Consider the following 144,179-nt stretch of genomic DNA (forward strand, 5'->3'; position numbering starts at 1 on the left):
TCTTCAGTTCTCTATGTAAATCTGAGGTTTCACACATTGTGATGTCTTTCAGCCTGAATAATTTCCTGTAGCATTTAATTTAGTATAACCTGCTGTCAATGAGTTCTTCTGCTCTTGTTGTCTTTATTTTTCCTTCATTTTAAAATAGTATTTTCTCTGTCTATAGACTTCTGTGCTTGACAAGATTTTTTTCTTTCTATTGTCTTTTGGCTTCCATTACTTCCATTATTTATAGGATATAAGCCATCATTCATATTTTTCTTCTATGTGCTATATTCTCTAGCTTTTTAAAGATTTCCTCTTTGTCTTTGGTTTTCACCAGTTTGACCTTGTGGTGCTCTTTAATTTGTTTCTATCTTGGTCCATTGAACTTCAGGTATCTAAAAGTTTATATTTTCATCAAATTTAGGAAATTCTTGGCCATTAGTTTTCCAAAATTTTTTTTGTCTCTAATTTACTGTTAAGTTCATCAAGTGACCTTCTTTACTTTAGATGCTATACTTTTAGTTCTCGAATTTTGATTTAGTTATTTGTTTTCATTTTTCTGTTTATTTTCTATATACTTTCACTTCTTATGACTAATTTCTTTTAAATTATTGAATATATTAATAATAGGCATTTTAAAGTCCTTGTCTGCTAACTCTAACATCTGAGTTAGAGTTAGCAGGGTTGGTTTCTCTTAACTGATTTTTTTTTCTCTTGACTACTGGTCAAACTTTTTTGTTTGTTCACATGTCTAATAATCTTAGATTATTTCACTGACAATGTCTGTTACACAGAGACTCTGAATTTTGTTATTGTCCTCTGAAGAGTGTTGATATTAGTTCTCTTATGATGTTAACTTGGTTAGACTGCATCTCCAAACTGCATATCTTTTGTGGTGGTTAGCATCTGAAATCTGCCTAGTTCTTTCAGCCTTCCAGTTGTTGCTTTCTACCAGGCTCGTTGGGATCTCCCACACAGGTGCTGTTCAGTGGCCAGTCAGGAACTCTGGTGTTGTGTATTTATGCATGTATGTATTTATCTATATTTATTTTGGAATTCCTGATTTGGCATCCTCCCTTATGAACTCATCCCTTAGATTTCAGGGACTTTTGCAACCTTGAAATTTATCCGCTAACTCTTAAGCCAGCAAGACTAAGTTTCTGCTTGAGTACTAGATAATCTACTATTTTGGGAGCATCCATAGGCAAAAAGTCACATAAACACAAGTCTTACCCACTGTAGTTTCCTTACTTTGAATGTTGACTTCTATTTTTTTTTGACTGAATTTGACCACTGTCTTGTTTTTTTAAATACTTGCATTTTATTTAAAAAAAATTTTTTGTCTTGAGTTTATAATTATAATCTATGGTAAAGTTAATCCAATACAAGCTACTCCACCATTACTGAGCAGAACTCTCCATGTCTTTTTGATATTAAAACAGTAAACTTTTTGAGCACAGCACTGAAGCATTTTTTCAAAGTCCTAAAAGAATCCACTAATATGCTATATATACATTGAGATATCTGCTGAAGTAAATGTTTCTGGCTTAACTGAATTATTTGGCAAATTTACATAATAATTCAATTAAATTGTTATTAAAATACCCCATGATGGTGTGAGCTAGGGGACTGTAACAATGCAAGAAATTTAGTACAAGCCACTTTTTAAATATAATAGCTTAAGTTATGTTTGCCACTATTTATGAATATGAATTATGAATTAGATTTAAGATGCTGGTTTCCTTCTCCTGAGGTTATGGCTACAATTCAAGGTGTTGTCACCAGGTAAAAGCTTATTTTCTTGTTGTTATATAAGTTATATAAGTCAACAACCTAAGTCTAGGATATTAGGCCAACACTAAATTTATGTAATATTGGTAAAAATTCCAAATTAGTGCTAGTTGACCCTCTGGAGCTCAGTATAAAGAAAGAGTCTAAAGTTAAATCTGGGTAAAGCAAGAAAGAATGACATGAGCAAGTAGTCCTGTCTTCATAGGCTCTGGAATGGGAAGTGATGTCATATATGCCATAGGTTTTTTTACTTTGAACTAGATTTTCTACTGCATTAATTACTGAGAGACCTAGCCTACTTTACACAGTCTAGTTGTTTTATTCTCTCTTGGTTCCAGAAGAGAGCCCCAGTCAATATTCTGCCTAACCCGTATAAAAATGTTACTTGCTTAAATGAATAAGTAACTGCAGTTTTAAACTTAACAAAAACTGTATGAAATCCAAAAATCTATTTTAATCTTTTTGCTTCAAAACATGGTTTCTAGGAACACTTTATTGTGAAAAATAGAAATTTACTGTTTGTGTTATTGAGTTTACTTCTCTGATGATGTCCTAATTTTACCCAAGAAAGGAATTACTGAAAATTCTTCACCACAGGCAAAGTAAATTCTCAGAAATATCTAATAGCATACACAGTCAACTGTGGGGCATTGCCAACATTTTTGTTGAATAATGTTGCATTTAAGTATGCTTTTTATTTTTCCACTTATGCATACTCACAGGGAATGCTCATAACACACATTGCCTTTAGAGGGAAGGTAATAAGGTCTTATTCTAAGGTAAATCAAGGTATCTTGACAAACTTGTAATAATTGGCTTGGTTTTAGGAATTTTAGTCTGCATGTTCACTTCCCTATGTCCGGGCTATCCAGTGTGGGTATCCATTGTGGAAATCTCTCTAAAAAGTTTATATCCTGCATGTAATTTCCTTGTAAAACCCTCAGTAAAATAAAAGGAAAAAGTGTATTACCTTTTAAAATATAATTATGAGATGAAAAAATAGAACATAAATATTTAAATTTTCAGAAATAAATAAAAACATTTGGAAATATGGTAGAACTCTATTGATACTTTTATTCATTCATTCATTTGTTAATTCTACAAAGATTTCTGGAGCACTAAATATGTGCCAGGCACCATCCTATATGAAGAAACATGGTTTATGCCCAGAGGGATCACAGTAGAGAAGAATGCACATAAAAACAAATTATTTCAATGGAGCATGTTGCCTGCTATAATAGAGGTTTGGGCACAGCGTCATGTGATTAGATAACACTTACCATGTATCAGAAGGTCTTAAAAAGGATGCAGGGGCAGAATCTAGCTTCTGTGAATATCCAAGATTAAAACAGTATCAAAACAATCAAGAATAGACAGACATTAGTTAGATGAACAGGTGGGAGAACATAATCCTTGTCAAAAGGAATTGTGGATCCTTCCTATGGTAAGCCTTATGCTTCTCTGTCTAAATATCTCATGGCAGATATTACTGAGTAAACATTCAGTATCCATTCTCTTCTCCCGAATTTTATCTAGACTGAAATATGCCCACTGTTAAATTAATTAAACAAGGAGGCCATTATACAGAGATGGCTCTAATGCTGTGGCAACCTAGTTAAGGAAACAAAATCTAATCCTATAAATGCCTCAAGGTTATGAAATTGAAACCTAAGGACAACCAATCACAAAGAACCAACTAGGCGTTAAGCTATAACCAGTCAGTAATTTGCTTCCCCTTTTTCTCTATAAAAGTCTCTTCCCGAGTTCCTTTTGGTGGAGTGCTCCTAACCCCTTCCGGTTTGTTACTGCCCAATTTAAACTGATTTTTGCTCAAACTCTTAAAATTTTTAATATGCCTCAGTTTATCTTTTAACACCACTGAAAGACACTTACCTTCCAAGACTCCCTTCTAGTCTCTTAGACAAAGAAAAACCAAGCCAAATAAATCCCAAAAAGCAGTGTTTCCAAAGGCAGTGAAACAGTTTTAGGAAATAATTTCCCTGGGTGAAGAGATTTGCAGAGTTAGTTTTAAAGCCAAATAAACAGATTTCTTGTTTGTTTGTTTTTGGTGGGATGCGGGCCTCTCACTGTGTGGCCTCTCCCGTTGCGGAGCACAGGCTCCGGACGCGCAGGCTCAGTGGCCATGGCTCACGGGCCCAGCCGCTCCGCGGCATGTGGGATCTTCCCGGACCGGGGCACGAACCCGTGTCCCCTGCATCGGCAGGCAGACTCTCAACCACTGCGCCACCAAGGAAGCCCCAAATAAACAGATTTTTAAAATTGTATTATAAAACTAACTGTGCTAACTAAAATTCATGTCACCAAAATACTTTTTCTCTATTTAATTTCTTTGACTTTAATATTTGTTAAAATTCAGATTCTCCTGGAGAACTTTATTTTATTCTGACAATTGAAAGCCATTAAAAATGCTCAATTAATGCTCTTAAACATTCAAATAAAACGAATTTGCATTTCAATCATAGATGGTGAACAATCTCTAAAATCCATTAGAGACTTACCATTATGCCTAGTAAGCAGGTCTCCTTTTTACTAATGAGTTTTCAACAAAGGTATAAAAGGTTAGGTGATTAGTGACTGAGAGGTTGGGATAATGAAGGTAGGGACAGTTAATGTTCTTTTTATCCTAAGCTGGTATTTGCCTTAACTCAGTGTTTCTTTGCATGACAAACAGCACTTCTCAGACTTCATGAAAGATTTCAGTGAGGTTCATTCAGTCAGAGGTCTTTGCTTCCCATAATTATTGTAACAGAAACCAGTCCCCAGTCATTTAATTATTCTTAAAATCATGTGTATAATTATGATGCTACCTTAGAAGAGAAAATGCCACTTATGGCCCTGATTGTATTAAAAAGAATATGACTTCCAGTGTAAGGAAGGTACTTTATCGTTTTGGACACCATTATTCATTTGGGTATAAAGTTTAGAAATTACACTGCATAATGGTGGGGAGAAGAATTTGAAACACTATCAGCAATCTTCAATGAGAGAGGAGAGGAGGAAAGAAGTCATGAGTAGGTGACAGATAACATATTCTGCAATATCACTCTAAAGACAATCCACTAAGATCATAGATACTTGTATAATCAATATTTTGAGGAAATCAATATTTCCAGTTTCTTCATGAGCAGGAGCTGTCTCCTGCCTTTTTCTATTCTTGAGAGACTAACCCAGGAGTTCATTAAATACTGAAAATGATGACATTTAAGAACCAGAAGAAGCCTTATTTGCCATCTTGTTCACCCTCACTCTATCTTCATCTTCCTTTAATTGGTTGTTCATGGAAAACTAGGTTGTGGAGAAATGACGTTTTTCTGCAACATTCTCCAGGGACCATTATCTAGGCTCCTGAGTGTCTAGAGGCAATTGTGGTGACAGTAGTGGCAGTTGTGGTGGTGACAGTAGTGGCAATTGTGATAGCATCCTAATTCCACTGGGTATCAGATATGGATGTTAGATATGTTGGTTCCTTCATTCAAAACACTAAGTGGTGGCCTTGACAGTAGTGGCTTTCCTGGTGGGTCAGTTCTGTATTCTAGGACTCATTCCTGAAGGTCCTGCCTAGATCTTGCTGAAGAGTCTGGTTCTTCACCAAAAATTGCCTTTGTATGATTTTTCAGGCCTGACCATAGGCTTTACCTGGCAGACCTCACAGGGAAAACTGCCAGTCACTATACACAAGACTTGGTGCACATTATAAGGGATTTAGAATCAAACACTCAGACCCTCTGGCCCACCATGCTCTTAAACATATTTGTGTTTCTAGACTAAGCATCTGCATTCAGAAGTTTTTTTTATCTGGGGTCTTGTTGCCAAGGTCCTCTTCAGGTGCTTCTGCTGAGGTCTCCTTATGGGGAAGAGGATGAGGGGATCCTTCAGGATGCTTTCCTCCACTCTGGCTCAGTGCTTTTCTAATCCTAGCCCTCCCCCTCCCATTCTATTCCCCTGATCCAGAGTCTATAAAATTGCAGGAGACTTTTGTTTGGAGAGCCCTCAACAGTGAGAGCACCCCCCACATCTGTACTGGGGCTATCCCATGTACTGTATTGGTCTACTGGTCGACCCTCCACCTGTGTACCTTTCCATGGGAGAAGATGGAATATCGTGGGAGAGTCAGCATTTTCTGAGGTTTTACCCTCCTGCTTATATTACCACTGTAAGTGATCAAAGACTTGATTGTAACTTCCATTTTGGCTTGTTGCTTTAACCAGTATTTCTGACACTTGGCAGCTCAGTTTTCTTTCAAGCTCTGAGATCCTGACACTGCTACTCTAGTGATCTAATAGTTTTGTTTAATTTCTTATATAAAACTCCTTCCAGTTTAAAATCCCTAGAATGATTTCTTTTTCCTATGCTGAACCACCACCATTACAGTATTTGTTGCTTAAAAGTGGAGCTGCTTTGGCTTAGTGGTCAAGCACATATTGTAGGCTGGAAAGTTGATTATCCTTGTCGTGCTGTAACAAATACTTGGTAAAACAAATACTGTGATCCCTTGAAGACAGGTGTGGGATTGCTGAATCTGAAGCTCTATGGGAATAGGTTAGTAGAATTAAGAATGCTGGTAGGTGACAAATGCTACTTGCTTCCTTTAACCAAGTTTTAGAGAGAGAAACCAAAGTAAGAATTAGCTCACTTGCAAGCAGGGATGAAAATAACACAGCTCTGCTAAGGGTAGCTTTTGCCAGCTGTGACCTGTAATTAATACTGACTGATAGTCCAGTATTTGGGGGCTTCACAGGTTGGAAAGATCAATTGAATCTGTATCTTAGACTGTAAGAGATAAAATTGTGATCTCATCCTTCTTAAAGGTCCCAATAAGTATTTTTTTGGCCAGAAAATGGGAACCAACGCAGTGGCTGATTTTGGAAGAAAGCTTGTTGTTTCAGATGGCCTCACCAATAGCCAAGCATAGAGACCAGTGTCTGACACATAGGAAAGGTCAATACTAGTTGTTACTGTTTTTTTTTGAACTAGAAAGAGAGGGCTATGATTTTTATCCTGAGAATCATAGGGCCTTTTGTTAAAAGAAACTGTTTCAACCAATAGTCATTTCTAATAGACTAGGATTTAGGATTTGTGGGTGATAGACAAGATCTGTGATGCTGTTTTCTAGTTAATAATTCAATAGAGAAAATCAAATGATCACCATGCACATTTAATCTATGAAGTCTTTTTCTTCAAGCAGCTCATCAGCCTATCTAGGTAGACCAACATTTTATCCTTATGGTATATTCTAGGACGATGTATGCTATTACAGAACTTCAAAAACTTTAAGGAGCGTGCATTAGTCTGCTAGGGCTACCATAACAAAATGCCACAGACTGGATACTTAAACAATAGAAATTTATTCCTCATAGTTCTGGAATCTGGAAAGTCCATGATCAAGGTGTTGGTGGGTTTGGTTTCTCTTGAGACCTCAGGATAATGTCTTCCATTGATAGCCAACCCACTTCTGATAGGAAAGTGGTGGGTCAAATATCAGAGTATGGTTGCCAGCAAATTACTAGCAAAGTTAAGAAACTATTTAAAAATAGACACTTATTTTTATTAAATGCAAACAAAAGCTAGAGAGAAAAGGGAATTTTCAAAGTAACAGGATAAAATTTTAAAAAGTAGATATAAGAAAAGAGGAGAGAGAAACTCTTGGATGTAGTTTGATTTAGTGGTTAATGGTCATCTTTAAATTTAGATTTTATTTGAAAAATAACTGTCAAAAGGTAAATATATTCCATTGAATATATAGAAATCAAAGGGTTTTCTTGAGCATTTGGACTAAAGTTGTGGTTGACAACATTTGACAATGCCTGGAGACATTTTTGGCTCTCACAGCTGGGGAAGGAGAGTGCTATTAGCATCTGGTGAGGAGAGGCCAAGGATGCTGCTACACCTTCTACAATGCACATTCCAGCCCTCACAATAAAGTCTCATCCAGCCCAAATTATTAATAGTACAGAGACTGATAGAACTCTGCACAAGAGCCAAGGACATTTTCAATATATTCCTGGCTTTCAGTATTGCTTCTGCCTCTTAAAAAGTCTTTGATATGTATATATGGGTTGCTGCATAGAGTATATTGCTTTTGCTCTGTCTCAGAGCCTGAAAGCAACAATACCCCGGTAACAATGAGCACTCCTAGTGCCCAGATACTGGTTTCTAATTCCATGCGCCAATAAAAGGAATCAGAAATTCTTGGAGAAATCACTGATTCTAAGACTGCAAAGGCTTCCCTGCTCTACTCAAAAAACCTCACTATATAACAGTAATAGATTTTTCATAACTTCTTGGTGTGTGTGTGACATCGTTGATCTTGATATCCAGACCAGATTTTTGGTGGGGGTCTATCTAGTTTCTTCAGATATACAGATTACAATACTATACTAATGTAAGATGTTAATACTAGGGGAAATGGGGGGTGGTGGGCATGGGGTATATAGGAACTCTATCCTTGCAGTGTTTCTGTAAATATAAAACTTAAAAAAATTTATATTTCAAAAACTCTTAGCACCATAGTTCAAGAAGATGGAGCTGTAGAGGAGATCAAGAAAGAGTTAGGAGGACACTGAGCTCACCTCCCTGCATTAACACATCAAAATAATCTACATGTGGAGCAGTTCTCACTGAAAACACACTGGACACTAGTAGAAAGACTTAGACAACCAAGCCTGTAAAGAAAGATCCACACAGAGTTGGGTAGTAAAGGAAGAGAAGTGATCAGGTCATTACATGCACCCCAAGGAGTGACATCAAAATTTGCCAAAATTTGCATTTATAGGGGTCTCAGAAGGAGAAGAGAGAGAAAGGTGCTGAAAATGTATTTGATGGAATTATGACTGAAAACTTAACAGATATACAGGTACAAGAAGTGCAGAAGATCCCAAACAAGATGAACCCAAAGATACCCACACCATGACATATCATAATTAAAATGACAAAAGTTAAAGTTCAAGAGAGAATTCTAAAGGCTGCAAGAGAAAAATAGTCACATGCAAGGGAACCCCTGTAAGGTTATCATGCGATTTTTTTCTGCAGAATCTTTGCAGGCTAGCAGGGAGTAGCATATATTTAAAGTGCTGAAAAGGAAACCCCTACAATTTAGGATGCTCTACCCAGCAAGATTATCATTCAGAACTGAAGGACAGATAAACAACTTCTCAGACAAACAAAAAAGTAAGAGTTCATCAATACTAAACAGACACTACAAGAAGTGTAAAGGATATTCTCTAAGTGGAAAAGAAAAAGCTGCAATAAGAAGAATGGCTAGGAGAGGAAAAATCCCACTGGTAAAGGCAAACATATACTAAAGGCTGTAGATCAACCACTTAAATAAGCAAAGGGAAGATTATAAGATAAAAATTATAAAATAAAATATAACTACAATAAATAGCTAAGGGATAGACATGAATATGTAAAATATGGCACCAAAAAACACAAAATGTAAGAGAGGGGAGTAGAAAAATGTAGATCTTTTAGAATGTGTTTGAACTTAAAGGACTATCTGTTTAAAACAAGTAGATATAGGTCAATGTATATGAACCCCATTGTAATTACAAATCAAAAACCAGCAATGAATACATGAAAACTAGAGAGAAAGCAACACAAGAATACCACTAAAGAAAATTATCAAACCATAAGGGAAGTAACTAAAAGAAGAAAAGAACAGAGAATAACTGCAAAACAAACAGAAAACAAGTAACAAAATTACAATAAATACATACCTATCAATAATCATTTTAAATATCAACTGATTAAATGCTCCAATCAAAATACATAGAGTGGCTGATAGGATAAAAAGCAAAACCCATCTATATGCTGCTTATAAGAGACTCATTTCAGAGCTAAAAATATGCACAGATAAAAGTGAGGGAATGGAAAAATATTTCATGCAAATAGAAACAACAGAGCTGAGATAGGAGTCCTCATCTCAGAGCAAATTTTAAAACAAAGTCTGTAACAAAAGACAAGGGCATTATATAATTATAAAGGGATCAATACTAAAAGAGGATATAATATTTGTTAATATATATGCATCTAATACAGGAGCAACTAAATATTAATATATAAAGCAAATATTAAGGGACACAAAGGGAGAAATTAACAAAAATACAATAATAGTATGGGACTTGTCCACTTATGTCAATGGAGAGAGCGTCCAGATAGAAAATCTATAAAGAAATAGTGGACTTAAATGACCCATTAGTCCTGTTGGGTTTAATATATATCTGCAGGATGTTCCTTCCCCCAACAGCAGAATATACATTCATTTCAAGTGCACATGGAAGGTTTGCCAGGATAGATCACATGCTTGGCCACCAAACAAGCCTCAACAAATTTGAGGATGGAAATTTTATCAAGCTTTTTTTTCCAACCACAAAAATATGAAGCTAGCAATCAATTATAGGAAGAAAAGGGGAAAAACACCACCACGTGGAGACTAAATAACATGCTACTAAAATACAGTGGGTCAATGAAGAAATCAAAGAGGAAATCAGAAAATACCCTAAGACAAAAAAAAAAAAAAAAAATTTCCCAAATCTATGGGATGTAGCAAAAGCAGTTCTACAAGGGAAGCTTATAGCAGTACAGGGCTACCTCAAGAATCAAGAAAAATATTAAACAACCTAACCTACCATCTAAAGCAATGAGAAAAAGAAGAACAAACAAATCTGAAGTCAGTAGAAGGAAGGAAATAATGAAGATCAGAGAGGAAATAGAGACAAAAAAGCAATAGAAAAGATTATTGAAACCATTAGCTGTTTTTTTTTTAAAGATAAACAAAATTGAGCCTGGCTAAAGACTTATCAAGAAACAAAGAGGATCTAAATAAACAAAATAAGAAATGAAAAATGGAGATAAAAACAATCATGAGGATACTATGAACAGTTATATGCCAACAAAATAGACAATCTGAACAGGTCAGTCACTATTAGTGACATTGAATTAGTAATCAAACCTCCCAGCAAATAAAATTGAGGACCCCCTGGCTTCACAGGGAAATTCTACTAAACACATAAAGAAGAATTAATACCTGTCCTTTTCAAACTATTCTAAGAAATCAAAGAGGACAGAACACTCCCAAATTCATTCTACAAGGCCTCCATTTCCTGATAGCAAAACCAGACAAAAATATCACCAAAAAAATTACAGGCCAATATCTCTAATGAATATAGATACAAAACTCCTCAACAAAATATTAGCAAACTGAATTCAACAATATGTAGAAAGGATCATAAACTATGATCAAGTAGGACTTATTCCAAGGATAGTTCAATATCTGCAAATCAATCAATGTGATACACCACATTAAAAAAACAAAGGGTAAAAATCACATGATCTCAATAGATCCAAAAAATGCATTTGACAAAATTCAACATCAATTTATGGTAAAAATGCTCACTGAAGTCGAGGGGAACATATCTCAACATAATGTAGGCCATATATGGAAAAGATCCTGGCTAACATCATACTCAGGGGTGAGAAGCTGAAAGCTTTTCCTCTAAAATCAAGAAGACAAGGATGCTCATTCTTGCCAATTTTATTCAACATTGTATTTGAAGTTCTAGCCACAGCAATCAGGCAAGACAAGGAAATAAAAGGCATCCAAATTGGAAAGGAAGAAGTAAAACTGTCACTATTTGTAATTGACATGGTACTATATATAGAAAACCCTAAAGTCTCCACCAAACAACTATTAGAACTATTAAAAGAATTAAAGTTTCAGGATATAAGATTAATATACAGAAATCTATTGCTTTTCTATATACTAATGCACTATCAGAGATAGCAAAACAATCCTGTTTAAAACTGCATCAGGGCTTCCCTGGTGGCGCAGTGGTTGAGAGTCCGCCTGCTGATGCAGGGGACACGACGTGCCCCGGTCCGGGAAGATCCCACATGCCGCGGAGTGGCTGGGCCCATGAGCCCTGGCCTCTGGGCCTGCGCGTCTGGAGCCTGTGCTCTGCAATGGGAGAGGCCACAGCAGTGAGAGGGCTGCATACCGTACAAAAAAAAAAAAAACCCAAAAAACAAAACAGAAAACAAAAAAAAAACTGCATCAAAAAGAATAAAATACCTAGGAGTAAACTTAAAGATGTGAAAGTCATATACTTTGAAAATTATAAGACATTGATGAAGGAAATTGAAGATGATACAAAGAAATGGGAAGATATCCTGTGCTCGTGGATTGAAAGAGTTAATATTCAGATGTTCATCCTACCCAAAGCAATCTACAGATTTAATGCTATCCCCATCAAAATACTCATGTCATCTTTCATAGAACTAGCACAAATAATACTAAAATCTATATGGAATCACAAAAGACCCCAAATTGTCAAAGCAATCTTCAGAACAAAGAACAAAGCTAGAGATATCACACTCCCAGAATTCAGACTATACTACGAAGCTACAGTTTCGTACTGGCACAAAACAGACTCAAAAGTCTTTGGAACAGATTAGAGAGCCCAAATATAAACCCACACACTTATGGTCAATTAATCTGATAAAGGAGGCAAAGATACACAATGGGGAAAGACAGTCTCTTCAATAAGTGGTACGGGGGGCTTCCCTGGTGGCGCAGTGGTTGAGAGTCCGCCTGCCGATGCAGGGGACACGGGTTTGTGCCGTGTACGGGAGGATCCTACATGCCGCAGAGTGACTGGGCCCGTGAGCCATGGCCGCTGAGCCTGCGTGTCTGGAGCCTGTGCTCCACAATGGGAGAGGCCACAACAGTGAGAGGCCCGCGTACTGGAAAAAACAAAAAACAAAAACAAAAAAAGTGGTACAGGGAAAACCAGACAGCTACATGTAAAAATGAAATTAGAACATTTTCTCATACCATATACAAAAATAAACTCAAAGTGGATTAAAGACCTAAATGTAAGTCATGAAACCATAAAACCCCTATAAGAGAGCATAGGGAAAACACTCTGATATAAATTGCAGCAATATTTTTTTGGATCTGTCTTCTAACGCAAAAGAAATTAAAGCAAAATAAATAAATGGGACCTAATTAAACTTAAAAGCTTTTGCACAGCAAAGGAAACCATCAACAAAACAAAAAACAACTTAATGAGTGAAAATATTTGCAAATGATATGACCAAAAAAAAAGAATGAACTTATGCCATTTGTAGCAACATGGATGGACTTGAGGGCATTATGCTAAGTGAAGTAAGTCACACAGAGACAAATACTGTATGATATCACTTATATGTAGAATCCAAAAAAATACAACGAAGTAGTAAATATAAGAAAAATGAAGCAGACGCACAGATATAGAGAACAAATTAGTGGTTACCAGTGGGGAGACGGAATGGGGCAGAGACAGGAGTAGGGGAGTAAAAGATACAAACTACTAGGTATAAAATATATAAGCTGCAAGGATGTATTGTGCAGGACAGGGAATATAGCCAGTATTTTATATATATTTAAATGGACTATAATCTTTTAAAATATTGAGTCATTGGGTTGTACACCTGAAACTAATGTAATGTAAGTCAACTATACTTTAATAAAAACATGATGGAGCAGTATGTAACTATGTGGTCTGTTATGAGTTGAATTTGTGTCCCTCTTAAAGTTCATATGCTGAAGCTCTAACCCCCAATATGATACTATTACAGGGTGGGGTTTTGGGGAGGTAATTAGGTGTAGATGAAGTCATGAGAGTAGAGCACCCATTCTAAGAAGAGGAGGAGATACAAATCTTCCTCTCTCTACCATGTGAGGATACAGTGAGAATGTGGCTGTCTGCAGTCCAGGAAGTGTGCCCTCTCCACGAACTGAATCTGTCAGCACTTTGATCTTGGGCTTGTCAGACTCCAAAACCATGAGAAATAAATGTATGTTGTTTAAACATCCCAGTCTATGGTATTTTGCAGCCCAATCAGACTAAAACAGTGTCCACAGAAACTTCTAGGTGAAGCCTCTTTTTCAAGAGACCATTTAAAACAGAGAGAACAGATGTGTGGTTGCCAAGGGGGAGAGTTGGTGGGGAAGGGATGGAGTGAGAGTTTGGGGTTAGCAGATGCAAACTATTATCTACAGAATGGATAAATAACAAGGTCCTACTGTAGAGCACAGGGAACTATATTCAATATCCTGTGATAAACCATAATGGAAAAGAATATAAAAAAGAACATATCTAGGTATAACTGAATCACTTTTCTGTATAGCAGAAATTAACACAACATTATACAATTTTTTTAAAAAAGACCATTTGGTGTTGCCAGAAGATTCTTGTCCTAGGTTTAAGTCAGATTCAGATTAAGCCAAATTTCACTATGAGGTAAATTGGGTTTCCTTGTGATTTCCTTTTCTTAGGCAATTTTTTTTTTTTTTAACAATGCAGATAATAGTTTTGTCTTCTCTTTAGTCAGTCATAGAGCAGTTTCAGACACAAGGCTACTCCTTACCCTTTGATCCGGAATAGTAATAACCTCATGATTGTTGCTCTGAAAATATTCTAAACATATCTTAGGAAACATGTTCTGTTTGTGCTGCTTTTGTAAAGGGCATGTGTAGCTCAGAGCAGAGGTCTCATCACCAGGCAAAATAAGTTGCTTTCGTGGAACATTGCTTGTATTTCTATTAGCATTTGTTTATTTGTACCTTATGTAATAATAATGATGGTAATTTTGCATACTACTACCTGGAGATGTGCTAAACCCTTTCCATGTGTTATCTGCTTTAATCCTCACAGTACCTCAGAAGGAAGGCATTCTAGTTTATAAGTGAGAAAATGAAAGCCTGGGAGAGGTTAAGAAACTTGCTTAAAGTTTCTCAGCTAATCGGCAAAGCTGAATTCATGACCGTAGACTCTAAGTTTTCCCCACTTGTTATTTATATACCAGTGTCCCTCAAATAGATTTGAATTCCTTGTGAGCAAGAACTATGTTTTATCCTTTTTTGGATACCCAAACATAACTTAAAACCATACCTGGAAGAGATGTTTGTTACATTCATTCTTGATTTTCCCTTAATATATAAACTTGGTTATCTTTCTTAACCACATGTAAAAATAATCCTTCCAATTATTCTCAACTTCTTAAGTTATAATTTTTATGGTTAACTAATACTGCCAGAAGTCTGAGCTTATAGAATTACACAGAAGAAAAAATTCATTCTCACTTGAAACTGGATAGTGATTATATATGCTGCTGAAACTCATTTGTGTTGTGGTTCTGAATTACTACTTGGCATTCACTTTTCCCTAGGCTACGAAAGCCATTCTTGTCCTGCTTCTTAAAACTCAAGTAGAGGAGAGACCATCTTTAAGAGCTCTTGTGGGAGAGCATGTGAAATTATTATTGCTTGTATATAGATTCTGGATGATGACCCTGCTGTTGAAAATCTCAAGGTCCATTCAAATTACTATTAGCTACCATGCAGCTCTCTATCATGAAGGAGCAGTGTAGTATGTAACAACAATTTTATAACTTAAAATATTTCTGTATCAAGAACCAGCAGACTGATGTAGTAAGAACTATATGTCATGTTCTATGGATTTATTTGTACTCTACCCTGATAAAATGAATCTGGTACAAAGTACCATTCTCCATTTATCTGAAGAGGTATTTTATCATCACAGATGGGAAGTGGATTAGGTCCTGCTCTCCTGCATAATTAAAAGAGGACAGTTCCTTTGCTACAGCTAGTAATATTCTAAGTGATATTGTAGATCTTCAGATTTCTGAAGAACTTTCAGCTAAATCCAAAACGTGCTGTCATCCGTGGTTCTCTCTCTCTGATCTTGTGTAGAGTGGAAATTCATCACAGGTTTTTGAATAAGTTGAATTAAGTTGCTTAGATCATTGTAACCTATATTAACTTAGACATCCTAGTGCAATTAAAGTACTCAATATTCAGGATTCACAATGTGGCCAGTACCTGAGACTTGAGTGGGTGGTGAGTAAACATTGCAGACATGAAACTGAAGCCCCAATTTCTAGCCTCCACTTTGCTGCTAGCTAGCTCTGTGACATTGGCACAGTCTTGGCTCCCTCTCTCCTAAACTCTAAAGTTTAAGTGGATTATTTCTGAATCTAACATTTTATATTTCTGGAATTGTATTATCGGAATAAGGGCGTGCAAGGAACACCATGGCCTATGAGGTTGCTACACTCTGATTTCATTAATAAGTTTGAATATCCATAGCTCTGAGTTCTGGAGGGAACACAAGTGCCTGAAAATAATTTATGTACTTAGATTTTTATTTAGGAAGACAGGTATTCAGGAATATGTATAAGTTCGATCTTATTTACAATTTTCATGGAAGTACCTTATAAAGGGAAATAGATACTAGAAAGCTATGTGAATATATTGGGTTAAAAACACTGGCTCAATTAAGAACTACCTGCTTACTCAGTTAATTTTCTGCTACTAAAAGGCTTTTTAAAGCTCTTGTTCAACTACTGCTTCAGAAGGTGCCTATTTTGGAGGTATATCCTGGGTTCTCTATGGTCCCACTTAGAGAAACAGATTTACCTGACAAAAGTAACTGATAGAAAGCACCAGATTGTAACAGGGGTGTGGGAGGGTCATAGAGCTAAGGGGAGTTGGAGAAATGAGTCGTCAGAAAGGATTTTGGAGGTGTTGATTGGATTTGAACATGGTTTTTTCCCCAAGGTAGGAAGAATAATAGAAGTATATAATATTTCTTATTTCCAGATGTGTCCTTGGTTGGGCAGTAGTCTAGGCAGGTACAACTCATTTGTAGCCTGTGGAATTGCAGAGCTTTACGGCATGTCTGCCCAACTTAACCCAAGCAGTGCTGTCAGTGATAGAGAGAAAACAATTTTCCTGCTTCTTCCAAGAGTTAGAACATATTTTGATGCCCTTGGAAAGCTGGGAGGCTGAACAAAAATGTAAATGTTAAAATTATAAAAATTAATATTTATTGAGAATTTTCTGAGTGTAAGAGCTGTGTGTTATAAATATCTTTATAATGTGTTATTTAATTAAGTCTATAAACATTTACTGAAGATCTAAATGCTGGGTACAGTTTGGGCACTTGGAACAGAGGAATGGACAAAATATAAAAATCTCTTTTCTTTATGGACTTTATATTCTGATGGGTAATGGTGACGAGACATAAAAAATATGTTTGTAAATTACATAGTACATTAAATGATGATGAATGCTTGAAGAAAGCTAAAGCAGGAAGTTTAGGAAATGTTGCAGTGTCAATACACACACATTTTAAAAATAAGGTGGCCATAGAAGGCCTGATTGAGAAGTTGACTTTGGAATCAAGACCTGAAGGAGGTAAGGGAGCAAGCCATTCAAATATCTGGGGGAAGAGAATTCTAGGTGAAGGGAAAAACACCTGCAAAGACCCTAAGATGGACCTATGCCTGGTGTGATTAACAAAGATTGGGAGGTCAATGTGGCTGAAGCAGCAAGAGTGCTAGGGGAGTATAGTAGGAAACAAGGTCATAGAGAGAATAGGGGGCCAGATAATGGGCTTGGAAGTTCATGAATGGACTTCGAAGATGATAGAGGGTTTTGAGCAAAGGAGTGTCATGATTTGACTGAAATGCTTGCAGGAATATAATGGATGCTGTGCTGAGAACAGGCTTTTGGGTTGCAGAGGTGGAAGCCCTGAGATCAGTCAGGATATTATCAGAATGATCCAAGTTAGAGTGTCAGTGTAGTAGCAGTGAGGTGGTCAGAAGTGGTCAGATTCTGGATATCTTTGAAGGTAGAAACTACAGGATTTGGTGACATTTTGTATGTTTGATATGAGAAAGAACAAGGAGTTGAGGATGATTGCAAGAGGTTCAGCATGAGAAACTACAAGGTTTTGCCCTGAGGACAGTAGATTGGAGTTGTCATTTCATGAGATGAGGAAGTCAGTGAATGGAGCAAGTTTTGGAGTAGTAGAAAATCAGTTTGGTTTTGGATATTTCAAATCTGACATGGTTCTAACACATCCAGTTAGAGATTTCCAGTAGTCAGTTGTAAACACAAGTCATTTAATCCTTCCAACAAATTTATGAGGTAGGCTTTATTATTATCCTGGCAAGACATGTAATTATTATCCTGATTACATGTGTCCAAGAGCATGTAGATAGTAGTACAGTTGCCATTTGAATCCTGGCAGCTCGAGACCAGAGCCATATTCCTTACTGTGTTCCCAAGACCAATGTCACATGAATAATGATGTAAAAGTCCTCAGAAAAATATAATCCAACAATAGATAAAAACATCATGATTATTTGGGGTTTATCCCAGGAACATACAGTTCATTCAACATTCAAAAATCCATCAATGGAATTCATCACCTGAACAGAGTCAAAGAGAAAAAGTATATTCTCATGTTAATAGATGTAGAGAAGTTATTTGACAAAACCAACATACACTCATGCCAACATTCTCGATAAAATATAAACAGAAAAAATATCTTCAATATGAAAAAATACACAGATGAAAAACCTTGTATTTAATGGAAAAACATTTGATGCTCTATTCCAAAGATGAGTAAAAAACAAGGAGGTCCATTTTCACCCATTTAATTTCACTTTGGTCTGGAGTTCTTATCTGGCACAACTAAGTAAAAGAAATTAAAAACACAAAAGTTGAAAAGAAAAAAAGCTTTTTATTTGTAGCTGATGTGATTGCTTATGGAGAAAATCCTAAGGAATCTATAAAATAATAGTAGAATTAGTAAATGACTTGTGTAAAGTTACTGGACACAAGGTCAGTATTCAAAAGTTAATATATTTCTTTATACTTACAGAAAAAGTAGACTATTGCTTTTTATTTTCTACTATTTACAGTAACATCATTAAATAATTAGGATTTATGTAAAAGATGTGGAAGACTTCTACATTGAAAACTATAAAGTTTTCCTGAGAAAAAGACCTAGACAAATGTTGATGGTTTGGAAGACTCAATATTGTTAAGACTCCCATTTCTTCCCAACTTGTTCTATACATTCAAGGCCATCTTAATCAAAATCTTAACATGTTTTTTTCCAGAAATTGACAAGATCATGCTTAAATGCTTATATATATGTAGAAATGTATCAGTCCTAGAAGAGCTAAAACAGTTTTGAAACGGAAAACCAAAGTTAGATGAATTATACCACCTGATGTCAAGGTGATGTAAAGCCACAATAAACAAGGTATTTATGTGAGGAGAAACATAGAGCGACATAACAGAATAAAGAGTCCAGAAGTGGAGCTATACATATGTAAGCTATTGATTTTTAACAAACTTTAAGGTAATTCAATGGCAAAAAGCTTTATATTTTTAATAAGTGCTTCTGGAACAAGCAGACATCCTATACCAAAAATAAACAAATATCTGCCTCCCCCATGCCAGACAAAATTTAATTGAAATATACTGTAGACCTAAATATAAGAGCAAAACCATAAAATTCTAGAAGGAAACAAAAGAACTTCCTTGTGAACTTTGGGTAGGCACACTTTTTGACAGAATACCAAAAACAGTAAATATTAAAAATATAAATTAGGCTTATCAGGATTAAAATCACCCATTCTTCAAAAAGGTGTTAAGAGAATGAAAAGATAAGCTATGAACTGAGAGAAAATATTTGCAATATATTTATCTCACAAAAGAATTGTATCCAAAAATAACCTATATAATGCCTTAACTATAAGGAGAAATAATTTAAAATAAATAATTAATTAAAAATAACGTGTTACAATGCATAAGTGAAGCAGTCAGATGCTTACTTAGAGATATCTCTTAATTAGAGATAGAATTATTCTGAATGTGACAGCTTGTAATTTAGAATGATACCAGGGAGAGGGTTGCTATCTGTGACGTGGAGAATTGTTGTAAGTCTCTGAACAAAACTATTCTGTTTTCATGGTTTTTGAATTCTTGGAAACTTGAAAATGTACTTTGTGTTTATGTGTAAAATACAGTTAGGTTCTCAGCTTGGATTATTATTAACAAATTTCCTCCCACAAGAGAAAGTCCTATGGTACATTCAAAAGTTACTCAGGCTACAATTCTTCAATGTGTGAGACTGTCCAACTCTTTGCAGGCCCCAGCTGATAAACACAGTTAGGGGTCCTCAAACATTGTGACAATCAAACCTCCCCCACAAATTCCTAAAATGTCCCCTAGCAGCTGGTACCAGCTCTAAAGGAAACTACTGTTACATTAATGCAACCAAGAAAAAAATTAAGATTTCCTGCGTGGGTAATATCTGAATGGGGACTTCTCTGTTCCCATTGGCTTAGTTTCTTCCCACAGATGAAGGCATAAATAAAGTCCTACCACATTCTATGTTTGAAAAATACTTATTTATTTATTTTAGAAATAAGAATATTCTTCTAGCAAAATGATGGAGGTCATCTCTGCTGAATTGTTGCCTGGCACATATACAGAAGCTAGCAATTGCCTCCTTGGTTGGTTGCCCATAAAAGCTGACAAACTGCATACTTACAATCCTGACAGTGAATGAAATACATTTAGACAGGTGCCAGATTAAAAGCTGGTCCCTGAAAATGGCTTGGCGTAGATGGGAAGGCCGTGTAGGCTAGACCCACGAGTCCCAATGGGCTTTGAGTTAACAGTGTCTGGGCCCTGCTCTCCCTCTTGGTTTGAAAAATGTCCCCAGAGCATCTGTCTTTGATAATGGCTGTGCATAGAAGCTTTGCTTTCCAGAGTGACCTCTTCTTGACAGAGATCTTAAAAACTGCTTCTCTTGACTCTCTGTGGTTTTGTCACTATCATAAATCTCAGTTTTCCATCTTGATGGTGCTACTGAATAAACTAGCCAAAAAACAGCATAGCTTTTCCATCAGGCTTACAGGTACCTTCATGTTTTTGATACAAATGCCCTTAAGCTCCAGAGTCAATGTACTGTAGACAGTCCCTCAGATGCCTTTGAAAAAACGGGAAAGTAGACAGATTCAAAAATTCACTTGTATTGTTTCAACTATAGTTTCTGCTTTGAAAGTCCCACTTCTGATTGGAACCTTGTTGGCAGCCTCTGTCATAGAAAATGGTGACTCATTCCAAGATTATGTTCTTGGGTTTTTGCAGATATTATAGTGTCAGTCATATGTGTCCAACAGTCAGTCATATGTGTCCAACAGAGTAAAGGTAGCTATAAAGTGATCTAGAATGATGTGGAAACATTTATTTCATTCTATTCTGGAGTCAAGAAATAGTGGTGATTTGAAAGTCAAGTGTATGTGCCATTTAGGAAGAGAGCATCTTCATTTCCTTTAACATATTAAAAACATTTTCACAGATGTATTGAAAATAAGGGCTGGAGGTGTCCATAGTTGTCATTTAGTGAAACATCGGATACTTATATCTTCTTGCAGTCTATCATAAACACAGAAACAAATCCCTTGCCATTTGAGAACTTGTGAGATTTATAAACATGGCAGAACTTTGGAGAACCTGATGGGATAGAACACAAACACTTGCATTTTAAAAGTGCTCTCCTTCAAATATTAAAATTTTTCTTCTCTGGTACCAGCACCCTTAGCTCCTGATTTGATGTGGCTTCCAGACTTAATATGATCATGTTCATTTTTCTTTGTACAGGAATCAGTTTGCATAATTCCTTCTTAAAAACTGACTTCTAGAGCTGAACAAAGTTCTTCCAGGTGTCTTCTGACTGGTGAATAATAGAATAGGACTTTCATGATTCTTTCTCTTGATGGACGCATATTTTTTCCTTTTAGTTTGAGTAGTGATTTTTTATTGAAAGAACCCTCTTAATTCAAAACAAAAGCATTAAAGTCAATCCAACTTTCTAAGACTAGCTTAGAACCAATTTCTGCCATTTTCCTGTGATTTCCCTGTCCGAAGTGAGGAAGAGGGACTATTAGGGAGAAGTTAGTAATTAAGATGACACCATTGACTAATTGCAGCATTCAGGTCTTTGGCAATCAGTCATTGTGTCAGATAATGGGTACAATAGCTGGAAACTTAAAATATTACCAGGATGTGACCAAACATGTGAATGAAAAAAGGCACCTATCAGTTGCATCTTGTTAGATAACTTCATCCACATGGGGAGGCATAAGTGTTGTATACCTCAGAGGGGACAATCTTCCCTGAACTCTGCTAAGCACTACTGTTCAATGAGGTTGGATTAGCAAATCCATCTTTGTCTGTACCCTGTTACAAAGTACTGTGACTGGATTAAAACAGCCTAAAATCTTAAATATGGTGGGAACTAATTCTCTAAAATCTTGATCTGTTGTAAATAAATCAGCAAAATCCAGAACGTTTATTAGTATAGATTCAGCCTCTTCCATTCCGGTCTCTAACCTTGCACCAGAAGATTTTTGTCATTGTGTGGTATATTATAGAGAGCCCTCAGGATCAAGGAATAAGTGGGTACTTTTATTTTTCTCTTTTTCTTTTAGCTATTGCAACTCAGGCAACTCATCATACTCCTGCATATATATCACATGATGATAATTGATTCACACAGGATTTACTCCTACGTATTTAATTTTTCCCTTCTAATAGATCTGCTTTACATTCTTAACTATATTATATATGTTTAAGTATATATATTTCTATATATTTTAATACATGTCCTTGTAAAACATCTGGTTTTGATTTGTGTGTGTTTATTTTTAATTTACACAAGTGATATTGCACTTTAAATCCCATTCTAATAGTTTGCTCACTTCTTACAATGTGTAAAATGTTGGTCAGCATTATTTTATGTGTGTCTAGTTTGTTGAGCTTAGAGCTTCATAGAGCTTCATAGAATTCCATGATATACAACTATTTCATTTTACAAACGTCATACTAGAAATATACATTGAACATACTTCCTATTCCTGTCATTATAAACAATGTCATGCTGAACATGCTTGAACATGTACCCTTAAGAGATTCTCTGAGAGAGCTCCCCTGAGATATAAACCTCCAGGAGTGCATCACTGAGTCATAAAGCATACACATACTTTATTTTCCTGGACACTACCATACTGCTTTCTGGCATGGTTGGATCAGTTAATTATTGTTCTTACATGCAGTGCATGAGTGTTCAGGTCCACAACTTACCAACATTAGATGTTACCCATTTTCCTAATTCTTGCACTCTGATGGGTGTACATTAATTTTTCACTGTTGCTTTTCTAGAAAAATTAGTATTTTTCCTATTAGTTTTGACTTTGAACATGTTCTTGTACTTGTTGGTCTTTCTCTAGTTTCCTATTATACTTCTTATCTTTTTCTTTATTGTCACGATCATTTTTAGAATCTAAGCATTTCCTTATCAGTTTTTTGTTTGTTTGTTTGTTTGTTTTTTGGTACGCGGGCCTCTCACTGCTGTGGCCTCTCCCTTTGCAGAGCACAGGCTCTGGACACGCAGGCTCAGTGACCATGGCTCATGGGCCCAGCTGCTCTGTGGCATGTGGGATCTTCCCAGACCGGGGCACGAACCCATGTCCCCTGAATCAGCAGGCAGACTCTCAACCACTGTGCCACCAGGGAAGCCCTCCTTATCAGTTTTAAAGGTTGTAAATATCTTCCTCCAGTCTTCTATCTGCCCAATTTTTTATAATATCTTTTAGGAAATCCTTCTTATTTCTCCAACTCCCTTTAGCTCTATGACCTTCCCACACCCATGTTACGGTCTGGTGCTTTCTATGAGTTACTTTTTCAGATAAATCTGTTTCTCCAAGTGGGGACATCAGGAACCCAGCATGCATCTCCAAAACAGGCACTTTCTGATGATAGTAGTTGAGCAAGAATTTTAAAAAGGCCTTTTAGTGGCAGAAAATCAACTAAATAAGTAGGTATGTTCTTAATTGAGCCAAAAATTAATTTTTGCATTTAAAAAAAAAAAATAGATTCACATAGCTTTCTACTATCTCTTCCTTATTGTTTTGTGGTAGCATCTTTATTATATATCAAGTTTTCATATGTGCAGGGATCTATTTGTTTCTTTTATTGTGTTCCATTAGTCTGCTGATCTAATTACTATGAATTAAAAATATGTTAATATCTTGTAGGGTTGATCTTCCTTCTTACTATTCTTTTTCAAAGTTGATTTTGATTTTTCTTCCATATAAACTTTAGAATGAGTTTAATGCCTCCAGCTATACTTTCTATTGCTATTGTGTTGAATTTGTAGACTGCTTTGTGAGATAATTGACCTCAATGCCATACTAATTAGTCCATGCATAAACATGTTGTGTCACTCAATTTACTCAAACTTTCTTTCATGTCCTTTAATAGAATTAAACCATTTTCTCTGAAAGATTTTCTGCATTCATTATTAGGTTCATTTCTATACACTTTATATTCTTTGTTTCTATGATTAATGTATCTTATTTTCAGACTGAGCCCATTTTGTGAAATGAATCAGGTAAATCGAAAGGTCTTAAATGTGGGAAATGTCCTGGCAGGAAAAGTTGTCCCTTAGCAACAGAGATATTTGTCCCAATTCCTGTGTTAAGCCCCTTATTTAGGCAACAAGAGACCCTATTTTCCTGACTGAACTTAGACTGATTTAGACTTACATTACCCATTGTGACACTTTTTATTTGAATGTATGACGAAATTCTTGAGAGTTTTCAACCTAAATTGGCTCCTGAAGCATAGAAAAAAATTTTCAAAAATATAGGCATTAGGAGAATTAGGAAAGAAGTAAAGTAAGTTTCCCAGCCTTGGGAAATCTCTGGGGTAATTCATGTCCTAGATATATAGATATATTGACACTAGTCAATTTGTTCATATTTTATATAAGAGAAAAAGGAGAATGATAATGTTATTTGAACTTTATTCCATAAAAAGTGCACTAAAGCACAATTCTAAGATCATGTACTTAATAATATTTTGGGATTTTGCAAAGCTAAGCAATGTATTAGAAGAAAATAAATAATATTTGGGGATTTTGCAAAGCTAAGCAGTGTATTAGAAGAACAATATACATTGTGGCAGAGTGCGTTATTGGCCCAAATTCTTCACTCTTACTGATATCAACACCCTTTGCCATGTAATTGTGCAATTCCTCTCACAAGAGATGGAGCGTACTTTCCAACCATTTGACTTGGGATTTTTTTAACGTGCTATTTTTTGGTCAATGGGAATTTGGTAGAAATGGTATAAGAGCTTGGAATGAGCTTGTACAATAAAGATGTTTCTTGTTCCTCTGCCATCTTCATGGGAAGAACACACAAGGGCTAAACCTGCTCTAACCTGCTGGTCTAAGGGGCATGAGTTGTGTGGAGCAGAGATAGTTGGCTAACATACAGACTGGCAACTTGGTAGAGCTGCCCAGCTCAGCCCTGCTTAGATCAGCTGACCAGCAGACATGAGCACAAACTCACAAACTTAGGTTAGCATGTGTTCCAGATGCCACTGGTGAATCAGCTTCCTTTGCCATTGCATTCACCTCAGCTGACCAATGATCCATGAGCGTAAATGATTACTGCTCCAAGTCACTGTGTTTTAGGGTGGTTTTTTAATGTAGTATTACTGTGCAATAATATTAATTGATAATACACTATGGAAAACTAGGCTTTTAACAAGATTGCCAGTTTGGTTTAGCTTTAGAAAATGTATTGAGATAATTTACCTCATCCAGATAAATGTAGACAGATATTTAATAAAATTCAACACCCTCTCATTAATTGAAGAAAAAACTTAAAACTTTGCAAACTAGAAAGAAAAAGACTTTGCTTAACCTGGCCAAAGGAAGATACCAAAAACTTACAGGAAATCCAAAATTTAATGGCAAAAATTTAGAAATATTTTCTTTAAAATCTAGTGGAAATGAAATTTCTCATTAAGCAACTTGTATTCAATGTTATAATGGGGGGGTTACCAGTATAGTAAGAAAAAGGAAACAAAATAATAAGAAGAAAGATAGAAAGGAAGAAAATAGACTGTTGGATATGGATATCCATATTGGACATGATTATCTCCATAGAAAATCCAAGAGAATATACAAGTTTTAGAATTGAGAAGAGAGCTCAACAAGGTTATTGAACATAGATCAATAAACAAAGATAATTTGGTTTCCTATATACCAACAGCAAAAATTTAAATACTATATATATAATATATAGCCACAAATATACCTATGAATGAATCTTCAAAATGAAGTGTGAGAACAAGATAACGTAATATGATTTAATATCATTAACATTCTGGTTCTTCCAAGATTAATCTACAAGATCTGCATAATTCCCATATAAGAAAATTTTTAAAACATACAAGTCTTTGAAAACCTGATTAAAAAAAAATATTCAGAAGAAAAGGGCCAAGAGTTGCTAAGACAATTTGTGGAAAAGGAAATTGGTGGAGCAATTTCTCTTCCCAGAGAGCAAGACTTTAGTAAATAAAATAGCATGATTTAGGGCAGCATTGTTAAAAGAAGAGAAATTGGTCCAATGAACATAAAAAGAGCTCCGAAATAAACATATATGGAAAACTGATATATGACATAGCTCTTTTGGCAAATCAGTTGGGACAGGATTGGCATCTTAACCCTAAGAAAATAAAGAAATGTGATTATATCTCAACATAAGCCCTACAAAAAAAAAATCAATTCTAGGTGAAATAAAATCTAATGGTGAAAGTAACATTAAACAGCTTTAAATTAAAATATAGGATTATATCTTTGACCTAAGTTCAGGAAAGCATTTCTTAAACGACAAAGAGCAAACAAAGGAAAATGAAATCTGTACATCTGATTACATAAAATTAAAAGCTTATATGTATCATGACATGCAAACTATCAGAGCAAAAGAAGTGCCAACTGGGAAAAATCATTGGAGCCTATTTATCAAAGGATTAGATATTATCTAGAATATTTGGATAAATAACATCTGAAGAGAAATTGGTGAAGATTATGAACTGGAAGTTCACAGAAGAAAACTACATAGCTTACACACTCAACTTCTCTAATAATTAGGAACACAACAGCTATCACTTCATACCTTATGGACTGGCCAATAATAAGGGTGGCAAAACACAAAGAAATGGGAATTCATTTAGTATGGATAGTAATGAAAAATGAAATGAAAAATCACTCTGGAGAGCAATTTAACACAAACTAGTAAAGATGAATTTGCATGTCCCCTTCCAGGCAGCAGTTCTGATTCTAGGCATTTACCTGAATGTAACTGGAACATAAGCCCAGGACACATGGGTTATAATGTTCATGGTAGTATTTTTTGAAATATCAAAGACTTGGAATCAACTTAAATGTCATCAAGGATAGAATAGATACATTTATTGTGCTGTATTAATACAATGTAACATTATTCACCAGTGAAAATGAATTAGAGCTGTTAATATGGATATGGCTCACAAATATACAGTGAAGGAAGCAAGTTGCAGAAGGCTCTACCCATTATGACATCATACGTATAAAATCTAAAGGTATGCCAAAAGAGTATATATTGTTTAGGAATACAAAGTCACCTAACACAGTAGAAAGACATTCACAGAAAAGAAAAATACCCAGTTCAAAATAATAGTTACCTGTAGTGAGGGAGAGGAATTTGAATAAAATTGTAGGATTGTGCACATGGGCTTCAAGAGTATTGGTCACATTTTATTTCTTAAGTAGGTGGTAAATAATAGGAGCTTTATTTTAAAAATAAATTTGTATGACAAAAATTTCATAATCAAAACCCTGATAAAAGTTGTTTGTAGTTAGGCTCATAAACTTATCCTGAAGAGTCTTCCTTGAGGGGAAATTTTGGGGTGCTTTCTTTTCCATATAAGTGAGTGGGTGGTTGGGAATTCATTTGTATAATATTTTTCCACTAGACTGCATTCCTCCAATGCAAGAGTTATGCCTTATTCATCTTTGTACTCTTGTAATCCCCACTAATCCGAGAACACAAGACAAATATTTTATGAAGGAATAAATGAATGACTCAGGTGAACATAAAGTTTAGAAACCATGAGTATAAAACCGCAGATTTCCATGTACCAGCTCAAATTGTTTTAGCAACCAGGTAGAGGAACCATTCTAAAGTTTTCTCTTATCTCTCCCTAGAATTGATCTTATTTGCTCCTGAGGGCAAATTTGATCTGTTACTCCTGAATAATTATTACCATGATAAGTTTTTCCTGTGTTCCATGGAACACTACTGTTCAGTGAAATATTAATAAGTGTACTTCAATCGAAGGGCCTCTTGGTCAAATAAATTTGGAAAACATGGAATTTAAAAAGTGAAAATAATCTACAAAAAAACCTACAGCTGACATAATACTTGATGGTGAGAAATTGAAAACAAGGAATTATGTCTTTTATCAGTCTTATTTCATATCATGTTGCAAATGCTAGCTAGCACAAAAAGACAACAGAAGGAAATAAGACACACCTATCAGGAAGGGAGAAATAAAACTGATTGCAAATGACATGATTGGCTATGTAAAAACCCCAAAGAATCAACAAACATCTCTTGGAAATAATAAGTGAGAATTCAAGGTCACAGTTTACAAGGTTAATATGCAGAAGTCAATTGCTTCCCTGTATACCAGTGATGAACAATTAGATTTGAAATTTAAACATACCATTTGCAATAGCAAAAATTTTAAAATACTTAACGATAAATATAACAAAATATGTACAAGGGCCATATGCAGAAAATTAAGACTCTGAAAGAAAACAAAGAATATCTAAATAAATGAGTTATTCTGTGTTCATAGATTGGAAGACTTAATATTGTTAAGATGTCTATTCTTCCCAACTAGATCTATAGATTCAATGCAATCCCAGTCAAAACCCTAGCAAGCTATTTTGTAGATATTGTAAAGCTAATTCAAAAGTTTATATGGAAAGGTAAAAGATCTAGAATAGTCAAGACAATACTATAAAGAAAAATAAAGTTGGAGGACTCACACTAACCAATTTCAAGACTTACAATAAGTTACAGTAATTAAGATAGTGTGGTATTGGTGGAAGAATAGACAAAGATCAATGGACCGAATAGAAAGCTCAGAAGTAGACTCACAAAATATAGTGAACTGATCTCTGACAAAAGAACAAATGCAATTCAATACAGAAAGGATAGTCTTTTTAACAAATGGTACTTGAACAATTGGATATCTACCTGTAAAAAAAAAAAAAAAAAAAAGGAATCTAGACTCAGGCTTTACATCTCGCACAAATATTAACTCAAAATGATCATAGACCTAAATATAAAATGTGAAACTATGAAACTCCTAGAAAATAACATAGAAGATCCAGGTGACCTTGGGTTTGGTGATGACTCTTTAGATACAACAGTAAAAGCATGATCCATTAAAGAAAAAAATGGATAAGTTGGACTTCCTTAAAATTAAACTTTTGCTCTCTTAAAGACACTGTTATGAGAATGAAATACAAGCCCAGATTAGAAGAAAATATTTGCAAATGCATATCTGATAAAGGCCTTGTATCCAAAATATACAAATAATTCTTAAAACTAAACAAGAAAAGAAAACAATTTAAAAATTGGCAAAAGATCTCACACACACTAAACCAAAGAGGATATAAAGATGGCATATGAACTACATCTTCTTTATCCATTCTTCTGTTGATGGACATTTAGGTTGCTTCCATGTCTTGGCTATTGTAAACAGTGCTGCAGTGAGCAGTGGGGTGCATGTATCTTTTTGGACCATGTTTTTCTCTGGATATATGCCCAGGAGTGGAATTGAAGGATTATATGGTAGCTCTATTTTTAGTTTTTTAAGGAACCTCCATACTGTTCTCCCCAGTAGCTGTACCAATTTATATTCCCATCAAGAGTGTAGGAGGGTTCCCTTCTCTCCACGCTCTCTCCAGCATTTCCTTTTTGTGGATTTTTTGATGATAGCCATTCTAACTGGTGTGAGGTGGTTCTCATTATAGTTTTGATTTGCATTTCTTGAACAATTAGTGATATTGAACATCTTTTCATGTGCCTCTTGGCCATCTATATGTCTTCTTTGGAGAAATGTCTATTTAGGTCTTCTGCCCATTTTTCGATCGGGTTTTTTGTTTTGATGATAGTAAGCTACGTGAGTTCTTTATAGATTTTGGAGACTAATCCCTTGTTGGTCACATCATTTACAAATATTTTCTCCCATTCTGTGGGTTGTCTTTTTGTTTATGGTTTCCTTTGCTGTGTAAAAACTTTTGAGTTTAATTAGGTCCCATTTGTTTATTTTTGTTTTTATTTCCATTACTCTGGGAGACGGATCAGAAAAGATGCTTCTGAGATTTATGTTAGAGAGGGTTCTGCTTATGTTTTCCTCTAAGTGTTTTATAGTGTCCAGTTGCTCATTTATGTCTTTAATCCATTCTGAGTTTATTTTTTGTGTATGGTGTTAAAGAATATTCTAATTTCATTTTTTTTTTTTTACATGTAGCTGTCCAGTTTTCCCAACACCATTTATTGAAGAGAGTATCTTTCCTCCATTGTATAGTCTTTCCTCCTTTGTCGTACATTAATTGACCATAGAGGCATGGGTTTATCTCTGTGCTTTCTATCCTGTTCTATTGATCTGTGTTTCTATTTCTGTGCCAGTACCATACTTTTTTGTTGACAATAGCTTTGTCTGAAGTTAGGGAGTCTGATTTCTCCAGCTCCATTTTTCTTCCTCAGTATTGCTTTGGCTGTTCAGGGTCTTTTGTGTCTCCATACAAATTTTAAGATTATTTGTTCTAGTTCTGTGAAAAATACCATTGATAATTTGATAGGGATTACATTGGTGTAGATTGCCTTGGGTAGTATAGTCATTTTGACAATATTTATTCTAGATGTGGTACATATATACAATGGAATATTACTCAGCCATTAAAAAGAATGAAATAACGCCATTTGCAGCAACATGGATGGACCTAGAGATTGTCATACTGAGTGCAGTAAGTCAGAGAAATATTGTATGATATCTCTTATATGCGAATCTTACAAAAATACAAATGTATTTACAAAACAGAAACAGACTCACAGAATTAGAGAACAAACTTATGGTTACCAGGGGGGAAGGGTGTGGGAGAGGGATAGTTAGGGAGTTCGGGATTGACGTGTACACACTGCTATATTTAAAATGGATAACCAACAAGGACCTACTGTATAGCAAAAAACAAAAAAACAAACAAAAAACAAACAATGGCATATGAAAAGATGCTTCATCCACAACATTTATTATTGAGAATTTCAAATTAGGACAATAATGAGATACCAATGCACACTTATTAGAAGGGCTAAAATACAAAACAAAACAAAACAAAACAAAAAACCCTGATGGTACCAATTGCAAATGGGGATACAGAGGAATAGGAACTCTCATTAATTGCTGGTGACAATGCAAAATGGCACACATACGTTTTGGCAATTTCTTACAAAGTTAAACAGCACCTTACCAAACAGTCCAATAATCATGCTCCTGGTTTGAAAAATTATGTCCACACAAAAACCTACACATGAATGTTTATAGCAGCTTTATTCTGTTATCAGAATCGAAGCAACCAAGATGTCCTTTAACAGATGAATGTATAAACAAACTGGAAATGTTAACCTGTACATCCACACAATGGAATATTATTCAGTGATAAAAACATGAGCTCTCAAGTTTCAAAAAGACATGGATGGACTTTAAATCCATATTTCTAAGTGAAGAAACCAGTCTGAAAAGGTTACATTCTGTATGGTTCCAATTATATGACATTCTGGAAAAGCCAAAGTAGAGATAGTAAAAAGATCAGTGGTTATCAGAGTGTTAGCAGGAGGAAGAGAGTGAAATAGGTGAATCACAGGGCATTTTTTACTGTGGTGTATCATTTGTCAAGTGTATAACGGTAGACAAGTGTCAAAACCCATACAACTTTATAGCGCAAAGAACGGACCTTAATATATTCAAATAAACAAAAATCATTTAGGAGGTAGAGAATCCCAGAGAGGAATGCAGATGGAGACAAGAGAAATTAACTGTAGTAAATATATGAAACAACCACACTAAAGGTGGTGAGAGGGAAAGGGCTGACCTAAGTAACTTTGGAAATGATAGCCTGTAAGACTAAAGGCAAATAAACTGTATGTAAGCACTGTACTCTAGTTGGTAGAGTTGTCTTCCATGGTTGTACAGGTTAACATTTCCAATGCTATTATGTATGTGACAAAGACTGTCTCCTTGATATAACTTTAGTCTGGCTCCTCTGAGTCCTCTTCTTGGCTGGGTCTCAGCCTTGGGCTAATAAAAACTGCCGACATAAAGCACAAATGCTTCTTCTGGCACACACTAAGGGACTTGAACAAATGCTAGCATAGTTTCTAACAGCTCCAGGCTACATCCCTAGGTGAAGACTCCAGCCCCCCTTATATTCCTATCTGCTTTGGAAAGGTCAAGCCTGCTGAAAGAACTTACTGTTTGTTCTATTAAACACCTGAAGATAGGGCCCCGTCTCCCAGTCTCTGTGGGAGGGTAGGAGCCTAACTTCAGTAAATGTGAGTTAGCAAACCCAGATGGCTTAATTGCATTGACCAGTATGTCTTTCTGCATTCTGTATATTTCCAATTTCCTGCTCTGCTGGAGCCCCACTTGTTCCCCCCTCCATATTCCCTCATTCTCCCTTTAACATGCCCAGTAACCTCTGTGCAAATTGTACCTGAGTTCAGTTCATGCTGGAGTCTCTTCCCTATTGCAGTGGTTAATGCTACATAAATCTGTCCTTTCCACTTTAGTGTCTAGCTTTATTTTTGACATGTGTACACTAGAATGGAACAGGTAAAAGAATGGTATAGTAGGCTGAACAATAGCTGCCAAAGATATCAGCTCTTAGTCCTTGGAACCTGTAAATGTTACTTTATTTGGAAAAACTCTCTTTTCTGATGTGATTAAGGATCTTAAAATAGATTATCGATTATCCTGAATTATCCAGGTAGACCCTAAATGCCATCTCAAAAACATCCTTGTGAGAGAGAGGTAGAAAGAGATTACACAGAAGAGGAGCAGATGATGTGCCAATGGAGACAGGGATTGGAGTGATGTGAAGGAGCGCTGGCAGGCACCAAATCTGAAAAAGACGAGGAGATTCTCCCCTAGAGCCTCCGAAGGGAATGGAGCCAAGCCAATACCTTGACTTTGGCTTAGTGAAACTGATTTTGGACTTTGGGCCTCCAGAATTTAAAAAAAAAAAAAAAAAAAAAAAAAATTTAAAATTTCTTCTATGAGAAAATAAATTTGTTTTAAACGACCAAGTTTATGGTAATTTGTTACAGTAGCCACAGGAAACTAATACAGGTGGTGAATAGTGAGAACCAGGTTTCTCACTATTGGAATAGAAGTTTACAGATGAGCAAGGGGGAGGAGACTAGAATGACCCATATGGTAATTGATGAGGGTTGGAGACATCAGCACAGCCACAAAGTAAGGAAGTACCCACAAAACAAAACCTCTTATTGATGAAGGTATGTCAAAGGGATATAGGTGACAACTGAAAGTGCTCCCAATGGCCAAAACTGGAAAAATTTTGAGCAAGAAAATAAATATTACACTACAATCTGAAGTATAAAATAAATTTCCACGAATCCATATTGAAATAAATAAATACAAATTTCCCATATAGAGGAATTCCAACTGATTTATGTAGATACTCTGCCCTCAAGGAGAGGGAACATAAGTTCACATGCCTTAAGTGTGAGCTGCACATAGTGACTTCTAAAGAGGATAGTATGGAAAAGGGCAACAAAGAATAATGTTACAATGGAGAAAACCACTGGTGAACACTACCTCAGACAAGCAATCAGAATTAACATCAATAGTGATAAATCATTTTGTTAGTTTGTACCATTGATAGGATGTGATAAAAATGGCACTTACCTCTGCGATCTTCCTCCAAACTCATAATCCCAATCATAAGACAAATCCAATAAGGGGCATTCTACCAAATACCTGACCAGTATTCCCTAAAACTGTCAAGGCAGGGAGAAACTGTCACATCCAAGAAGAGCCTAAGGAGACGTGACAACTAAATGTAATGTGGTATCCAGATGACATTCCTGGAACATGAAAAGGACATTAGGTAAAAACTCAGGAAATATGAAAAAAGTATGGACTTTTGTTAATAATCGGTATCAACATTGGCTCACTAATCATTATAAATATAATCATACTAATGTAAGATGGTCACTGACAAGGGAAACTGGGTATGTGATGTATAGGAAATCTCTGCATTATCTTCTCAAATTTTCTGTAAATCTAAAACTGTTCTAAAAATTTTAAGTCTATTACATGTGGGGAAAAGAGTCAAAATAGCTTTTATACTGTAGGGTTCCTCAGTGGTGTCTCTGTACTAGGGCAGCATTCCACCATTTTCAAGGAAAAACATTTTGGGAATATGGCTCTCTGCTTTTTCCTGCTCAGGGTAGGATTCATCAAAGTCAAGTCTGGAACATCTGTGTTCCCAAATAGGAATTACCCTGCAGTGATAACTGGAGAATAAAAGGCCTTTTGTCTTCTGTATTTATGTCAAGAACTCACCTGTAAACCATTTCCCTTGTTCTGGTTCTTCTTCCTTTCCATATAAAAAGTGGGAGAGGAATTAGCTAAAAATAAATAAAACTAGGCTAAAGCAAAAATTTACAGTAGAGTCTTGCAAGTCTGGTTGGCATACCACCCCAAAGGATGTACTTTGTGTGAATTAAAAATAGTTAAGGACAGTACAGAGCTCTGCAAAAGCAAGCCTGAGGATCTCTGCAGGGAAGAATTCCCAAAGGAAGGTTTGCTTGCAAAGTGGTCAGAGGGTGAGGCTAATGGCCCCCTTAGGAAAGTTATATGAGTCTTTTAGCTCTCACCCTTCACCCTGCCCTTCACTTTGTCTCACTGCTGATGTGTTCACAACGTCTCCTATACCCAGGAGGAACACTGCAATCAGCGGCGACAGGCTCAGCCCCTTCCTTCCCAGCAGCTGTGCTCCTTGTCAGAGACACCCAACTCATTGGGACATCTGCCTTGTGGAGGTCCGACCAGGGCTGCTAGAGGAGAGAATGACCTGGGGTGAAAGGAGCGTTCCTCTGGTTGAAATGAAATCATCGCAGGCTCGAACACAGACTGCCCCACATTCTCATTTCCATTTTCACCCTCTGACATGATACGGCTGGTATGGCACAAATTCTGTTGATGTGTTAAGTTTAAAAGATACCCTGGCCCAGAAGAAGGAGCAGCAATGGAAGAGTTTGGTGAACAGATTCTGCTCTTAGGTAGGCTACTTAAGAATAGATGACATTTATTGAGTACTTACTATGTTTTAATCCCCAAATGAAGATCTTTGCATTTAGCAGTTCATTTATTTTCACAACAACTATGTGAGCTAAGTTCTCTGTACCCATTTAATGGATGAGAAGTAAATTAATCCAAGTCACACAGTTAGAAATTGTGGAGTCAGTGTTCTAACTTGGACAGTTGGCCTCCAGAGCTACATTTTTACCTATCATTGTCAACTCTCTCTACACAATTTGAGCCTCAGTTTTCTCTTTTACAAAACAAAGTCAGTGTTTAATAATTGAGATGTAGTCTTAGTTATTAATTCTCTGCTATTCCCGAGAGGCATGAAATTTTGAGGGAGGTGAAAGATAAAACTATTTTAAAAAAGAATCAGTGTATTCCACTTGACATTATGGAAGGATTTCACTGCTAGTAAAAGAATTAACTGTCTAACAGACCAAAATGCTATTAGGCGTTCAGTTAGGCTTTCGGATTTTGCCTTGCCAGCAATACGTTCATCAAGAATTGTAACTTGCCATGAAAATCTGGAAAGAAATATGCCCTCGTTTTCAACAAATGAATGTGATTTGGTTGATATAACTGTGTCTAACCTGACAAGACTGAGCGGTTCAGTGGGTAGCATTGTAATCTAGACCGTCTCAGAATGAAGCAGTTTCTTACTGTTAGAGTAAAATTAATTGCCATATACAAAAGGGCCAACTCCTGTAAGATAAATGACTTAGAGGGATTTGATTACTGCTAGGGAGTAATTGGGTGCAAGTAATTAATGGCCGAAGAATAAGAGGAAAGCAGGACATTATTTAAAGTTGAGGCTTGTGCTCTGGGTGGAGGGGGTGCAGATTAAGTCAGAAATCAGAGACGTGTAGACATTTTTCAGTGGAACTATATCCAGGGATGGGTTCAAGTGAGGAGAGTGGGGAGGTATACATCAGAAGAGATGGGCGTAGTGATGAATATCTTAATGCAATTTTAGGACTCATTTCTCAGATCTGTTTTCTTAACCTATACTCACTGTCATATGTGATCTCATCCTGCTACGTGACCTTATACAATATCTTTACTCAGGTGATCCCCAAATGTATTATCTCCAATCCATACATTTACCTAAATTCCAAAATCCTATATTAATTTGCCAAATTGAATTTTCTCCACTTAGAGAGGTTCATGTCCAAAATCAAACTTCTATTTCCAATTCTCCCACAAGCTTCCCCATGCCAGGAAATGGAAATTTCGCCTTCCCAGTGGTTCGGTCAAACATCTTAGGCAGCTTTGCCACCTGTGTCTCATCCCACTTGACAACCATTTAATCTTTTCACCTCTGACTTCATAATATATCCAGAATGCGATGAACTGCCACCAATTCTGCTGCAACCACCTTAATCTGTGACACCATCATTTCATAGACAATTGCCTCCTAACCACTGTGTTTTTTCACTGAAATTTACCCCTAACATAACAACAAAAGCCAGATTATATTATAGTATTTCTTTGCTCAGAGACCTCCAATGGCTTCCTTAGTTATTCAGAGTAGAATATAAATTGGTTTTTGTGATTTCCAAGGTCCTGCATTATCTGGGCCCTGTTTCAGCTCTAAGCTCCCCTCCCTAGCCTCTTTCTTACTGACTCTGCTCTCGCTGCATTGGCTTCTTTGCTCTATCTCAACACATCAGTCATTTCCCCCTCTCAGTCGTTGCATTTGTGTTTCCTTTTCCCTACGGTAACATTTCTCTAGATATCTACAAGGCTTATCCCTTTACTTACTCATGTTTTAGTAGTGACAGGCCTATAAAAACTAGAAATGCCTCTGTCCCCATCCCTCGTTTTAGCTCCTTAGCATCTGTTGCTATCTCACGTATTTCACATTGACTTGTATAATAGCTGTCTGTCTTCCCCTATTAGAATGTAAGTTCCATGTAAGCTCCGGCTTAGTATCTGTGGGATATCACAGGTTCTTGACCTAAGTTTCAGTTTTCTCACCTACAGAATATAATCAAGACCTCATAAAGGGCTTCCCTGGTGGCACAGTGGTTGAGAATCCGCCTGCCGATGCAGGTGACACGGGTTCGTGCCCCAGTCTGGGAAGATCCCACATGCCGCGGAGCGGCTGGGCCCGTGAGCCATGGCCGCTGAGCCTGCGCGTCCGGAGCCTGTGCTCCGCAACGGGAGAGGCCACAGTGGTGAGAGGCCCGCATACCGCAAAAAAAAAAAAAAAAAAAAAATGACCTCATAAAGGTGTTGGAAGGATCTAATGATATGATGCATGTAAAGTACTTAGCACAGTGCCTGGAATGTTGTATGTGCTCAGTGATTAATCTTGGTTGCAGGTCACTCACTGCATAGACAGCTATGTCCCAATAGCCTGGTGAAATCTACAGTAGGGTCCTAGTGATATAGGTGACTTCCTCTATACAATAAATACAATTCTGTGGGAAAATCATCGTGAATTCCATGATCTCATGGTGCTGGAATAGTAGCTTTGTCTCCTTAAATGATCTGAGACACTGTATTTGAAGACTCTACTAGGAAATGAATTATAACCGCATCCGTATTAGCCTTTGGGTTAGAACTAAGGTAGCTGTAAAAAGTCATACCTCTAAACCATCTCCAATAGGCAGCGGTCTTGGGAGCTCAATGAGTTTGAAGGAATAAAACATTTCAGTTTGAGATCTGGCCTTGCAGGCCAGAGACTTGTCATAGCCAACTCCTTTGATTGATTGCTAAGGCTTCACATATCCTGTTTGATTAAATGAGTGCATTCAGGTGCAGTTGGCTGTAGCTTGAGAAGTTTGGATGGAAGTATGCAGATGAAATATTTGTCTCTTTTATTCATTGTTTCAGTGAAGCTCTTTATTCTGCCACTTTGAATTCTCCCACTTAGAATCATTTTGGCTTATTTATTTGCTCATGCTGCATCTCCAGCAGGGTTGTGGCCTTTCTTCTGTGCCTTGATCCCTAAGACACATATAAATAGCATCTGTGGCAACTCAGGTCTTAGTATCCTTTTACTTTCCCATGACCTTAAACATTCAGTGAAGACGCAGGTTCCCGCTAAGTCAGCTGACCTAAAGAACTTTCTGGCATCCTCTTTGGAAATAAACGTATTCAAACTCAGTCAATGTTACTGGAGTATTCATGCAGGGATATCAGATGATGGGACATGGCAAGGGGATACCAGGAGGCTTCCAGTGGTGCCGATCAAATGGCATTTCAAGCTCTTGTGCCTTTACATTTGCAATCTCTTCCACCTCTTTCCACTATTTCCATCAGATATAATTCTGCTAATCATTCAAGGCTCAGAATCAGCACTACTTCTTTTGATTTTCCTTAATGAACTCTCATGTCACTGTTTCATATACTATGTGTATACCTCTGCTATAGTCTTTGTATGAGAGTTCATGTTTTTTTCTGCCCTAGAGCCACCCCTCCCCTAACCCAAGGGAGAGGTCTTCTGATTCATCTTTGCAGACAGTTCTGTCATGTATTTACTTCAAGTTACTTGACCTCACTGACCTCAGTTATGGTCTCGAACTCTAGGAGGATTTTGTTTGTTCGTTTGGTAAAGAAATTATATACATATATATTTTTTATTTGTATTATTTTTGTAATTTTGGTTGAGTTGGGTCTTCATTGCTGAGCACAGGCTTTCTCTAGTTGCGGCAAGTGGCGCCTACTCTTTGTTGCAGTGCATGGTCTTCTCATTGTGGTGGCTTCTCTTGTTGCGGAGCATGGGCTCTAGGCACACAGGCTTCAGTAGTTGTGACACGTGGGCTCAGTAGTTGTGACTCGCGGGCTTTAGAGCGCAGGCTGAGTAGCTGTGCTGCACGGGCTTAGTTGCTCCGCGGCATGTGGGATCTTCCCGGACCAGAGATTGAACCTGTGTCCCCTGCATTGGCAGGTGGATTCTTAACCACTGCACCACCAGGGAAGTCCCAATAGGAGGGTTTTTTTTTTTTCTTTTTTGTAGGATAACTGGATTCTGACACAATGAGAGGAAATAGGTGCTATTTTCATCTGACTTTTGGTTGCTGAGAAGGTGTGGGACTTTGTGTCTTTCTCAGTTTTCTTCGTCCTACTCATTTCTTTATACGATTTTAAGGATAGATAAAGAATCTTGTCACAGAAGCCCAAAGACCTGTCTTGCTTATCCTTTAGTGTTTAAAGGTTGAGATTCTTTCATTTTAAGGGTCAGGGAAGAGATGCCAACCCCTTAGGTCATGTTGTCCTCACAGATGAAAACACAAAAAGAACCAAATTTAAAGCACATTATTTTAAATATGCTTTAAAATTCCTACCCTAGGGCCTAATTTGAATCAAATTCTACACTTTTTATTTTTCTTGAAAGTTAGTTATTTGATTCTAAATCATTGTTGCCCATCATATGTATAAAAAATAATTCACTCTTGGTGAATAACTTCTGGATTCATTGTTATTTAAAATGGCACCAAAAAAAGTGGAGAGGAAGAACAATGTTTCATTTATTAAGTTTTATAATTCAACAGCTGTTCCACATTTTGGGAGATAAAGATACTGAACAACTGAAATATTCTGCATTTCAGAAATCATACTTTCTAACTGCCACAGTTAAGTCTTTGACAAATTTCATGTACAATCATGCAATATTTCTGAGACATTGACAAAAGAATTTATTCCTGCTTTCTTTCTGCTTCCGAATGCTATTTCAAGTATATTGATATAAAAAATGTAGGAAAAGCATCACATTCTCTATGGAGTTTATCTGCTATCAGAAAGTATAAAAGATAAGTGACAAAGTAAGTGAATTTTATAAGTAATTGTTTTGAGTCCATTTTCAGAAAAATAACCTCCCCAAAGTACAATATACATCTTCTTCTCAATACTTTCCCTTGTTCTTTAGGGTATATATGCTTTCTTGTTCTCTCTGTGGCCTTTTCACCTGTTCCCCATTTCTTTCTTGATGTGCCCCATCAGATACACTCACGGTTAGTGCTCTATCTTTCCTCTTTTAAATCTAAAATTCCTTAATTTCTTCCTCACCCCATGCTAGCCATTTTCATCAAGTATCAGTTTCAATATGATTTTTTTTTTTTTTTTTTTTTTTTTTTTGTGGTATGTGGGCCTCTCACTGTTGTGGCCTCTCCCGTTGAGGAGCACAGGATCTGGACCCACAGGCTTAGGGGCCATGGCTCACAGGTCTAGCCACTCCGCGGCATGTGGGATCTTCCCGGACCGGGGCATGAACGATGCGTCCCCTGCATTGGCAGGCGGTCTCTCAACCTCTGCGCCACCAGGGAAGCCCGCTTTTTTTTTTTTTTTTTTTTTTTTAATCAAAGAACCTCAGAGATCATTCAATCCAACCATATCTTCGTTGTAAGAATCTTCCAACATCCTTGAGATCCATTCTCCTTTTCAGTCTCCTGTAATTCCAGGTGGTGTTTAATCTATACATACCCCCATGGAATTATTAATTCCCTTCATCTGAAGTTCCTTAATCTTCCTTTGGCCTAAGATTGCATTGAATTTCCTATCAACTGTGTCAGTTTTTTAGCTCATAACAAATTTTGTATTTATCAAAGCCACTAGGTCTTTCACTCAAGAATTATTTTTAGGTATGACTTTCCTTATATTGTGTTTGGACAACTTAATTTTTGAAAAAGAAATGAGGGCTTTTCCTTTCGTTAAATTGTATTCATCATTTGAACCAAATGAAATCATTTGTCATTCAATAGCAATTTTCAGCCTTTAAAAAAAGAAACAGCCAGGAAGATGCACTTTTATTTGCTTGCCTATTTCCTAACTTTAATTCAACACCTTAATTTTCAACTCAAAAACTTGAAATGCCAGTGAACGAGAATATTTGTTAACTTAAGTGAGACATAAAATCTCAAACTCTTTATTAAAATGGCTCTAACAAGTTACTTATTTAATCTTACCTCCTTTCAACTGGGTAAAGAAATATGTGTCTCTAGAATCTTGTTCTCACTGAACATTATGAGTATTTATAAACATTTATACTTTCCAGAAAATAAAACATCAATTTAAATGTTATTATCAGAACAAAGCAATACATCGTTGGATAATTTAACAAGGCTGGATATCTCATTTGCCCCTCAGCTTCACTCTGCAGTGATTTGTGCCCAGGGAGGCTGACCTGTATGAACTGCATCAAGGGCTATTTGTCCTTTGACTTCTGGTTAGGTCAGGGGTTGGAGACTACCAGAAGGAGATTGGTACTGTTTACATAGAGATACCAGCGGGAGATTGGTAATACATAGAGGTCAGAGTGAGGACAGGGTATTAATTCTTCTGACACCTTCTTGGCTAGGTCCCCAAGCCCTGGTTATATCCCACTGTTAAAGGTGACAGCTCCTCTCTCCAGCTCCTTCCCCAACCGCTCTAGGTTTCTCATTACTTACCCTGAAGCACTATTCCATCTCTTATGAATTTCCCTTAACCTTGGCCACACCTTTGTAAATAGTCTCTTCATTGACGTCTCCTCCATTATCCCCTTGATTGTGCCATCCGTTTCCTGCATGAACACTGAGTGGCCTGGCAATCCATCAGAATTCTAGATTTGGAGAGGTTGAAGGTAACTTTCATGAGACTTACCTACTATGCGGCTTCTTCACAAATGGCATATGCCTCTACCAACGTTTGTCTTGAGATGACTCAACGCATCCAGGTTTTCTCTGCAAACTGTTGGAAGCTCTTCATCCACCAGCAAGTTCCAACCTCATTGGACCTTCACTTGGTGTGCACTTAGTTGAAAATATTAAGGCAAATATGGGCCCTGTAATAGCCTGTCAGTAGTCAGATGGAAGGTCCTCATCCAGCTAATTCACAGGTTGTGCTTTTATCAAAGTGAAAGAAAAAAAATATACCTAGACTTGCAGACCCTTGAGAAAAAGACAGTTGACCCCAGAAGAACATGGATGCTGCTGTAGCGCTTTCAGGCTGCTATAACAAAATATCGCAGAGTGGGTGGCTTATAAACAATGTTAATTTATTTCTCACAGTTCTGGAAGCTGGGAGTCTGATTTCAGGGTGCCAGTATGGTCCAGGTTTCAGGCTTCTCATTGTATCCTCGTATGGCTGAAGGGGTAGGAAGCTCTCTGGAGCCTCTTTTGTAAGGCACTAATTCCATTCACGAGGGTTCCACCTTCAAGACTTAAATTATCTCCCCAAGGCAGCACCTACTAATACCATCACCTTTGGGAGTTAGAATGTCAACATATGAATTTTGGAGGAACGCAACATTCAGACCATTGCAGATGCCCAGTTTAAGAAACACTGGCACAGTGAATAAGAACATGAGCTTTGAAAACTTGATAATGGTCAAATCCTAACTTGGTCACTTTTAACAATGTGATATTACATAACTTAATGTTTCCTAATCTCAGTTTTCCTATCTGTGAAAGTGATATAATAACAGTATCCACTGTATTATTTGGTGGATTAAATAAGATCTGTTTTTAAAAATCTCAGTGTAGCCTGGCATTTTGAAAACATTCAACAAATATTTAAGAAAAATATTTTGATGGTGAGATGAGGTCAGCTGCCTATTCACATGTTAAAAACAGTGGTCTTCAGTTTCTCATTAATAAAAAGGAAAGAGTTTGGAAAAGGGTAAGAATGGGCTTATGGCCTTGTTACCAAATTTTAAAAAGAAAGGCCCACTTAGAAGGGACACAACACTATATATATATATATATATATATATATATGGCCCCTTTCAGTTGAATTGTTAAAATTTCCCCCCTGAAATAGCTCTTAAAGCTTTATAACAGGTAAAAGATATTTTTGTTTAATGGTATAATCATTATTAAAGGCAAAACAGTGTATTTTAAAGAAAATCAGGGGGATTCCCTGGTGGCGCAGTGGTTGAGAGTCCGCCTGCAGATGCAGGGGACAAGGGTTCGCGCCCCGGTCCGGGAAGATCCCACATGCCGCGGAGTGGCTGGGCCCGTGAGCCATGGACGCGGAGCCTGTGCCCCGCAACGGGAGAGGCCACAACAGTGAGAGGCCTGCGTACCGTAAAAAAAAAAAAAATCAGGAAAGTTATTTTTAAGCAATCTATTATTAGATGCTGAATTAAATAACTTGGATAGCAATGCAACAATATTTATATCAAAATTAAATCACACAAACATTATTTCAAAAGTGGTAATGAAAAACCAACATTATACCACTAATAAAAATGAATAAAACTTGGACCTATCACACATTGCCAGTGTGAAAGGACTTGGTCTTATTTTCCTAAATTCAGTTTTTTAATTGATTTACTCTAATGATTTTCTGGAACATTTTTCTGCTTTTTTCTTTAATCCAATTTAGATTATTTTTAGTCTTTACAGTGATAGCACCCTGAATTTGTTTGAGCTATGTTTGTCACAGCTGTTACCAATTTGATCCCATATGCTTTCTATCTTTCAAGGATTCTTCACAATTTGTGTTCCTGTCCCATTATGCTTTATTCATGTCTATATCGTCTATAGGTATATCTGAATAAATGTGTATATTTACATATATGTTTCTTTTCTCTCACTTTAGGAGAGTTGATGTAGAAAAGAATATTGGAACAGGTGCTCCGTCTATTATTTTGATTTATTTTGACAGTATTTTTACATTTGGAGACAGTGAGATGTATGGAATGTGCTAGATTTTCTCTTGGCCATTTGGCAACGTTTCTCTCCACTCTTCTCTTCCCTTTGTTGCAGAGGCTGAAAGCCTGGTACTGTATCCTCCAGAATTCCCAACATCAAGGTACCACATTACATTCTGCCAACAAGGGTGCTTATAAGAATAGAAGAAGCCGGGCTTCCCTGGTGGCACAGTGGCTGAGAATCCGCCTGCCGATGCAGGGGACACGGGTTCGTGCCCCGGTCCGGGAAAATCCCACATGCCGCGGGGCGGCTAGGCCCATGAGCCATGGCCGCTGAGCCTGCGCATCCGGAGCCTGTGCTCCGCAACGGGAGAGCCCACAACAGTGAGAGGCCCGCGTACTACAAAAAAAAAAAAAAAAAAAAGAATAGAAGAAGCCACTCTTGCCCCTGATGCAGAGGCTCAAGCCCATAGGCTGCAGAGGTGACAGATCTGCTGAGGTTTGATGAGTGCCTTCCTTGTGTCACCCTGTGAATTAGCAGTGGCTGGCAGTTTCCTCTGATTCTTAGTCTTCCTGAATTTTTGAACACTAGCAATGACTTCCCTGACCCTTGCTTCACTGGTCATCCCAATGGTTTGGTAACTCTCCAATCTCTATATGACATCTTTTTCTATTTGCAATACCTTAAGCAATTTCTGCTTTCTTGACCAAACCCTGATACATAGGATTTCAGTAACTTGCCCAAAGTTTCACAGTTAATTAGGATTTGAATCCAGATCTGTCCAGCTTTTGACAATGTGTATATTGGTGAGTTCTAGATCTTTTTTCAGACCCTTCTGGGATGCTCTATTTCTCTCAGTTGTGAAAAGTATGTTTGGAGTTCTATAGGGGGTGAGATTATATATATGAAGTCTTAATACTTTGTATCACTTTGAGCTTTCTTAGGCCCATTTGAGAACTTGGGGTAAATTAAAATGTATAGTAGCTACAAGGGAATAAGAAAGAATTATTTGAAGATTTGAGTCATCCTCCTTTTATATTTTAAGCCATGGGTTGAAGAGAGAGGATAGTAAAGACTAGTAAGAAGGGAAAACAAGAAATTTATTGTGATGTGAGGTGATAGGACTCACTGATCTAGCTATAACCGACCATCCCTGTATTTATATGTGTATGTGAGCATTTTGAAATATTCAATTCTAGTCGTTGTCAATATTTGTTATATAATGTGACTATTAGACAGGTGGAATTGATTTAGTTTCAAGTTCAAGTCTTTAGTTTGACACAAGAAAAATAAATTAAAAATCACACTGTTTTTTGCTACAAGTAAAGATTTGCCATCATTTTATAAAAGCTAACAATTAAATTTAGAAACATGCTTATTTGTGCATTATATTGTCGACATTTCAGAAGCTGTCTATTTTATTTTCTTGTAAATAACTAGTCTGAAACAACATTTTACTTTTCATCAGTATGCTTTAAGAATTCTCTGAAAGGACAGAAGTGAAAGTTGGGTTAACAATTAAAGTAATTGATTTAATTGAAAAATAAATGCCTAAGATATTGTTTGAAAATTCATGACTGGGCAAAATATGAAGTGTAAAGGAAGAAATCTTGAGAAGTACTTGTGTCGCTATGGGGACAGGATTTATAGACCTTAAAAAGAGAATTAATTTGCTTCGATGTTTGTTTTGCACAGTTTTCCTCTCAGTCTGAAAATGGTCAAATGTTGCAGGTTTGACAAAAAATGGATTGAAAATGGTTATTCTAGATATTTAGTATTTTCAAGAGTTTCATGACAGATCAGATAAATCACACAGGTGATTTGATCTATACTCCAAATAATCCAACTAATATAAATTGAGTGTCTTTCGTATTTTTAAAATTGTTCAAACAGTTTTCAGACTTCAGTTTTCTACAGTGCTCGACCAGGTTTTCAGCTTAGTCCCCTCCCCTTCACCGCCATTCATGTATATACCACACACAGTTATAAACAAAAATTGCTGGAGAAAATATGTTTTGAAAGTATAATCAAAATCATCAAAAAGCTGATGAAATAGCAAATAATTACTTGATTAAAATTGAACGAACAGTGAAAATTCAGAAAGATAGACTGATCCAAATCTGCTCTTGCCTGGAGGAAATTTACCAACTTGAATTTTGATGTAAAGCAGTACCAAAGGCTAAAAGAAACAATAAAAAAAATGACCAAATTGATTTTAAATAACCAGTGAGAAATTCTATAAATTAAAATTACATTAACCAAAATTAAAACTCAAAGAGTAGGTGTAGCAGTATATTAGACAAAATCTGAGAAAGAATTAGTAAACTGAGAAGACAGGTGAGACGAAAATACTGGACATGTAACACATAGAAAAAGATGGAGAATATGGAAAAGATGTTAAGAGGCATGGAAGACAGAGTGAAACTTTTAAAAGACATTTATTTTTAAATAAATAAACTAAAGTTTTTAAACAATAAACAAATGTTTTGCTTTTCAAAAGAAAAATAGTCTTATAAAGGATATTTTGTTTACAAAAATTTCTCTAAAACAGGTCATAAGTGTTTTTTTTTTTTTTTTTTTTGCGGTATGCGGGCCTCTCACTGTTGTGGCCTCTCTCGTTGCGGAGCACAGGCTCCGGACGCACAGGCTCAGCGGCCATGGCTCACAGGCTTAGTTGCTCCGCTGCATGTGGGATCTTCCCGGACCAGGGCACGAACCCGTGTCTCCTGCATCGGCAGGCGGATTCTCAACCACTGCGCCACCAGGGAAGCCCAGTCATAAGTGTTTAAAATTTCAGTTTCTTGCTTAGGTAACTTGCAACCTAGTGCACTGGCTTTATAGGTTGCTGAGAAGCTAATATTTTGAAAGTGTTTACAGACCTTTGTTTTAAAAATGAATGTCCTAAGAAGGGGGGCTACAAGTGCAAGTGTGGTTCAACAACATAAGAAAAAAGAATGTAGTGGTGTTTAAATTTACAGTTGCTAAAAATGTCATCTCAAGTCAAGTCACTGGTCTGTTTGCATCTGATACATTTTTATACTAACTAGCATTGTAAAATTATTTTATGATTAGAAAATACCTGTGGATATTTGTATAAAAGAGTGAAATAGGGCTTCCCTGGTGGCGCAGTGGTTGGGAACCCGCCTGCCGATGCAGGGGACGCGGATTCGTGCCCCGATCCGGGAAGATCCCACATGCCGCGGAGCGGCTGGGCCCGTGAGCCATGGCCGCTGAGCCTGCGCGTCCGGAGCCTGTGCTCCGCAACGGGAGAGGCCACAACAGTGAGAGGCCCGTGTATCACAAAAACAAAAAAAAAAACAGTGAAATAAATTTGTTTATGAAAGTGTTCAAAAAAAAAGTTCCAAAATGTGATAAAAGAGAGAATAAGACATGGGATTGTATTTTTGCATTCAAATTTATGGTACATTTATTTATAATTTCCCTGCCATTGTGAAAAGGCATGAACTGTATAATCTGTGGATATATATGTGTTTTAAGAACACTGGAATATGATTTCTTTTTAACACAGTGTTAACATCACTACTACATTACAGTACTACAAATTTAACAAATGTTAAAACTACTTTTAAAATACGGGAAAAAATGAACATCATTTAATAAATTTTAACTACTGAATTTAATGTTTTATACACTCAATTATAATTATTGTCTTACCCAGATGTACAAACTCAAAAGAAGCACTATTTCACAGGAACCTTTTCTGAAGTAAAACATTCTTCATATTAAGAAAACAAATGCACTGCACTTGGTATACACATGGGCTTTCAAGCTTATTGATCCACTGAATTCACAAGCATCACATTTTTTCCCATTTTATAAGAGCAGTATTTTTTTAAAACAAAAACAGCTAAAGTTACCAAAATAATTAACTTTGGATGTCTAGGGCAATTAAACCATTGTCATTACTTTAAAAGAGGACTGGAAAAGTCATGCAGAATTATGTAAGCAGGAGGTATAGCAGAATCATAAAGTAGCTGGTGTTTTAAAAAATATTCATGTGAAATCTCTTATCTGGGATACAGAATGTCTGGAATTTGTCGACCTCTATGGTAAAGGCCATAGATTCCAAATCACAGAGATAAAGGACCTGAGATGACATTCAGTCCAATCTTTAGAAAATAACTGTCTCTGAAATGCCTGGACGATTTTCATTCATACTTTTTAAAAAAAGCTTTCCAGTGATGGATAACTTAGTGTGACCAAATAATTCCATCACTTGTCCTCTGCTGCAAACCCTTTATCGTCTATACCTGTTTTTGTTTTTTTGATGTTGTTGTTTTTTAATCTTTATTGAGTTATAATTGACATACAATAAACTTCATAGGTTAAAGTGCACAGTGGGTGAATTTTGACACATGGACACACCCATAAAATCATCACTGCAATCAGGAGATCAATATTTCTATGACCCCAGAAGGTTTCATCATGGTCATTTGTAATCCATTCCTCCATTTACTTTTTTTGTCCTTGAAAATATCTACGTGTAATAATACTCAGAGGCTTAGTACAAAGACTCCTTCCAGAGAGGATTTGTTTTCACTTCTGTCAGGTCTCTGGGGACATTTTTACTCTGGGATCACTTTTTTTTTTTTTTTTTTTGCGGTATGCGGGCCTCTCACCGAGGCGCAGGCAGCATGTGGGATCTTCCCGGAACGGGGCACGAACCTGCGTCCCCTGCATCGGCAGGCAGATTCTTAACCACTGCGCCACCAGGGAAGCCCTCTGGGATCACTTTTTGAGGGACTTTTCTTTATGACAAAGTTTTATGATTTATAGATGTGAATCTGCTGATACGGAATGTCTGGAATGTGCCAACCTCTATCATGGGAAAGGCCATAGATTCCAAATCACAGAGATAAGGAAACTGAGATGACATTCATTTCAATCTTCAGGAAATAACTGTCTCTAACAAGAGGCTTATGTATTTGTTTCTTTTCTAATGTTTTTGTTTATTTTTGTTTTTGATTAGTTTCTTTCCCCTTCCCTGCAGCACAACTTTCTTTGCAATTTCTTCTGGGAATGGGTGGAAGGAAGTAGATAGGGCACATATTTTCTTAAATTTATTTTACTTAAGTATATTTGATTTACAATGTTGTGTTAATTTCTGCTGTACAGCAAAGTGATGTTATACATATATATACATTCTTTTTCATATTCTTTTCCATTATGGTTTGTCACAGGAAATTGAATATAGTTCCCCATGCTACACAGTAGGACCTTGTTGTTTATCCATTCCATAAATAATAGTTTGCATCTGCTAAACCCAAACTCCCAATCCCTCCCTCCCCTGCCCCCTCCCCCTTGAAAACCATAAGTCTGTTCTCTGTCTGTGTGTCCGTTTCATATATAAGTTCATTTGTGTCATAATTTAGATTCTACATACAAGTGATAACAGATGGTATTTGTCTTTTGCTTTTTGACTTACTTCACTTAGTATGGTAATTGCTAGGTCCATCCACGTTGCTGCAAAAGGCATTATTTCATTCTTTTTATGGCTAAGTAGTATTCCATTGTATGTATAATATACCACATCTTCTTTATCCATTCATTTGTTGATGGACATTTAGGTTGTTTCCATGTCTTGGCTAGTGTGAATAGTGCTGCCATGAACATAAGGGTGCATGCATCTTTTTGAATTATAGTTTTGTCCAGATATATGTCCAGGAGTAGAATTGCTGGATCAGATGGCAACTCTTATTTTTAGATTTTTGGGAACCCTCCATACTGTTTTCCATAGTGGCTGCACTAATTTACATTCCCATCAACAATACAGGAGGTTTCCCTTTTCTCCACACCCTCTTTAACATTTGTTATTTGTAGATTTTTTAATGATGGCCATTCTGACTGGTGTGAGGTGATACCTCATAGTAGTTTTGATTGACATTTCTCTAATAATTCATGATGTTGAGTGTCTTTTCACGAATAGGGCACATATCTCTTCTGGTTCATCTTTACCTGAGATGTTACTTCTCTGAGGTTCCATCTTAATATTCAGTGGGTCTTCTACTAGTCTCTCTACCATGGGAAAGCTCTAGGTTTGACTTCTTTCTTTTTTTACTGTATAACGTTGTTGAATCTGGAGTTTAATTTTGCCAAATTTGGTAAATGCCGTAGGAACAAAAGCAGCTTGAGTGCTCCACTTACACTTAGGATTTCATGATTTTCCTTAGTATTTGAACTGCTAATGCTATTTTCTCAACTGTTCTGTACTCTTGAGGAGTTTTTAAAAGGTATATTTTACCCAGTATTTTTAGTTTTTCTTCAACAAAGGGATCAGTTTGATAATCTAACCTACCATTTTCTCTGAAATGGGACTTCTTACTTTGAATTTTTATTATAGTTCTATCAGAGAAATTTCCCCTTTCTACCTGAATGGTTTTATTTAGACTCACTTATTCTATTCAATTTAATCTTGGAATTCTAATCAATTAAAAAACACAATGTCTGTTTTTGATAAATGAGGTTCTGTTCATTTGTTCAAAAAGTTTTTCCTTATTTCTACTTATATTTGACAGATTTATCTTGAGTCTTGCTACTGAAAACTCAATCAAAAAGTACATTTTTTTAGTACATATAGGTTAAGACAGGAATGCATATATTTCTCTTTAGTGAGATTATTATTAATCAAGATTTTTTTTTAATTTCCGGTAAATCAATCTTTGATCAGTGGATGACACCAGAACTGGTTATCAGCTTACAGTATAGTTTGTGGTGAGTAAGGAAGAGATCTGATTTTTTTTATTCAGAGAGGAAGAAGTTAGAATACATGTTATCTTCTAACCATCAGAGTTTCTCTTACTTAAATAGCAAACCAGTCACATTTGGATCAAGGAATAGAATCTCTTTCCATATGTATTAATTCACTTTCATATAAGTTTTAATTTTGAATGAGGTTTTGGCTTGCTGTTGATGAAGCCATCCCAGAGGACCATTTCTGAATTATAAAAGTGAAATTTTAGGGTCCAGACTTTAGTTTTAGCTCTATCACTAGTTTCTATTCTCTGAGCCTCAATGCTCTCATCCAGAAAAGAAAGGCAGAAATGTAAGTTTGCCAGTTTAGGATCAGCAGTGTCTGTTAAATATCATCTAAATGCATCCTAGATTTCATGAATTGGAAACCCTAGGGATGAGTTCTGGGGACCTTTTAGGTCCAAGGGCTATGTTACTTGTTTGTAATTGAATCCTTGCAACAAACCAGAAGGTGGGTATCGTTATCTTCATTTCACTAATGAGGAAATTGAGTCTCAGAGCAGTTAAGTGTGTGAGATTACACAGCTAGAAAGAAGAGGAGGGAATTCCCTAGTGGTCCAGTGGTTAGGACTCTGTGCTCTCACTTCCAAGGGCCCAGGTTCGATCCCTGGTTGAGGAACTAAAATCCCACAAGTCATGTGTATTATTTGGTGTAGCCAAATAATAATAAATGATAATGATGATAATAATGATAATAGAAAGAGGAAGAGTAGGGTCTCAGAGCCAAGTTTACTGACTCCAGATTCAGCCCTCTTCTCACCACACCAGAGCTATATACTATATTTTAGGTTGTTAATGTACAGAAAAGACTACAGTAAGGGAAAAAAATACATTGCAAAGTAATTATTTACAATATTATAAAAAGTTATGAAACACTGGGTTAGAATAATATACTTCCCTAAAACAAAATATCATCATTCGAATATTAATTTTACTTAGGAGTTACCAAACAATAACTTCCACAAATCATAATGCTATTAAATCTGTCTTTTAAAAACACAAATATGTTCTTGACATTACGTTGCTTAAATTTTATACATAGTGGTTACTGAATGCAATTCAAACTTAAAATCTTAACAATAGGAGTCAATTTTGACTTGACCCTGCCTAACTCTCGGCCTCATTTCCACTCATATAAATTGCTGTAGGCACCTCAATTATCTCATATTATTTCTCAAAACTCCTATGCTGTCTTATGCCTCTGTTCCTTTTACTTGAAATGCCCTCCCCTGAACATTCCTCTCACACTCTCCTCCACTGCCCTTCTTCCTGTCCAATGAATTTCTGTTCTCCATTTAAAACTGCTCAAATGTCACCTTAGCTGTGAGCCCTTCCCTGACCATATAGACACAATTTTCCAAACCTCAATTCTCTGGTGATACCATGTTTATACTTCAATTAACCTTTAGCTCACTGCATTGAAATTATTTCTTTATGAGTTTGTGTTCCCCAATGGACAATAAGTTCTTTGAGAGTAGAGTGACTTATTCATCTCTGTGTACCAAGAGCATGGCACTGCATAAATGCTTAAATAAACTAATTAATTTAAAATACTAGACTTCTATACATGAGACAGTTCTTTTTTTTTTTTTTTTTTTTTTTTGCGGTATGCGGGCCTCTCACTGTTGTGGCCTCTCCCGTTGCGGAGCACAGGCTCCGGACGCGCAGGCCTAGCGGCCATGGCTCACGGGCTTAGTTGCTCCGCGACATGTGGGATCTTCCCGGACCAGGGCACGAACCCGTATCTCCTGCATCGGCAGGCGGATTCTCAACCACTGCGCCACCAGGGAAGCCCGAGACAGTTCTTTTACATGATTACAACCTTAAAAGTTTGAGTCTCTTCTATCTCTGTTCCTCCTTCCACCCACTCCTTCATGCCATACCTAGAGCCATAGAGAGGACACTGAGGACCTTCTTCACTCAGCATAGGAGAAGAAAGGCTCTAGAGATTTACTCTGGAGGCACGTTGCCAAGTCTGCTATGGTAGAAAGTGAGATAAGTCAGATTCAAGAAAGAGGTTGGATCTATTTAAGACATGGGGGATACTCTATTATCTGTGTATCTGTGCCTAGATGCCTTCTATAGAGGTACTCTGATTGTGCAGGAATAAGGTATTGTAGGGAGACAAAAAGTGTCAGCATGAAATGCTGAAAAGAGTAGGAGAAAGCTTTGGTCAGTGAGGGTCCAGCACTGCCAATGGGGCAGAGTCTGGGTTTCCTTACTGAGACTGGCTTCGTCAGCAGGAATTTATAACATCAAAGATTCAAGAGCATCCTTCTATTTCAAGATTAATTCCACAGATCATCTAGTTCTCTGTGCTTTGATACCGTATTTCCAAGAGAGTCTTTAAACTTAATTCATTTTTCTAAATTGCTTCCCTCTGGGGTCATCTACTGACCATTGACAAGAGGATTCAATGAGATTATGGGTAAGAAGGCCTCAAGCTCTGTGTTTGACACATAGCATACTCGAAACAAATGGTAGCTGAATCTGAATCACTGTAACTTAGCAAAGTGATTTTCTGGTTTACAAATCAGCCTTGGGTGAGCTGAGTGGTGTGAGCCATTCTCCTGTGGTTTTAATGAGTCAACCTACAAGGGCCTGGAATATCAGGAGGTAGAAAACCTTGGCAGACGGAGAAACCCCTGCAGCTCAGCCAGGCATGGCTGGCCCTCACATGGCAAAGCAGGACAAGGAGCAAACTCATCTTTGTATACTGCCCTTTGACCCATAGCAAGACCTCCACTAGAGACTTCTGGAGTCCTGGGAAAACCAATTATTTTCCTGTCCTCTACTTCTGTCTGATCATAATCCATTTCTCACCCTCAAAGCGAGACTGGAAGCATGTGATCTGAATTAGGAAACTTGGAGGCAATGGAAGTGAGAGGTCATAGAATAAATCACTAAAATTATAGAGGCTAAAAAGAGGACGGATGATTGCCAAGTCTAATCCTGAAAACTCTCCCACTGTTGGTGAAGTATGTAAGATTTGTACTAGTACGTGCATAGCTCATGCTTGGGTTATTTCAGATATTTAAGTCCTTGGGGTGTTTCTCTATTGCTGTATTTCTATATTTCAATAATTGTGAAAGATTTTGGAGTTTGATTAAACATTCTTACCTCAAATTTACATTAGAAAGTTTAAAAGCTAGGGAATACTACATTAGTCATATGTATCCTGAATACCTCCAAGCTATCCAGCCTTTTGAAGGTAATTTATTTGACATTCATATGAAATAATTCAAGCTTCCAACTGAAATAACCAGGAGAAGTCCAAGACTCTCAATAATTTTTGCAGGTTCCCAAGAAGAGAGACTAACTCTGACCTAAAATTATGTATAATTTCCTGCTTTGGATCACTGCGAACTTCCTACCTTCGCTTCACCATGGACATTGCCTGCTCCAATTCTATCTTATCCCTTCTTTTCTAAGTGGAAATGAAAACTCCTCTCCTTTGTTATCCAGAGCAGTGCCATACTAATTCTGTGTTAATATGGTAACAGAATTGTCCTGAAGATTTAGGGATAGTGGAGGGCATTTCTGCCCAGATCCACAAACAACTAAAAATCAAATACCAGTCATCACTCTCTAAAAGTTTCTTGCCCTTCCCACCGTTATTAATCAGTGCTCTCTCGTAGTACCTGTCCGTTGTTCTGTTGCAAGAAACTCCTGCTCTACCTTCACCTTTCTTCCTTGAATTCTAGGGCTCCAATTCCTTATTTCTCAGCTAACTAACCACTACCTAGATATGTATATCTATAGAGAGAGAGAGATAGCAACAGAGGTGGGTAGAGAGATAGAGAGAGATATCCAGGTTCATGCTGTCTCTCTAACAGGATATTAACTGTGGCTTTTCCCTCTATCTAGGAGTTCTAGAAGGGATTCCAAAGGCTGAGATAAGTAGCTGCCAGATCATCTGTACCGGGCATGCTAAGATTGTGGGTAACTGCAGGAAGGTATAGAAGAGATGAGTAGAGGGGTGTTTAACTCTGGCCTCATATCTCCTGAGGGATGCTTTAGGTTACCACCTGGAGAGCTTGACCGGTGTCTGCTGATATTTAGGAACCTGATTTATACCTAAATATTATAAAGGAAAGAGCTTAAGGGGAACTATTTGTAGCAGGAGAGCAAAGACACAGGGCTGCATTCAAGATGGTCTGCTTGTCTAGATGTGGACAAGATGTAAATTGATGTAGGAGCTGAAAATGGGCCATTTTGAAAGATCCTGCCCTGAAGGATCTCCTGGTGGGTGTGGGGACCCCATGATGGGGGATATCTGTGGGGTAAACCACTGGATGCTAGGGCTGTGGGGAGGGTCATGAGCAACGAGCTAGAGGTGGTATCTCCTGTGACAAGGGAACAGCAGGTGAGAAGTGCACAGTAATTGAGATTTCTGAAGATTCCACATGAGTTCCAGTGAGAGACCATGAATGAGAGAGGAAAGGAGCTGCTGTCTCAGTGGTCACCAATATCAAGGGCAACCATACCAGTCAAGTCAATCTTTTCATCCTCATCTCTCTCCTCTGGAGCCCTGAAAAAAATGAGAGACTGTCTAGTGGGAAAAAGAAAAATGAGAACAAGGGCAAAGTGCAGAAGTTGGTCCAGCTCCCCTCCCCCACTGCAACACTCCAAGCCTCAATCAGCCCAATATGCAAGATGGTAGGGAAGTAGATTGGACTCACGCAGGAAAATAGGCTTTGATATTAGGCCAGACTAAATGGGGCTTTTATATTAAGACTATTTACTTATATGTGAGAGTGACAAGAAAAGCTATTTTATGTTTTTGAGATTTCACCCAGAGGCAAGAAAATGATTGACAAGACTTGTCAGAAGGCAGTGGCATAGAACAACAGAAAAAGCTAAGTTAAAATTTCACCCCTACTGAATACAAATCATTCACTAAAGCAATTTCTCAGTCTTTGTCTCTCCGCATCTTTGTCTCTCTGCATCTTTGTCTCTCTGCATCTTTCTCTCTCTGCATGTCACTCTCCTCTTCCTTCCGTCTTTCTCACACACACTTACATTTCTGTTATATTTTGTGCGCAAGTGAGTTTATCTTTCTTTGTCTCAACTTCTCCTTTCTAGACAAGCATAGGGCCTTCCCTTTCATAACCAAAAGTCCATGTACTTGTTTGTTTGCTTACTTTGGTTTTTAAATAAAAGGACGTGTTGCCCTCCCCATATGAATTCTAATTGAATTCTGCTGCCCCCCTCGTGTGAGCTGCTGCAGTTGTCTTCCTTGACCAATTATACATCTTTTTGTTCCCCCCTGGTATACATTACATCTATTAAATGCTGCGTATCTGAACATGGGGACTGGGTCTCCCAGGATTATTTCTTGATGATCTTTGATCTAAACCTATATAAAACTTTGACATATATTCTGATTTTGGTGCAGACTTCAGAGAGTCTGTAACCTGGAATTCCATAAGTGATGATGAATTAAGTTCTTACCATGGTCAAATACTCGACACATCTTCACAAAGTTATGTACCATACCTCACTCCCCCGTGCCCTTAAAACACACACCAAACCTCAGGAGTTGGCAGAAACCCTCTAAGATAAAGTCCAGCAGAAACACAGCATTGCTACTCTTTGCCTGTATCCTTGGAACTTGTGCTATAATGTCATAGTGCTACAATGCTACTTTCAAACTTATGGGCCATCAATCCTTGCAGATTACTTAGCAGGCTCTCATCTGCCTCCAAGCCAGAGTACTCTTCTGAGCCTGCTGGGAACAGGGTCACCATCTTTTTTATTTAGCTCATTATTTCCTGCAATCGTCAGCTTCCTTCCTGGCCTATTTCTTCCAATTAGTCCTCAGTTGGTCTCAGCTAACACAGGCTCTAACCTCATTCTTCCTTTTAGCATATTCTTGTATTTTAGCCTTTTATATATTCATATCAGTGTGGAATTGGCTGTAGAGTATACATGGCTATTTTAACAGAAGGAGTCTCTCGTTTGGGCAAAAGAGGCTCTTGGAGAACAGAGTAAATATTTGGTTTAAAACAATGGTTGCAAATAGGCAGACAGGAACCAGAGACGTGTTTTGTTTCACCCACTCAGTAATTACATGTGGTTTTAAAATTTTTGAAAGCTTTAGAATTGTATTCATTTTCCAGCTCACCTCCCTTTTACCATTTTTGATCTGTTTCATTCATTTATGTTATCTGCCTGCCTTCTGTGGATTTGGGGTTTATAGCTTCTGGAATAAAGCCTTTATTGACAAATTTGTCAGTTCTAGACTGAATAATGGTGCCCCAAAATATATCTACTTTCTAACCCTCAGAACTTGTGAGCATGTCACCTCACCTGGGAAAAGAGACTTTGCAGATGTGATTAAATTAAGGATCTTGTGATAGGGAGATTATCCTGCATTAGCTGGTGTCCCCAATGTAATCACAGGGGTCATAAAGGAGACAAGAGTGTCCAAGTTATAAAAAGGAGATATGATAACAGAAGCAGAGATTGGAGTAACAATGCACTTTTAAGACAGGGGAAGGAGCTACAGTGAAGGAATGCAGGTGATCTCTAGAAGGAAAAGCAAGAAAACAGATTCTCCCCTAGAGTCTCCAGAAGGAATGCAGCCTCACCCATATTTTGATTTGGGGCTCATAAAACTCCTTTCAGACCTCTGATCTCCAGAAATATAATACATTTGTGTTGTTTCATACCACTAGGTTTGTGGTAGCTTGTTACAACAACAGTAGGAAATGTATACACGATCTAAGTTTAAAAACTGCCTAACCTTCATTTATACCAGTGTCTTCTCCACTTGGTCTTAGTGTCCATACTGATGTAGCTTTAGTGGCAAAAGAACTGATTCATTGGAGTGAGACTCGATGGTTAGGAGTTTGCTTCCTTTCTAAAACATGGCATATAACAAGAATTGTTTCTTTCCATCTATTGGATAAATAATGACTCATAACCTAAAGTTCAGTAAAGTAATGCCTCCACGGGCTCTATACTCTTACCTTTAGCACTCTTTCAGCTATTTAGTAACCAGAAAGGGACTAAGACAAGCCTTTTCCTTCTTTTATGTAAGACTTTTAATAATCATCCACTAGTTGTTTTCCCACATGCCCGCTCAATCATACATATGAATAGATGATAACTTCTATTTTTCTTTCTTTCATCTCTCTTCTCCCTACGTGTTATTTCTTGCTCACCCTTCATTCAATGTCATCACCTCAAGGACATTCTCTTGTTTCTCATGCTTGAAAACAAACCTTCATTTTAGCAACTGGGATATGGGCTCAGGAGAAGGAGCCTCTAGTGCTCATTTTAAAAAGCTGCTTCCTATGTTAGCAATTATTGTAACAATCAGATGTGGTAAAGGAGATAAGGAGGAAGGTTTTATATTTTACCTCCCCAGTGGTGCCAAGGAAGATGTCTTTGACTATTTCTTCATTTCTTTCACTGCCAACTGTGAAATGTAATTTGGTTTGGCATATGGTGGCAAAGCCAGGAGACAAGTACATTTCGGGTTTTCATCAACATTTTCAGATCAACACCATGGACCTGGATTTCAAGGGATACGGTGATAACAGATGCCATCCCTGGAGGATCTCCAAGTCAATCAGCTGTAAAGGCTAAAAAAGACATAAATAGGAGTGTAGCATGAAATACCTGTTGGTATGATGCCTGTTATTGGCTGCTAAAGAGTTTAATTTGAAATAGTCAACAGAGGGAGATAAAAATGGGTCATTTCCCACAGCCAGGTATTTAAAGCATATAGGAAGCAGACTGCATGAATTTGGATGGAAATTCATCATTTTGTTTCATTATGAGAAAAATATCTTGAATTATCCAGGGTTCTTACATAGCACAGATTCAGGCAGTCACCATCTTTCCTTGCTTTATATCATGTAGACCTGGTCTAACCAAATAGTGGAACATCATAGGGCAGGGATCCCAAAGCAGCCACCTAACACCAAGTCAGGTCTGGGTTGTATTAGTTTGGCTAGTCTAGTATTTTTTAAAAGTATGATTGCCTTTAGGTAAGACATATGCAGTGCACATCATTCCCTCTTCTCTTATACAAAGCCATTTTGCATATTATGCATATTTTTGCATACTTGCCTACGATACACAGAATAATGTTCCCCCAAATATGTCTATGTTCAAATCCCCAGAATCTGTGAAAATATCACCTTACATGGTAAAAGGGCCTTTGCACATGTGATTAAGTTTAGAATACTGAGATAGATTATCCTAAATTATCTCAGTGAGCTCAATGTAATCACCAGTGTCCTCATAAATGAAAAAGGTTAAAGATGGAGGCTGGAGTACCAGACACTTTCTGTATATTAACACACTTACTCCTCAAAACAATTGTGTGAGGCAAGTACCAATATGAACTGCACTTTTCAGATGAGGACTGATGCCCAGAAATGACAAGTTTCTTGCCCAAAGTCAGGTGACAGTGACAGGGTATGAATTCAGGTACCTGGGCTCTAAAATTCATGTCCAGGGGGTACTACCTCCATGTTAATGGACATTAGAATATCTGGGCAGGTCCTAGTCATCTGCTACTAACCTGGTCAATCATTTAACCTTTCTGAACCTCAGATTTCTCATCTATAAATAAGGGAGTATGGGGATATATGTATACATATAGCTGATTCACTTTGTTATACAGCAGAAGCTAACACAACATTGTAAAGCAATTACACTCTAATAAAGATGTTAATCAATCAAGGGAGTTGGTGTAAATCAGAGTATTTTAAGCTTTTAAACAGAATTATTTTATTCCTACCAACTGAAATCTTGTGTGGGATTCCATTTTTAAAAAATTATTTTACTGAAGTATAGTTGATTTACAATGTTGTGTTAATTTCTGCTGTACAGTAAAGTGATTCAGTTTTATATATATACCCACTCTTTTTCATATTTTTTCCATATGGTTTATAATAGGATATTGAATATAGCATACTGTATACTGTGCTATACAGTAGGACCTTATTGTCCATCCATTCTATATGTACTAGTTTGCATCTAATAATCCCAAACTCTCAATCCTCCCCTCCTCTCTTGGCAACCACAAGTCTGTTCTCTGTCTGTGAGTCTATTTCTGTTTCATGGATAAATTTGTATCATATTTTAGATTCCACATATAAGTGATATCAGATGGCATTTATCTTTATCTAACTTACTTCACTTAGTATGATAACCTCTAGGTCCATCTGTGATGCTGCAAATGGCATTATTTCATTCTTTTTTATGGCTGTATAGTATTCCATTGTATATATGTACCACATCTTTATCCATTTATCTGTCAATGGGCATTTCAGTTGTTTCCATGTCTTGGCTAGTGTTATTCACACTAGAATAGTGCTGCTATGAACATAGGAGTGCATGTATCTTTTTGAATTATAGTTTTGTCAAGATATATGCCCAGGAGTGGGATTGCTGGATCATGTGGCAACTCTATTTTTAGTTTTTTGAGAACCCTCCACACTGTTTTCCATTGTGGCTGCACCAATTTACCTTCTGTGGAATTTCATTATTAAACAAACAAATGAAACAGAGAAGAGGATTGCTGCTTGAGTTGAAGCAAGGCAGGGAAGATGGCTCTTGCTCTTCCCAGTTTGGTCCCTGAGGTGTCACATCAGAACCCAAAGGTACTGGGGATCACCATTTGAGAAGCAGCCAGCTGCATGGTGTCTAAGATCTCTTCTAACACTAACAGTATCTGATTCTACATGTGACATCTTAGAAAAAAAAATGTGGAAGTTGAACAAATAAATTATGGACCCTCTGGCCTGATGAAACAAAGGGTATGGGCCACTTTCTCTTTGATTCTATGTCATTTTATATTTTCATTTTTGGTCTTGTTCAAAAGAGTTTGGAAGCCTCTCTGTGTTGGGCACATTTCCTATTTCCAGTCCTTTGGCACTGTCCTCTCTTCAGAGGCTGAACTAGGTCTGCAGTGGGCAAATCTCCAGTGTAAAGACAGAAAGAAAGAGCATTCCAATTTTGTAAGCTGATGCATTGTAAACCCTGGGTTGGTTCTTACCTTCACAAGAGGATGAAGATTTGCTTCACGTCATTTTCCTCCCTCAGTTCTTACTTTCCTCATAATGTTTAGGAAATCCAGTCAAGCTGTGTGCCTGATAAATGGTCTGAAATAACTCATCAATAATAACACACATCTGCATTGGCACTTGACAGAGGCCCACACATGACAGACTGAAAGGGACTCTAAAGGTGATCAAAGGAAAATCCATCTTTGCATTCCACTTCTGTTCTTCCCATTCTAACCCTGCCCGTTTTTACAGGAAACATCACAAAACTGCCTTTAAGGAATTTACCCAAGAGACAAGATTCAGACATCAAATTTCCAAAGCAACTTAGGCTATTGGCATAATAGGTGGTAGTGTTGGAAAGCTGTTGAAGTAAAAATAACTTTTTTTTTTCCAAGTCAGCCTCACCCATATTGGCATGTATACATTCATTCGAGTCAATTTCTTCAAAATACTGCCTCTGACTCTGTCTAACACAAAGTGATGAAGGTGCAAAGTTGTATAAACAAAAATCTTAACTTCAAAGAAGGTATAACCTAATAGAAGATAGATAAATACAGAAAAAAATATTATGAAGGGACAATTATGTATTTTAAATATATTCAATGTGTAGAGGGAAAGGAGATTCTAAGATATCAGGAGTTAAGAAAAATTCATAGAGCAGATACGGAGTTTAAGACTTAAATTATAAGTGATAGTTTTATGGATGGACAAGAAGGGGTCTGGATTCTGTGCAAAGAACAACCCAAGTGTGCACAGGCCTGGAGACAAGAGTGAGCCAAGGCATTTTCTAAGAACTGGAAAACAAAGTGTTTAGGGGCATATAGGACTTGAGGTCATGGGGAGGGGGAAGGGTAAGCTGGGACAAAGTGAGAGAGTGGCATGGACATATATACACTACCAAGTGTAAAACAGATGGCTAGTGGGAAGCAGCCACATAGCACAGGGAGATCAGCTCGGTGCTTTGTGACCACCTAGAGGGGTGGGATAGGGAGGGTGGGAGGGAGACGCAAGATGGAGGAGATATGGGGATATATGTGTGTGTATAGCTGATTCACTTTGTGATACAGCAGAAACTAACACACCATTGTAAAGCAATTATACTCCAATAAAGAAATTTAAAAAAAAAAAAAAGACTGGTGAGAGAGGAGGCAGGAAGTCAGGTCAAAAAAGATCTTGTAAGCCACGTGAAGGAGTTTAGATAATATTCTGTAGTGATGAGGAGCCATTACAAATGTTGACAATGGTAGTGATGTGATCAGATTCATGAATTAGATAAATCCCATGACAGTATGGAGCACAGACTCCCATGACAGTATGTCTGATGGGAAGGATGGACACGTAGAAGAAAAACAGCTATTTGCAAAGCTGTATAAATTGCTCAGATGAGATATGATGACAGCCTGAACTGAGGCAGCAGAGTTGGTAATGGAGACGCAAGAAGGATTCTAGCTGTATTTAGGTAGAAGAATTCAAAGAACTTGCTGATGAACTGAATATGAAGTGTAAGGAAAAAAGAAAGACTCCAGGGTAATTTCTTGGCTTCTGGTTTGAGGTATTAGATTCTCATTCAAAGAAGCAGAGGATGTAAATGAGAGAATGGCTTCATTCAGGATAACAAGTTCTGTTTTCACCATGTTGATTTTTGAGGCATCAGCAAGATAACGAAGAAAATAAATTGATTAGCTATTAGATTCTGGAGTTAAGAAGTGAACTTTTGTCAAGAGCTGCAGGTTTTGAAGTCACAAACTTAGATTAGTTTAAGCAATGGGCATGGATGAGATTGTCCAGTTTCTGGGAGACCACAAATACTAGGCTAAAAATATGGACCATTTCTTTTATGCACATGATTCCCGGTAAAAGTATTTTTCTTTTGGGAATGACGGAATAAGATGGTAGTGGTAGATTGGGCTAAGATTTTGAAATAATTTTGCCAGTAGTATATTTGATAAATATTGGAGGCCCTCTGAAGCACATTATTTTTCTTAACAAATGAAAACTTGGTGAAAGAGGTGAGGTGCCTCAAGATTGGTCTGTGACTCCTCAAGGGAGTCCAAAGTAGAGTTGTACTTTGTACCTTATAGAGGCTCAATCAAGATTTGTATTATTTCCTTGAGAAGAGGATAGCACTTAACAACTGTAAGAAATTCTGCACAATAGAGGTCTCAGAGTCCTACTCTGAAAACTACCTAGCACCTGTTTAATTAATACAAGAGAACAACATAATTGGGAATTTTCACCTCACAGAATCTGCTCAATTCTTCACTTTCCCTGTATCAGAAAACTGTCATTATAAATCAGTCTTAGAGTTGAACTATTCACTCTTTTCATTACTGTATTTTGTATCTGCAGCAAATAGCTGTCAGTGAAAGATGTGGCTTGGTTAAAAAAAAGAATTCTTTTGACTGGAAGGCAAGGCCATATAACTAGGAATTTTTAAAAGTTAGAAAACCTTCTTGTTGTTTTTGCTTTTGTGATGACTCATTCAAATTGCTGCAGGATTTCATTGCTATACTCATCAGGCTAGATGGAGGGAAGGAAATGTGAAAAATCAAGTTCAGTCTCTAACGAATCCCTATACCGGGAGCCTTCACTGGCATCACTAATGACATTCTCCTAGTGATCCAGGTTCATAAATCTTTTAAAAGATTACTTGATTACTGAGTATGGACATAGTTTATTTTTTTTGTAAAAATTTGGGCTACATATAAAAGAATAAAATAAAAATCACCTGAGCCTTATGGGATAATTGTTAAGAGACCAAATAAGGTAAAAATATAGAGATCAGTGTTGGCTTGGAATATGGTTTTTCTCCTTTTGTGCACAGCCAAATACCACTCTTTGTGTCGTAGCTTAAGTACTTCTTCCTTTCTTCCCTTACCAACCTTGGCCCGGTTGCTAACGTTAGTGTGTTCCAGTAGAGCTTGTATATTCAACAGGGAAGATGGAAGAAAGGTGGAGGGCAACCCCAGGCAAGCCGTGTAACGTTTAAAATGTCCAATGAACAGCAGGCAGAGATTTGAAATAGGAGGTTGGGCACATTGGTTTGTAGCTCAGTGGTGAGACCAGGCCTGGAAATAAACTAGCGATCTGCATAAATCACCAATTGAGAGAATGTAGACAGAGAAGAGGACTGCGGGGCTGAGCAACGTTTAAATGTTGAGTAGAGGCTAAGCCTGCATAGAGGATTGAAAAGAGGTGGCTGGTGATGTCAGTCAGTCCAAGAAGGAGGACACACCAATTCTGTTGGGTCTGTAGAGAAGTCAAGAGAGATGGTAACAGAGGGATTTCCTCATCTGAGTTACTCTTTTCCTCCTCCTTGCATCGCTGTTAACTCAGCCCTTTGATTCAGATGAATACCACTCCCTTGAGCAAATCTTCTACTATCAGTCTTTGGAGAAGTTTCTTCTGATCCACTCGACTTTCTCTAAGATAGCTCTTGCAGTTTTGCTATTACTAGGCTAAACATGTGTCTCCTTTATTGGATTGTAAGCTCTTGGAGGGTAGGAACATGTCTTTTTTGTTTACCATCATGTTTCCAGGACTCAGCTCTGCATACCATATAGTAGCTACGAAGAAATCTTTATTGAATGAATGAATAAATAATGAACTAGAACTTTCACATTTTTCTTCTTTTCCCCCAAGTCAGGAGAGTGTATACAACTGTCCTTCCCTCTTCCACAATTAATATTTTGCTGTTATTTTAAAGAATTAATGCCTAGCATGATTTGCATCTCCCTCCTTCCTTGACTTCATTTCTAGTCACATCTTTCAGGCAGTGTACTTGGACTAGTTCTGGGCATATCCTGAAGAAAGCCTTGACTTTTAGCTTATAGAGTAATGTCTAGGGACTTCCCTAGTGGCACAGTGGTTCAAGAATCCGCTTGCCAATGCAGGGGACACAGGTTCAAGCCATGGTCAGGGAAGACCCCCACGAGCCGCAGAGCAACTAAGCCCGTGCACCAAAACTACTGAGCCCACATGCCACAACTACTGAAGCCCACACACCTAGAGCCCGTTCTCTGCAACAAGAGAAGCCACAACAATGAGAAGGCTGCGGACTGCAATGAAGAGTAGCCCCTGCTCGCTGCAACCAGAAAAAGCCCACACACAGCAGAGAAGACCCAATGCAGCCAAAAATAAAAATAAATAAATATATTTATAAAAAAAAATATGTTAAGAGCACTTAAAAAAAAAAGAATACCATCTAGGGCATATCTATATTCTGTGTTTCTATGTTTTGTTTTTTTTAAATTTTGGAATATAGTTGATTTACAATGTTCTCTTATCTTGTACTGTACAACAAAGCAAATCAGTTATACATGTATATATCCACTCTTTTTTAGATTATTTTCCAATATAGATTATTAGAGTATTGAGAAGAGTTCCCTGTGCTATATAGTAGGTCCTTATTAGTTAACTATTTTATATATAGTAGTGTGTATGTGTCAATCCCAATCTCCCTATTTATCCCTCCCTGCCCCCACTTTCCCTCCTGGTAACCATAAGTTTGTTTTCTACGTCTGTGACTCTATTTCTATTTTGTAAATAAGTTCATTTGTACCATATTTTTTAGATTCCACATATAAGTGATATCTTATAATATGTGCCTTTCTCTGTCTGACTCCACTCAATATGACAATCTCTAGGTCCATCCATGTTGCTAAAAATGGTATTATTTCATTCTTTTTTTATGACTAAGTAATATTCCATTGTATATATGTACCAAATCTTCTTTATCCATTCCTCTGTTGATGGACATTTAGGTTGCTTCCATGTCTAGGCTACTGTAAATAGTGCTGCAATGAACATTGCAGTGCATGTATCTTTTCAAATTATGGTTTTCTCTGGATATATGCCCAGGAGTGGGATTGCTGGGTCATATGGTAGTTTTATTTCTAGGTTTTTGAGGAACCTCCATATTGTTCTCCATCGTGGCTGTGTCAATTTACATTCCCACCAACAGTGCAAGAGGGTTCCCCTTTCTCCACACCCTCTCCAGCATTTGTTGTTTGTAGGTTTTCTGATGATGGCCATTCTGACTGGTGTGAGGTGATACCTCATTACAGTTTCGATTTGCATTTATCTAATAATTAGTGATGTTGATCATATTTTCATGTGCTTTTTCGGCCATCTGTATATCTTCTTTGGAGAAATGTCTATTTAGGTCGTCTGCCCATTTTTTGATTGGGTTGTTTGTGTTTTGATATTGAGCTGCAGGAGCTGATTGTATATTTTGGAGATTAATCCCCTGCTGTTCACTTTGTTTGCAAATATTTTCTCCCATTCTGTGGGTTGTTTTTTCATTTTCTTTATGGTTTCCTTTGCTGTGCAAAAGCTTTTAAGTTTAATTATGTCCCATTTATTTTTTAAAAATTTTCATTACTCCAGGAGGTGGATCAAAAAAGATCTTGCTGCAATTTATATCAGAGAGTGTTCTGCCTATGTTTTCCTCTAAGAGTTTTATAGTGTCTGTTCTTACATTTAGGTCTTTAATCCATTTTGAGTTTATTTTTGTGTATAGTGTTCAGGAGTGTTCTAATTTCATTCTTTTACATGTAGCTGTCCAGTTTTCCCAACACCACTTGTTGAAGAGACTGTCTTTTCTCCATTGTATATTCTTCCCTCCTTTGTCATAGATTAGGTGACCATAGGTGCTTGGGTTTATCTCTGGACTTTGTATTCTGTTCCCTTGATCTATATTTCTGTTTTTGTGCCAGTACCATACTGTTTTGATGACTGTAGCTTTGTAGTATAGTGAAGTCAGGGATCCTGATTCTCCAGCTCTGTTTTTCTTAAGATTGTTTTTGATATTCAGGGTCTTTTGTGTCTCCATACAAATTGTAAAATTTTTGTTCTAATTCTGTGAAAAATGCCATTGGTAATTTGATAGAGATTGCACTGAATCTGTAGACTGCTTTGGGAAGTATAGTCATTTTGACAATATTGATTCTTCCAATCTAAGAACAAGGTATGTCTCTCCATTTATTTGTGTCATCTTTGATTTCTTTCATCAGTATCATAGTTTTCTGAGTATAGGTCTTTTGCCTCCCTAGGTAGGTTTATTCCTAGGTATTTTATTCTTTTTGATGGGATGGTAAATGAGATTGTTTCCTTAATTTCTCTTTCTGATCTTTTGTTGTTAGTGTATAGGAATGCAAGAGATTTCTATGTATTAATTTTGTATCCTGCAATTTTACCAAATTCACTGAGCTCTAGTAGTTTTCAGGTAGCATCTTTAGGATTTTTCTACGTATAGTATCATATCATCCATGAACAGTGACAGTTTTCATCCTTCTTTTCCAGTATGGATTCCCTTTATTTCTTTTTCTTCTCTGATTGCCATGGCTAGGACTTCCAAAACTATGTTGAATAAAAGTGGTGAGAGTGGACATCCTTGTCTTGTTCCTGATCTTAGAGGAAATGCTTTCCATTTTTCACCATTGAGAATGATGTTTGCTGTGGGTTTGTCATATATGGCCTTTATTATGTTGAGGTAGGTACCCTCTATGCCCACTTTCTGGAAAGTTTTTATCATAAATGGATGTTGAGTTTTGTCAAAAGCTTTTTCTACATCTATTGTGTTGATCATATGGTTTTTTAAACATCTTTATTGGAGTATAATTTGGTTTACAATGGTGTGTTAGTTTCTGCTTTATAACAAAGTGAATCAGTTATACATATACATATGTTCACATATCTCTTCCCTCTTGCATCTCCCTCCCTCCTACCCTCCCTATCCCACCCCTCTAGGTGATCACAGACCACTGAGCTGATCTCCCTGTGCTATGTGGCTGCTTTCCACTAGCTATCTGTTTTACATTTGGTAGTGTATATATGTCCATGTCACTTTGTCACAGCTTACCCTTCCCCTCCCCATATCCTCAAGTCCATTCTCTAGTAGGATTGTGTCTTTATTCCCGTCTTACCCCTAGGTTCTTCATGACCTTTTTTTTCCCCCTTAGATTCCATATATATGTGTTAGCATACGGTATTCGTTTTTCTCTTTCTGACTTACTTCACTCTGTATGACAGACTCTAGGTCCATCCACCTCACTACAAATATCTCAATTTCGTTTCTTTTATGGGTGAGTAATATTCCACTGTATATATGTGCCACATCTTCTTTATCCATTCATCTGATGATGGACACTTAGGTTGCTTCCATGTCCTGGCTTTTGTACATAGAGCTTCAATGAACATTCTGGTACATGACTCTTTTTGAATTATTGTTTACTCAGGGTATATGCCCAGTAGTGGGATTGCTGGGTCGTATGTTAGTTCTATTTGTAGTTTTTTAAGGAACCTCCATACTGTTCTCCATAGTGGCTGTATCAATTTACATTCCCACCAGCAGTGCAAGAGGGTTCCCTTTTCTCCACACCTTCTCCAGCATTTATTGTTTCTAGATTTTTTGATGATGGCCATTCTGACCGGTGTGAGATGATATCTCATTGTAGTTTTGATTTGCATTTCTCTAATGATTGATGATGTTGAGCATTCTTTCATGTGTTTGTTGGCAATCTGTGTATATGCTTTGGAGAAATGTCTATTTAGGTCTTCAGCCCATTTTGGGATTGGGTTTTTTGTTTTTTTGTTATTGAGCTGCATGAGCTGCTTGTAAATCTTGGAGATTAATCCTTTGTCAGTTGCTTCATTTGCAACTATTTTCTCCCATTCTGAAGGTTGTCTTTTAGTCTTGTTCATGGTTTCCTTTGCTGTGCAAAAGCTTTCAAGTTTCATTAGGTCCCATTTGTTTATTTTTGTTTTTATTTCCATTTCTCTAGGAAGTGGGTCAAAATGGATCTTGCTGTGATTTATGTCATAATGTTCTGCCTATGTTTTCTTCTAAGAGTTTGATAGTGTCTGACCTTACATTTAGGTCTTTAATCCATTTTGAGTTTATTTTTGTGTATGGTGTTAGGGAGTGTTCTAATTTCATACTTTTACATGTAGCTGTCCAGTTTTCCCAGCACCACTTATTGAAGAGGCTGTCTTTTCTCCACTGTATATTCTTGCCTCCTTTATCAAAGATAAGGTGACCATATGTGCGTGGGTTTATCTCTGGGCTTTCTACCCTGTTCCATTGATCTATATTTCTGTTTTTGTGCCAGTACCATACTGTCTTGATTACTGTAGCTTTGTAGTATAGTCTGATCATATGGTTTTTATTTTTCAGTTTGTTAATGTGATGTATCACATTGATTAAATTGCATATATTGAAGAAATCTTGCATCCCTGAGATAAATCCCACTTGATCATGGTGTATGATCCTTTTATTGCATTGTTAGATTCGGTTTACTAGTATGGTCTTGTTACTTTTCTCTATTTTTGTAGTCTTAAAAAGTGGTAGAATGGAAAGAAGTCCAGAATAGGAGCTAAGAAGCACATGCTTTAGCTTCAGCTCAATTAATAACCATCTGTCTCAATGGAGGTGAGTCAGAGCTCTGGGGCTGCTTGTTTCCTTATCTGTGAAAAGCTGTAAAAATGTCTCCTCACTCTATTAAAAGGTCTGTATATTTTTGTTTTTCTCATTTATATCTCAGCATCTGTTGAGTATTCTCTACTGTTAAATGTGCTGAACATTAAAAAAATTCTTCAGTTAATATATTCAAGAAGTAGAATTTACAGTTTGCTTGGCTTTATAAACTTAAGAAAAAACTGGAAATTATCTTCAGGGTTGGTGATTCCCACACCCTGATGCAATGTATGCGTTTTCTTATGATCATTTTAATATGTGGTTGAATTCAGTTTGCTAGTATTTTGTTGTGGAGTTTTGTGTCTATGTTCATCAGGGATTGTGACCTGCAGTTTTCTTTACTTGTAAAGTCTTTTTTTGGCTTTGGTAACAAGGTAATGGTGACCTTGTAAAATGAGTTTGGAAGTATTCTCTTTTCTTCAACTTTTGAAAGTGTTTGAGAAGGAATGGCATTAATTCTTTAAGCGTTTAGAAGAATTCACCAGTGAAACCATCTGGTCCTAGACTTTACTTTGTTGGGAGATGTTTGATTACTGATTCAAACTCCTTGTTTGTTATTGGTCTGTTAAGGTTTTCTGTTTCTTCATGATTCAATCTTACTATGTTGTATGTTTCTAAGAGTTTATCCTTTTATTTAGAAGATCTCCCTCCACCCCAAGACAGTTAGCCTCCCTATCTCCACTGGGGGGGAAAATGGTGTTTCCTCTGTGGAAATGCTACACACTATGTTATTAAGAACAGCAGATACAGTTGGGAGTGCAGGGGGAAAGTGAGGCACCACATGAAAACAAAGGAATTATATGATAACCATACTGAAAGGTGAGATAGATACCCTGTCCCCACACCCAGGCCTCATTGGACTCCCAGAACACCAGCAGCCAAGTTTCTGACCTCAGGGCAAAAGAGTGAGATGTATCTTTGGAGAAACTGACCAAACTGAAAAAAGGTGCTAACCCTTGAGAGATGCAGGAACTACATCCAACAAAACTGCTGGATCCGAGCTCCTCATTCATAATGTGTCTTGCCAATTCACCAATTCTTTCATCCAATCAGCTTTTTAACATCTCACTCTTAAAAGAGAGGCTGCCACCATTCTCCTGGGAGAGGAGAGGAATTGGAGGTTGAATCAATCACAAATGGCCAATGATTTAATCAATCATGACCATGTAATGAAGCTCCCATTAAAAACCCAAGAGGACAGGATTTGGAGAGCTTCCAGGTTGGTGAACATGAGGAGACTAGGGGGTGTGGTGCACTAGGAGGGAGCATGGAATCTGTGCACCCTTCCCCTATGTAACTCTTCCATTTGGCTGTTCCTCAGTTATATCCTTTCATGGTAAACCAGTGATCTAGTAAGTAAAATTTCTCTGAGTTCTGTAAGCCATTCTAGCAAATTTATCAAACTTCTGATTCATAGCCAGTCACTCAGTACAGGTGACAACCTGAACTTGTGACTGGTGTCTGAGTTTAAGGAGGGTGTCATTAGAACCCTGTTATTTACCGTATAGCAGGTTAATCAGAAGAAGCAAAGGTAATAACCTGAAGCTTTTTCTGTTATTAAGTTGAGATGTTGCCTCGTATTCCTGGATTTCTTTTTTTTTCTTTTTTTTTTTTTTTTTTGCGGTACGCAGGCCTCTCACTGTTGTGGCCTCTCCTGTTGTGGAGCATAGGCTCTGGATGCACGGGCTCAGCAGCCATGGCTCACGGGCCCAGCTGCTCCGCGGCATGTGGAATCTTCCCAGACAGGGGCACGAACCTGTGTCCCCTGCATTGGCAGGTGGATTCTCAACCACTGCGCCACCAGGGAAGCCCCATATTCCTGGATTTCTGAGAGTTTATATAGTTTTTATCATGACCAGGTGTTGAATTTTATCAAATACTTTTTCTGTATCAATTAATATGATCATGTGATTTTTTTGTTTTTAGCCTGTTAATATGGTGGATTATATTGATTGATTTTCAAATATTGAATGAGGCTTGATTCCCTATTCTAAACCCCATTTGATCATTTTTTATATATTACTGAACTCTATTTGCTAATATCTTGTAACAAATTGTGATCTATATCCATGTAGGATATTACTCTGTGGTTTTCTTTTTTTGTTCTTTGTCTTGTTTAATGCCAGGGGAATGCCTATTTCATGGAAGAAGTTAGAAAGTATCCTCTTTTCTCTAATTTTCTGGAAGAATTTTATAGAATCAGCATTAATTCCTCTTTAAACATTTGGTCGAATTCTTCAGCAAAACCATCTGGCTCTGGAGATTTCTTTTTTGGAGGAAGTTTCAAATTACAAATTCAGATGATCTGTGTAATATATTTTTAGTGTTATATATTTCATATGAATTTCATAGTTGTGAACAGTTTATACTCTTTGAGAAATTGGTACATTTCATCTAATTGTCAAGTTTATCTGTGTAGTTATTCATGGTATTCCTTTATCCTTTTGATGTCTATAGGGTCTGTAGTGATATAGCCTGTTTCATTCCTGAGACTAGTAGTTTATTTCTTTACTCTTTTTTTCTTTGCCAGTATTACTAGAGGCTGATTGATTTTGTTCTTCTTTTCAAAAAACCACCTTCCCCTCCATCCCAGTAATTTTCTGTTTTTCTATTTCCGTTTGTATTTATTTCCTTTCTTCCCTTTATTTCATTTTTCTTGTGTTGGGTTTATTCTGTTCTTTTTTTTCTAATTTCTTGAGTTAGGAGCTTAGAATATTGATTTGAGACTTTTAATTTTTTTCTACTATAAGCATTTATTGCCATAGTTTTCTGTCTGAGTATTGTTTTAGCTGTGTCCCACAAATTTTGGTATGTTGTATTCTCATTTTCATTGCGTGTTTATACAGATATCTTAAGAACTCCTCTTTGACCCATTATTTAGAAGTGTTGTTTTATTTCCAAATGCTTGAATAATTGGAGATTTTCTGGTTATCTTTCAGTTATTGCATTTTACTTTGATTCCACTGTGGTCAGAACACACTCAGTATGACTTTAATTCTTTAAAATTTTTTGTGGTTTGTTTTATGGCTCAGGATATGGTCTATCTTGGAATACGTTCCCTGAGCACTTGAATAGATAGTTCGACATACCTTGTTTAAGCACACTTCATTATATTGCCCATTACAGATATTGCATTTTCTACAAATGAAAGTTGTGTGGCAGTCCTGCATTGAACAATCTTTTGGCACATTCCAACAGCATTTGCTCACTTTGTGTCTCTGTGTCACATTTTAGTAATTCTTGCAATGTTTCATACTTTTCATTACTGTATTTGTTAAGGTGATCTGAGATCAGTGATCTTTGATGTTACTACTACAACTCACTGAAAGCTATGGTGATGGCTAGCATTTTTTAGCAATAAAATATTTTTAAATGAAGGTATGTACATTGTTCTTTTTAAACATAATGCTATTGCACACTTAATAGACCACAAGATAGAGTAAACATAATTTTTATATGCACTGGGAAAACAAAAATTTTGTGTGACTTTTTTGCAATATTCATTTTTTTTGTTTTGTTTTGCAGTGGTCTGAAATTGAACCCATAATATCTCCAAGGTGTGCCTATATGATCTGCTATTGTTGCATGGAGCATTCTATAAATGTTAATTAGCTCCTATAGGTTGATGATGTTATTGATTTTTTTCTATACCTCTGATGATTTTCTGTCTAGTTTTTTCATCACTAGTTGAGAGAAGGATGTTGGGGTCTCCAACTATATCTATGGATTTTTCTATTTTTTCTTTTAGTTCTATCATTTTTTTACTTGTTTTGAATCTCTTATTTGGTGCATACAAATTTAGGATTACTGTGTCTTCTTAGTGAATTTATCCTTTCATCATTATATAATATCCCTCTCTGTCCTTGGTAAATTTCTTTCGCTTTGTCTGATATTAATATAACTATCCCTGCCTTTTTTAAAACTAGTGTTTGCAAGGTATATCTTTCCATCTTTTAAAATTTCATCCTCTCTATATTTTGATATTTAAGGTGAGTTTCTTATAGAAAGCATATAGTTAGGCCATGTTTTCTCTTGTAGTTGCTCTTTTTAAGCAACTGCCAATCTCTATTTTTAATTGGTATATTTAGACCATTACTTTTAATGTAATTATTGATGTTTTAGAAATGCCATTTTTTGGTAGGCTCTCTCCTTTTTATATTTCTCTTCTCTTTCTCTTCTTCACTGTTGTTTATTTGGCCATTTTTAGATTCCCATTTGATTTGTTTGAAGTGTTTTTGAGTGTATCTCTTTGTGTAGCTTTTCTAGTAGTTGATCTAGGTATTAAGTTACACACACATAACTTACCACAGTCTACTGATGTTAACATTTTACCAGTTTGAATGATGTGTATAAATCTCCCCCCCCTTTACATCCATTTACCCTTCACAGTTGTAAAATAATTGTCTTAAATATTTCTTATATATACATTGAGAACCACTTGCTAGTGATATTAATTCTGCTTCAACCAACAAACATAATTTAGAAAATTCAAGAGAAGAAAGTCTATTATTATTTTCCTATATTTTTGTTCATTGTTCTTTCCTCCTTCCTGATGTTCTGCAATTCCTTATTTTATTATTTCTTTCTGTTTAAAGAATTTTCTTAGCCATTCTTTTTAGTGTAGATCTGCTGGTGACAAATTCTCTTATTTTCCCTTCATCTGAGAATATCTTGATTTTTCCCTTCATTTATGAAGGATATTTTCATTGGTTATAGAATTCTGGATTGACAGTTCTTTTCTTTCAGCACTTGTATAATCCTGTGTTTCTTCTGGCCTCCACAGTTTCTGATGAGAGATCTGTTTTTTTCTGTAGTGTTTGACTGGGCTAGAACACGTACTGGCTAAAAATTGTATATCTTGGTAAACTGTTCCTTTCCTGGTCCTTTGACTAGAAAGGACCAGGACTCTTATTTCCTTGGGGCTTTTTTTGTATCTTCCCAGTGCCATTTCCTGGTTACTGGCTTCTCTAGCATCCAGTTTGGGATATGTGAGTCAAAAAGAAAACCCTGGGGAACTCAAAACTATGTCTCTCCTTAAGCCTCTAGCCAGTTTGCCTTCTTCACTTCACCATTCAGAGTCTTCTTACATTTGTTTTACATATAAGGTCAATCATTTTTAGCTGTACTTAGTTGGAGGACTAGGAAAAAATGTCTACTCCACCTTTAAGGAAGCAGAAGTGGGGAACGAAGCTGAGGACATTCAGAGCCAGCTTTCATTGGAATTGAGTGAGGTTAAACAAAAAAAGGGAAAAGGGCCAAGAAAATTCATAGGACTGGAGCTGTGTGGACTAATTCTTATTTTTCACTGACTGTTGGTTTGTGATTTAGCCTAAAAGCCCAGGCCCCAATCCTGTATGACCTTAAATGGGTTCCTGGCAATATCTTCAAATTTCTTTGAATGGAACTGTTTAACTTTGTGTGCATACATGTGTGTGCATGTGTACTCAACATGCAGGCACAAGCATGTTCACATGCACACGTGTGTGTCAGGGAGTGCAGTGGTGTAATTGAGAAATGAGACTGGGTGAAAAAATAACATCAAAGTAACTTTACTTCAACCTGCTTTTTTTCAGCAGGATTCTAAAAATATTGAAGATTTTTAAGTGCCTGTTGCTTATTTGCATTTAGAAAGGAAGGTTATATCATTTAAGAAAATAATAGCCTTAAATAAAGGATTTGTTTAATTATGAGGTGATATAAGGGTCAAATAGACCAAAATATCTTAAGTGGATCACAGTCTATCTTTGCATCATGATTAGTTGCATAAAATATGCAGAAATATAATGGCCAGTCTTCAAAATCAAGACCTCCAAGGTGATGAAAACCAGAAAAAGAAGGAGTTAAGCCAGAAAACAAAGATTTAATACTTATATAGAAATTGTTAGTGATTACTTAGGTTGAAGTCATTCTAGTGCCAATTCATTTAACAATGGTTGAAAAATTAAGCAATTTATAGTCTATAGCAAAAGTCCAGGAGAAATCTGCTCAGCTTGACTGATTGAAGCATAACTGAAATTTCTAATTTAGAATTTAGAGATGCAGAGACTTCAGTGGTTACCAATATAAGAATTATTTGTTCTACTTCTCAGCCACCTCACTATTAATTTGACTCTTGAACTGAAGGGAACTGTGCTTGTCTGTAAAACAAATTATCCCATTGTTAAACAATTCAAAAAATTACGAAGTAAACATTCCCCCTAATATCTTCACATCTGTAAATTTGACCACTGGAGAGGAAGTGACATCGTAGTGGCCAGGACACTGGATCTGCAGTCACAAGTTCAAGTCAACATTCTGGCTCTTCCATTCACCAGCTTTTCTCCCTCGTAATACTTAATCACTTTTTGGCGGTTCCCCCCTGTATGAAATTGGAACAAAATATCATTTCTAGCCTATGAGGCTGTTATGAGATTTCAAGAAACATTGTGAAAGTGCCTTGGAAATCAGCAAATGTTATATACATAGAAAGCATTATTGCTCATTCTAATAGATTTACATAAAATAAGTCTATAAGCTCATCCACATTCACAATGTGACTTAATTTTAGTCAATGATCATAAGATTATACGCTAAAGGCTCGTAAATCACCTACTACATAGGCAATTTCAGGATTCTGCTATGAATATTACAAGCTTATAAAATCTGTAATTTACAGCATTTTGCCTTTTTTTTCCTCTTTCAAGTATTATTTGCCAGTCTCTACCTATCTGGAAATGCCCCCATTCTCCATGTTCTCTCAAATTCAAGGGTACAAACTTTGAATTATAAAATGAATAAATTCTGGGAATCTAATGTCCAGCATGGTGAATATAGTTAACAGTACTCTATTATACACCTGATTTGCTAAGACAGTAGATCTTAAGTGTTCTTATTAACATACACACACACACACACACACACACACACACACACACACACACACAAATGTAATGTGATGGAGGTGTTAATTAGCTTGATTATGGTAATTATTTCATAGTGTATACTTATATAAAATCATTATCCTAAACATAGACAATTTTTATTTGTCAACTATACCTCAGTAAAGGTGGAGGAAAAACAGTGGATCTACCATCACGTCAACTATTTGAGAGAGATGCCATTTTCAAAGGAATCAGGGCTTCTTCTAATATTTTATGTTTGGAATTTCTGAGTCTTTTTGAAGCCAAAGTTAAATTAAGTGGGAAAGTACAAGATAGGACCCACACCCTCAAAATAACTTCATATCTTTCTTTTGGTCTGAAAATTATTGATCTAAATTGAGGCAGAAATAAACTAGGGATTATGCTTCTTTACCTTCTCTGTGACTTCTGCAAAGTTCTTGGCACTGAGAGACCATGGGTTAAAGGGAATATTTTAAAAATAATGTTCACATAGTATTTGCCTGAACTGAAATATCTAGTCTGATATCACTCAACTGAATTATTTAGTCTGACTTTTTTTTATTGCTCAGAGAAATGATTAGTATCTCCCAGGGTCCAGGGCCCAGTGATGGTATCTAACTAGATGTGTGATTTAACACACATCTAGTCCAGATGTGTGGCTGCTTCTGTGACTCAAGTGCCTTGCTCCTGCCTGGTTTTAATGCAGGTTGTCTCTGCAAGGCAGGGAGAAGTGAACAGAGTTGGCCTAACATGGAGGTAGACCAGGCAGATTATCACATAGGGTATGATAATGTAAATGAGTTTGAAGGGGAACATCCATGGCTGTACATCCATGAATGCAATTTTACAATTATGTGATCTCTTTAAATCTTGTGAAGAAACTATTACGGTTATAGTATCTAATATATTGACAAAGAAACTGAGACCCTTAAGAGTTAAGAAAACTTAAGTGAGCAAGAAAGTGGCAGATATGGGTCTCAAACTCAGGTCTTATGATCTCCAACTCACCTGACACCACTGATCCCTTAAACTCGTATTGCTCTGTGATGTAGCTCACATTGTTGTTAGTTTTTAAAACTCTGGTATTAATTAGTTCTTATTTATAGTCTCCCAAATTTGGGTATAAGAGCCAGGCTTGCTATTTCTTTACATTTCCCCAAGCACCTAACATGTACCCTTATAACAAAGTGTTAGTGAAAAAATTTCTACCAAGTCATCGTTAATGTATTATCTCATTAGCATCAGTTGGTATTTAGCAGACATCAGGATGTACGCATTTTGACAGGTAAGAGAGGTATAAATCCTGAGCAGAGGACATGGACAGAAATAATATGCAATTCTGGGAATTATGAACTTAAATTCATAAGGGGAGCTGAGGTTGGGCTCCTGAAGGAACTGCTGAAGAAGGAAAAACAGCTGAGTGTATCTGAGGTGGAAGTGATACAGTATAATATTTTACCATCTGGCCAATAGACCATAGACACAGAGAAGAACTTCAGGAGAATTAAAGGACAAAGTCCTTTTGAGGATTTTGTCTTTTATTCTGATCTTGTTGCTTTTTCCGCATTAGCACTCTTTGCTGCCAAATCTTTGAGTTAAGGGATGTTGCTACAGATTCTTCTCCATCCTCTTCCCAGCCTCCTTTCTTCCACGTCTTTGCAGAATGAAAATGACCATAATGTTTAATATGTATCTAATTATAAAAGGAGTATATATTCAAAAATCACAGAAAATATGACCAAATTTAAAAAGAGGAGTAGAAAATCTCTAAAAGGAGTTTCAAGAAATAACCACCATTCAGGGACTTCCCTGGTGGCTCAGTGGTTAAGAATCCACCTGCCAGTGAGGGGGACATGGGTTCAAATCCTGGTCCTTATGCTGTGGGGCAACTAAGCCCATGCATCATAACTACTGAGCCTGTGCTCTAGAGCCCACAAGCCACAACGACTGAAGCCCACACACCTAGAGCCCGTGCTCCACAATGAGAAGCTGGCGCACAGCAAAGAAGACCCAACTCAGCCAAAAATAAAGTTATTTTTTTAAAAAAACAAATAACCATCATTCAGATTATATGGCTCTTCAGACTTTCTATATGTATAAACACACACAGAGTAGAATTCAATACTATTTTATCAACCTCTGTTTTAACTTAGCATCACTTCTAACAGTTGCAGAAGATGCTGGTGCAAGGTGTGGTCCATATTTAAAACTGATTTCCTGTTACTGGGCATTCAGGTTGTTATAATGAACATCTCTGTACAACCATCTTTGTCAGTTTGCACGATTCTTTTCAATAGATAAAGTCATAGAAATGGAATTTCTGGGTCAAAAGAACTGCAAAATTTGAAGACTTTTCAAAAATATTTTTAATATTTCCTTGAGAAGTCTTCTAACAGAAATGTCCTTGTACTCTCTCCAGTACAGGTCATTATCAAACTTTTTAATCTTTACAAGTATAAGAGTTTTAGAAAGATTCAATTAGTTGTTTTATTGAATATAGTTGATTTACAATGTATTAATTTCTGCTGTACAGCAAAGCTACTTAGTTATACATATATACACTGTTTTTATATTTTCCATTATTGTCTATCTCAGGACACTGAACATAGTTCCCTGTGCTATACAGTAGGACCTTATTGTTTATCCATTCTATATGTAATAGTTTGTATCTACTAACCCCAAACTCCCAGTCCATCCCTCCCCCACCCACTTCCCCTTGGCAACCACATGTCTGTTCTCTGTGAGTCTTTTCATATATAGTTCATTTGTGTCACATTTTAGATTCCACATATAAGTGATATCATCTGGTGTTTTTCTGAGTTCACCTAGTATGATAATCTCGAGTTGTATCCTCAATTTGTATTTAATTACTAGTAAAGTTGATCATTTTGAAAGTAGAAATGGGACATATTTTATATTATTTCTTAATTTTTTAGATTTTCTATTTGTGTTCTTGCTGTAGTAATTATATTTGTTCCTGATTTGTAAATATACTTTATATATATTTATGGCTGGGTAATGTTCTGAGATATAAATTTTATTTTTCTTCCTGCATTCTCTTGTCACCCCCTGGAATTTTGTCTTCCCCTCATTTATGACTTTGTGCTTTACTGCCTTAGGGGAGATATGAGTTGTAGGAAACAGAAGTAGCCTGAAAGAAATTCTGGTTTCCTTTCTGTCTCTCTCCACCTCAAATCCTTAGGCTCATTGAAGAGCACAAGATTTGAGGAAACTGGTGAAGGGTCAAGAGAAGTGGGAAGGGGAGAGAGTTTTCTCCTAGACCAAAAAAGTGATTCTTCTGTCTGGGGGAATTAGCAATATTTGATCTGACAACCAAATGTTTATATCCATATTCATGAGGCAATAACTAATCTGGATAGCTAAGTTTACAGGAAGCAGCTCTTTTATAGCTATCTCCAACATAGACACATCTCTGAGACTCATTACATCGTTTGCAGCCACTGTAGGTATTTAACTCTGTCACCATGAAGTTAAGACAGGTGATTGCTGGGAAATAGGATAGTGTCGTGGAAAGGTCACTCTCAGGACATCAGAAAAGTCATCTAAGATGTGCTTCTGTCTGCCGCTGATTGACCTTGGATACTCATGGAACTTCTTAAAACTTCCCTTCTTATTATATGAGAGACATAACCAGTAATACCAACAGGAGAAAATCATTTCAGAGTCCTTGGAATCTGTCATGTCACTTATCAGATATTGATTTAGTGCCTGCTGTGTGCCAAGCACTGTAGTAGGCACAGAAGCTACCAGAAAGAAAACAACTTCTCTGCATTCAGGGAATATGGACACGTATACACAGGGAATTCTAATACCTCATAAAAACCTATAATGTAATATTCTATATTTTATAGTTTTTATATAAAACGTTGTAATTTTATAGCAGTGTTATTCAGTGCTCCAATTGAGTGAACAAAAATCACAGTAGAGCAAGTAAAACAGTAACTAATTGTTTATAAATTATAAAAAAAAAATTTATTGGGCTTCCCTGGTGGCGCAGTGGTTGAGAATCTGCCTGCCAATGCAGGGGACATGGGTTCGAGCCCTGGTCTCGAAGATCCCACATGCTGCAGAACAACTAGGCCCGTGGGCCACAACTACTGAGCCTGCACGTCTGGAGCTTGTGCTCCTCAACAAGAGAGGCCGCGATAGTGAGAGGCCCGTGCACTGCGATGAAGAGTGGACCCCGCTCCCCGCAACTAGAGAAAGCCCTCGCACAGAAACGAAGACCCAGCACAGACAAAAATAAATAAATAAAATAAAAAATTTTCTCTAAAACACAAATGGTTTAGTACTACTGGATTTTTGGAAAAATAATTATTCAGTGCTTGATGATCTAAATGGTAGACAAAATTTATGCTCAGGGAACAGTAAAACAATTGTAACCTCAAAATGAATGAGCAGAAGTATTTGTTCATATTTAAACATTAGGTATCTCCAAAGAAAGGGAAAATAATCAGGAAGGGTAAAATGAGTGTTTTATTGGGCATCATCGCATTTCATCTTATAATATAGAATCTTTTACCTTTGAAAGAAAAATGGTGGGAGCACCGAAGGTCTTCACCCAGTCATGCTGCCTGAAAGTACCCTGATTTAGTGGCAGTCTATTGCAAGACTGGTTCCTTTGATATATGGATCACTCCCTGTACTCTCCTTGCAATTAATGGACATTTTATTCAAGCATTCCCACTACAAGGTTAGCAGATGTGGGCAAAGGAGAGGAAAGCAAAAAAGCCAGATTTTGGAACTTGCTGGCAAGGGTTTTGTGGCAGCGGGCTATTCAAATGAGACCTTTCCTTGGCTTCTCTGTTACATTCATGTAAGCAGTTAAGAATTGGCCTTATATCTAAAATTCACTTGAGAACCTTCATTCCATTAGGATTACTATCAATGTCTCCAGACTCCCCACTTCCAAAGTGAGAGACTAAATAACTTAGGATTTTTCACAAGTCTCATTCTTTAGAAGGTTTGCTAATACTCAGTTGGAAAGGTTAAAATCTACAAGCTTGATGACTTAAATGTTTTTGAAAAATCAGTTAAAGGGGCTTCCCTGGTGGCGCAGTGGTTGAGAGTCCGCCTGCCGATGCAGGGGACGCGGTTTCGTGCCCCGGTCCTGGAGGATCCCGCGTGCCGCGGAGCGGCTGGGCCCGTGGGCCATGGCTGCTGAGCCTGCGCGTCCGGAGCCTGCGCTCCGCAGCGGGTGAGGCCGCAGCACTGAGAGGCCCGCGTACCACCAAAGAAAAAAAAAAAAAAAAAAAAAAAAGGTACCTCCTGCCAACCACTGGAACCGCAGATGAGTTGAAATCCTTTCAATTTCTCTTGCTATTCAAAATGAGTCTCTAGTGTTTTTGCACTTTAGCCAAAAGCTTTTAGGCTTAGTAAAAAGCCCTCTGAGTCACAAGATAAAATGTATGTGCATTTTCCCATTGCCTATCTTCAATCCAGATTTTCCATGTTTAAAAAGAAAATAACAAAAATGCAAGATTTAAGAAGTCCCTGGTCACCTGCAGTCAAAACTGCATTTTACTCAGTTAACATTCTCTAAGCTGAACACAGGACTGAGTGCTACATTATCCAAGTACCTTCTTATTTTTAGCATCAGAAGAGATTTGATGGTCTATATTAGTCTGATCACTCTCTTTAGCAAATGTACCGAGCTATAAGAAAATATCTAGGGAAAGTGGGCTTTTTAGAGATTGAAACCCATTGTGTTCTATATTGCTTCTTTGTAGGATGGTGCTCAACTCTGTTTTCTTGAGTAGGAAAGGAAGATGGGCAGGTGCAAACCAAGGCTGCACCCATGCATGAGTGGGGCAAAGAGATGGGTGGCAGGCAGCGAGCAGTAGGTGTTGTACCCAAGGTCATGTGACACCATGCGCGTATTACATATCTTGTCTTATTTCATCTTCATAACAGCCCTGCAGATGTGGGCATTACTAATCTTGCTCTACAGACGAAAAGACCAAGAATTAGACAAGTTCAGTGACTTGCAAAGATCAGGTAGCAAACACCTGGTTATGAATTAATCACAGGTTTAGTCTACTCAAAAGTCTATATGCTCCATGCTGGTTTTCTAGATCTGCCTGGGAGCTCAGAAAAATGGAAATTCTCCCTCTTCCTGCTGTGTTTCTCACAAAATGACCCTATGATTATTCTGATGGCTTAGTGGAACGTATACCAGATTTAGGATCAAAGGCGCTTGGTCTTAGGTCTGGGCCTTGGTCCCACTACTGACCAACAGTGTGATCCTTGCCAGGTAGAACTTCTCCTCGGTTTAGTTCAGTGCTGGGTTTAGAGAAGGTGAAAGACCAGACATACCGCTGCCCTAGGAATCTAACAGTGAAGTCTGCTCTTTTCCTTGTTTTTATATTAGAATTTGCCTAACTCAAAAGTTGCTTTAGGATCAAACTAGTCTTGTATTCTCTGAGAAAGGACTTTGTATACTACAAAACACAGTGTTGATCTAAGGGGTTCTTTTACACTGAAATTTTCATATTATCACCTCTGCTTTAAGGCACTGAAGACATTTATTTAAATTAAAATGTTATATGGGAGTGGTAAACATACTGAGCCATTGTATAACATTAACAATTGAGCATAATTCATGACTAGATTAGCTTTCTGGTGACCTAATTTGGGTTCAAAGAGAATTATTAGGGGATAGTACAGATTTTCATTATTTTAATACCTTTACATTAAGAAGCATAAAGCCTTATGAAAAGTTTTAGAAATAAAAAAGGAATAAAAGATATACTATTTTATTATCCAAAAATAAATACGGAAAATTATTTGTATATTTCAGAAGCCTTCTTTTTCCTCCCTTGCCTTCTCTCTCTCTTCAGGAAGTAGTTGCGTATGTGTGTTTTTGTGTGTACACATACACATGTATGTGTGTTTGAATATATGATATAGAGGTCATTCAATAAACACAACTTTATATTCTGCTAACTTCACTTTATGTTACACTGAATTTTTCTATGCTCTGATTGATTTTAGATATTCTTTAATTGCTTCATAAGAGTCCCCTAATTTTGGACATTAGATTCTTTCCAATTATTTACAACTCTAAATGATGTTTTAGCAAATATTCTTTAATGTTTGTGATTCCCTAAAATTCTGATTATTTCTTTAGAATAGATTTCTTGGACTAGGTCAAAGAATATAAGCTTTTTAATCCTTTGCATAATGCATAGTTTCACTCTAGAATGTTTACACTAATTAATATTCTCATTAGCAGTTTCTAAAAGTCTCAGTTTTACTTTCTCCTTGCCTACACTGAATATTTTTACAAGCCCATTTTTTTTAGTACATTGAAAGGACATAAAATTACATTTCAAGAAATGTAATTAGAACAAACAACATAGGATGAAAGAAAATAATTACAAAAGTGCCCATTATTCACTGAAACTATGCATATAGGTGATTAATATGGAGAATCAGCGGCTTCCCTGATGGCGCAGTGGTTGGGAGTCTGCCTGCCAATGCAGGGGACACGGGTTCGTGCCCCAGTCCGGGAGATCCCACATGCCGCAGAGTGGCTGGGCCCGTGAGCCATGGCCGCTGAGCCTGTGCTCCACAACGGGAGACGCCACAACAGTGAGAAGCCCGCGTACCGCAAAACAAACAAAATATGGAGAATCACTCCTACACTCCCAGCTTTTTGTCATTTACCTGTGATAGCAACTAAACAAAAAGTTAGGAGTAAAGTAGCAATTCCCCATATTACATGCTATACAAGCACTGTCTACATTGAACCTCATTGTTCAAAATCATAGCTGAATTGGTCAGTAACAGCTTGCTGTGTGGTTTGATTTGTAGTTCTTTGATTATTAGAGATACAAGCACTTTTTTCGATACTTATTGTCTCTTTCATTTATTCTTGAAAGACAGGACTTTCAGTCTTTGAGAGAGTGGTCTTTGGAGTCAGGCAGCCTGGTTTGAATCCCGGAACTGACGCTTTCTAGATATTTGACCTGTATCAGGTTATTTGTTCTTTTCTATACTTTAGTTTCCTCACCTAAAAAGTGAGGGTGATGTTACTAGTATGTATCTCATAAAATTAATTCATGTAAGTAATCAGTGTGTTAACCCAAGTACATATAAGAATGGTATATTAATCCTTAACATATGTCACCTTGATTTTATTTGTTTATTCATTTTGTGTATGGATTCATCGATATCCTTTTGTCTATTTTCTATTACAGTTCTTTTCTCCTATTGATTAACAAAAATGTTAACATTAGCTTTACGGTTTGCTGTTTTCCTTCTTTCTGAGGGTGGGCAGTAAAGTAAGACATCAGAAGGAAGATGAGACTCAAAACTGGCACAGAAAACACATGCTCTTCTTTTTGTACGAGGGCTAGCCTAGATATCGCCTCTCATCACTAGCCTCTAACTAGTGCAGTGGAACGAGTCTGGGATAGCACAGATCATTGAATCTGCATGCATAATGAATTCAGCTATCCTAAACACATCCAAGGTATCTCTAAGCACCCAAGGTATTTGTGTGTTCTTTTGAAAGACCTCATCTTTTGTGTAGGCAAAAGATGAGACTCATTCACAATTTAATAAGGTGATAAAGCTAGTGCAAGTCAGACTACAGGACTTAAAGGTTTGGCTTGTCAGTCCACTTTTGAGATTGGGATGTACTATGTCATCAGTCTGTGCAGCTCCCATATGAAGTGGTTGCTGGGCAACCAGACTGTGATTTGGTAGAAATAGTAGGCACTTCTTTGAATCATGATCTCACTGACCATTTTTGCTAACATATATTACTGTTCATCACAATTCCCTTCCATTTGGTTTTCTGACAATCTAATGTCAATGTTCTGTGACTAAAAATACTTTCAAGTTTAATGAGATTTCCACTTTTTACTCTGCTTTTTATTCTCATCAGCAAAACTACTAATGGGTCACCAAGACTTTTTTTTTTTCTGTCACAGGTTATAACCATAACTTTATGTACACTCTGAACTAGAATTGGAACCTCTTGATGATCTAGAGCTGCCAGCTTTCTGGATGGCTATAAATCCAGAAGGCTATGAATGCCGCTATGGCATTCACTTATGAGCTACATGTGGTAAATTTTTGTTCTGGTGTTGATCTAGGCACTGGTACCACGAAGTAGGAAAAATCAGTAATCCTTTGATTAAGTTCATCCAAGTAGCATCATTCGTTCTGTCAGTCCCCATTCCACAGATGTTTTCAAAGTGTCTGCTATGTGACTAGCCCTGTGCTACTGGGCTCTGAGGATTCAGTTATGAGTATAATAGAGCCTCTGTCTCCAATTTGCTCGTTGTCAGTGGAAGAGGCAGAGAAGAAGAGAAGCTTTCATCAATCAGAGGGACAAGTACTAAGTGAGCACAAAGGAGGAGCACTTAACAAGACTTAAGAGGTCAGGGAAGCTCTCCCAGAGTGACAGTATAAAACATGAAGTATGAGCTAACCCGGAGATAGGAGAAGAGAGCATAAGGGAATAAGATGTTAAGAGACTTCACAGCAGGGTTGGGGATCTGCAGGTGGTTGAATGTGACTGGAGAATGATTGGAGGATGAGAAAATTCAGACTAAGAGTGTCTGCATTTGGAGGAGAGGTGTTAGGTCTATTCCCTAAGCTGCTGTCTCATGACTTGAGTTTTCCAGTTCAGACAAAAGATAATATTTTATGCCCCTTGGCTACTGCCCTAAAATTTTAGGAACTTAATCCCATAGAGAATAGGGTGCTATAATTATATGATCCAAGCTTTTCCATATGTATTTCTCGTATTAAAGATGGTAGCTTTTCACTGCAGTTTAAGCATGGATTCTCCACATTTTATTTACAGCAAATATAACAAGCACTGTACTTTCAGTAAATTATCTCTTAGCAGCAGCTTTCCCAATTGTGCACCCACAGCACTGGATCTTGACTCTTTTCTTTTGCAGGACCACATTGTATAGGTAGGCAAGTAGGCAGAGAACCACAGGTAGTTTTCAGTGAATGTAATTGCCCACAAAACATACTTTAATGGTCCCTGCCAGAAATAAGTGACTGTCTTTTGGATTATCAATCAATCTGTACTGCAAAGCAGCTGAAATATATCAGTTCTCTTAGCAGTTCTCAATTTTCTGATTTGGGAGAAAATAGTTGTATTCAAATGAGCACCATATTTTTTTTTCACACACACACACACTGTATTTTATTTTATTTTTTTTTAATTTTAATTTTTATTTATTTTTTGCGGTATGCGGGCCTCTTACTGTTGTGGCCTCTCCCGTTGTGGAGCACAAGCTCCGGACACGCAGGCTCAGTGGCCATGGCTCACGGGCCTAGCCGCTCTGCAGCATGTGGGATCTTCCCGGACCAGGGCACAAACCCGTGTCCCCTGTATTGTCAGGCTGACTCTCAACCGCTGCGCCACCAGGGAAGCCCTGTATTTTATTTTTACAAGAGATAAACAAACTGACAGCAAGCATTGTAAATGGATGACCACAACAAAAGCAACAATAATTGCAATTACCAAACATGAAACACACTCATACTATGTCATAACATTGACATTCAGTCCAGTAATCCTTCACTGTAACAGCTCTTTTACTTTGCAGTGAAAATTGATTTGTATATTTTTTGCTTCTGAGTCCTTGTGGGATTTTTTTTTATTCAAACACAAAAAGTGTTGAATCATCAGAAAGTCACAAAAATTATAATCATCCTCATTAGTTCACTCAGTCCCATGTAATTACTTTTTTTCATCTTGATCTTTTGTTGGCACTTTTATGAATTCATCGGTTTTCCATTAGAGTTCTGAAAATGCTTATTCATTCAGTTCAGCAGTATAGTCAGTTACCAGAAACCTGTACTTGTCAGTCTTTTCCGTGAATTCCTTGAAGATGAAAGCCTTTTATAGGAACATTTTTGCAAAAGCATCAGAGTACACCCAGAACTGACTGTAAATGACAAAAGACTTAAAAATGACCATTTGTAAGACTTGATGAAAGTTCATAATAATGCAATTGACAAGGAAATTTAGTTATTGCTGAGATATACATTTTAAAGTAATAACTAGAATTATGACTTATAACATTATACCAGAACATACAAGACTTTTAGAAATTTCCTGTAATGTCTGAAACATTTATATTAACATATGTCCATACAAGTAACCCAAAGAAAGTTTAGTATTAGTTATTTCTTGTTTGTTTTTTTATATTGCAGGTTCTTATTAGTCATCAATTTCATACACATCAGTGTATACATGTCAATCCCAATCAGTCAATTCAGCACACCACCATCCCCACCCCATCACGGTTTTCCCCCCTTGGTGTCCATATGTTTGTTCTCTACATCTGTGTCTCAACTTCTGCCCTCCAAACTGGTTCATCTGTACCATTTTTCTAGGTTCCACATACATGTGTTAATATACGATATTTGTTTTTCCCTTTCTGACTTCACTCTGTATGACAGTCTCTAGATCCACCCACGTCTCAGCAAATGACTCAATATCATTCTTTTTTATGGCTGAGTAATATTCCATTGTATATATGTACCACCACTTCTTTATCTATTCATCTGTCGATGGGCATTTAGCTTGCTTCCATGACGTGGCTATTGTAAATAGTCTGCAAGGAACATTGGGGTGCATGTGTCTTTTTCATTTATGGTTTTCTCTGGGTATATGCCCAGTAGTGGGATTGCTGGATCATATGGTACCTCCATACTGTTCTCCATAGTGGTGGTATCAATTTACATTCCCAGCAACAGTGCAAGAGGGTTCCCTTTTCTCCACACCCTCTCCAGCATTTGTTGTTTGTAGATTTTCTGATGATGGCCATTCTAACTGGTGTGAGGTGATACCTCATTGTAATTTTGATTTGCATTTCTCTAATAATTAGTAATGTTGAGCAGCTTTTCATGTGCTTCTTAGCCATCTGTATGTCTTCTTTGGAGAAATGTCTATTTAGGTCTTCTGCCCATTTTTGGATTGGGTTGTTTGTTTCTTTAATATTGAGCTGCATGGGTTGTTTACATATTTTGAAGATTAATCCTTTGTCCATTGATTTGTTTGCAAATATTTTCTCCCATTCTGAGGGTTTATGGTTTCCATTGCTATGCAAAAGCTTTTCAGTTTCATTAGGTCCCATTTGTTTATTTTTGTTTTTATTTCCATTACTCTAGAAGATGGATCAAAAAAGATCTTGCTGTGATTTATGTCAGAGTATTCTTCCTATGTTTTCCTCTAAGAGTTTTATAGTGTCCTGTCTTATGTTTAGGTCTCGAATACATTTTTTTTTTTTTTTTTTTTTTTTTTTTTTTTTTTGCGGTATGCGGGCCTCTCACTGTTGTGGCCTCTCCCATTGCGGAGCACAGGCTCCGGACGCGCAGGCCCAGCGGCCATGGCTCACGGGCTTAGTCGCTCCGCGGCATGTGGGATCTTCCCGGACCAGGGCACGAACCCGTGTCTCCTGCATCGGCAGGCGGATTCTCAACCACTGCGCCACCAGGGAAGCCCTCGAATACATTTTGAGTTTATTTTTGTGTATGGTGTTAGAGAGTGTTCTAATTTCATTCTTTTACGTGTAGCTGTCCAGTTTTCCCAGCACCACTTATTGAAGAGACTGTCCTTTCTCCATTGTATATCCTTGCCTCCTTTGTCATAGATTATTTGACCATAGGTGCGTGAGTTTATCTCTAGGCTTTCTATCCTGTTGCATTGATCTATGTTTCTGTTTTTGTTCCAGTACCATATTGCCTTGATTACTGTACCTTTGTAGTATAGTCTGAAGTCAGGGAGTCTGATTTCTCCAACTCCATTTTTTTCCCTCAATACTGCTTTGGCTATTCGGGATCTTTTGTGTCTCCATCCAAATTTTAAGATGATTTGTTCTAGTTCCATAAAAAATGACATTTGTTAATTTGATAGGGATTGCATTGAATCTGTAGATTGCTTTGGGTAGTAGAGTCATTTTCACAGTATTGATTCTTCCAATGCAAGAACATGGTATATCTCTCCATCTGTTTGTATCATCTTTAATTTCTTTCATCAGTGTCTTATAGTTTTCTGCATACAGGTCTTTTGTCTCCCTAGGTAGGTTTATTCCTAGGTATTTTAGTCTTTTTGTTGCAATGGTAAATGGGAGTGTTTCCATACTTTCTCTTTCAGATTTTTCATCATTAGTGTATAGGAATGCGAGAGATTTCTGTGCATTAATTTTGTATCCTGCAACCAAATTCATTGATTAGCTCTAGTCGTTTTCTGGTGATATTTTTAGGATTCTCTATGTATAGTATGTCATCTGCAAACAGTGACAGTTTTACTTCTTCATTTCCAATTCATATTCCTTTCATTTCTTTTTGTTCTCTGATTGTTGTGGCTAGGACTTCCAAAACTATGTTGAATAATAGTGGCGAGAGTGGACATCCTTGTGTCGTTCCTGATATAAAAGGAAATGTTTTCAGTTATTTCAGGGTTTGTCATATATGGCCTTTATTACGTTGAGGTAGGTTTCCTCTATGCCCATTTTCTGGAGAGTTTTTATCATAAATCGGTGTTGAATTTTGTCAAAAGCTTTTTCTGCATCTATTGAGATGATCATATGGTTTTTATTCTTCAGTTTGTTAATATGGTGTATCACACATTGACTGATTAGCGTATATTGAAGTATCCTTGCATCCCTGGGATAAATCCCACTTGATCATGGTGTATGATCCTTTTAATGTGTTTTTGGATTCTGTTTGCTAGTATTTTGTGGAGGATTTTTGCATCTATATTCATCAGTGATATTGGTCTGTAATTTTCTTTTTTTGTAGTATCTTTGTCTGTTTTTGGTATCAGGGTGATGGTGGCCTCATAGAATGAGTTTGGGAGTGTTCCTTCCTCAGCAATTTCTTGGAAGAGTTTGAGAAGGATGGGTGTTAACTCTTGTCTAAATGTTTGATAGAATTCACCTGTGAAGCTATCTGGTCCTGGACTTCTGTTTGTTGGAAGATTTTTAATCACAGTTTCAATTTCATTCCTTATGACTGGTCTGTTCATATTTTCTGTTTCTTCTTGGTTCAGTCTTGGAAGGTTATACCTTTCTAAGGATTTGTCCATTTCTTCCAGGTTGTCCATTTTATTGGCATAGAGTTGCTTGTCTTAGGATGCTTTGTATTTCTGCAGTGTGTGATGTAAGTTCTCCTTTTTCATTTCTAATTTTATTGATTTGAGTCCTCTCCCTCTTATTCTTTTTTTTTTTTTTTTTGCGGTACCCAGGCCTCTCACTGTTGTGGCCTCTCCCGTTGCAGAGCACAGGCTCTGGATGCACAGGCTCAGCAGCCATGGCTCATGGGCCTAGCCGCTCCACAGCATGTGGGATCCTCCTGGACCGGGGCACGAACCCGTGTCCCCTGCATCGGCAGGCAGACTCTCAACCAGTGCGCTACCAGGGAAGCCCTCCCTCTTTTTCTCAATGAGTCTGGCTGATGGTTTATGAATTTGTTTATCTTCTCAAAGAACCAACTTTTAGTTTTATTGATTTTTGCTATTGTTTTCTTTGTTTCTATTTCATTAATTTCTGCTCTGACCTTTATGGTTTCTTTCCTTCTGCTAACTTTGGGTTTTGTTTGTTCTTCTTTCTCTGGTTACTTTAGGTATAAGGTTAGATTGTTTAGTTGAGATTTTTCTTGTTTCTTGAGGTAGGGTTGTATAGCTATAAACTTCCCTCTTAGAACTGCTTTTGCTGCATCCCATAAGTTTTGGATTGTCTTGTTTTCCTTGTCATTTGTCTCTAGGTATTTTTTGATTTACTCTTGATTTCTTTAGTGATATCTTGTTTATTTAGTAAAGTATTGTTTAGCCTCCATGTGTTTGTGTTTTTTACATTTTTCCCCTGTAATTCATTTCTAATCTCCTAGCATTGTGGTCAGAAAACATGCTTGATATGATTTCAATTTTCTTAAATTTACTGAGGCTTGATTTGTGACCCAAGATGTGATCTATCCTGGAGAACGTTCCATGCGCACTTGAGAAGAAAGCATAATCTGCTGTTTTTGGATGGAATGTCCTATAAATATCAGTTAAATCTATCTGGTCTATTGTGTCATTTAAAGCTTCTGTTTCCTATTTATTTTCATTTTGGTTGATCTGTCCATTGGTGTAAGTGAGGTGTTAAATTTCCCCACTATTATTGTGTTACTGTCGATTTCCTCTTTTATAGCTGTCAGCAGTCTCCTTATGTATTGAGGTGCTCCTATGTTGGGTGCATATATATATTTATAATTGTTCTATCTTCTTCTTGGATTGATCCATTGATCATTATGTAGTGTCCTTCCTTGTCTCTTGTAACATTCTTTATTTTAAAGTCTATTTTATCTGATATGAGTATTGCTACTCCAGCTTTCTTTTGATTTCCATTTGCATGGAATATCTATTTCCATCCCCTCACTTTCAGTCTGTATGTGTCCCTAGGTCTGAAGTGGGTCTCTTGTAGACAGCATATATATGGGTCTTGTTTTTGTATCCATTCAGCAAGCCTGTGTCTTTTGGTTGGAGCATTGAATCCATTCACATTTAAGGTAATTATCAATATGTATGTTCCTATGACCATTTTCTTAATTGTTTTGTGTTTGTTTTTGTAGGTCCTTTTCTTTTCTTGTGTTTCCCACTTAGAGAAATTCCTGTAGCATTTGTTGTAGAGCTGGTTTGGCGGTGCTGAATTCTCTTAGCTTTTGCTTGTCTATAAAGCTTTTGATTTCTCCATCGAATCTGAATGAGATCCTTGCCTGGTAGAGTAATCTTGGTTGTAGTTTCTTCCCTTTTATCACTTTAAGTATATGATGCCACTTCCTTCTGGCTTGTAGAGTTTCTGCTGAGAAATAAGCTGTTAACCTTATTGTGAGTTCCCTTGTATATTATTTTTCATTTTTCCCTTGCTGCTTTCAGTAATTTTCTGTTGTCTTTAATTTTTGCCAATTTGATTATTATGTGTCTCGGTGTGTTTCTCCTTGGGTTTATCCTGTATGGGACTCGCTGCACTTCCTGGACTTGGGTGGCTATTTCCTTTCCCATGTTAGGAAAGTTTTCAACTATAATCTCTTCAAATAATTTCTCTGGTCCTTTCTCTCTCTCTTCTCCTTCTGGGACCCCTATAATGTGAATGTTGTTGTGTTTAATGTTTTCCCAGAGGTCTCTTAGGCTGTCTTCATTTCTTTTCATTCTTTTTTCTTTTTTCTGTTCCACAACAGTGAATTCCCCCATTCTGTCTTCCAGGTCACATATCCGTTCTTCTGCCTCAGTTAATCTGCTACTGATTCCTTCTAGTGTAGTTTTCATTTCTGTTATTTATTGTTCATCTCTGTTTGTTTTTGTTCTTTAATTCTTCTAGGTCTTTGTTAAACGTTTCTTGCATCTTCTCGATCTTTGCCTCTGTTGTTTTGCTGAGGTCCTGCCTGGATCATCTTAACTATCATTATTCTGAATTCTTTTTCTGGAATGTTGCCTATGTCCACTTCATTTAGTTGTTTTTCTGGGGTTTTTATCTTGTTGCTTCATCTGGTACATAGCCCTCTACCTTTTCATCTTTTCTGTCTCTCTGTGAATGTGGGTTTTGTTCCACAGGCTTCAGGATTGTAGTTCTTCTTGCTTCTACTGTGTGCTCTCTGGTGGATAAGGCTAAGAGAGGCTTGATGGGAGGGACTGGTGGTGGGTAGAGCTGATTGTTGCTCTGGTGGGCAGAGCTCAATAAAACTTTAATACACTTGGCTGTTGATGGATGGGGCTGGGTTCCCTCCCTGTTGGTAGTTTGGCCTGAGGCAACCCAACACTGGAGCCTACCTGGGCTCTTTGGTGGGGCTAATGACAGATTCTGGAAAGGCTCACACCAAGGAGTACTTCCCAGAACTTCTGCTGTCAGTCTCCTTGTCCCTATGGTGAGCCACAGCTCCTCCCAACCCCCGCCTCTGCAGGAGATGCTCCAACACTAGCAGGTAAGTCTGGTTCAGTCTCCCCTGGGGTCACTGCTCCTTCCCCTGGGTCCCGATGTGCACACTACATTGTGTGTGCCCTCCAAGAGTGGAGTGTCTTTTTCTCCTAGTCCTGTTGAAGTCTTTCAGTCAATTCCCACTAGATTTCAAAGTCTGATTCTCTAGGAATTCCTCCTCCCGTTGCCAGACCCCTAGGTTAGGAAGCCTGACATGGGACTCAGAACCTTCACTCCAGTGGGTGGACTTCTGTGGTATAAGTGTTCTCCAGTCTGTGAGTCACCCATCCAGCAGTTATGGGATTTTATTTTACTGTGATTGCGCCTTTCCTACCATCTCATTGTGACTTCTCCTTTGTCTTTGGATGTGGGGTGTCTTATTTGGTGAGTTCCAGTGTCTTCCTGTCGATGATTGTCCAGCAGCTAGTTGTGATTCTGGTGTTCTCGCAAGAGGGAGTGAGAGCACATCCTTCCACTCCACCATCTTGATTCTTCTCCCCCAGCACCATACTTTTGATTGAGAATATTACTGAAGGATTGAGGGGAAAAAATGTTGATTCAGACTTCCTTTGCTTACACTGTGGTCACCCATACAGGTTCTATTCATTTCAGGCATGAGCTTTGAAGAGGAGCTTACTTTCTTTCAGTGTGTGTCTCTCATAGTCTTCAAAAAAGTTCAAGAGAGTTTTCTAAAAAGAAATGTTTTGGAGCAGCATATTAGCTGGGGCAATGATTTCTCCTTCAGTTACCCCTAAAGCCATCTTCATACCCTTGAGTTAAAGAGCAGAAGTCAATTCACAGAAGAGGAATCATATGGTAGTAAATGACTCTTTCAAGATAGCACAACCAGTAGGGTTGGGGCTGAAATTAGAGCAGGCTCACCAGGGTTGCTGATTGCACAGCAGTTATACTTGACCAGAAGTTGGTGCTTTGTACAGTGGTTTGCTATCTGCAAATACTCTCAGAATGTGGACAGTCTTTGGTTGGAGTAACCATTTGTCTCAAAGAATAAAAGTCCTATAATAATATTGGCTAATATTATATCATTGGCTTTGTGCTACACACTGTGCTAAGTTCTTTACATGTATTATATCATTTAATTCTCTCCATTTACTATCTATGAGGTAGATATTATTCTCCTTACATTACAAACGAACTGGTTATAACGTAAAGTGGTTAAGCAGCTTTGCTAAGGTTGCACAGCTAATACATTTTGGGACCAGGTGTGCAGATGTGTGCCCATCATTTCCATAGCTTTATCCCTAGTGTTTGGCACATAGTAAGCATTGTTTGAATATATTTTACTAAATAGCCAGGAGCTACGAGAATTGGAGATAATTTTGATGCAGCGAGCAGATTTATGTCATCCCCAGATCCTAAGTTTCCTGTCTTTACAGAACCCCCTCATCCTGGTCTTTTCCACATGAGCTCATGGACCCTCAGCACACTATTTCCCTCTTCCCACTCAGCCTATCACCTTTCTCTTTCTGATAATTCATCTTCATCTCTCTGCCTAACTTTGGGTGGCTCATGTTATGGCTATCTCTTTCTTTACTCAATGTACTGTCCTTTTGTTTCCTATCATGTTCCTCCCTCTGCTGGACCTCTGTTTTGCTCTACTTTCCCAAGATCATACCCCAGGATAATTTTTGACTTGTCTTATTCTCTTCATCTGTTACAACATAGATTTTGGAGGCAGACAGTCCTGGGTTTTAATCTCAATCTAGCTGTATTCTAGCTGTAGTAACTTTGAGCAAATTATTTAATCTCTTTAAAAAACTTGCCTAAACATCTACAATAACTCATTCACAAGTACAAAATCCAAAAACATCTGAAAAAATATTTTGCAAATATATGGCGAGTTTATTGATTATTACTGAGGTACATTTTTTAGTGTGTTTTTAATCCCACTTAATATGATGACTCATGTGTTTCACAGCAAATATTTTATTTGCCTCCAAAACACTATACCAGATCTCACTTGCTTGCAAAACATGTGATATATGCACCTTATTATCTTTTTTTTTTTTTTTTTTTGGCTCTGCCGTGGGGCTTGTGGGATCTTATTTCCCCAACCAGGGATTGAACCTGGGCTCTTGGCAGTGAAAGCATGGAGTCTTAACTACTGGACCACCAGGGAATCCCCTCTCCTTTTTTCCTTATTGTCTTTTAAAATCCAAACAATTCTGAGTTCTGGAAGACACAGGGCTGTAAGGATTTTGGATAAGGGATTACATATCTGTAATACTTTCTTACATCATGTTGCAAGGATTAGAAATAAACTATATAACCTGTTTAATGCATTGGCACACAGTAGGCACTTAGTAAATTGTAGCACTTAATTCCAAAATGTTTCTTTTAAGTTCTTGTTTCTGTGTTTTACATAGGAGGAAAACCCCAAAAAGGATTATGAGAGTACAGTGAATCAGAGTGAGCAAAAACCCTGCACTGCAGTGTTAAAAAAAATCACTATTCTTATAAATTATTTTTAGTTCACTCATGACTGTTGTTATGCATCAGTAAGCTACTATCTCTATTAATGTCCACCCCAAACCTAAAAATTATTCCCAGGCTTGATTTGTTACCTGCCTACCTCTTAAGGAACAATTTGGTCACAGAGAAAACATTGATGGGGAAGCAATGTGTTTAATTAGACTTGAATTCTCTGCTCTGGGAAATCACTCTATAGAAGCTGGGCTTGCTTTAAGCATAAATCAGTATTTTGAAGCAGAAAGTTAAGTGCTACTGCTCATCTGGAAGAAATTATACACAATGGCATCAAGTTCACTACTGCTAATAGGAAACATGGTGTCCTCTGGTGAGTGATAAAATGGGATAAATGCAAGACCGTGCTGCCTCTGCAAATAATGGCAGTGACTATGCGTTATGTATTGTGAGGTTATAAAAGAGGAAAAAATAAACTTTCTTTACTGTTGGTGTTAAAGGAGTGAAAAAATAAAAGGAACTACTGCATAAACTGTCACAGCTGTCTGTGACAAAATGTAGTTAAAAATGGACTGACATTTCTTTCTGCTAAACAACTAGAACTATTCTTGGAGGAACAAACTTATCCTACTCCCAAAAGATAATTGCTGTACCAACCTCCTTCAATATTTCTGTATATTATTTTCCTGAGTGGTCCTAAGTCTCAGATCAGAGGATGCTTCCTGGCAATAAAGCAACTGTAACACCCACATCAAATGCCTTTTTGGTACCCAGCTTTGTGCTAGAAACTGGAGCAAGGTAGTCACCAAAGATAAAAACTGATCAGCAGGACAATTTCCACCTCTGATGAAATCCAAACTCAATTACAACCCAGGCAGTGTTTTCCTCATATAAAACCTGCAGTCAGTCTGTTTGCCAATCTCATGGAAGTAATTCACTTTCCAGTGACTGTAGAAGGGCAACTTCTGAGAACACCTTCATAATCAAGACACTTGTTAAAGCAGACCATTAGAGCCAGACTTCAAATCTGTACAGTGTGGAGGAAAGGTGCTTCACTAGTTCTTCCTACATTTAATCAATCAAGAGTAAAAAAATAATACTTCCTGTTAATATATCCATTCGAAGCACAGTAGCATTTTCATCTAATTTTTATTTTAGTCCTCCAAACACTGTTACGTAAAAAAGGTTCATCCTGGAAAAAGTCAGACTAGAAGGATAGAGTTCAATGAAGAAGTTAAAAATAACGAAGATGGTAAAATCGATGTAACATGAGGTTAAATAGAGATTAGCAAAAATAATTTTTGTTTGCTGGTTTCTAGAAACATCTTGGAAGGGAAGAAAACATAACTCTCCTCCAATTGTTAGAAATTATCTGTTTTGTTTTTTTTGAAGTTCTTCTCTTTATAGCCTATGTGATTTACTATGGAATGAAATAATACATTCAATGTCACCCCCCCATCCATATATTAAAGCCCTAACCCTCAATGTGGTGGTATTTGGAGATGCCTTTTGGAAGATAATTAGGTTTAGATCAGGTCATGAGCATGGAGCCCTAATGATAGGATTAGTGCCCTTATAAGAATGGTCACCAGAGGTTGCTTTCTCTCTCTGCCTCCCTCCCTCCTCCTACCATGTGAGGACATAGTAAAAAGGCAACTATCTGCAAGCTAGGAAGGGAATCCTCACCAGAAAACAACTGTGCTTGTGCCTTGATCTTGGACTTCTAGCTTCCAGAGCTATGAGAAAATAAACTTCTCTTGTTTAGGCCACCCAGTCTATTTTATTATGGCAGCCTGAACAGATGAAGACAAGATCCAACTGGTCAAATCTGAAATTTAGTTCACATGGACATGAAGACCAGGTCTATTGGACTGTTATTTAAAAGTTTTTGGTAAATTGTTAGACAACTGAAAAAATATGAGCCATCAATTTGTTGTACAGAGAAACAGCAACACCATGTTAACTCATACCAACTGTGTGGTTCTTTTGGAAATCTAGCAGTTGACAGATTTACTACAATGATGCCCTCAATAGCTAATGACATCTTAAAATGGGAATATTAGTATGTAGATGCATATATAGAAATGTAGCTATCTATATCTATCTATCTTAAGAGCAGGAGCAAAGATAAATCATGCAATCATGAAATGTCAGAATTAGAGTCTTCATATTTGTCTACCATAGAAGCTTTCAACCTACCCATGAAGTTATGATTTCTTGGGCAGAGATGTGGACATTTTAGTTGATTCAGGATCACTCTCATGAGGTAAGACTCCCTCATTCTAGCTTTAACAAGAGTGTCAGTAGGTTAATTTGCTTTACACATTGGAGCTCCACAAGACTTCATTTGAAGAAAGTGTTCTCACACCCTTTGCTGTACTTCAGCCTTTAGTTTTGCTAATGAGGAGAATGAATTCCTGAAATTAAAAGGTCACCTCCTTTTTTCTCCACTCCAGGCAATATCTATGTAGTTCCCTCCAGCTTGTCTGACAGATCCACTTCCTGTTGGCTTTAGTATCACTATAATGTTATGGTCTCCCTTCTGCCTTCTATTTCCTGCTCTCCTGATCAAGAGCCTATTGTCTTGTGATGCACATTAACTTAAGCAAACCTCTTTCCCTCTCCCACCCTAGGCAAAAAGAATAGCCTAAGCCAGAGGTTGGCAAACTACAAACTGTGGGCCAAATCTGGCCCACTACATATATTTGGTTAAAAAAAATTATTGGAACAAATCAGCCACCCTGATTTGTTTATGTATTGTCTATGTCTGTTCTCATGTTACAATGGCAGGGCTATAGCAGTTGCAGTAGAGATTGTGTGGCCTGCAAAGACTAAAACATTTACAATCTGTCCCTTTATGGGTAAAGTTTGCCAACCCCTGACCTACTTCTTGAAGGCTGTCCGGCCTACTGATTATTTAGAATTGAAAGCTACAGTTTAGATAAATTTGATTCTGATATTTTTCCTTCTTGTTTCACAAAGTTCCCAGTTAGATGATCTTCTAATTAGACTCTTCACCAATGGAAGCAGTCACCCAACATCTAAGCAACGTTTAGAAGCCTTCAGAAAGCACCAAAAACATCTTAAAGTTGTTTTTCTTTTTGTTACGTCTTATTTCTTTGATTTATAGTCCACTGCTCAATATTTGGCGAGTTAGTTTCCAAGTGTTGTCGTCTCTATTTTCTGGGATGTATTCAGTTTGACAGATGGTCTAAAAGGAAAACTTGACATGATGATGATGATTTTAGGTATAATTTTTTGTTAATCTGTTGTGAATTGCAATGATTTGCACTGGGCTTTTTGCCTAGATTTCAACTATACTTTGTAGGAACGTAGTCAAATCTGTTTCCCTTGACCTTATGCTAACAAGCTTAAGTCTACAACTTAACCAACAAGGAAAGTAAGTGACACATAGGAAGTGAGAGGCAGGAGGATGGAGTCGTATGGGCAAAGGTTTTAGAATGAAACAGACATGATTAGAATTCCAACCCTAATACTCATTAGTTGTGTATTTGGGGGCAAATTATTGAGCCTCCTGGAATCTCAGTTTCTTCATCTGTGAAACTAAAGTTATAGTTCCTTCTGTACTGTAATGATTAAATACAATCATGTATGTGAAACTACTACTCCCCAATATTTGGCACAGAGATGTTCACAACATTATAATTACCTTCTTTCGTTCTCTTCATCCTTTTCTATCTACTAGGCTTAATTATTAACATTTTAGAATACAGAAATTCATCATTACTTGGAGATAGTAAATATTATGTGAAATAGTTTTTGGTGAAAAGAGTGGGTTTATCTAGCTTAGGGTAATAAATAGATCAAATATCACTAAAGTCCTTGACAAAGCTCAGTCTTCAGTTCAGCCAATAAGTGAATTGAGAAGGTTGACCAATACCATGGTACAAGTCACATTCTGTGCAAACATCATTTAGGGCTGTATTTCACAAATGTAGATTGAGCTAGACAATTGATAGTATATGTATTCTTTAAAAAAAATTTTTTTTTGATGTGGACCATTTTTAACGTCTTTATTGAATTTGTTACAGTATTGCTTCTGTTTTATGTTTTGGGTTTTTGGCTGCGAGGATGTGGAATCTTAACTCCCTGACCAGGGATTGAACCCTCACCCCCTGCATTGGAAGGGGAAGTCTTAACCACTGAACTACCAGGGAAGTCCCAGTATATGTATTCTTGAAAGTGACCAAATATCCCTTATTGCCTCGATATTCCAGGTGAATATGTTTTGTGCTATAGATGTGCCAGAATAATTAAGTTACTTTTCATTTTCATTGGGGCATACACAGTCCTCATGGCTTAACTGATTGGATAACTTGTAGTTAGATATAATTTGAGCAGATTATTTGTGGTTTACTTAGGAGTCACATGGACATTATGACTTTATTATCTCCATCAGAGTTACCACTCTCTTCTGTAAAAATTTCATTCATACCAGCCTTCCCGAGAAGAGTGGGGGAGGGAGAGATAGAGAAAAAGAGGGGGGAGGGGAGAGGGGAAGGAAGAGAGAAGTAGAGAGAGACAATATCTATTGGCACTGTCTCAATTCTGATAGCAACCTTTTCCTATTGCTGTTCTAATAATGCAGGATTTGTGCTTCCACAGTGATTCACCATCTAAAAACAGTTTAGCTATACTTTGGTGACCTGGGTCTTAGAATAGAAGTAGTAAGAGAGTACTTTAAGAGGTACAATAAGAACCAGTGCCCATATCAGTTAGATAAATATGGCTTTATGCTCTATAAGTTACATTTGTTATCAGAAAGTGACAGGAGATGTTTTATTATTTCTCCAAACTGATAGAAAACCAAAAGCTTAGTGGGCTTTAATCTTTGACAATATAAAATAAATAGAATTAAAAGATGGACACAACAAACTTTCCTAAAATTATTTACCTAATTAACTCTGTAATTTACCTTTATATCTTCTATATGGTCTGAATTAAGTGTCTTTTTCCCTCATTTTTGGTACAAACTCCTTTTGAAATTGTTTGGTAGAAAAATTCCTCTTAGTTGTGTGTGGACCACCAAAAAAGGTCTTACATGACCAGAAAGGCGGGGGCAATTTTGCTGGCCCCATCATATCAGATATAAAAGCACAGCTGTCCAAATGTTCTTCAAATGGACTGTCTTAGCAGCCCTGGATATGAGCTGCTGGATACTGGAACTCTGTAGATAGTCAAGCAGTACTGCATGGATAGAGTGGAATTGACAATTGGCTTCTGTCTAGGAGACATTTGACACCCACCATTCTCTGCAGCAGACTTTATTAGTTGTGCGACATAATGGTTATTGGGGGCTCAACTATAACCCAGAAAGTCAGCTAATGCCTTATCATTGAGGTCAATGGATAGTGGCTCTAGGTTCTTTATAGCAGGTACCGAAACTCCTGGTACATGGTAATTAATTTGGACTTCCCATCCGTGCTTTTTCCCCCACTTAGCTACTGAAGTATGTCTCCTGCCATTTGATGCCATAATTAGCTTCCCTATAACTTTTATCAGTCAAATTGTGCCTTATCAAGGTCCATTAGAAAGTTATTTATGGCAGTGTTTCTTTGATTGGACTTGGGGACAAGACAATGAAATTTCAAGGGGACACAGAGGCTGCAACTGGCTGTCTGCAAACACCTGATCTCCTCTCTCTTCCTAGGTGAGGTCTAGAGGAGTGGGTGGGTTTATAAGATAGATAGCCACCTTAGCCAGACAATTGGGTACAGTTCCAAGCACCCACAGACTGTATATGTGCAGTTAAATGGTAATTGCCTAAGATAGAGTTCTAGAGAGTTCCTTAGTCAGTAACAAGGTAGTCATGTAATCATTCAGGGACCTAGGCTAGTTCTGTCCTCTGCTTTAGCTTTCTCTTTTCTTTCATCCAGCACCTGGGGAAAGAGACCTCTCCCAACTTGGGGGTGACACACACCACTTCTCCTCACATTCCACTGGAAAATTCTAGTTCTACCTGCATGCAGGGAGCCTGGGAAAGGCAGTCACTGGCTGCCCAGCCTTTCCTTGGACACAGCTTTGTGTGAAGGAGGACATGAATGGTTGATTGTAAGCCATCTTTGCCACAATAACATATTTGAGTAAGGTTGAGTCAGAAAGGGAACCAAGATGGATGAGGTGCACCAGGAGGAGAAAGGGGAGTCTGAAGGAATTTCCTAGGTCACTCAGAGTTCAGATGATTGCAGCAAAGTACATTACATTTCTGAATCTTTTAAAATGTTCTGTGAAATTTTAAAGGAGTAAATATGGACCAAACATAAAAATTCAAAAAAAGATTCTTTTCTATTTTTCATTCATCTTGGCCTAGAGTGTGGATCTTCTTTCCACCCCTCTTTACATAGTGCCCTGGAAGTCAGAGCTTTTGCAGAATCCTCTCTACCTCATCATTACACACATTAACATTTAAGAAAATCCAGCTTATAGAAGTTGATTGGCCCAGGCTCCCCCTTCCAAAGTGTTACCATCACTGAGTGCTTGGTATGTACCTGCCCTTTATTAACGCTATCCCACTCAGTCCTCCCAATGACCTAAAGAGGTACATATTTTAACTTTAACATTACTATTAAAATACGCTTTAAAGATATTCTGTACAAACAAAACGGTCTTCTTAGACTTTTCTTGTACATCCAAATCTAAAACATTGTTAAGAGGACAAGAAGATTCTCTCAGATGGATCAGAATTAATAATGGGAATAGTGATCTTAGTAAAAGATGTAAACAGAATAGAAAAAAAAAGAGAATATACTAAACAAAGGTAATAGGAGGCTGAACTTAAAAATTGTTGATTTGTTGTACCTTCTTCCTTAAAAAAGGCTCATAAGTACTCTCATAATTCTTCAGTCCAGTTAAGAAGAGAAAATACCGTTTGCCTTCCTCTCTTGGGGTTTCATTTATTGATAAACCATTATTGGGGCAGTTGCAGACGTTCCACAAAGAATAAAAACGTTACCACAGGCTCACAGCGTGCTATGACCCAAGTGGTTTTTACAACGATTTCCTTCAAGTCTATGTCCATATGCCTGCAAGTGAATAAACCATCTTGACATGCACTTCACAAGATAATATTTCCAGCTTTATTTGTTCTTTGGTAAATGCTAAAATGTTCTCAACCAAATGTAAAAATTTTAAATGTAGAAAATAAATATGCATATAAACTAATTTTTAAATAGGCTAAACTGTTAAAAGTAGTTGTTCATGAAAGGTTGAATCATAGGTAAATTTATTTTTCTTATACTCTCCGAGGTTTCACAAACTTTATAAATGGCTATTTGTTACATTTTTGTTACATTTTTAAATCTACAAGAGGATATCTCATCACAGACCTGGTATTGCTTTTTTGGAACACTAAAGCAAATAGCTATTTTCCAGATTTAGGTAGTTGATTTTTTAAGAGAAGCTAAAGAAATGCATCTATTTAAAGTAATAGCTTCAAGAAAGGTTATTATTTCAGATTTTTGATCGATTACTAAATTCAAGTTTTTCATGCCTTCAGTTGAAATTATTTAACAATAGTTTGTAGAGTGAAGTCCATGTTGCATGTCTAATCTGATAGATCGCTAGACAGTGCAGTAGACCATCTCTAAGATAGCCTCCAATGATCCCCACCTCCTGGTTTTCATGTCCTAGTGTAATCCCCTCCCTTTGAGTAAAGACTAGACCTAGTGACTCAGTTCTAACAAATAAAATATGGCAACAGTCATAGAATGTCACTTCTGAGATTAGGTTACAATGAGGCTGTGGTTTCCTCTCCACCTCCTTCATACTCTCTGACTCTCATTCACTAGCTCTAAGGAAAGTCAAGAACCATGTTGTGAGCTCTCCTATGGAGAGGACCATGTGATAAGGGCCTCATGTCTCTGACCAACAAAAACCTAAGGTGGTCTGTTCCAGCCATATGAGTTAGCTTAGAGGCAGATCCTAACCCAGTGGAATTTTGGTCTTGAACCAGAGGCACCCAGCTAAGCTGTATTTCTGATACACAGAAATTGTGAAATAATAAATGTTGATTTTGGTCACTAATCAACATGTTAGGGTAATTTAAACAAAGCAATGGATAATTAATGCATATTAGTACTGGCTGCCTGGAGTAGGGTGCTGCAAAGGATTTTGAGGCTCTTTTTACTCCTTAGGAAAGTACAGCCCATCAGTTATAATTGTCTGCCATGGACAGAGGACAGGAAGAATGGTGACATATGTTATTATTTTAAATTCATTGTCTAGTTGGTCTTGATTATAGTGAGCAGAATGGTAGTCAACAGAATGGATTTACTTAGGGACTCTGAGAACACGCTGGCATTAATATGACTTATTATTCCACTGTCAGTCGTTAATATCATGACATATTAATTGGTCACATTGGTCTGTGTGGGACCTGATTTTGGTCTATCTCCTGGGGAATACTGATTATATGATTCAAGGGGGCAGGCAGGAACAGAGGCAAGATTCTGTACAGCCCAAACCAGCCCAGGGTACTGGTGTTTCCTGGAGTGATCCCCAGAACAGGGATACAGACAGTGAAATAGAGCAGAGAGAGAATGAAAGATGATTTTCTTATACTGCACAGTCAGCTTGATGTCAGTCCCAACTTCTAGAAGATTAAAGAGCTCATGAGTGCAAACCAAGTGGCCCACAAAAAATATGACTCTTAACATGTGTTAGAAGGATGACTGGCTCTGAGGAATTGCTGCTTTCCAAATATTGTCACTGAAATATCCTCAGAAGACCTATAAACCCAATGCTCATCAAAACGTATCTTGGAGCACTGTTGAAATGACAATATGTTCTCTTATCCCCGGGGGTGGGAGGGCTGGGGGGTTCCAACAAGTCTCTAATGAACGTTGACCTGTGATCCAAAGGAGTGAGAAACTTTAAAAATTATATTGAATGAAAGTTCCATATATGTCAGACCCATTTCATTTCATAGGCAACTCAAAGTTCAGACATGTTCCTTGTTTATGGGTGGGGGGTATACTTTGCACAACCAAATTCCATAGTTTTGAAAGCCTGAAAGGAAGTTTTCTGTAATTCCCTAGAAGTTGAAATAAAAATGAGGTGGTTTTTTTTTTTTTTTTTTTTTTTGCGGTACACGGGCCTCTCACTGCTGTGGCTCTCCCGCTGCGGAGCACAGGCTCCGGACACGCAGGCTCAGCGGCCATGGCTCACAGGCCCAGCCGCTCCGCGGCATGCGGGGTCCTCCACGGACCGGGGCACAAACCTGCATCCCTTGCATCGGCAGGCGGACTCTCAACCACTGCGCCACCAGGGAAGCCCTAAAAATGAGTTTTTTGTGAGCTATATGCCTGAGGACTGCTGAGGGTATACTTATATAGATGAAGCATGAACAGTGCTAAGAAAACGTTTATGTAGCTGAAGTATACTGAACCTATTCTTTAATGTCTAGTTTGAAGGCTCTCCTAGAATTTAAATGACTTTAGTAAGACACTTAGAGGATTTTCATGGACATTATGTAGAGAAAAATAAGTGTGTGTGTGTTTAACCCAGGTAGATTATACTTTCTTCTTATTGAGTTATTTTCAGTTCCTGAAGAATCAACTGTGATAGAAGCTTGCACATTCTCATATTTAAAGAAATTCCGAAAAGGATAACAAAATGTGTGAGAAGTTTGAGATTTCAATGGTATTTATGTTCTGCTTTCTTATCTTGTTAAACTATGTTGAATATAAATACGAATATTATAAAAGACCCCCACATGAGTTTTCTCCCCAGGGCTGGAACATTCCTTTATTTCTCTCTATTAAAATGTTCTTATTTATTCAACCTCAGAAATCTTTGTGCATAAGGGAAATATTTTTCTATTTCATTTTCTTCTGACCCCTTTGGAAGTTCCTGGAAGGCTTTTTGTCATTCAAGTCCATTGGGAGACACACACATACATACACACCCCCTCACAGAAGCAGAGAGAAAAATGTCTTATTTACCTAAAGCTGACAAGAGAAATGCTAATAATTTCCTTAGCTTAGTCCCAGCAAGTCCAATACGATGGAGAAGGTAAAAAGGACCTAGTGGGTAAGTGACTGTTTAACTTATAGTGGAAAGAATGAGCCCATCTTGAGTCTGAATCTGGGGTCCTAGCTTGGCATTGACACATTCATTATCCCTTAGGAAACTGATGGTGTTTTAAATTTTATTGATAGAAGAGGTAAAAGATGCTTCCCCTAAGACTTTCAAGACATACTTGATTTTTTTAAGCCCAAGAATAACATATTCAGTTACTTGCCTGATGTTTTCTCAAATTGTTTCCTGGACAGACTTTGAAATGCCAGCTGGTTTGGATCAAAAGTCAGTGCTGTTCCTTATCCCACATTGTTCCTCTGCAAGCCCTCTTGTTTCTTCTCCACCATTTTGATCACCTATCTCTTCACAATAGAGTCTGTCATTGCAAACTGGATTCAAATTTTAGGTTCACCTTAAAGTGTTGGCTTTCACAAGAACTAGTAGAATTGAAGATGATTAAAATATTCAGTTATTCTCTGGCCAACTGAACAATCCCCAACGTGGTAAAGCAGGTATATCTGCTTCCTCAATCTTGTGGACTCCTATGGTTCCTGTGGTTCTTTTCAACTGAATATTGCAACCTTATCCATTCCACCATGCACACTGATGATATATTCTACATCTTCCTGACAACAGAATGTATTATTTATTAATAAGACTCCAAAGGAGATCTATGCATTTTCTATACTACTCAGAGGGTAAACTTTGGACTTGCTCTGGTTGGTGCCACCTGAGCTGTGGGTGTGTCACCTGGGGTTATGAAACAGAGACACTCAGCCAGGTCAGTAGGGACACAATTAGAATTAGGAAGTCATAGAACATCCTTCTAGAGTCCTAGGAAAACAACGAAACTGAAAGAACAGTTTTCAGTTATCGGTACAAAAAATTCTGGTCCCAGACTAACTTCATTTATTTACGGTCTATCTGAGCAGAAGCATGAATAGACACCCTTTCCCGAGTCCCTTCATTGGAGTCAAAACCAAAATGTCAAGAAGTGAGTCTTGATATTCCTTGAAGTTCCTAGGTGCTTCATTTATAGGCTTCAATGGATTGAAAACCTGGTTGCTTTGAGGAAGAGGCATAAATAAGATCCTTATGTGGGACAATAATGAAACTGTTGCCCATCCCAGTTAACAGCACTGTCATGCTCTTAGTTGCTCAGTTGCCCCAAATTGGACATTATCCTCAGTACCTCACTCTGTCAACCCTGAAATCCAATTAACCACCAAAAGATATTGATAATTGCCTCCAAAATATATCTCAAATGAATACACTTCTCCTCATCTCCACTGTCACCACCCTAGGTTTGTCTACCATCAGCTCTTTTTTTTTTTTTTTTTTGCTGCTTAAATAGTTTTTATTTATTTATTTTTATTATTATTTTTACATTTATTCTTTTTTTTAAATTGGAGTATAGTTGTTATAGAATGTTGTGTTAGTTTCCACTGTACAGCAAAGTGCGGTTCCCTGTGCTATACAACATGTTCTTATTAGTTATCTATTTTATACATATTAGTGTATATATGTCAATCCCAATCTCCCAATTCATCCCACCCCCACCCCAGCTTTCCCCCCTTGGTGTCCATAAGTTTGTTCTCTACACCTGTGTCTCTATTTCTGCCTTGCAAACTGGTTCAGCTGTACCATTTTTCTAGATTCTACATATATGCATTAATATATGATATTTGTTTTTCTCTTTCTGACTTACTTCACTCTGTATGGCAGTCTCTAAATTCATCCACGACTCTACAAATGACCCCATTTCATTCCTTTTTATGGCTGAGTAATATTCCATTGTATATATGTACCACCACTTCTTTATCCATTCATCTGTTGATGGACATTTAGGTTGTTCCATGACCTGGCTATTGTAAATAGTGCTGCAATGAACATTGGGGTACATGTGTCTTTTTGAATTATGGTTTTCTCTGGGTATATGCCCAGTAGTGGGGTTGCTGGATCATATGGTAATTCTATTTTTATTTTTTTAAGAAACCTCCATACTGTTCTACATAGTGGTTGTATCAATTTACATTCCCAGCAACACTGCAAGAGGGTTCCCTTTTTGTCACACCCTCTCAAGCATTTATTGTTTGTAGATTTTCTGATGATGGCCATTCTAACTGGTGTGAGGTGATACCTCATTGTAGTTTTGATTTGCATTTCTCTAATAATTAGTGATGTTCAGCAGGTTTTCATGTACCCCTTGGCCATCTGTATGTCTTCTTTGGAGAAATGTCTATTCAGGTCTTCTGCCCACTTTTGAATTGGGTTGTTTGTTTTTTCTGATATTGAGTTGCATGAGCTGTTTACATATTTTGAAGATTAATCCTTTGTCCATTGATTCGTTTGCAAATATTTTCTCCCATTCTGAGGGTTGTCTTTTCGTCTTGTTTATGGTTTCCTTTGCTGTGCATAAGCTTTTCAGTTTCAGGTCCCATTTGTTTATTTTTGTTTTTATTTCCATTTCTCTAGGAGGTGGGTCAAAAAGGATCTTGCTGAGATTTAAGTCATAGAGTGTTCTGCCTATGTTTTCCTCTAAGAGTTTTACAGTGTTTGGCTTTACATTTAGGTCTTTAATCCATTTTGAGTTTATTTTTGTGTATGTTGTTAGGGAGTGTTCTAATTTCATTCTTTTACATGTAGCTGTCCAGTTTTCCCAGCACCATTTATTGAAGAGACTGTCTTTTCTCCATTGCATATCCTGCCTCCTTTGTTGAAGATAAAGTGACCATATGTGCATGGGTTTATCTCTGGGCTTTCTATCCTGTTCCATTGATCTATATTTCCATTTTTGTGCCAGTACTGTATTGTCTTGATTAATGTAGCTTTTTAGTGTAGTCTGAAGTCAGGGAGTCTAATTCCTCCAGCTGTGTTTTTTTTTTTTTTTCCTTCAAGATTGCTTTGCCTATTTGGGGTCTTTTGTATCTCCATACAAATTTTAAGATATTGTGTTCTAGTTCTGTAAAAAAAAAAAAAAAAAAAAAGCTATTGGTAATTTGAAAGGGATTGCATGGAATCTGTAGATTGTTTGGGGTAGTCATTTTGGTAGTCATATTCACAATATTGATTCTTCCAATCCAAGAACATGGTATAACTCTCCATCTGTTTATGTCACCTTTGATTTCTTTCATCAGTGTCTTATAGTTCTCTGCCTACAGTTCTTTTACCTCCTTAGATAGGTTTATTCCTAGGTATTTTATTCTTTCTGTTGCAATGGTGAATGGGATCGTTTGCCTAATTTCTCTTTCTGACATTTTGTCATTAGTGTATAGGAATGCAAGAGATTTCTATGTATTAATTTTGTATCCTGATACTTTACCAAATTCACTGATTAGCTCTAGTAGTTTTCTGGTAACATCTTTAGGATTCTGTATGTATTGTATCATGTCATCTGCAAGCAGTGATGGTTTTACGTCTTCTTTTGCAATTTGTATTCCTTTTATTTCTTTTTCTTCTCTGATTGTTGTGGCTAGGTCTTCCAAAACTATGTTGAATAATAGTGGCAAGAGTAGACATCCTTGTCTTGTTTCTGATCTTAGATGAAATGCTTTCAGGTTTTCATGATTGAGAATGATGTTTGTTGTGGGTTTGTTGTATATTGCCTTTATTATGTTGAGGTAGGTTCCCTCTTTGCCCACTTTCTGGAGTGTTTTTATCACAAATGGGTGTTGAATTTTGTCCAAAGGTTTTTCTGCATCTATTGAAATGATCATATGGTTTTTATTCTTCAATTTGTTAATATGGTGTATCACATTGATTGATTTCAGTATATTGAAGGATCCTTGCATCCCTGGGATAAATCCCACCTGTTGTGGCCTCTCCCGTTGTGAGCACAGGCTCCAGACTCACAGGCTCAGTGGCCATGGCTCATGGGCCCAGCCGCTCCACAGCATGTGGGATCTTCCCGGACCAAGGCACAAACCCGTGTCCCCTGCATCGGCAGGCGGACTCTCAACCACTGCGCCACCAGGGAAGCCCCATTCTTTATTCTAAAGTCTATTTTATCTGATATGAGTATTGCTACCCCAGCTTTCTTTTGATTTCCATTTGCATGGAACATCTTTTTCCATTCCCTCACTTTCAGTCTGTATGTGTCCCTAGGTCTGAAGTGGGTCTCTTGTAGACAGCATGTATATGGCTCTTGTTTTTGTATCCATTCAGTGAGCCTGTGTCTTTTGGTTGGAGTGTTTAATCCATTCACATTTAAGGTAATCATTTATATGTATGTTCCTATTACCATTTTCTTAATTGTTTCAGGATTGTTTTTGTAGGTCCTTTTTTCTCTTGTGTTTCCCACTTAGAGAAGTTCCTTTAGCATTTGTTTTAGAGCTGGTTTGGTGGTGTTGAATTCTCTTAGCTTTTGCTTGTTTGTAAAGCTATTGATTTCTCTGTTGAATCTGAATGAGAGCCCTGCTGGGTAGAATGTTCTTGGTTGTAGGTTCTTCCCTCTCCTCACTTTAAATATATTGTGCCACTCCCTTCTGGCTAACTCAGCTGTTAACCTTATGGGGATTTCCTTGCATGTTATTTCTTGTTTTTCCCTTGTTGCTTTTAATAATTTTTCTTTGTCTTTAAGTTTTGTCGATTTGATTACTGTGTGTCTCGGAGTGTTTCTCCTTGGGTTTATCCTGCCTGAGACTCTCTTCACTTCCTGGTGGCAAATTCCTTTCCCATGTTAGGGAAATTTTGGACTGTAATCTCTTCAAATATTTTCTCTGGTCCTTTCTCTCTCTCTTCTCCTTTTGGGACACCTATAATGTGAATGTTGGTGTGTTTAATGTTTTCCCAGAGGTCTCTTAGGCTGTCTTCATTTCTTTTCATTCTTTTTTCTTTATTCTGTTCCATGGTTGTGATTTCCCCTATTCTGTCTTCTGGGTCACTTATCCATTCTTCTGACTCAGTTATTCTGCTATTGATTCCTTCTAGGGTATTTTTCATTTCAGTTATTGTATTGTTCATCTCTGTTTTTTCTTTAATTCTTCTAAGTGTTTGTTCTTTAAATCTTCTATGTTTTTGATAAACATTTCTTGTATCTTCTCGATCTTGCCTCCATTCTTTTTCTGAGGTCCTGGATCATCTTCACTATCATTATTCTGAGTTCTTTTTCTGGAAGGTTGCCTATGTCCACTTCATTTAGTTGTTTTTCTGGGGTTTTATCTTGTTCCTTAATCTGATACATAGTCCTCTGCCTTTTCATCTTGTCTATCTTTCTGTGAATGTGCTTTTCGTTCCACAGGCTGCAGGATTGTAGTTCTTCTTGCTTCGCTGTCTGCCCTCTGGTGGATGAGGCTATCTAAGAGGCTTGTGCAAGTTTCCTAATGGGAAGGACTGGTGGTGAGTAGAGCTGGCCGTTGCTCTGGTAGCCAGAGCTCAGTAAAACTTTAATCCGCTTTTCTGCTGATGGGTGGGGCTGGGTTCCCTTCCTGTTGGTTGTTTGGCCTCAGGCAACCCAACACTGAAGCCTACCTGGGCTCTTTGGTGGGGCTAATGGCAGATTCTGGGAGGGCTCACACCAAGGAGTACTTCCTAGAACTTCTGCTGCCAGTGTCCTTGTCCTCACAGTGAGAAATAGCCACCCCCTGCCTCAGCAGGAGATCCTCCAACACTAGCAGATAGGTCTGGTTCAGTCTCCCCTGGGGTCACTGCTCCTTCCCTTGGGTCCCGATATACACACTACTTTGTTTGCCCTCCAAGTGTGAAGTCTCTGTTTCCCCCAGTCCTGTTGAAGTCCTGCAATCAAATCCTGCTAGGCTTCAAAGTCTGTTTCTCTAGGAATTCCTCCTCCCATTGCTGGACCCCCAGGTTGGGAAGCCTGACATGGGGCTCAGAACCTTCACTCCAGTTGTTCGACTTCTGTGGTATAAGTGTTCTCCAGTTTGTGAGTCACCCACCCAGCAGTTATGGGATTTGATTTTATTGTGATTGCGCCACTCCTACTGTCTCATTGTGGATTCTCCTTTGTCTTTGGATGTGGGGTATCTTTTTGGTGAGTTCCAGCATCTTCCTGTTGATGATTGTTCAGCAGTTAGTTGTGATTCCAGTGCTCTCGCAAGAGGGAGTGAGAGCACTTCCTTCTACTCCGCTATCTTGAACCAATCTCCCTGCCTGTATGTGTTTTTGATGATCATATTTTGATGATCATGCAATTTTATTAGATTTGTTGATTATAGGCATGAGCTGAACACCACGAATAGAAAATTCAGTCAGTTTTTCAAATAGTTATGCTAATATAATAATGTCTGAATTGCATCTGGATACGATGGGAATTTTCCTTTCAGCATTTTGATTGTCATCTGAGTCCTCAATTTAATGGACAGAAATGTTTACAAATCCTGCATTTTTTTAAACAGGATTTTTTTCAAAACAATCCATGCTCCTCCCCATCTGAGTACCTTCACACTATAATTCTTTTAAAAATATGTATTTATTTTTAATAAAAATTGTGTATATTTTTAGGTATACAACATAATGATTTGGTATACATATACAAAGTGAAATGATCACTGCAGTCAAGCTAATTAACATATCTCCAGTAGTTACCTTTATATATATATGTGTGTGTATGAGATAAGAGAGAGATAACCTGAAATCTACTCTCTCAGCAAATTTCCAGTATTCAATACAGTATTTGTTACCTGAGTCCCGTCAAGTCCATACAGCAGCCAGGATCTTCTAAAATGCAAATCTGATCACATTGCTACTCCACTTAAGGTTTCCATTTGTACTTAGGCTCCATGTGGTGTGCCTAATACTTAGTGTTCATTCAGTGAAAGAATGACTGAATAAATTAATGTATTTTGGCTAATCATACTTTGTGGTCTAGATAAGTAGCAAGAATTTTTTGTTTTTGAAAAAAAAGGAAATTTACATACCCCAAAATTATAGTTTCTGGCTCTAAACTGTATAAAAACTGCCCAACACCTTCAAAATCATTATCTTCAGGGTCACTTACTACAACAGATCATCACTTTGCAAAGTATACTATTCTCAAGACAGTGAAACACATTGTTCTGTATGTTGTTGACTTTTTATTTATAAAGAGGAAAATATTGGCAGTATTTCAAAACAGAAATAGACCCACAGATGTAAAAAACAAACCTAATGTTGAGAAAGGGGAAAGGTGGGATAAATCAGGAGTTTTGGATTAGCAGATACAAACTACTATATATACAATAGATAAACAACAAGGACCTACAGTACAGCACAGGGCATGATACTCAATATTTTGTTATAACCTGTAAGGGGAAGGAATCTGAAAAAGAATATATATGTATACGTGTGTGTATGCATATTTCTTAATTTAAAAAATTGTAGTTTATCTCTTGATGTAGAGAGATTTACTATTTAACTCTCATTTTCCAACCACCTTCAATGGACTTCCTTTCCCCTCATTCACTCAAATACAATTATATCAGAATTTTTGGTTAAATCAATATTCAGTGTTTACATCATCATGATTATGAAAATACCATTTCTAGCTGAGTCACCTAATATATTATGATCACATTTTCTTTCTTGCCTACTTTATAGAATTAATAATAGCAATTTTTTAAATTTTGTTTTCCATATGCTTATCACTGCTACTCCTTACTCTCTGACTGATTGGGATTCCTCACTGTGATCAAACACACTAGGTAATCTTGATCAGTTCAATATTTTTCCCCGTTGAAAGCAATCTATTTTTCTACCCAATCTGAAATATTTAATTTTGGTGCCTGCTTCACAGTTTTTATCCCAGAATTTCCCACTACTGTCATTCTAGAAATATCTTCCTTGTCTCTCTCCTTTTCCTTTCTCCTGGGCCAGGCCCCTTTTTTCCTGATACAATACTGCTTGTTCTGGAGACGCACACCCGCTGGTATCTTTCTGACCTTTTGTGTACAAACATGTCTTTATTCTGCCCTTAAACGTCCAGCATGGTTGCATTGAGTATGGAATTCCAGGCTGAAAATAATTTTCCCCAGAAGCTTAAATACATGACTCAGTTGTTCTCTCTCTCCCAGCATTTGTGGTGAGAAATCTGAGAGTATTCTTATTTCTAATTATTTGTAAATTATCTATATTTTTTTCTTTTCTGGACCTTTTTGGATCTTCTCTTTAGACACAGATTTCTGGAGTTTAAGAATCATGTGCCTCAGTAAGCGTTTTTCAATCATTAAACTGAGCCTTCAGTGGGTTTTTTCCTTCTAGAAAAGTAGGTTTTGAGCATTTCTTTGTGTGTTATTTCTTCGATTTTTTTTACACACCATTTTTTCCTACATTCTTTTCCTGGTGTTTGAACTCTCCAGTTGATTCCAGTTAGAGTTGATCCTCTCATTTTCTTTTCAAAAAATATTATTTTTCATTCTCTTTCTTACTGTGCTCTATTTCCTGAGAGAGAGCTTTGAGATCATCTTAGTTGTATCTTCCAATTTGTATGTGTGCAAGTGCATATTCCTTCTCTCATGTATTCTTAATTTCTAAGAGCTCTTTTGGAAATTCTAAGACTGTTACTTTTCATAGAATTTTTTCTTTTTTCTCTGGAGAGATTAATTATAGTTTTGGAGACATTTCCCTCTCCCCCCACTCCCCATTATTTGCTATAGCTTCCAAATTCCCTTTCTTGTTAGAGGCTTTTTGCTAGTATATAGTCTGTGCATATGTGTATATTTAAGAGTGAGGTATACACACACACACACAAACATAAAGCTGGTGTGATGTTTGTTGTGCATATGCAGTGCTTTTCAACTAACCATGCACTGTAGAATGATTAGTTGGGGATCCAGCCATTTGGGGACTCAGCTTTCTCTGCTAGCTCAGGATTTTTCAACTTCTGAAAAATTGGCATTTGTCTATTGTAGTCTCCTCTCTTGTGCTCTTTGTTATTATCAGTTTGCCTTTACCATTCACTTATTTTCATATATTTGCAATGTCCTGAAAGATATCATACATTTTATATTAAATAATATATATGGAGGGTTACATTTTAAGTTATGGAGGAGAATGTCTAATAGGGAGCTGTCAGTTCTACTTGAAGAGAGGGTGAGGGTGCCATGAAAATGCTTCATTAAGAGTTTGACCCTTGGCCAAGTGTTCAGAGATGAAGAAGCTGGGCAGACAAGGGGCTGAAGAGGATATCATGCAGATGGCAGAGTAAGAACGAGGCCCAGGTGATTACACGGCATAGTTTTTTCCATAGAAATTCAAGTAGAACAACGTGAATTCAGGTAGTAGGTTAGAATCAGAAACGAGGCTCTTAATCAAGTTCAGGTTATAGAGCTCCTTGTGTTCCATTCTGAGGCCCAGTATAGAGCATCGTAGGTAATGAAAAGTGTACAAGACTTTATTTCTTCCTCAAGCAGCTCACAATCTAATACGGATGGAGAGATATAAAAATAAATTGCAGTAATATTGGGCATAACTGTGAATTGAAATGTGTTTTCCAAGGAGAAAGAGATTGAATCTGAATGAGAGAAAAAGTTTTATGAAGCAAGAAACATTTATAAGGCCTCAGGTTTAGATAAAGAGAGCTTTGGCAAGAACAAACTGAGATGGAAGAAAATAAAATGAGGATTAACATGGCACTGGACACGGAAAGGATAATTGGAGAAGAACAGGCAGTTCAGTCTGGCTGGTAGGCAGGTAGGCAAGATAAATCCAACAATTTGCCTGGGACATGAGGTGGATGTTCTTGGTTGCCAGGCTGGGCAGTCTGTGCTGAATTGTCTAGGCCAAGAGGACTTGTGCACACAAATCAAACCTACTTAAAATGAAAATCAGTGTCCCCAGTGTACACCTTTATCTCTCTTCCTCATTTCTGGTGAATAGCCTTCCTTCCCCTTTAAGCATAAAACATCCTCGTACAAATAGCAGTTTTTTAAACTTGTTTTTCTCCTTATGTTCATCCTCCCCTTCAGTTCATTCTTCACACTTTATCCAGTGAGTGGAAAATACAAACTGAGTAATCTAATCTCTGTTCTTAATGGCTGACCATTGCTCTTTGTATAAAGTTCAGACTCCTTACTGTGGCCTGCATGTCCCCAAAGGTCCTCACTCCAGGCTGCAGCTCAGACCTCATGTCATACCACTTTCCTTTTCACTCTCTACCCTCCCATCAGATGTCAAATTGGCCTTCCTCTACTACAAGCTCACTCCCATCTCCAGGCCTTTGCACTTGCTACTCCCTTTGCCTGGGAGGTTCTTTTACCAGATCTTTTCATAGTTGGTTACTGTGTGGTTTTTAGGTGTCAGATAGAACGTCATGTCCCTTTAGGGGCTTTCCCTGGCAATCATGTTGAAACTCTCTCTGCCCCTTCTTTCTCTTACCCTGTGGCATTGTCCTATTTATTTCCTTTGGAGTGCTTTTCTTAGTGTATCGTTATATTGCTTAGTTACATGGCTTAATCATTATCTATTTCTCACTCCACCAGAAATCACCCTTCAAGAAGTCAGGGACCTAATCTTTTGTATTTTCTGCTGCATCCCTGATGCCTAGCATAGTGCTTGGCACAAAATAAGTACTCAATAAATATTTGTGGAATAAAGGAATAAATGGATAAGTGATTATGTGAAATACCTCTCCTCGTTATCGTTACACCAATTCCGTAAATATTGAGTGGATCCTTAAGGACTTTTTTCTTTAGCCAAGTCATTTCTTTCATTGTTTTTATTCTATTTACTTCCTTGTTCCTATAAATACTTATATACTCTAAGCTCCATGAGGGATGAGACCAGATTCTGTCTTTAAACATTTTACTCTTGGTGTCTTAATTATAGTAGATACTCAATAAATATTTTAAAGATGACTTCATGCTGAGGAAATGTACATAAGGAAGTAAGAGATAAAGGATGGATGGGACTCCCTCTTGCATGGGAGGCAGGAGATTTGTTTCTAATCTTCCATAAAACATTTAACAATTTCTTCTTCTCCTTCCCCTCCTACTCCCCCTTATTATCATCATCATCATTATTATAATTATTATCGTTAGTAGTAGTATTAATGATTACTCATCTTGCTCTGCTCATAAGTGGGTCTTTGACCTTGAGCCCACACATTTGTATTTCTGAAATGCAATTTTTTCATCTGTCATGTAGAAGTAACGTTGCTTCAAGTGTGGTCTGGGGGCCAACTGCATCATGGTTCCCTGGAGTGCACATTAAACATGCATTTTCTTAGTCTCTCACTTTATCTCCACCTGCCCAGCATCTCTGGGGCTGGGGTGAAGGGATCTGAATTTTTAGCAAGCTCTTTCAGTGATTCCTTTGCAGACTGAAGTCTGAGAAGCACTGCTGAGTGGTTGTATTAAATGATTTTCTATGATTCTGATTTCGCCCATGGAGCTGAATTAGTATATATTGGCCATCTGGTGAGAGAAAGAAAGAGCTATATTCTTTGGTTATTGCTCATGTAGATTGCTGTTGCAGGAAGTCTCCTAGTAATTTTTGTCAGCTGCTAAGCAATGTGCTGTTTCTTGTGAATAATCGTCTATTCTTTGCATTATATTGTACTAAATTACATTATTTCTCATGCTTTGTGTCTCACGAAAAAATAAAACTGTGGTATGGTAATTTATCTTAGGAAATGTTTCTGCTTATATAGATCACGTAGTTCATGAGTCAGATTTTTCAAATATATAACTTTTGGGGAGTAACCCATATATTTTGGGGAAGCTGCATTAATGTCTTCCAGCTATGGGTTCAACATGATTCAATGATGATGTTTAGTCTTCAACATGGTGACAACAAGGCACCATGGAAACTCAGTGGTCATTGAGGACCACTGAAGACCAACTGGGGAAAAGTGACTATCAAGGCAGAATAGATGATACCAAGGTTGAAAAATAATTGCAAAAATACAAACAAGGAGTAATTTCCCTCTCCCTGGCAAATTTAGAGAAGGTCTTAGGGAGAGGGTAAATTGGATGAGAAATAACTTCTGACAGTGTTTCCATGGAAGGAGGGGAGTACAGAAACTACCAGTGATCACTGTGCACAGGTGCAGGAGTGGGATAGAGGTGGACTCAGGAGGAGAAATACCTCTTCCAGAGGCCCGGCTCAAAGGAAATTAATTTCTGTCTGCATCCATGGTTCAGCAGGTTTAATAGAGTTCTAGAAAATGTTCATATGTTGAAAATGGAAGCAAAGGCACCCCTAAGAACTCACATGGACATTTGAGGAAAGCCTGACTCTAACAGGGATTTGGTATGAAGGCAATGTTTCTCAGTCTCAGTATTTCAGACTGAATTTCATGTCTATATGACATTTACCCACTTAATGCTTGAGATACACACACATACATTTATAATAGTTTCTATTAATTTCACCTCTTAATATAACTTGGCTGAGAACTCTTGCCTTATGTTTCAGATATTCCCAGGAATGCTGAGAATCACTCAACAATAGCTCTAAACATTAATTATGTTGGGAAACTCATCTAACTTTCATTTATGCATAAACTAAATTAAACATAAATTATTACTAAGAATAATGACATGACACTTAATATTGGTGCCACAATTTTACAATTTATAAAGCATTTCTAATTCTTTTTTGTCATCCTCATCTCCTAGCATCATCTCATTGAATTCTCACCACAATCTGGTAAGGCATGTCTTATCTCCCAGCATTCAGAAGGCACAAGCGTTTTGTCCAAAGTAAAAATACTACCTAGTAGTTTGGATGGCTAAGAGAAAGAGTCATCCTCCTTTGCATCAGGGTAGGCTTACACCCAGCCTCGTTTGTGTTTTAAAAGAAGTGTCTGGAAGCTGTGAGGTCCGGGATAGCAGGCAGAATTTTCCCTTTTGAATTTTAGCCTCCATTCTCAATGGTCTAGTGTAGAAACTCTGAAGAAGAAACAGAATGTGGGAAAAATGTTTGGACTGGAAGTTAGCTGACACCCAAGAGCACAACTGGGGGGGTTGGAATTGGACAGGGTCTTATAGCTCCTTTTTCACGAACAGGGAAATGGACAGCTGAAGTGGGCATTGACACAGTGATGTATGATAGTCAATGCCCAGATTACAGGGCCAGTCTCAGCATCACTTTTCCAGCAATAACTTGCCTGGGCGGATTGCCACTCTGAGGTCAGATACAGGACTGTTTCTGCACTTTGGTAATGCCACCTGCTAATGTTCCAGTTCATATTCTATGTAGTATTGAAACACCCTCAGTACTCATGAGCCTAAGGGGATCACAGAATAGCTCATGGAAAGTGGGAACAAGAGTTTTGTTCTGACTTGATGTTATCATGTGCTGAGGCAGAGCTTGAGTTACCTACACTCTAGCAAAGAAATTGTACACCATATGAATTCCTACCTGAGGAAAAGAATGAACGTTGCTGTATAAAAGATGTTTGGGAGGCATGTCTTAGCAACCAGCAAAGGGCATTGAATTGAGGACAAGCAAAATGGAACTGCCACATCAAGGAAGAATCTAAGCAGTTGATTTGAAAGGTTAACAGAATGTTATAGTATATTTGTGACTTTCAGCTTCCAGAAAAATTAAGCCACTTAGTGAACACCAGACAGGAAATCACTAGAGAAGCCAGGAGGAGAATCCCCGGCCCAGAGTTCTTCCCTGGTTTCTACTCTGTCTCCCAAGATGAGCGTTTCATCCATGAGCAAAATCATAGGCACCAGTCTGCCCAGCATAACAGAGAAGCCCTAGTGTGCTGACCTATGTCTTTCCCAGTTCAAGAAAGCATGTTAATAAAATACTTATACTAATCATTCCACTAAAAGCCCCACATTTCCCTTTTTAATGCAGAAAGCAGAGTGTAAATACCTACAATTGCACTGCAGTGGAGAAATACATGAGCTGTAAACAAGCAGTTCTTGGTAAATTGTGCATTTTCTCTTTTTAGTGTGCCATAGGTCATTTTGGATGAAAAAATCAGAGCTTTGAAAGTCATCTCCTCCTGCAGCCTGTTTCCCACATGGAGACCTAATCACCTCTGCTACTGTGACTCTGGGTTCTTGGCAGTGTTTGGTATGACTTTATGGGTTTTAGACCTCCAAATGTGGCAATACCCAGCAGGAGCAGATGGACTTCCAAGCAACCAGACAGTAATTTCCTAATGCAAAGTCCTGGGCGCTGGAGCCAAGCACGTTTCATTTCTTACCCTCCCTATGGGGCAGAGATTGATGAACAGACATGAGGTTTTCCAAGATAACGTGTGCAAGCAACCTTCTTATGGCAAGCTTTTCCCATGTGTCACCATCTCTCTCTACTTGCAAGTGGAACCAGTAAGACGATCCAACAGTGACCCACAAGGTGGGACAGAAAGCTTTAGGGGTTGAAGACTGTGGTAGACAGCACAGAATGTATCATACTTGTCCTTCTTTTCCTTGGGTTTATTGTGACTAATGTATGGGACTTTGTCTGCACTTACATTTAAATGGAGCAATACTTGATAAAGCACATGAGAAAGTGGCTGGCCCAGAGAACCACTGCAAAAATAACAACTACTGCTAGTAAAATCTCGTATGAATAGAATTAGGGTCAGTACTGCCTAATACTGTACAGTATTACAGTACTGTAATACATAGACACCAAGGCAAGGCTACACAGATCATGAAGGATCAGACAAACATGATTAGTTTACCAAAGGAAACTAATAAAGCTCAAGCAATACAGTACTGATAATAATTATTATTAGAGTCATTATGACTATTGTCAGGTTTGTTGACTAAGACATCACAATGTAGTACAAGAAAGAAGGATGACACATCTAAATTAAGAGACTGAACCTATAAAAATCAATTCCTTTTTTCCAGCTTTATTGAAGTATGATTGACAAATAAAAACTGTATATATTTAAAGTGTACAATGTGATGTTTTGACAAGTATATATATTTTTTGAAATATATGTATTTTCAAGTATGTATATTGAAATAACTACTACAATCAAACTAATTAACATATCTATCACCTCACATAGTTACAGTTTTTGTGTGGTTAGAAAATTTAAGATCTACTCTCTTGGCACCTTTCATGTGTATAATACATCATTAACTATAGTCACCATCCTGTATATTAAGTCTCCAGAACGTATTCATTGTATAACTGAACGTTTTTACTCTTTGAACAATAGCTCCCATTTCCTTCACCCCATCAGCCCCCAGTAACCATTCTTTTACTCTCTTTCTATGAGTTTGGTTTGGTTTGGTTTGGTTTTAGATTCCATAAACAAGGAGATCATACAGTATTTGTGTTTCTCTGTCTGGCTTACTTCATGCAGCATAAGGTCCTCTAGGTTCATCCATGTGGCCACAAATGACAGGATTTCTTTCTTTCTTGTGGCTGAATAATATATGCATACATAACATTTTCTTTATCCATTCATCTGTCAATGGACATGGAGGCCGTTTCCATGTCTTAGCTATTGTGAATAATGCTGCAATGAAAATGGGAGTGCAGATATCTCTTCGAGATACTGATTTCATTTCCTTTGGATATATACCCAGAAATGGGATTACTGAATCATTTGGAAGTTTTATTTTTGATTTTTGGAGGAAACTTAATTCTGCTGTCCATAGTGGCTGTACCAATTTACATTCCCATCAACAGTGCACAAGTATTCCTTTTTCTCCACATCTTCGCCAACTCTTGTTACCTTTTAACTTTCTGATAAGAGCCATCCTAATGAGTGTGAGGCCATAACAACTGTTTTTTTTTTAAATTGAAGTATAGTTGATTTACAATATTGTGTTACTTTCAGGTGTACAGCAAAGTGATTCATTTACATATATGTATTTCAGATTATTTTCCATTATAGATTATTACAGGATACTGAATATAGTTCTCTCTGCTATATAGTAAATCTTTGTTACTTATCTATTTTACATACTGTAGTTGGTATCTGTAATCTTAATTTATCACTCCCCTTCCTCCCTTTCCCCTTTGGTAACCATAAGTTTGCTCACAGATGTAGAAAACAAACTTATGATGATATCATTGTGGTTTTGATTTGTCTTTCTCTGATGATTAGTGATATTGATGATCTTTTAATATACCTGTTGGCCATTTGTCGTCTTTGGAAAGTGTCTATTCAGGTCCATTGCCAATTTTGAATTGAGTTGTTGGGGGGTTATTTTTGTTTTGTTTTTTTTGCTATTGAGTTGTATGAGTTCTTTATATGTTTTGGATGTTAACTCCTTATAGGGTGTATGGTTTGCAAATATTTTCTCCCATTCTGTAAGTTGCCTTTTCGTTTTGTTGATTCTTTCCTTTGCTGTGCAGAAATTTTTAGTTTGATGTAGTCCCACTTGTTTATTTTTGTTTTTGTTTCCTGTGCTTTTGGTGTCATATCCAAATAATCATTGCCAAGATCAACATCAAGGAGCTTTTCCCCTATGTTTTCTTCTGGGAGTTGTATGATTTCAGGTGTTGGCATTTCAGTCTTTAATCTATTTTAAGTTGATTTTTGTGTGTGATATAAGTAAGGGTCCAACTTCATTCTTTTGTGTGTGAGTAGCCCTACTCCCCACCCTAGATCCTGAAGCAGCCCTGTGACCTGGCTCCAGGCCCACTCTACTGCTAGTCCAGAGTCAGTCATGCCCTTAGGAGGACCCAACAGGAGACACAGAACTCAGCTCTCCCAAACAGCCTAACTTGCCACTGACAATCCTGAAGCAGCCCTGTGACCCAGGCCCAGTCCTGCTCATCCAGGACCCAGTGGGAGCCACACCTGTCCATGCTGCTGGTAACAGGCCTGCCAACATGGAACCCAACTTTGAACCAAGAGCAGCCTTGTGGCCTGGGGCCAGCCTCGCTTGACTGAGATCCCAGAGGCTGTCCCATCAGTCAGGGGACCCAGCAGGAGAAGTTCTTTACCTGCTGAAAAGACAGGAGGAAGTGTTTGCTCCTTCAAATGCATAGACACCAAGGCAAGGCTACACAGATCATGAAGGATCAGACAAACATGATTAGTTTACCAAAGGAAACTAATAAAGCTCCAGCAACTGACCCTAAAGAAATGGAGGGCTTCCCTGGTGGCGCAGTAGTTGAGAGTCCGCCTGCCGATGCAGGGAACACGGGTTCGTGCCCCGGTCCGGGAAGATCCCACGTGCCGCGGAGCGGCTGGCCCCGTGAGCCACGGCCGCTGAGCCTGCACTTCCGGAACCTGTGCTCCGCAACGGGAGAGGCCACAACAGTGAGAGGCCCGCATATCGCAAAAAAAAAAAAAAAAAAAAAAAAAAAAAAAAAAAAAAAGAAAAGAAAAATAAAAAAGAAATGGAAAGCCAGAAATTTCCTGATAAAGAATTCAAAATATTTGTCTTAAGGAAGTTCAGTGAACTACAAGGGAACACAGATGGATAACTCAACAAAATTAGGAAAAATCAATTCTTAAAACACCAATATCTATGTCATTGCTCTTAAAAAAAAAAAAAAAAAAAAAAAAAAAGCTTTGGCAGTGCAATAGTTTCCTGAGAAAGCCCCATTCAAAAATGGGGGTTTCTAAAATAATAGCAGCCTCATATAATACATAATTTTAACAAATAAATCCTTTCTCATACCCCTTCAATCTTATGAAATACTGGACTATCTCTTGATCTATCACCCTTGTGCCCCAGGACCTGCTGTCCTAACCCTGTAGAGAGAGCATGAGAAGCTTGTGCAGGACTTTATGCCTTATGTGGAGTGGGTGTGAATACACACTTATGAAATTGCCAGTGTGGAGGGAAGCAGTGCTGAGCAGTGGTAGAACATGAATTCTGGCTCACAGAGTTCCAGCTATGAATCAGTACCTGAGTGACTTTAAGAGGCTCCTGAAAAATTCCGAGCTTCAGTTTCCTCCTATGTAAAATGGGAGATAATAATACCAACTTCTCAGTAATATTGAGAAAATAGAATCAGTTAATGTAGGTCAAGCACCTAGGGCAAAGCAGTAGCTCAACAATGATATTTTCTTTCTCAGCTCATTGTCCCAAATCAGCCCCCCGATTCCTACCTCCCTGTTCTTAGTACTATTCATGTCTAACCCACAAGTATCCTCCCACTTAAAGTTTAAAATACTGAGAAGGCTAGTAATAAACAATTTATAAGTAGAGATCTAGGTCACAAATAGAAAATGTGGAGAGGATCAAAACTTGCAAATTTAACAGCCAATAAATATATGAAAAACATTGATTTCTCTAGTGGCTAGGGAAATGCAAATCAATGTAAAATATAAATATATAATCATCAGATTGTCAATAAGTCTAGAAAGTGATAATACCTACTCTGGGATTGTAAGAGAAAGGGGGTACATTCAAGTATTGTTTGAGGGAATGTGAATTTTTGCACCGTTTTTGGAAAGAAATCTCTGTGAGTATGTGACATCTGTCTGTCTATAATTATATCTTAGAAGTAGAAGCACTAGTACAAGGATGTTTATTACAACACTGAGGTGGTAAAAACTCTAGAAACAAAGTAAATATTCATAAAAAATAGGGTTCAAATATTTGTTTAACTTGTACATTTATTTGGTGGAATATAATGTCACAAGAGAAATCTATTTTACTTGGAGAAATTTCCATGGTACATTAAGTGAAATAGCAAGACACAGGAGAAAAGATGATTCCATTTTGGAAAAAGGAACAGTGGCAAAAATACCTCTTGTCTCTATGCACAAAGGTGTATGTAAGTTAAGTATATGAGCATGGAGAAGTCAATATGAAGAGACCCACTGAGTAACTAACATTACTTACCTGTAGTGTGTCTAGGGCTTGTAGAAAAAAGTGGGGAGCAACAGGAGGGAACAGTAGGTAAAATCAAAAGTTTGCATAATATATGTTGTAGGTCTATGCGCAGTATATACGGGGTCTATGATTACAAAGAAATGGCATTTATGTTCCAAATTTTAGAAAACTATATATGTATGTATATGTAAAGAAATGTATGAAAGGCTAGCTGCCAAAGCATTAAAGGCAATTATCATGATAATATTCATATAACTTCCTTGTTTATTTTTATGTTTTGTTAGAATTATATTGGGTCTGTATTAGTAATATAATCAGAGAAAAGCTATTTTTACTGTACAGAAAAGGAGAGCAAGCAATACCCAGGCTGGCTATAATTGCACAAGGTGAATTTAGAAAGAAGGAAGAGCCTTTGGAACCTCTTTTGAATTTGTTTCAGAAAAATTAGGATGCAGGTTTGGAACTTAGGAAGCAGACTCTGAGATGCAGTTTATGTGCAGGCTGCTTATTAGGGAGAGCACTTGAGATGCATACCTGAGAAGGGGAGGAGAGGAAGGAAGGTTGAACAGAGGGCAAGGCTGAGCTGTCATGCTGGTCCAGTGACAGCCTCAGCTGACCCCACAGGGAGCTCTCAAGTTGAAATGGCCCTTCAGAGTTGACCTCGGTTGAGTTGAGATGTCCAGGTCTTTATAACTCCAGTCAGGGATAAGGGTGTACCTGGTGGAAGCGCAGTCAAGTTCCATCCCTGACGGGGCTGAAGCTGAGTGTCTTATGACAGCCCTGCCAACAGTTGGGGCATCAAGTCCTTCCCTGAGAGGGACCAAGGCAGTGGATCTCATTGTCTTCCCAGAATGGCCCCAATGATCCCAATGGGCTGGCAATGCTGGTTGGCCTGGCTGAATTTAGGCATATTCCGTAGGATCAAATCTGCGTTCAGTTGAAAGAGACAATTGCACAAGATAATTGATTTGCTGTCAGGGTGAGTTTCTTATGAAACCATCCCAGCACTCACTCCAAAGCAGTAATTGGAGCATTTCATCAACCAGGATCAAGGATTTACTACGCTCCTACCATGGGCCCTGCACTGAGCTAGGCTCTGGAAAACAACAAGGATCTATGAGGCTAGTCACTATCCTCCCTCAACTTTACAGAGGAGATAAAGCATGGTACACAGCACCAGCTCTTCAAGACAGTGAGTGATAAGTGCTGCCAGATGGGCACAACAGAGTGCCAGAGGAAGGTGGAGAGGAGGGAGCATCTCGATATTAAAACATGAGTGTCATGAAGCGAGCAAGTTGGATGACTTTGGAAGCTACGTTCATATTTCTGGATGTAGTAGGGCAAGTTTGCAAGAAGCAGGCAGCTGTGTTGTCACAGAAGAACGTGAAAGTGGAATTTAGCATACCTGGGTTCAAATTATGTTCCTGCACCTACTTGTTCATGGATTGGGGGCAAATTGTTTAAAACTGTATAAGCTTCTTTCCCTATATCTCAAAGGCAGATAAAGCTTATCTTGCACATTGTTTTTAAGATAACATGAGGTAATGTCATGCTAGATGTTGTGAGGATGACAGGGAATAAGGATGTTTTGAAAAGAGTTAAACGCTACACAGACATGAGGTATAATTTTTGTTAATGTTACTAAGTTGTAGTTCACTGCTCCATGAGATTTGTAATGAGTTTCCCAGGTAATCAATTTCACAGAATATTGTTGGATGACATACCATTCTCCAATGGCTTCCTGGGAAACTCTTGGGAATATCTGAAACTGAAGACAAGAGCTCTCAGCATAATATTATATTACACATGTTAATTGATGGGATTATGTAATAAATGTACCAAATATTAGGTGGAGGGACTTTTATATTGATACTGATAAGTCCTGAGCAAACTCAGGCATCATGTCTTTCCCTTACCCCAACTCCTGTTACTAAATCCTTTTCCCAAGTGACGACACAGAGTCTTGTGGATGGTATTCCTTTTTTTTTCCAGTTATTTATTTTTTTATTGGAGTATAATTGCTTTACAATGTTGTGTTAGTTTCTGCTGTACAATGAAGTGAATCAGCTATATGTATACATATATCCTCTCCCACTTCAACATTTGCTAGGACTCTATTAAATCATTTGCTGAATCTTGGAAGCAGGCAGAAATTTCCTTTTAGCTAAGTCCCCAACCAAAGTTTATTCTTTTTCCCCTGACGCCTGCCACACTTTTCCTGTTGCTCAGGTACCAAAAGGAGCAGAAATTGTTCACCTCACCTCATGTTACTCTAAGTATTATTATTTATTTAGCATCTCTGACTTAGGAATCAATTGTACCTTATTCCCTGGATCCTTTTCTTCCTTAACTTCAAGGCAGAGGTGTTGCCCAAGGATGCATTAGGAATAGGAGACTCCCCTTTTAACTTCTCAACCAACTGCTCTGCACCCAAGTCACTCCTTGGAGGCTTTTAATTTAAAATAGACAGTTAACGTTTTCTAAACCTGAAGTAATGTGTGAATTAAAGCATCTTTACCAAGCTTTTCTCTTTATATTTATCTGTGATATAAAGCACAGATTAACAACATCAATTTCATGCTTGCTTGGCAAGTGTCGTTTCAAAGCAAATGTCACAGACTCTCCTTTCCAACCAGGTTACTGCTCCTAAGCTCCCGCTATAAAGAAAATTTAAAGCCACCACTCCCTAAATGCAACTGTGTTTATGAATATTTCTCAGTTCTTTATTCTCACACTTTTCCCCTCTGGCTGCAGTGAGACCAAGAATTACCAACCATGATCATGGCCTGATGATGCCAGTCCTCTAGTGCTACAAGAGGAGCCCAGTGCCTTACTCAATTTGTTTCTAAACATCAGACTACAGAGCCAGGACAGGTAAAGGGACTCATCATGGGGGATTCAGCACTATCATGGAGTGGAGTTAGGAGAGCACAGGTGCAGAGCATAGAAATCAGAGAGACTGAGAACTGCCATGTCACAAAGGCACTCATAGTAATTACTCAAATGGCAATCAACACATTGCAGCACATACTAGAGGGAAGAGAAAGTTACAGCTATAATTGTATCAGATGCTCTCTTTTTCCTGACTGACAGAATTCTAGATGTATTCATGTATCCTGCTGTAAACCGGAGATCCATATCCTTCTAGGAAGTCTAATGACGTTGCTAGTTATAGTCGATGGGTCTTGATTTAGTCTTAACCAGTGATTCTCAAACTCTTTGGTCTCAGGAACTCTTTGTATTCTTAAAAAATTGAGGAAACGGCTTCCCTGGTGGTGCAGTGGTAGAGAATCCGCCTACCGATGCAGGGGACGCGGGTTCGTGCCCCGGTCTGGGAAGATCCCACATGCCGTAGAGCGGCTGGGCCCATGAGCCATGGCTGCTGAGCCTGCGCGTCCGGAGCCTGTGCTCCGCAACGGGAGAGGCCACAGCAGTGAGAGGCCCGCGTACCGCCAAAAAAAAAAAAAAAAAAATTGAGGATGACAGAGTTTTGTGGTTTATATCTCTCGACACTGTTGTAGAAGTGAAATCTTAAAAATATTTCATAATATTTATTTATACTTCTTTTTATTGAATTATAATTGTTGTACGATATTACATAAGTTACAAGTGTACCACATAGTGATTCATAGTTTAGAAGGTTACATTCCATTAATAGTTACTACAAAATACTGACTGTATTTCCTGTGTTTTAGAATACGTCCTTGTAGCTTATTTATTTTATACATAATAGTTTGTACCTCTTAGTTCCCTTCTCTTATCTTGTGCCTACCCACTTCACCCTCCCACCTGGTAACCACTAGTTTGTTCTTTAGGTCTGTAAATCTGTTTCTTTTTTGTTATATTCCCTAGTTATTTTTAATAGTCCACATATAAGTGATATCATACAGTATTTATCTTTGTCTGACTTCTTTCACTTAGCATGATATCCTCCAAGTCCATTCATGTTGCTGCAAATGGGAAGATTTTGTTCTTTTTATGGGTGACTAGTATTCGTGTGTGTGTGTGTGTGTGTGTGTGTGTGTGTGTGTGTGTGTGTGTATGTATTACATCGTCTTTATCCATTCTTCTGTTGATGGACACTTAACGCTGCTTCTATATCTTGAGAATTGTAAATAATGCTGTCATGAACATTGGAGTGTATGTATCTTTTTGAATTACTGTTTTCATTTGTTTTGGATATATATGCAAGAGTAGAATTTCTGGGTCATATAGTAACTCTATATTTAATTTTTGGTGAAACCTCCATACTGTTTTCCACAGCAGCTGCACCAATTATGTTCTCACCAATAGTGTAGGAGAGTTCCCTTTTCTCCACATACTTGCCAAAATTTTTAAAAATTTATTTTCTTTAACAACTTTATTGGAGTATAATTGCTTTACAATGTTGTGTTAGTTTCTGCTGTATAACAGAGTGAATCAGCTGTATGTATACATATATCCCCACATCCCCTCCCTCTTGTGTCTCCCTTCTACCCTCCCTATCCCAACGCTCTATGTGGTCACAAAGCACTAAGCTGATCTCCCTGTGCTGTGCGGCTGTTTCCCACTGTCTATTTTATATTTGGTAGTATATATGCCCATGCTACTCTCTTACTTCATCCCAGCTTACCCTTCCCCCCACCGAGTCTTCAAGTCCATTCTCTATGTCTATGTCTTTATTCCTGTCTTGCCCCAAGGTTCTTTAGAACCTTTTTTTTTTTTTTTTTTTTAGATTCCATATATATGTGTAAGCATAGGGTATTTGGTTTTCTCTTTATGTCTGATTTCACTCTGTATGACAGACTCTAGGTCCATCCACCTCACTACAAATAATTCAATTTCATCTCTTTTTATAGCTAATATTCCATTGTATACATGTGCCACATCTTTATCCATTCATCTGTTGATGGACACTTAGGTTGCTTCCATGTCCTGGCTACTGTGAATAGAGCTGCAATGAACATTGTGGTATATAACTCTTTTTGAATTATGGTTTTCTCAGGGTATATGCCCAATAGTGGGATTGCTGGGTCATACCATAGTTCTCTTTTTAGTTTTTTAACGAATCTCCATACTGTTCTCCACAGTGGCTGTATCAATTTATATTCCCACCAACAGTGCAAGAGGGTTCCCTTTTCTCCACACCCTCTCCAGCATTTATTGTTTATAGATTTTTAATGATGGCCATTCTGACTGGTGTGAGGTGATACCTCGTTGTTTTGATTTGCATTTCTCTAATAATTAGCAAATCTCAATGTACTTCTTGGCCATCTGTATATCTTGTTTGGAGAAATGTCTATTTAAGTCTCCTACCCATTTTTAGATTGGGTTGTTTGTTTTTTTGATTTTGAGCTGTATGAGCTGCTTGTATATTTTGCAGATTAATCCTTTGTTGCTTCATTTGCAAATATTTTCTCCCATTCTGAGGGTTGTCATTTCATCTTCTTTATGGCTTCCTTTGCTGTGCAAACGCTTTTCAGTTTCATTAGGTCCCATTTGTTTATTTTAGTTCTTATTTCCATTTCTCTAGGAGGTGGGTCAAATAGTATCTTGCTGTGATTTATGTCATGGAGTGTTCTGCCTATGTTTTCCTCTAAGAGGTTTATAGCGTCTGGCTTTACACTTAGGTTTCTAATACATTTTGAGTTTATTTTTGTGTACAGGTTTAGAAAGTGTTCTAATTTCATTTTTTTACATGTAGTTGTCCAATTTTCCAAGCACAACTTATAGGGTGAGAGTGGGCAGCCTTGTCTTGTTCCTGATCTTAGAGGAAATGGTTTCAGTTTTCACCATCGAGAATGATGTTGACTGTGGGTTTGTCATATATGGCCTTTAGTATGTTGCGGTAAGTTCCGTCTATGCCTACTTTATGGAGAGTTTTTATCATAAATGGGTGTTGAATTTTGTCGAAAGCTTTTTCTGCATCTATTGAGATTATCATGTGGTTTTTATCCTTCAGCTTGTTAATATGGTGTATCACATTGATTGATTTGCATATATTGAAGAATCCTTGCATTCTTGGGATAAATCCCTCTTGATCATGGTGTATTTGTATCTATGTTTATCACTGATATTGGCCTGTAGTTTTCTTTTTTTGTGATATCTTTGTCTGGTTTTCGTATCAGGGTGATGGTGGAATTGTAAAATGAGTTTGGGAGTGTTCCTCTCTCTGCTATATTTTGGAAAAGTTTGAGAAGGTTAGGTGTTAGCTCTTCTCTAAATGTTTGATAGAACTCGCCTGTGAAGCCATCTGGTCCCAGGCTTTTGCTTGTTGGAATATTTTTAATCACAATTTCAGTTTCAGTGCTTGTGATTGGTCAGTTCATATTTTCTGTTTCTTGCTGTTTCAGTCTTGGAAGGTTGTATTTTTCTAAGAGTTGTCCATTTTTTCCAGATTGTCCATTTTGTTGTTGTATAGTTACTTGTAGTAGTCTCTCGTGATCCTTTGTATTTCTGCAGTGTCAGTTGTTACTTCTCCTTTTCTTCATTTCTAATTCTGTTGATTTGAGGTTTTTTTTCTTGATGAGTCCAGCTGATAGTTTATCAATTTTGTTTATCTTCTCAATGAACCAGCTTTTAGTTTTGATCTTTGCTATCATTTCCTTCATTTCTTTTTCATTTATTTCTGATCTGATCTTTATAATTTCTTTCCTACTGCTAACTTTGCAGTTTTTTGTTCTTCGTTCTCTAATTGTTTTAAGTGTAAGTTTAGGTTGTTTGTTTGAGGTTTTCTTATTTCTTGAGGTAAGATTGTATTGCTATGATCTTCCCTCTTAGAACTGCTTTTGCTGCAACCCATAGGTTTTGGGCTGTTGTGTTTTCACTGTCATTTGTTTCTAGGTATTGTTTGATGTCTTCTTTGATTTCTTCAGTATCTCTTGGTTATTTAGTAGCATATTGCTTACCCTCCATGTGTTTGTATTTTGTACAGTTATTTTTTCCTGTAATTGATATCTAGTCTCATAATATTGTGGTTGGAAAAGGTACCTGATACAATTTCAGTTTTCTTAAATTTACCAAGACTTGATTTGTGACCGAATATACGATGTATCCTGGAGACTGTTCAATGAGCACTTGAGAAGAAAGTGTATTCTGTTGTTTTTGGATGGAATGTCCTATAAATATCAATTAAGTCCATCTTGTTTAATGTATCATTTAAAGACTTGTGTTTCCTTATTTATTTTCATTTTGGAAATAAAATTCATTTGTTCATTGGTGAAAGGGCGGTGTTAAAGTTCCCTACTATGATTGTGTTACTGTCAATTTCCCCTTTTATGGCTTTAGCTTTTGGCTTATGTATTGAGGTGCTCCGATGTTGGGTGCATATATATTTACAGTTGTTATATCTTCTTCTTGGATTGACCCCTTGATCTTTATATGGTGTCCTTCTTTGTCTCTTTGTTTTTATGTTAAAGTATATTTTGTCTGATATGAGTATTGTTACTCCAGGTTTCTTTTGATTTCTATTTGTATGGAATATCTTTTTCCACCACCTCACTTTCAGTCTGTATGCGTCCCTAGGTCTGAATTGGGTCTCTTATAGATAGCATATATACAGGTCTTGTTTTTGTATCCTTTAAGCCAGTCTGTGTCTTTTGGTTGGAGCATTTAATTCATTTACATTTAAGGTAATTATCGATATGTATGTTCCTATTCCCATTTTCTTAGTTGTTTTGGGTTTGTTATTGTAGGTCTTTTCCTTCTGTTGTGTTTCCTACCTAGAGAAGTTCCTTTCGCACTTGTTGTAAAGCTGGTTTGGTGGTGCTGAATTCTCTTAACTTTTGGTTGTCTTTAAAGACTTTAATTTCTTGTCGAATCTGAATGAGATCCTTGCTGGATAGGGTAATCTTGGTTGTAGGTTTTTCCCTTTCATCACTTTAAATATGTCCTGCCACTCCCTTCTGGCTTGCAGAGTTTCTGCTGAAGGATTAGCTGTTAACCTTATGGGGATTCCCTTGTATGATATTTGTTGCTTTTCCCTTGTTGCTTTTAATATTTTTTCTTTGGATTTAATTTTTGATAGTTTGATTAATATGTATCTTGGCGTGTTTCTCCTTGTATTTATCCTGTATGGGACTCTCTGCACTTCCTGGACTTTATTGACTATTTCCTTTGCCATATTTGGGAATTTTTCAACTATAATCTCTTCAAATATTTTCTCAGACCCTTTCTTTTCCTCTTCTTCTTCTGGGACCCCTATAATTTGAATGTTAGTGCATTTAATGTTGTCCTTGAGGTCTCTGAGACTGTCCTCAATTCTTTTCATTCTTTTTTGTTTATTCTGCTCTGCGGCAGTTATTTCCACTATTTTATCTTCCAGGTCACTTATCTGTTCTTCTGCCTCAGTTATTCTGCTATTGTTTCTTTCTAGAGCATTTTAAATTTCATTTAATGTGTCGTTCATCATTGTTTTTTTGCTCTTTAGTTCTTCTAGGTCCTTATTTAAAGTTTTTTGTGCTTTCTCCATTCTCTTTCCAAGATGTTGGATCATCTTTACTATCATTACTCTTAATTCTTTTTCATGTAGACTGCCTATTTCCTCTTCATTTGTTTTGGTTGGGTGGGTTTTTACCTTGCCCCTTCATTTGCTGTGTGTTTCTCTGTCTTCTCATTTTGTTTAACTTATGTGTTTGGGGTCTCCTTTTTGCAGGCTGCAGGTTTGTAGTTCCCGTTGTTTTTGGCATCTGCTCCCAGTGAGTGAGGTTTGTTCAGTGGATATTGTAAGCTTCCTGGTGGAGGGGACTGGTGCCTCTTTTCTGGTGGGTAGGGTTGGATGTTGTCTTTCTGGTGGGGTGGGCTGCATCCGGTGGTGTGTTTGGGGGTGTCTGTGAACTTAATATGAGTTTAGGCAACCTGTCTGTTAATGGCTGTTTTTGTGTTCCTGTCTTGCTAGTTGTTTGGCATGGGGCATCCAGCATTGGAGCTTGCTGGCTATTGGGTGGAGCTGGGTCTTAGCATTGAAATGGAGATCTCTTGGAGAGTTCTCACTGATTGATTTTACATAGGGCCGGGATGTCTCTGGTGGTCCAATATTCTGGACTTGGCTCTCCCAACTTGGAGGCTCAGGGCTGACAGCCGGTCAGGGCACCAAGACCCTGCCAGCCACATGGTTCGAGAGATAAGGAAGAAAAAAAGGAAAAAAGAAAAATAGATAGAACCCCAAACCAAATGGTAAAAGCAAAACTAAACAGACAGAATAACAGAAAGCAACATACACACACACACACACACACACACACACACACACACACACTCATAAAAAGAAAACAAACAAAAAAATAACAGTTAAAATCCTAGTACAAATGGTAAAAGCAAACCTAAGCAGACAAATCACACAAAGAAACATACACATACACACTCACTAAAGGAGAAAAAAAGCAAATAAATAAATAAATAAAAATGAAAAAAGAAAAATAAAAGAGAGCAACCAAACCAACCAACAAATCCACCAATGATAACAAGCACTAAAAACTAAACTAAGATAAACATAAAAACCAGAAATAAATCAGACACAGAAAGCAAACCCCAAGTCTACAGTTGCTCCCAAAGTCCACTGCCTCAATTTTGGGAACATTCGTTGTCTATTCAAGTATTCCACAGATGCAGGGTTTATCAAGTTGATTATGGAGATTTAATTCTCTGCTCCTGAGGCTGCACAGAGAAATTTCCCTTTCTCTTCTTTGTTCGCACAGCTCCTAGGGTTCAGCTTTGGTTTTGGCTCAGCCTCTTCTGTAAGCTACCCTCAGGCATCTGTTCCTGGCCCAGACAGGAGGATGTGAAAACAGCGGCTGATTAGGGCTCTCTTGCTCACTTTGGCTGGGGAGAGGGAGGGGTACAGTAGTCATAATTGGAATGCAGAGCAAGCCTTTGGTGGCAGAGGCTGGCCTGATATTGCAACAGCCTGAGGCATGCCATGTGTTCTCCCTGGGAAGTTTTCCCTGGATCGCAGGTCCCTGGCAGCAGTGTGCTGCACAGGCTCCCGGGGTGTGTGTGTGGGGGGGTTATGTGTGTGGGTAGTGACCTGTGCTTGCACACAGGATTCTTGGTGGCAGTGGCAGCAGCATTAGTGTTTCATGCCCATCCCTGGGGTCCAAGCTGATAGCCACTGCTCATACCCATCTCTGGATCTCACTTAAGCAGTGCTCTGCCTTCTGTGGGCACCTGGAGGAGGAATCCCCTCTCCTCCTGCACCCCATAACAATGGTCTCTTCCCTCTTCAGCATGTCCAGACTTTCTCCTGGACTCCCTCTCAGCTAGCTGTGGCGCACTAACCCCCTTCAGGCTGTGTTCACACAGCCAACCCCAGTCCTCTCCCTGAGATCTGATCTCTGAAGCCCGAGCCTCAGCTCCCAGGCCCCACCTGCCCTGGCGGGTGAGCAGAGAAGCATCTCAGGTTGCTGAGTGCAGGTTGGCACTGATCCTCTGTGAGGGAATCTCTCTGCTTTGCCCTCTTCACCCCTGTTGCTGCGCTCTCCTCCATAGCTCTGAAGCTTCCCCCCCCCATCCCCACCAGTGAGGAGGTTTCCTAGTGTGTGGAAACTTTTCCTCCTTCACAGCTCCCTCCCAGAAGTGCAGGTCCCATCCCTATTTTGTCTCTGTTTTTTCTTTTTACTTTTGCCCTAGCCAGGTACGTGGGGATTTTCTTGCCTTTTGGGAAATCTGAGGTCTTCTGCCAGCCTTCAGTAGGTGTTCTGTAGGAGTTGTTCCATATGTAGATTTATTTTTGATAGATTTGTGGGAAGGAAGGTGATATCCACGTCTTAGTCCTCCACCATCTTGAAGGTCTCCTGTCTGTTTTCTTTTTGATGATAGCCATTCAGATAGGTGTGAGGTCATTGTGGTTTTAATTTGCATTTGCCTAATGATTAACAGTATTGAGCTTCTTTTCCTGTGCCAGTTGGCCATCTGCATGTCCTCTTTGTAAGAATGTCTATTCAGTTTTTCTGCCCATTTTTTAATCGGGTTGTTTGATTTTTGATGTTGAGTTGTATGAGCTATTTATATATTTTGAATACTAACTCCTTATTGGTCAGATCATTGGCATATATTTTCTCCCATTCAGTATGTTGTCTTTTCGTTTTTGTGATGGTTTCCTTTGCTGTGCAAAAGCTTTTATGTTTAATCAGGTCCCATTTGTTTGTTTTTGCTTTTGTTTGCTTTAAGAGAGAGATCCAAAAAATTATTTCTATGATATATGTCAAAGAGATATATGTCAGAGAGCCGATGTTTTCTTGCAGGAGTTTTCTGGTGTCTGGTCTTATACTTAGGTCTTTAAACCGTTTTGAGTTTATTTTTCTATATAGTATTAGAGAATGCTCTAATTTCATTCCTTTACATATAGCTGTCCAGTTTGCCCAGCACCACTTATTGAAGAGACTGTTTTTCTCCATCGTGTATTCTTGCCTCCTTTACGGTAGATTAATTGACCATAGGTGCGTGGGATTATTTCTGAGCTTTTGATCCTGTTCCATTGATCTATATTTCTGTTTTTGTGCCAGTACCTTACTGTTTTGATTATTATAGCTTTGTAGTATAGTTTGAAGTCAGGGAGCCTGATTCCTCCAGCTGTGTTCTTCTTTCTGAAGGTTGCTTTGGCTATTTGGGGTCTTTTGTGTTTCCATACAAATTTTAAAAATATTGTTCTAGTTCTGTGAAAAATGTCATTGGTAATTTGATAATGATTGCATTGAATTGGTAGATTGCCTTGAGTAGTATAGTCATTTCTGACAATAGTGATTCTTACAATCTGAGAACACTGTATATCTTTCCATCTGTTTTGTCTTCAGTTTCTTTCATCAATCTCTTATAGTTTTCAGCATACAGGTGTTTTACCTCCTTACATAGATTTATTCCTAGAAATTTTATTATTTTTGATGTCATGGTAAATGGGATTGTTTCCTTAATTTCTCCTTCTGATAGTTTTAGTGTATAGAAAGGCAACAGATATCTGTATATTAATTTTGTATCCCGTAACTTTACCAAATTCATTGATGAGCACTAGCAGTTTTCTGAGGTGTGTTTAGTATTTTTCTATGTAAAGTATCATGTCATCTGCAAACAATTACTATTTTACTTCTTCCTTTCCAATTTGGATTCCTTTTCATTCTTTTTCTTTTCTGATTGCTGTGGCTTGCACTTCCAATACTATGTTGAATAACAGTTGCAGAGCAAGCATCCTTGTCTTGTTCCTGATCTTAGAGGAAATGCTTTCAGCTTTTCACCTTTGAGTATGATGTAAGCTGCAGTTTATCATATATGTGCTTTATTATATTGATGTGTGTTTCCTCCTGGAGTGAGGTCTGAAGGCATCCACATTCTCAAAGCAATGTCATTTAGTCATCTTAGACCCTTGTATGAGGAAGTGCCTCTTAGGCTGTATGTATAAGAATACTTGTATAAAAGTGTCTTAAACAAGTAATAGAGATTTATTACTCTCACATAGCAAAAGATCTGTAGGTCAGTGGTTCCAGGGACAATTTAGCTGCTCAATAATGTCATTAACTTCTCTTCCCTTTCAGCTTTGTTATCTTCAACATTTCAATCATGCCTTTTCTCAGGTTGCTAAATGGCAAGAGCAGCTCTAAACATTATGTCCTCACAGGACCAAATCTAAAATCAAGAAGGAAGAGGTGGCAGGGTAGGGTCGTCTCCTTTTATACCTCTATCTTTCATCAGAGAGAAAAACCATCTCTAGAAATACCCAGCAGTCTTCTCCTTATGCTTCATTGACCAGGATGGATTCATATGCTCACCTCTATAATGCAATCATGAAAGAAAATGAGATTAATATGATTCCAACTGGACATATCACAGAAGCTCCCAAATGAGGGTCTGTCAAAAGAAAGAAGAGGAAATGGCTGCTGGGAGCCAATAAATAGTACCTGCAACAACCCTTTCCCATTTCAAAGCCACAATGCACAGGCTGACAGCTGAGTAAAGAAATCAATAAACTGTGCTTTATTAAGCTATCTACTTGGTTATCATCAGCCTCAGATTAAGCAGACAAATGCATGGCGGAAGTATAGAAAATGCTTTTAGAAACAATTATAGGTGACCTACCTAAAACACACTTTAGATTAGGGTGTCAATCTGACCTGGAACACTCAAGCTGGAGATATGAAAAGTAATCAAAGAATGTGAAAGTACAATGGAATGTCAGAAGTCACCTGGCCTCACATCACTATTTACTAGTGAGGTAACTGTGGCTAAGTGAGTTTCCCAAGTCACACACTGAGTTCAAGGACTGGCCCTTCCAGAGAATCATTAAGTGGGTTGGGTACAGTGTAGGCAATTCATTTATTAATCCTAAAGAGGCAAGAGGACCACATACTGGACCACAGAGACTGTTCTTTTCTAGGGATAACCTCTCTGTTCTGTTGGAAAAGAGGGAGGAGCTGCTCCCCCCTGGGCTTTGGTAATTAGGCTGCTCTGGGTTTCAGGGGCCTGAAGCCTGGACTCCTTGGCATATATTTGGAAAATTCATCCTAATTCTTCCACATTTCGTTTGCTACTCAGAGCCCTCAGAGCCCCTTTTCCTTGCAAATCATGAAAGTCCTCAGTACCTTCTGTGACATGCAAGGCTGAAAAACTGCACATGCTTTGGTGCTGAAAATAAAATTCTTGAATTTTTATGTAGTTTTTTTTTCTCTTTGTCTCCACTTTTTCCCACTGTTATCTCACTGATTACATTATAAGTTGGGCAGAGATAAAGAGGCATCCTAGAAATAATAAGATAAGGAAATATTTTAGTTGGAAGATAAAAAGGATTGTTAAAAATTTTTTTTCTTACTCTTTTTTCAAACATGTTTCCTGTAGTCTTTTCATCTTAAGCCTGAGGACATGTATTTGGATACATATATATGTATATGTATATACATATACATACATATGTATTTGGATCTTTTTTATATGGGATGCCTTTGGCTCTGGAAGGCTAAGAAGCCAAGGTGAAGCTTCTCTGGACTCTAAGGTTTAAGAAAGAGAAATGAAGGGGATGATAAACAGGTTTTACCTTATATGTCACTTTGGATAAATTTGTAATAATGGCCTTGAGTGTTGTATTAAGAAGGATTAAAAGCACTGAGTTTGACTGGAGAGAATGTTGGCAAGGATGGAAGCAAGTAGAACTCTCCTCCACTGCTGGTTGGAGTATAACTGGTTCAACCACTTTGGAAAACAATTTGACATTACCTCATAAAGTAAATGTGTATATCTTCTGGTCTGACAAGCCTACCTTTAGCTATCTACCCTAGAAAAACTCTTTCAATGGGCACCAAATGATTTATATAAGAACATTCATAACAGAATTGTGTGTAATAGCTCAAGTATGAAACAACCATCAAGAGCAGAACTGACACCTAAATTGTTGTTAATTTATATAATGGAATAGTATACAGAGATGGCCCTAAATGAACTATAGCTTTACACATCAACAGAAAAAATTTCATAAAAATTATATTGAATAAAAGAAGCAAGTCTTAAAAGAAAACACAATATATTTTCATTTGTGTAAAGGTCAAAAACTGGCAATGCAAAACTAGGTTGTTTAGATATGTACATTAGGTATAAAGCTATAAGGAGAAGGAAGAAAATAACTATCATAAAAGTCAGCATACAGTCACCACCAGAAAACAAGTGGACAGCAGTCATCCTCGGGAATAGTATTTGCATGATTATAATGCTGTAGGGAAAGCTTTAGTTGAAGTACATCCTGAGTACAACATTTTCCCATGTGCTTCATCAATTTGAGGAATTAGAGAATTAATCTATGTCCTTAACATGACTTCCTGTCTGAGAACATTGGAGACCTAACAGAAGATAGAATTCTGGAAATGAGACAGTGCTTCAGAGCTGTTTGTAAGAACATACGTGTAAGCAATAGCTTCGAGAATTAGAATTTGACAAGCCCACAAATTTATTGAATGTAATCCACAAGAAGGAAAAGTGGAGAGGGAAGAGATCGAATATAAGCAGGAGGGAAGCAAGAAATTTTTGAATTATTTAATTTACCTGGTATAAAATAAAATGATTAAGTAGTGGGGGAAAAAAATCAGAACAGCAGTTTTCTCTGAGATCAGTATGCACACACACACAAGTCTGTATCTATGATGTTTCAAAAACATTTTTTTAATTTAAAAAAGAAAAATTTGCCATGGCCACAGGGATGAGAAATGATGGTGCGTGTGCCATGTAGAGGTCAACACTCTTCAACATGGACCTTTCTAGATCATCAAGCTAGAAAAGGGTTAGGACATAGGGTAAGAAAGTATGTTTAAGGATAACTGTAATGTGTTTGAGGGTTCTGCATGTTCTGTCTCTCAAGAAACCCAAGTTGGCAGAAGGTAGCATATGATGGTCAGAATTAGAACATCCTCCAGTATGTACAGATGAGCAAAGATAATTTACAGGTTTAAAGGAAGAAGTACACTTAGTGTTTATTGTGGGATGGGGTACTTTTAACAAGCATTCATGCAAGTGTATTAAATGGATTATTTTTTCTAAGTTTACTTGCTGAAGTAGCATATTTAGGTTGGAATTTCAACCAGAATATCCCCAGGATAATTCATCAGAGTTTGCCAGCAATCCAACTGAGGATTGGAAGTGTGCCCAACTTCTTTTCTCCTACATTTTTCTGCAGGGAAGGGAAATAGGAAAAATCTTCCTCCTTGATTGATGGAAGGAGCCAAGGAAAAACAGAATTTTCCCACCACCAGCCACCAGCCACTTGCCTCATTTACTTCTCCCCTTTCTTCCCAGTGACCACAGGTCTAAGATCCTTCTCCAGAGGGTTTTATGTTTTATTTCTATTCTCTAGCTGCATAGAGCCTTGGCAGGGTTGGGGGTAGGGTAGTGTCAGAGGGTGCTGGATTATTCAGAGAATGAGAGATGGGTAAAATGAAAATGTTGAAATCTCTATTTTAACATCTGTGACTATTCTAATCTATGTCCTCTTAGATGATGTACATCTTTAAAGCAGCTATTCCTCATTTGTTTAAAAAAGAGTAGCACTTTTAATACTGCTACTTGGGTTGGAGGAGGGAGAATACCATTACTGAGAAAGTGGCTAGATTTGATATGCAAGGTTTGTAGGTCAGAGATCTGCTGTGTGAGTCTCACAGAATTTTATTCATGGATCTTTGGAGCTAGAAGACAAACCCTAAAGCTTCAGGAAGACAATTTTGTACTGCGAGTACAGCCGATGATGCTTTATAAGCCATTCTTAGGCAAAAAAAATAGGCTTGTCTGTGGGTTCTGAAATAATTTCAAGAAATGCTTCGTCAACACTGAACTGATTTGAATCCTAAAATACTCCTATGCTCCACAGTGAGCAATTGATTCTCAGTAAAAATTAGTTCTTACATTGGGAACAAAGGAGCAAAACCATTTTTCCTTCTCCCATAATCGAAAGCAAGTTGAAGAGCTCAGTTGGGAAATGAGCAAAGGGCACATTTAGATGTTAGTAATCTGACTGGAGTAATCATAGAATCCCAGGGCGGGGAGCAGACGGTGGGAAGATCACTTACATAGTAATCAACTGTAGAGGGGTGGGTGATTGTTAAGCCCTGGACCTCCCTGACTGGCTGAGTCAGGCTCCCTGAGGGTGCAGCCCAGGTACCTGAGTTTTAACAAGCTCTCTGGATGATTCTGACACAACTGTTTCAGAGTATCATCTGAAACCTCATTTGTAGGTGAGAATACAGCAGTCAACCCCTGAATTAAAGGTAAAAAACGCTGAGCACTGACAAACTACCAGGTACAAAACTGGGTTAAACTATAGCTCTAACCCTTAAAGGGCTTGAGGTTTAACTGGAAAGGCTCATGACCCAAGTTCTTTTGCAGCAGGCTGAAGGAAGCCCAGCAGGGTAAAAGGCTTCTTCTGTAGTGTTGGGAAGGGATGAAGGGGTTACAAAGTTGCAGTTAAAAAAGGTTTCACAGAGGGATGACATTTGATAATGACCCCAGGATATGTGTTCTAGGATGAGTGCCCTGTGTTTTCTAGACAGACAGCTTGCTTGGGGACCTGAGTATCCCTGTTTGGTTAACACAGATAGATGAGTATTCCTAGAATGTAGGATTTAATCATATAAGTATTGTTAATAATAATAGTAACTATTATCTATCAAGTATGTAGTATGGGGCTTCCCTGGTGGCGCAGTGGTTGAGAATCCGCCTGCCAATGCAGGGGACAAGGGTTCGTGCCCCGGTCCGGGAAGATCCCACATGCCGCGGAGGGGCTGGGCCCATGAGCCATGGCTGCTGAGCCTGCGCGTCCGGAGCCTGTGCTCCGCAACAGGAGAGGCCACAACAGTGGGAGGACTGGGTACAGAAAAAAAAAAAAAAAAAGTATGTAGTACGTACCAGACTTGATCTTAAATGCTCTATATCACTTATTCTCCGTGACTACCCTGCAAGCTGGTATTATTATCTTGTAAAAATGAATAAACAAAAACCTTAATCAAAATAGAGTCAGGAGGCCAGAAGCAGGAGCTCTCATGCCCCCAGACAATGGCAGAGCCCATCAGGAAGAAGAAAGACTTTCTCTGCTTGCCCGGCAAGAGGTCAGCCAATGAAAAGCCACTATATTTCAGACTCTCAATTCCTCCAGTTGTCTCTTTGTTTACTTCCCAACTTCGTTTCCCCCTAGAGGAGTTCTCCCCTCCATTTTTTGGGGGATTTGCACATGGCTAGCCATGGTTGCAGAACTCGAATTGCAGTTCTTTGTTGATCCCAAATACTCCCATTTTTGCAGGAAAAATAACTGGAAACCTCTTTGTTTTAGGTCAGTAATTCTCATTTTACAGATGAGGCCATGCCAGAGAGGGTAAGTGACTTGTTCAAGATCACTCTTTCTTGCAGAGACAACATTAAAATTTAGGAATGGGATTATGAGGGTGAGGTTGATTATAAAATTTTGAAAAAAAACACTGAGGCAGGAAGAGGATTTCCTAGGTTTGAATAAATACCTGCCAAGCAACTCTGCTACACTTCATTTTATGAGGTATTTGACTTCGGAGCCTCACAGCAGGTACATACAACGTGCAAATCCCTTAAGCCTCAAGACTGCTCACTTTTTAGACCCAGATTTCCCATTCTGACCAAAAAGACTTGTTTTGCCTCCTCAATCCCATTTAAAATTTAGGCCGGTCCATCGGTTTCTGTAATCCAGTCTTATTACTAAAATGTTACCACTTGTCCCTTCCTGGGCCTAACTGGGAGGTTCAAGCTACTTGGGAAAAGGGAAGGTATGGTTAAAGGTGTGATATTGTGATTTATAATAAGAACTATAGATTTGTTCTTTGACTGTGACTCTTGCACAAAGCTCCTAAAGCCCTTGGAATTTCTGAAGTGAAGAGGGCAATAAAGATGTCTTCTGTTATGTTAATGATGACTTTTGGAAAGCCCCTAGGTAACCAAAGGATGGGGGCTGGTTGCCAGGGCTACCAGATAAATGATTAGAGGGTTGGAAATTTCAATTCCATCCTCCTGACCTCCAAGGAGGAGAGTGGGGCTGGAGATTGAGTTCCATCACCAACTGACAATGATTTTATCAGTTGTGCCTATTTAATGAAGTCTCCCTAAAAATCCAGAAGGACGGGGTTCAGGAAGCTTCCAGGTTCCACTCTAAGGAAGCAGGTTGGTGAACATGTGGAGATTTGGGGAGGGTGTCCTGCTCAGAGAGCATGGAAACCCCATGCCCTTTCCCCATACCTTGCCCTATGTGTCTCTTCCATCTGGCTGTAAAGTAAAATGTTTCTCTGAGCTGCTCTAGCGAGTTAATCAAACCTGAAGAGGGGGTCGTAGGAACCTCCCATTTGCAGCTGGTCAGTTAGAAGCACAGGTGACAGCCTGGACTTGGCAATTGGTGTCTCAAGGGGGATGAGAGCACTGCCTTGTAGTACTGAGCCCTTGGCCTGTGGGATCTGATGCTCTCTCCAGGTAGTGTCAGAATTGAGTTGAATTGTAGGCCACCCACCTGGTGCTGGAGAATTGCTTGGTGGTGGGAAAAAAATCCCTACACATCAGAATTATTGTCAGAATTGTTAGTAGGATATAGTCCGCTCCTTCCAAACATTTCCCCTGGTGATGGAAGGAGGAAAAACCCTTTCTCTCGCTGATGGCCAATATGGTGGCAGTTCCAAATTCACCATCCCCTTTTAGTGGGTTGCTGTAGCTTTATTGACCCAAAATAGACATTCAGATATTTCTCCAGCAAAGATGGGTTTATGCGGGATCAGCAAAGAATTGCAGTTCAGGGTTTGCAATCATGGTGTGGATCACGCAAGTTCCCACGTGGCAAGGGAAGGAGAACTTTTTCATTGGGAGGAAAAGGAAGTTGGAAGGGCTATGGTAAACGAAGAGTTCATGCTTTTCATTGGCTGAGTCCTTGCCAGGAAAGGACTCTTCTTCCTGTTGGGCTCTGCTAATATTGCAGGCATAAGAGCTCCTCTTTCTGGTCTCCCAACTCTATTTCATTGAGGTTTCTGTTTATTATTATTATTATTTTTCCACGGTACGCGGGCCTCTCACTGCTGTGGCCTCTCCTGCTGCAGAGCACAGGCTCCGAACGCGCAGGTTCCGGAAGCGCAGGCTCAGCGGCCATGGCTCACGGGCCCAGCCGCTCCGCGGCATGTGGGATCTTCCCGGACCGGGGCACGAACCTGTGTCCCCTGCATCGGCAGGCGGATTCTCAACCACTGTGCCACCAGGGAAGCCCTGTTTATTAATTTATTTATTTATTTATTTTTACAGTTTTTATGTCTATTCTTAACTGGCTGTTGGTTACCAGTGCCACCTAAGTTTGAATTGCAGAGGGCATCTCACCTGTGGCTTGTTCAGGGGCTCCTCCAGGTGAGGGCATTTTCCTGGGCTGTTCCCTGGCATGAGTGAGTTGGCAAGGCTGGGCTTCTTGCTGCTCTTCACCCTCCCAGTAGAGAATTTTCCCCAGATCTCCTGCAACGGGTCCCCTTGCTCTAGTGGGAGGCCCTGCTAGGGGAAGGCTTTGTGCAACATCCACTCAACCCGCAGGAGATTTAAATGTTCTCCCCACAACAAGCAGAGGATGGTTCCCTCCCAGGTTCACCCCCTAACTCCTGCCACCCTTCCTTATACTGGCAGCGTCAAAGAATCAGGTACCCTGCAGATTCAGTGACTCGGCAACCTTCAGGTCAGTGACCACTGACCCTACCTAGTGGAAGAAAGATTTGGGCTCATTCTTTGAAGGAGAAATGGGTACTAAGTCCAATGTATCCTCTTCTTCCACGGGGAGAGAGAGATGAAGGTATAGTGTATTAGTCTGATAGGGCTGCCATAACATCATACCACAGACTGGGTGGCTTAAACAACCGAAATTTATTTTCTCAGCAGAAGGCTAGAAATTCCAAGTTTTCTAGCCAGAAGGC

Source organism: Kogia breviceps, chromosome 2 (genome assembly GCF_026419965.1).
Source record: "Kogia breviceps isolate mKogBre1 chromosome 2, mKogBre1 haplotype 1, whole genome shotgun sequence".
Lineage (NCBI taxonomy): Eukaryota > Metazoa > Chordata > Mammalia > Artiodactyla > Physeteridae > Kogia > Kogia breviceps.